The sequence below is a fragment of the Melopsittacus undulatus genome, chromosome 3 (assembly GCF_012275295.1).
Source record: "Melopsittacus undulatus isolate bMelUnd1 chromosome 3, bMelUnd1.mat.Z, whole genome shotgun sequence".
Lineage (NCBI taxonomy): Eukaryota > Metazoa > Chordata > Aves > Psittaciformes > Psittaculidae > Melopsittacus > Melopsittacus undulatus.
Window position 1 is genome coordinate 19,410,691 of NC_047529.1, and position 144,179 is coordinate 19,554,869.

General features: G+C 40.3%; 1 protein-coding gene across 3 annotated transcripts; it reads right to left on the reverse strand.

Moving 5' to 3' along the window:
• Positions 1-24,837: 24,837 nt before the first annotated feature.
• On the reverse strand, positions 24,838-111,577 carry PTCHD4 (patched domain containing 4). 3 transcript variants are annotated; one of them, XM_005146434.2, is made up of 3 exons: positions 110,987-111,577; positions 84,862-85,342; positions 24,838-26,471 (listed from the first exon to the last, which is right to left on the reverse strand). In XM_005146434.2, the coding sequence occupies exons 1-3, from the start codon at positions 111,410-111,412 to the stop codon at positions 24,838-24,840; spliced, it is 2,541 nt and encodes an 846-aa protein (XP_005146491.1). In that variant the 5' UTR covers positions 111,413-111,577. The 3 variants fall into 3 exon arrangements, with proteins under 3 accessions (XP_005146491.1, XP_005146490.2, XP_005146492.1); XM_005146433.2 differs by having other exon boundaries at positions 110,813-111,412; XM_005146435.3 differs by lacking the exon at positions 24,838-26,471 and adding an exon at positions 55,784-55,872.
• Positions 111,578-144,179: the final 32,602 nt, after the last annotated feature.

Sequence of the window (144,179 nt, forward strand, 5' to 3'; positions counted from 1 at the left end):
GATCCACCCTTTCACCATATCTGTTCTCTTTTCCTGAAGGTCTGACAACGAACTGCTCATTATTAGCAACAGCCTCAAGACTCCAAAGTCTCAAGGCTCCAATTTATTCAGCAAAAATTCATAACAATATCTAAAAGGATCTTGGAAGCTTGAATTCTAGAGGATCCAATTATACCAGATACCTGATTCCCACCTAGTGACTGGTGGTCCTTCACCCTGGCATGCTGGAGCTGAGAAGTCCTTCCCCAATGAGTTAAGCTTATGTAGCATGTATGTGTTTTAGGTAGGACTTCATAAGGAATTTCCCTTCAGCCCTGGAAATCTAGAGCTTAGATTCACCTCATGTCATACAGAGCAAAAAAACTGAGTACTTAAGTCAGAAACCTTGTCTCTCTAGTCTCTCTGGGTAGTGAGTGGAGACAGGTAAGTGTAGGATCATCTGTCATACGTCAATGTAACAATTGCATAATCCCCTGGCACAGCTCTGCTGCCTTCAGAACCTTGGGCACTTGCAACTAAAAATGGGTAGGATAAACTCGAAATTAATTCCAGCTTAAGCATTCAGAGAGATGACCTTGTTCTGTGTTTTATACATATGTATCAAAAACTGTTTTCAGTCCACAGAAGTTTGACTGGATCTATGCAGAGCAGTGAAATGCATTGTCACAGGACTTTGCAAAGGAAGGTCAACCATTTTATTTCACCTGACTATCCCCCAAAGAGAGAAAATAAATGCACACATATTTTCTTTATTTGACAAATCTTTAATTAGAAAATCAGTCTTTTCATTATTATAAAATTTCACAGGCTGATAAATCTCGGTGGGTTATAGAGAGAATATTTTTTTCCATGAACCTAATATAAAAGTTAAAATAAATATCAGCATTCATCTGATTATCTCTTCCCCCTACTAGTTACCTATTACAAAAAAACTATCGTAATTAATTTTTATTAAAAAATCATAGATGTATATTGCAGCCTTTTATGACTTGAAGGGTTGCTATTAATATGTGATTATGTGTTAATAATTTTTGTGACTCCAACTGGATGGAGTGGAAATGCAGCAGGTTTGTACCTAAATCCATACACGGAATTTCAATGTTCTGAATTCTGAAAAACAACTATCTGCAGGGGAGCACATAGTCAAATTTAATGAATATAGTATTGTCTTTTTAAAAAAGAAAAATCCAAGTATTAGCATTAAAACATTGAAATCAATTACACAGTAAAGCTTGCAATTCTACATATAGTTTTTGCACCTGGGTGCTGCTAATATTGTGCTGGTGTGTTGTGCTATCTATGAGGTACGGGCATGCCTATGAATCAGGACTCTCCAGAGGAACACCGCAGGGCTTCCATTCACATGAGACTGGCACAAAGCTTTGATTAAAGGTGCAAGACTGCAACCTGGACAGCTCTATAGAACTGCACTAAATGACATGATCACTAGTTAACACAACCATGCACCGACATGCAACGGTACTTGGAAAAAGCTCAGAGTTTGTTTACAGAATGTTTACACAGCAACTGCTTTCCGGGAAAGAAGTGTACAAGTGATGAAATGAAATCTCATGTGAAAAAATGAATGCACAGTATCTACATTAGCTTATGCTCCTCAGTAAAATTATGAACAATTTATCATTCATATCTAATTAATAGAATGGAGTCTAAAGTCTGGGATTTTGTATCTATTTGCATAGTCCATTTAATACCCGGTATTTTCTTGCTTGTATGGTTAGTGTCTAAGAGAAACAGCTAAATAAATACACATTCATTTACATAATGTGACAGTTTATTTAAAGCATTTTGACGCTGAAATGATGAAAAGAGGACTAGGTAAATTACTTGGCAAACTGTGCATAATTTATTACTAGACTGAGTTAAGTATATTGCACTGTCTAAAATTGTCACTGTTAAATTACCAACTTTTAGACACTCTCTAAATAACATTCTGTAATGTCATTTCTTCTCTCCCCCCTCACCCCCCGCAAAGCAACAAATAAATATGCAGTTTTAAATCTGGATTTTTATAGAAGCCCTACTGAAAATAAGTAATTGTTGTCACCCCAAGGCCAGGATCAGCAATGAATATAGCAATAGTGCATCTCTTCTTGTTAGATACTTCATTACTGATTCTACTGTATGTGTCCATGCCCCTTCTGAGGTGCATGTGTCATCACATTCTCATTTCTCTCTCAGCAGGCTTGCTCCAAAGCCCACTGATGCTCAGAAAATATTTTTGTTGCTAGGCTTCAGGCAGGTCTTATATGTGCCTCAACCTCATCTTTGTAGTTTTTCTGCTACTTCCTGGGAATAATTTTTGCTAGATATTTGGCTGTACCCATTGTTCTGGCTGTTGGCTGCCATCCTCAGAGGAAACATACTCCAAGAAAATCCCTTTGGAGTCACAGGGTATTCACCTGACCTCTCCTCTGCAATGTCAACATCTATGCCTCAACTAGGCTTTCTTGCTCATCAACAGAAAGAAGTAGGTACTTTTAGGGTTCAATTCCTTTATTTCACCTTTGTTATTATACAATAAATTGTGGCCAGAAAATGTCTATTTCTGCCTCCTGGCCAAACATGGACTCTGTGAATGCTCTTAGTTTGGTGACAAGAATCCCAGGTTTTCATGTTGAAGTCTTGGTTCCTACTTATATTCCTGATGTGAAGGTTTAAAAGCATTCATCATTAACTTGTCAACTCTGATCAAGGTCAGGTGAAGTTTAACTGCAGAACCCAGTGGGGTTGTTTAGGTCAAGCATTCTGAAAGGTTTGATTTTAACACTTTTCTGGAAACTGCCACCTGGAAATTGCATATAGGTTCCAAACCACATAATTTACTAGAGGATGAATTTGCCTTAGCTAAGAAAATACAGATGGATAAGATATTCCATCAAGAAAATGGAATGAAATTGGGATCTCTTTTTTTGTGAACTAATCATCATCAAAAGAATCAACATTGTGGTGTGCAGGTGATTTGCAGGCTAAACATATGGATGTATTCTAAGCTCTTCCACATGTTCTGGTGTACTCAGCATAAGAAGGACATGGAGCTGTTCAAGCAAGTCTAGAGGAAAGCCATGAGAATGACCAGGGGGCTGGAGCACCTCCTGTGTAAAGACAGGCTGAGAAAGTTGGGGCTGTTCATCCTGGAGAAGAGAAGGCTGCGTGGAGACCTCATAGCAGCCTTCCAATATCTGACAGGGGCCTATAAAGATGCTGGGGAGGGACTCTTCGCTAGGGACTGTTGTGACAGGACAAGGGGTAATGGGTTAAAACTTAAACAGGGGAAGTTTAGATTGGATATAAGGAAGAAATTCTTTACTGTTAGGGTGGTGAGGTACTGGAATGGGTTGCCCAGGGAGGCTGTGAATGCTCCATCCCTGGCAGTGTTCAAGGCCAGGTTGGACGAAGCCTTGGGTGACATGGTTTGGTAAGAGGCATCCCTGAAGTTTGGGTTTCATTGTGCTGGTGTTCAATTTCAGACATGAAATAATGAAGTTTTGACTTCAGAAGGTAATTTTGTGTAATAAATGCAACTTCATGTAAAAAATGCAACACTCTTCCTAATTTATGTACTGAAATTCAAAAAAGAACAAGGAAAAGTCAAAATAAAATAGATCAGAAAGCATGGCACTATCTCCTCTTTGTCCTGAAAATATCCTTAATAACTGAATGGATATTGGAAAAGATTTGGATACAAAATATGAGGCTGATGGAAATGATGCTCCTGTGGGGATTATGCTAGCATTTGTCCTTGTATTGCTGTTCAGTCTCTCTACCTGTGTAAAAAAAGGCTGTGGTCACTTATATTTCAGTCAAGTAATACCAACAACTTCGGAAATAGCCCACACATCTGCCTTGCAGCTGAGTCACAGTTTCAGCAAGTCACAGTTTCAGGAAGCCATGGAACTATCCTCAGTGCAAGCAAATGAAATACAAATCATGACAGAATGAGGAAAAGTGGAAGCCTGTATCCAAAAGGACTCAAGTCTTAGGAGGTCTCATGTAGCTTATCCTCTCCTAAGCTTTGCAGGACTCAAAATGTTTGATGTTCTTATACTTTAGAGATGGTCATGACAGGAAATTGTCTACAGAGCCTCACAAACAGCTGTTCAACAAGCACTAGGACACACTACCCTTCTCAGATTATCATCTACATGGTTTTATTAAAACACTGGATGTTTTAATGCTCAGTGGTAATTAATATTGAGAAATTCTGGATCACAGAAACAGAAAACGAGGAGTTCCTCTTTTATGGTGTGCACTGCATTCTGTTTGAATGATGCATGAGATGTCACACTTTGCAATGAATGTGCTGAGAAAGCAGAGAAAGCAGAACAGTTTGCTGATTCATACTGTAAATTTTCTTCCTCATGGAGCATGAACTAAACTCTGGATCGTGAGCTAGTAGAATATATAATTTGATTACAAACAGCTGTTTAAATATATATACACACACCTATAAAATAAATGAATAATTATTTTACATTTGGCAATAAAACATGAGGTTGCTCATCCATTATTTATCACTGCAGTGGAAAAAAAAAAAAGGATGTAAAATTTAACTGAAAATTTTCCTGCTTGTGCTGTGCAAGACTCTTTTCTGAAATAAAATCCCTGGTGTGCCTCTTGCCTTAAATTCTGACCCAGAGCAATCAGCAAAACAGATGGCAAAGCACATGGTACTCCTTGCTCAGGCTTTCAAGCAGAGAAGAAATGGCATCTTGATCCCCTACTTTTATTATATTTTTTCTTTCCATTTTTTTTTGTTGAGCTTACTTTAATTGTGCTTGTCACAAAAGAAAACCTAAGACAAACATATCTTTGCAAAAAAAAAGTTTTCAACAGCTACCAAAGCAAACCTGCTTTAACTAGGAGAACCTTGTTTCAGAGTATTCATACAGCCATGCAAAAGCATTTGTGCAAGCGTAACACCATTGGCAATGTGCAAAAGCAGCAAGATATGCACACTGAGGAGCACATGAATATCTTTCAAGGAAGCATAATCTCTCATAGGACAAAATAATTCTGTGTACTCAGCACATTTCCTTCAAGCAGCTGCTCATGCAGATTAACAGTCTAACAATGTCCTCTTATCCTGTTGCTATATCTACCCTCCTACTTTGTTGCTATCCATTGTATCTTCCTTCACTCCACAAGACACTCTTCACTGCATTATCTGGCATTGCAGACTTCATCTCTGCTCTAGCTATATCAAGGCATTATGTTTCTGGGATTGTCAATCCATCAGTTTTTACAGCTAGTAAGATCACATAAGAGAAAGACATCTCTGATATGCTGTTATCCAAAGACCCACATCTTCCTCTTAACACAGTTTAGAAATTTTGTGCTATTTTGTTCCTATTGTTCTTAGAAAAATTAATGGTATCTGGACATAATAAACCAAGAGCAATACACAATGTTTTCTCTCTGCCATTCCTCATGGCGCTGTATATGAATTTATCATGTCATCGAGTTTCTTATACCCCTGTGGTCTGCACAGAACCCTCATTTGTCAAAGGTTTTCATTTATGATGTTAGTTATGACAGAGATGCCTGTAAAAATATATTATTGATAATGGCTGTTGGTATAGAACTAAGTTTTCTCTTCTGTCTGTTTTATCTAACTAAAAAGCAATATCTTATTTTGCTTTGATATGCTTAAACTTTATTAAATTCAGTGAAAAATGTACTGTGTGTCTTGGCTTCCTCAGCTAAAAGTTACTCAGTGACTGGACATTTTTTGTTCTGCTCTTTTTTACGTGTTTTTTGCCTTTTGACATTAAGCATTCAGATCCTGTTGCTCTCAGACTTCAAAACAGAACTCAAGCAGAAATCATTTGAGGACACAATTTTACACCTAGTCCCAGACTCTGCAGAGAGTGAAGCCCAAGTCCAGATTGTATCCATTTGGGAATGACTCAAATGATGGTATGGATGGGATTTGTTGTTTAGTTAAGAAACTCTGCAATTTTAAGGCATAATCCAAGGATTATGGCTGCATGCTAAGTGCTCTTAAGCCATCAGTGAGATCTCTGAAGAAATCCCTGATGACCTGAGATGTGTCAGGAGAGTGCAGGCCACCTGCAAAATAGAGGGTAGGAGAACAATGTGCTACCTGAATATTAAAAAGCCCTAATTTTTATGGGTTCTCTGCTTTAGCTCATGCAGGAGAGGCTTTTGTAACGTGAATTGAATTCCTTCTCACTTACATATGACTCTTGCCTGATCTCCACCTATATACAGTTTCCACAGATGTGTCCTGTCTATTTCCCAAAGCATTTACATTTTGAGCACTTCAACTGTGATGTAGTAAGGATTAAATTTTTGCTTGGATTTATCTTCCAGAATACAGATTTACTGTTTTTGAGTAGCTGAGCATGCAAGTGTGTCAGCTTGGGTAGAGCTCTATATAATGTGGCTGATTTCAGCATGTATCTGTCTAGGCTGAGGGAATAGGACAGATTTTCCTTCCCTTTAAGTGAAGGCAGAGGGTTGAGACATCAAAGGAATTCTGGCAAGATTTTAAAGAAAGACTCTTCAAATTGACTTTACCTACATCAATAGTTGAACTGATACCTTATGTTATTAAAAATGAATGAATTTTTAAAAGATTAATATATTCTTGAGGCTTTGCTTCCCATTTCCTTCTTCAAAAGTAATGAAATTTATCTGCTCTCTTTCAGTTTTATTCCTAGGCAATTTAATATTTTTTGGGTTCTCCCCTTAGCACTAGGACGGCCAGGATTTTCAAACATATCAGAATTTTTAAGTCCTTGATTAGATATCCCTTCGTGGTACAAAAGTTGTGAAAGTGCAAGATCTGAAAAAACGGGCCTCTTGAAGCTCCCAGTCTGGGGAGCTCCACTAACAAGGCAAGCTCAAAGGTGCTGTATAGCCAGACTTTTCAAAGCCTTTAGAATTATAGAAGAATATTTCTACTAGGCTTTTAAAAGCTCCTAAGCAGTGAGTCTCAGTTGGATTTAAACACCGCCTTTAGATATCTCTTTAAAAAATCTACCTCATTTCCTGACTTTTGTAGACGTTGGCCACCTTGGGACATTAGTGCTTTATGGAGGCTGCTCATATTTTTGGAAGTCTTTCAAGGGGGTTTCTGTTATATTGGAACTTTTCTTTTGGTTCAGCCACATCTATTTTTAGCAGGTCAACACAGGAATCACATTTCCAGTAACAGGCTGTCAAGGGACTGCTTGTTAGATTTTATGAGCAGGAGATCCCTTACACTTCTGTAGTCTTAAGAAAGCTATTCCTCTGGGAATTCCTCAGAAGAATTAAAAATAGAAACTTGGCTAATTGAGAACATAAGTGCAAATTTATGCTAAGGAGATGAGCTAAGATCGCATGGAAAAAACGTGCTGGAAAAAAGGATCACATGGAAAAAAGGCAGACTAGGACTGACTTTGCAGAAAACATCCCAATGAAGTCCTAAAGAAGGAAGGGCCCCCTATATCTGAATGCCATGGAGTGAATTAAATGCTTGAAAAATAAGAGAATAATAAAACATAGAAGAGCACAAAAATAATATGCTACCAAGCTGTCAGTTGTTATGAGATATATCCCTTTTAAATTGAGGCTTTTCCATTATAAGGATGCCAGAAAAAATGCTGATGAAGTCATCCTTATTTGTATTCCATCCATGTACAAATTGATTCAGGGAAGAGTTTTAATATTTTAGTGAATTATAGATAAAAATTGATACCTTTTCATTTAGAAAGTTGTCTGCCATCTCTGTGGCTGAATATGAATGGAAAATATGTGCCAGTGTAATGGCATTTTTATGATCACAGCTATAATTCTGATTTAACAGCAATAGCTTAATAGCAATTGCTGATAGCAAGAAAAAAGGATTTCAATGAGACACTAATTATTTTTGCTGGTGGATGTAGTACATTATCTCCTGGATGCAACTCTGATCTGAACAGTCTGTAAATATCAAACCTTGTATTTAGTTCAGTTTAGAGCTCTTAGAGGTCAAGCCCTGCTCTTCATTGACCTAGAAGTCAAGGACAAGGCTGTGGGTGAGCCAAACCATTATTAATCATGTCATGTACTTTAAGAGATTCTGTTGGTGTTGCCTGCTTACCCCAACTATATTTCATAAGCAATCACATAGGATATGCCTTGGGGGAAAGGGAAAAAGAAGGCTGAGGCAATAAAAGGAAGTATGGAGTTCACCTAGTGAATGAGAGATTTAAAACAACCTGTGCAACTCCATCCGCCACAAGCCTGTGACTTTATCCAGAGGATTCAGGGTTTATGTGAGAAGGGGTGACTTGACTGGCTGGGGCATTTGAACTTCTCTGTAGATAGGTAGGCTGTAGAAGACACCAGGAAAGCAGATATATAAAAATAACCAAGACTACAGCCAATCTGGCAGCACAGTTCTAAAAAATGCTTATGGGTAATATCTTGGATTGAACTGGGGGAAAAGAAAGGATTTTCTGTGAGCCGGAAAAACTGCTTCCTCCTGCCTGGAGACAGTGTCTTTTGCATGTCTTGTAGGTGAAAGAGGAGGACACTGAAGTAATAACTGAATTCTTTATTGATTTCTTCTGCCAACAGAAATGACTGCAACCTCCAAAATTTGGAGAATTGCCAGGAAGGGAAAGAAAAAAAATAATTAAAGCTCTAAAAATAGATCTAATCCTCTCAATTTCTATTAATCTTTTTTTGTTGGCTGGTGCTATACATTACATATGTAGGAAGGGAGTGAGTTTTCCCTTCACAGTTGTAGTTTTATTAATATTCTGGGAGGTGCAGACTCCTTTGGAGAGGCTCTCTTTAAAGGTGCACTCTGAGAAAATGACAAGGACTGTGAACTTCCAGCCAGTTTTTGTGAGATACTTGCAAGAATATTTGAAATAAAATGCTGTGTAGCTCTGAAACTCCCTATTCTGAAAATGCTGGAGCCTGGAGAGGTTTTCTAGAAGAGCAGTACTGTGTTGCCACAGGTGCAACAGAGTAGTCCTAAGAAAGCAAATGCTTAGCAGTATTTTAAAGAGTTTTCTTCAAATCTGTTTCTGCTGACCTCTGCTGATACTATTACCTTCAGTTTGTTTTCTTCATTCCTTTAAGCTGACACAAGAAAGCATTGGCTTCCAAAAAATCTCATGGCTGTTTGGCACAGAAGGGACAAAACAAGTCAGGTAAAATTTGAGGTGGTACACACACACATACTCAAGGGATTATGTTTTGTCAAATAGCAGACAGTAATCTTTGCAGTAAAACAGAACAGAGGCAGAGAGATATGTGCCATATTTATTCTATCTGTAGATAGAAAAATGTGAGCTTGATGTATATGATCAGTCACATGTCATAAGCTTCAAATTTACAGTCGTAGCTACTCAATCAATCTTTGACATTATTTCCTTGGCAAAAAAAAACCTCTTAGGTACAAATTTTCAAGTCTGTCTGAAACTCTGATAAAACAGGCTCCAGCCTCACATGAACTGAAAAAAAAGGCACTTCAACAAATTCTAATTTGCTCTGAGTTATTTCCTTAACTTTATCATCTGTATCCAGAAACATTTAGTCTTCTAACAAGAAACCAAGAAGAAATGTCAGCATGGTTATGATATGAATGTTTCTTTGCATTGCTATATTTCATTTTCAGCTTTATAAATTTTTTCCTCAACCAGGAAAAAAAAGCAAATCCCATTTGCATCTGGTGTTTATTGCTGCCTTAGAAGGAATTAAATATCCAGCTACTTACAGTTCAATAAACTCCTCAAATCCTGCATGAACAAAGTGAACAAAGCTTATAAGCATGTACTTCTCTCCCACAGATGCCTGTGAAATGTGAGTCTGTGCTTGAAAGATATGAACAAAAGTGGGAATATTTACACTTGTAAAGTTACAGGTTAGAGATATCAGTGTTAGCTCTAGAGGATCTATATCAAAGTACTAGTTTGGTTTTGAAAATGGCATAGTTGTGCTATGTTACACGCATGCTAGCCTTATTTCCAAGTAGGAGTTATGAGCACCAGCACAGTGCCATGCTGATTCAGCTTTGCATCCATACTTGCACAGCTGCCTTGTCTTCTCATCATTGCAGCATCTGCTGCATGTACTCATTGTAGAAAGACTTTCTGCAAGACTATAAGTTTGCACAGATTTGAATTCAGTAAATATATTCACTTGCACACTGTAGGAAGTTCCTAAGTAAACTATGCTTATATTAATCAGTGATGTTTCTTCTGCTTCATGCCCTGATTTGGCTATTTCCAGTCTTGTCAAACTGGGATTGAAGGCCAAGTGGTTACAGTTAAAGTGATGAATAGCAAACTTATTGGCCATGCAGTAAAGAGGATGTTTCAGGACCTTGGTGTCAAGTTTTGAGAACTACTAAGAGTTACTCCAGAGAGTAACTTCCAGAGAAGCATCAGTGCTGGAATGCTCCTGAGAGTAACTGCAGAAGCTTTTTCAGATCATAAAGGACAAGCTGCTGTAAGCTGTAATACAGCACTGATTGCAGGGAGCAATGACTGTATTGCAGATTGAGCTCCTTTACTTGCCCCTTTGGTTCAAGGGGAGTGAAGACTTTCTACATTGCATCAGTGATTAAGCTCTTAGAATGCCATGGATTTGGAAATGAAGGAGCAATGATGAGAATATGTTGCCTTGGGTTCTTCCTTCTGTCCCTCAGTACTCTGGTATCCACTTCTCCCAGACCACACAAAGCAAGAGCATTTACAGGATAAAAGTAAAGGGCTCGTGTCCTTGATTTTGAACTCAGTATTTTTGTGTACTGTCAAGAATCAGTTGGATTTCCAGTCTCTTCAGTTGAAGAGATTGCAATGGTTCTGAATGAAGATGTAGTAGATGCCCAGTATCAGCACAAATTTGCGCAGTGGATATCATTCAGAATAGAGATGACCTTGTCTATCACAGCTCAAAAGGCAGTATGGGATTCTAATTTAATGTGATAAAATGTCATCACAAACATGAAATTCTAAACCCATCCCTCAGTGATTATAATTAGTTCATGGCAAACTGCTCAGAATACTAAAGCAAATAGAACAGGTGAAAATTCTCTTAATTAACAAAGGTGCAGAAAAAGTGTGAGACTGACTCGTGGCTGGGAAGGCTCCCATTAACCTGGCCCAGACTGAGATAATTATGAGGGCAGCTCCAATTGTGTAAAGGATGTAAAACTGCTAGTGTGGTATTAGGTTTTGTATTTTTCCATCCCTGGGCCTTTTTTCCAATGCTACCTTCAGGCACAGCATCTGTCAACATAAAGCAGTTTCCCCAAGTGACTGCTGAAAGCCAGACCTAAATCCAGCAATTCTTTTTAGATATTAACACTTTCAGTGAGCATGAACTGCACAGCAATTTTTCTGCCTGTATGTCACACAGTCCTGTTTGAGTTCTTCAAAACTATTGCAGAGAAATCTAGACCATACAGACTGGTAAAATTACCAGCCCAGAATAATAAAAAGAAAGCACCTATTTCCATATAGTGGCATCTTGTGAACATAACATCTCACACTGGGTCTCCCATCATTGAATTGCAGTTGAAAAACTGCTTAGCCTTGACTGACCTGATGCCTTTAGTGACATGGTTTTGTGATGGACTTTGGAGTCCCTGAGATAAAAGTTGGACATGATGATCTTAAAGGTCTTTTCCAGCCTAGTTGATACTATGATTCTATGATCTTTCATCTAACACATTTGGTACCTGATTCTCATTGATTTCAGCAAGAGAATATTACACTACCCCCTTCAGATTCAGACCACAGGAGTACTGTCAAGACCTGTCCTGTCTTAACAGTCTGTCCTGAATGTACAAAACCAGAGTGCTGCAATGGGTGGGAGTCACAGTTTAATTTAGTTTCAACAGCAACAGAAGAGTTACTACTCAGATCAACAGTGTTTTCTGCCCAAGCCAACCACTCAGGCACTAACTTATCTTGTCAGAAATGTTTTATTTGCATCCTGTATTCTAAAACTCAGGTATATTTGTATGAGCTGGAGTCATATCTCTGCAATGCATCTTGGGGAAAAAGTACTTAGTAGTTGTATTGCTTTAAATGAGAAATGAAGAAATAGCCATGAGTACAACTGCAGCACTCCCAAGTACAATGTACATTGTGTCTATTAATCCATGATTCCATGATTCTATAAGTGAACATGAACAAGATGGACAGAGTAAAATAAGCTATTTTTTTCCCCAATCTCTAATGCTTCTACATGCTCCCACAAGCAGGATCAGTTCACTACAGACAATGGGCTCTTATAGCAGCAACATCAATAATGTTTCTGAAACATTTCAGTCACTGTTAAGAAACTATACCAAACCTTTGAGTTGCAGGAGACGATATATATGTTTTTGTTGCCTGATGCTATGAGCTCATAGAACGTTCAGATGCTAACAATCACTGTTTTATTTCTTCGCATGCTGCAGTAAAGATGCCATCTTTCACACTATATCTTTCACACTGTACACTGATTTCTGAGGTGTGTGGGAAAGAACCAGAGACTCATAACAGATCTTAGGTCCATCAATCAACACACCACCTAAATTAATATAGATCCAATGTTGAGGATACAATTGCTGTTGTAAAGGAAGATCTAATTTTTTCATTTGCAACATGCACAGAAAGCTGTGTCAAACTTTTCTACATCCTTCACAATGAAGAGGGGAATTTCATGACCCAGTTCTGGACTATCTTTTCTTCATCACAGCAATCTATGAAGTTTCTGGACAAGTTATTCCTTAGAAAACAGTGAAGAAAGCACTTTAGCTCTCTAGGGTATCTCTGTTACTTTGGGTCAAATCTGCATCCTCCCTCATAAAAGTGAAACTATCACAGAATAAATACAAATAGAAATGGCAGCACCTAACTCCAGCCAGGAGAAACTATGTTAACTTCTGGTTGCAGGCAAAGCTAGAGCCTCTGAGGAAGCAGTAGCTCTCTGCTTCATTCATTTTGGCTGGTGTGAACATCTAGTCCCAAGAAAGACTGTCTAAGTAGCTATGATATAATCAAGGAAAATTCTTTTATGTTTCCCCTTGAAATAAATCTGTCAGAAGAAGAAGGATGGAGAAAATTGTGTACTTTACACTAAATTAGTTAAATTAAATAAGAAGAGGAAATGGCAGAAAAAGAAAGAAACTCTTATGGCAATGCTATAAATTGGTTGGTTAAACATTTATGATATGACCGCCTTAAATCAGACACAGACACTTGAGGACTAAGACCTCAGCAGGTAAAGAATAGTGCTTCATTTGCAGCTGTACAATTCAGGCTGACTTAGATCAGCTGAGATTTCTGGCTGTACATACAGGAACCATTCTAATAAGCTAATTAGTCTGATTTTCAGAAAAGTGTGTGCAATAGATTGACAAGAGGGCACTTGGCACAGGACCAGTGCAGATATGTTGCTATAGCTGTCTATTGTGTAGGTTGCACTATTCAGTAGTCCTGAATATCTAGGCATAAAACTGGTAAATTACTTTAGTATGACTATTGGTTTGCAACATGAGTGAATCAATTTCAATGACAAAAATATTTCAACTGAATAATTTCATGCAATTCAGCTGAACATCCTCAGTATTATTCTACTAGCATCTGAATTTTGCACTTGACATTACCAGTGTTTGGCAATGGAGACATTTTGCAGCTCAAATAATACACAATAGAGTTGTTACTTCACCACATGAAATGATAACTACCCACTTTCACCAAGAAGAGATCCCCAGCAGCAATAAGGAGAGGCAGGTTTTGAGTAGTGCCCTTTTTTTTCAGTTCCTTTTGGGGCCATTAGGTGGTAATGATGATTGATTTAGAAATCGAAAATAAGTGTATCTGTGAAAAACAGCCTGACAAAGATGGGCAGGCCTACATCCTGGGTCAGGTTCTCTCTTCAATATGACTGACAAGGCCATGTCCTCTGATCCTGCACCATACACTCTTTTTCATCTGAAAGAAAACCAGGTCCTGATTAGACCTGGTTTTCTGAGTGTTAGTCCAGTAGGTTCCTTCTAGACAGGGTATTGAGAATCAGGACTTCAGGATACAGGCAGAAACTTCAAGGCAAAACCAAAAGGCTATTTGCATTTTATGGGGACATGTGAATAAATGTGAAATGCACAATTTAATGTGTCTTTCTAAGCTCACTATTTACTTGAGGGCCAGAGAAGCTTATTCTCATAGCTCCATTATCGGGAGCAACATAAGTGACAGTACAGAGTAAGGGCAGACCTCATAGCCATGAGGCAGTGCTGAGCACTGTGTGGGCAGGCTTCCTTCTGCTTCCAAGAGATGATCAGAAAAACCATGAGAAAACCATGTCCCATGCCTTTCACTGTTAGGGCTTGAACTCAAATCTCTGCCACTGCTGGAAGAGGAGCTAAGAGCTACCGGGCTTAGGAGGAGAGGGAAGAAGCCTGAATGTGAAAGCAAGAAATATCTTGGCAAAAAAGAAGCTGTTGGTATGGACGGTTGGTGAAGAAAGGAACTGGATTATGCCCTGCAGAGACTATTATCTGGTCAGCTCCATCTGGAAAGTTTAAACATTTAGTTGCACTTAGCACAGCTTCAGGGCACTTGTAGCTGGTTTATCTTCTGATAGTCTGTGAGGGACCATATGCCAGCACAGGTTTGCCAATTCCCTGACTCTGACCCACTCTTCCTACACCCTGAAATGCCCTGTACCTTTTGTGAGGAAGGAAGTGCCAGTCCCTGGTGCTGCCCAAGGTCCCAGCTACATTTGCTCCTGAAAAACTCCCTGTTCATTTCATTTAAAACTAAATGTAAGGGGAAAGGCAGCTGACAAAATGGTCCTGTAATATACATTAATACTGAATATCTTTCTAGTAAAGAAAAGGAAAATTCTAGCATTTAAGAATAACATTTTATTGTAGGTATCAGTCTTTAAAAGACAACTATTTGGTATAGAATTTCAAGATCAGAAAAGATTGTTATACAAATATGGTCATGGTATAATCTTGAAAATTATTAACAGTTTTCAGCAACAAGGGAGTTTTACAAGGGGAGAAAATCAATATTGACCTACCATGTTTATCTGTAGCATATTAAAGTTGCCTACACCTGAGAAATCCCAGTAATTAAACACCTAATGCTAAATTAATACAGAAAAAGGTTAAGCAAATTCTGCAGTTTCAAGGGAGCTAAAAAAGCCGATTATGGGCTAAAAAAACCCCAAACCAACCAAACACCAAAACAAGCATTAGATGAAATTGGGTGCAAATGGACATAAGTAACAATCGGGGGAAAAAAAATTACCTTAATTTTCCCTACAGTACTTGATTAATTCTGTCTTTTTTGTATTGACTCTTAGCTATTCTCAATTGCATTGTCTGCAGTGCTCCAGCCACTCAGCTGCCATGCTGGATCCCTAATGACCCAACTTAACCCCCAACAAACAAATTGAACAGTCAAACGGATTGTTGCCCAACACCCAAAAATTATTTCTCGACATTTTCATTGCAGTTGCAATGACCAGAGATGCCTCAGAAGGATTAGTCTGACACCACTTTAGACATGTGCTCTCAAGCATATGAACTAGTTGCCTTAGACTATTCTCCAGCTCTGGCAGCTGCCATCAGATGCATTCAAGGGCCCTCATCCTACAGTAGCTGTCTGAGCTATATGAATTGCTGCACCCGTTTCTCTTGTTTGACAATAGCCTAGGGAGAGATCTTTGATATCTGATTTTTACATGTCCCTCTCTATCTGGTCATGTGCTCCAATAAAGTATTGGCTACAGACATCACAGGGGAAGACATTTCATGAAAAGACAGTTTTTCGTTAAACTCTCTTAACTGCTTATGGTGCCTTTGTTCCTATCCAGCTTACGTTTTAGAGCAATGTTTTTTTTAAAAACCACTTTTCTAGTAAGAAGCAGAGATTGGTTGCACTGAACCTTTTTAAGGGTGCTGAGGGAATATCTAAGACTCTGTCTCCTTTGCAGATTAGAATATCTGCTTATCCCAGTCCTCAGACTGGTAAAGATTTATAGACATATTTTTATATACATCTTGATGGCTCCAGTGAAGACAATGGGATTCTTCACAGTGTTTATGGCTTGTTAGTTGCTTCTGTTTTTGCAGGATCAGGGACTTGATTTTGTTTTCCTACATATTCTGTTCCTCGCCAGATGTAGGAGAAGGATATGTATTGCGGAATTCTTCACTTCTGTCCCATTCATGTCACCATTCACATTTAATTTAATAAAGAAGCAGTAGCTGATACAGTGGCAAGTTTTACACTAGGCACAAAGCCGTCTTTCAATTCTATTTATTGATTTATTTATTTTGTAATTGGCAAACCTGAATTTAACTTCAAGCAATCCCTCTCTTCTCCATTATAAAGGCATATTCAGCACTTCTCCAGAATATCACTTGAAAGAAACAATGAATTAAACTAAATGAAATGTTCTTTTTTTATTTTTTCCACTTTAAAAAATGAGCTTTAACATCATCAAATCCTGAATGCTAATTCTGAGTCAAATATCTTGATATTTTTTCCAGGAAAAGTGCTCAGCAAAACTTTGCTCTTGCCTGAGTGTTGTATGACTGTAACAAATCACTAAAATGTCCCTGAGATGTCTCACATCAGGGAAATGGAAATCCTGAAAAATGTATGTTCTTGGCACAGTCTTTATATATATAGTGAAATTCCTACTGTAATTGCAGGATTTGGAATGCTATGGGGAAAAGACCTTTTTCTTTTAAGGCCTTTTTTCCTGCAAAGCTCAAATTTAAGTTGAAGCACAGAGAGATAAGTGCATCCTTATTTAGCTTGCTGCTTATATGCATGCTTACATTTCAAGATGCCCCAGTCCGAGAGACTTAAGAATTTGATTAAAATAAATCACTTACTTGAGTGCTTTGCCAGATTAAGATCTTCAGAAGTGGAATGCTAGTATGAATATAGGTTGCATTGGTGTTTAAAGTTATAACTTTGCTGGTAAACAAAGTAATGTCAGGAGTTGTGCTGTGGCCCTGAATGATGCTGACATGGGCTGTCAATGTCCATGATATTAAATATTCCTGTAGTCTAAAAGATGGGGAACTGTAAAAAGCTGTTTGGTGAGAATGATCCCTGGATCATGCCAGCACTGGTTCCCTGGACCAAAGCTATGCCAAAGACATCCCTAGATATTTAATAGTTTAGAATATTAAATTCCAATACTTATGTTGTTACAAAACCTGGAATAACCTGTAAGAGCAACTGTCTTGGTTGCACCCTAAGTTCTGTGCTTCAACTGACTTCATCATGCCCAGCACTTAGATTGTGATTCATGGTGCTGTTTGGTACGGTTTATTTTTATACATGTGGCTCTCTGAGGTAGTGAGAAGAGAACAAATTCTTGTTCAGGGCTAGATACTGTCACTGTTGAAGCTTTCATAGATACCTAAGCCCTCTCTGAAGTTCTCATACAGGTACAATAATTGCAGCTAAGCTGGCACTTTGGTCACTCATTTCTTTTACACCTCATGGTGGAAAGTTGATCTGGTCACAGAACTGAATTTTGCATCTACCTCTTCTTTTTCTGTAGAGACAAAATCACGCATCCCACAAGTTCTACATATTTAGTATTTGGGTCTACACATTGGGTATGAGGGCCAGTGATCTGAATAGGTACATACTAGTGGTACTACTCTGCCAGATGCTGCAACATTTCCTTGGACATGCTGTTGAAACCAAAGAGGTTTCCTTAAAGCCAAAGTATGCTTTTTTGCAGAGAAAATGTTTTTGTAGCTGAGAGATCATTTTCAGTGTGACAAGTGTAAAAAATATTCAGTCCTCATTGATAGAAGGAAATAAGACTGAAGAAGTGTCATGACAGAATTGCAAGAGAAATAGAAGAAAAGTTCTTTGGATCAAGATCTATTTAGTTGACTGAACATAAGAAAGAATTTCTTTACTATAACGGCTGCTAAGCATTGAAATTGGTTGTCCAGGGAGGCTGTAGAGTCTCCTTCCCTGCAGATATTCAAGAGCAAAATCATAAGTTATGTGCTCTATGTGACTCTGCTTGAGCAGGGAGGTTGAAATAGGTGACCTCTGGTAGTCCTTTCCGAACTCAAGCATTCTGTCATTCTATGATTCTGTGACATGTCTATATAAATTCCCATGTAAAAAGTTTCCATCCATGACTAAATCTAAAATATATCTTGTCCAATTCTCCAGTATCTTATTGAAAGAAAAATGACTTTTGTCCTTTAGAGAGGAACTGAGTGCAGTTTGGAAACTGAGAAGCAGGCTTACAGCAGAGGGCTGCCACACTACCTTACTGTTGGGATATATTCCATCTCCAGCAAAAGCTGTGCTAATCTGTTAATGATTTTCATACATAATCAGGGTAGTCTCTGATGTGTGCTCTAGAGAACTCTACAGCTGATATTGCCAAAATAGTGGTGTTGCCAGTTACGGGGAGCCCATTATCAATCTGTTTTAGAAATACTGCCTGGAGTATCCATCAGGGTGCTGTAGAGGTGCTGAAGTTGAGCAGGACACTGTTGAGGTACCAATAATTTTTCTCTAGTTAAGCTTGTATCAGCATTTCTACTAAAATTCTTGTTTCCAGGGGCTTGTATAATCCAGCCTGTAAAATGTGTTCTGAACAGAAACTTGGCACAAAATGCTCCAAGCAGGGGCAGTATTTTCTTTTTGATGGTATGAAGAAATGCTCATTTATTTTTTTGTTTCTGAGACAGAAATGCAGCTAAAATCTAGGCATTTCTGTGATAAAAGCATGCAGAAGGAAGAAATGCCTACAGTAAAAAGAACCAGGAAGAGCAGAAGTTTATGAGATAAAAAATGTAGAAAAATGGAAATTTAAGGTTAAATATTTTTTTAAATTTTCTTACAGACAATTTTCTCTCTGAAGAAAGTTTTTAGCTATTTAGGTGCTGCTATAAATTAGTTAAGTCTGTACCAAAGTCTGTGCTTTGATGCATTCAAGCATCTTCCATTTATGTCAACAGGGTTATGCTTTCAGAGTCTTAAAAAATAAATAGGAAAATTTTGAAGAGGTTGAGAGCACACACAGAAGATTAAAATACAAAATAAGTTGAGCTGCAAAGGAAAGATAGCCTCAGGGAGCAAGAAAGAGAAACTTTATTTTCTTTAATGAGGAAGCAAGAAGTAAATGAGAATAGTGTTGCGGGTGCACCAGCATGTCAGAGAAGAAACAAATCAAGCAAGGAAAGATGAAATTCCAAACTGCTTCACATTTATTTGTTTCCAGCAGGATGTTGATTGTCTGTCTGGGAAAGAAGGCCATATCCCCATGTTTGGACATACAGTATACCTCAACCTTGTGGTGAAGCAATGATGTTTCATGCTATGAGTAGGAGGAGTATCCAAGTTTCACACTGGATCCTTTTTTTTAAACCATGAAGGAGGTAGAAAGAGTTGGGGTAAAGAAGGCTTTGAGGACTAAAAGGAAAAATTTCCAGAAAACTTTCTTCTTTCATCTACCTGACTGGTGTTTTGGGATGAAGCAGTTGTACCTCTCCAGTGTTGGTCAGGTGAGGTGATGTATGCCAAATGGGGATGTTTCAAAGAACAACTCTAAAAAAGCCCCTAAACTCTTCCTGTTCAGAAGTGTGTGCTTGTGAGCTGCTGTGATCATAAATTCCAGATTACTCCTGGGGAAATTATGAATTATGGCACTCAGTTCCTGGTAAGTACCTCTGCATATCTCCAGGAGACTGTGATGTTGATGCTTATAAGGCAGAGAATGAACAACAGGGACATGCAACACATATGCTTGCAGCATAGTGTGCACCTTTCAGTTCTCTTTCACAGCTTTTTCAGGTGAAGAAGCAGCTCTGATCTCCTCCCCTTCTCTCCAGGGGTGTGTGAAACCCAAGATGGGATCCTTACATTGCTATAAATGAAAAACAGATCACGGAGAGGCCCATGCTGGTGAGACAGTCTGCACACGCTTGGTCTGTGTATGTGTACAGACTGGTATGTACAAGACTACAGTGAGAAGAAGCATTTTAGGAAGTGGATGAGATTCTTCCCATATTCAGCATCCTTCCCTGTTCAGATGCCTGCTTGCTTGTGTAAGATGGTATGGAGGAATAATCAAAGATTTGTCTGTCTAGAATTTGATTACGCTACCTCCCAAAAAACATGTTTTGCTTTGTGTCCACCTTAATTTTCTGAGATAGCCTTAACATATTTTCTATTTAAAGCCTGTTGGAGGATATGCTCCCTCTTTGTGAAATATCCTTTCTCCTCAACACTACCACATGTCCCTTGCTCACAAACTGCCTAACTTTGCTTCCTTTCGATGTTTCCTAGGACATCAAATGAGAGCTTGAGGTACTCAAAACCTAGTGTTGCAATGAAAAAGAACTTATTAAAGTTTGTAATTACAGAGAAATTAATCAAAGAGACTTAGCATGGTACTTGCATAAAGACAATAAGCCAAGCTCTTGTCATAGTGAAATATGGAGTAACTCCATTGAAATAAATCTTAATTATGTGAGAGTCACTACTCAGTGTGACTTAATTAAGAAGAGAGCAGTGAAAGTCTTTTGGGAAAAAACAACACTGATTACACAACTGCTTTACTGCATATTTCTTCCTTCTCCCCTGGTTCTGTGTCTCCCCACTGGAGAAAATTTCAAAACTATAATTGTTGAAGTGAGCCCAAATCAATATTAGCATGTGGTGGGTTACATCCTAAAAAGGATTTTTTTTTTTAAGTAGACAATTGAGAACAATAACCCTGAAAATAATGTCCTTAAATTATACATGCAAGGTGCCATGCATCCATACTTCTCTTGGCCATAAAAAGTATGTTGCTTTCTTAAGCAATAAATTTACGAAACATCAAGTACTGGGCTGCAGAGGTGAAGACTCAACTCTAATGAAAAAGAAGAAGGAATAGATTAATGAAAGTTAAAATAGATCACATGGGAAAGTGTAAAGAAAAAAAATACAGAAATATACGTTCACTACAGCCTCCTGAATGCAGCATGCAACAATGGCTATAGGGTATAAACAGATATAATGTTCAACAGTCATATCAACAATGTAAGAAAGAGCTTCATTTGTCATGATTTCAGTACTTACTAGATAGAAAGCATGCAAAGCCAGATATATCATGGCAATAAATCTGTTGGCTTCAACAGAGTTATCTCGACAACAAATTCAAACTAATATACTTTGAGGCAATGAAACCAAAACAAGTAGGAAATGCACACAGGGTTCTTGGCTGATTATGTAGACCACACATAAAACCAAATTTTAAAAGAATATGTTCAATACCCCAGGGACTTATGGTAACTGGAAAAAAAGGGATATAATGAAGACCCAGTGTGCAGCATGTAACAGAGTGTCAAATTGATTTACATGGGCTATGTCCTTTCTTCACTGGTGCTTATGTAGCTCCAGCTGAACTGAAAAGGTGATGCAGAAAGGGGTAGAAGTCACTGAAAAAAACCTGAAAGCAAAATAAGAAAAAAAAAAGGAATGAAAAATATGAACTCCCATTCCCAAATGATTCCAGTATGAACTGAATTCTAGAAGAAAATGATCTTTTTTGTAGCTTCATATCAAACTTTTCCTTGTTCCAAAAAGACTGACAGATCTGCAGGAGTAACAGCTGCAATAACCTTTCTTGGTGAATCTGGAGAATGGTTCATAAAGTAATAAAGTGACATCCATAGAAGATCTGGTTTGTTTTCTGCACCACTCCAGCATTGACAGAGAGATAAAAAACTTCTAGTCCCAGGATGTAATTTATATACTGGTATACAAAAGTGTTATTGCTCATGCATTACATTCGTATTGAGAGAGAAACTGATTTGACAACTTATCAGACTCTAGCTCATTTATGTAAACCCACCTTCAGTATTGACATCTGACTTAGCTCATCATTTTCTGCCAGGCAATTTTTAAACAATCTGTTCTACATAAAAACTTCACAAGTCAAACATAAAATCTGAGCTGAGTTACTCCTGGGATTTATCCCTAAAATAGATGCCAGTTTCTATATTTATTTTTAATTTTTTTCTCTTTCACTTGATATTTGGTTGTTTTAAGTGGGCTTAATTTCAGCAAATCTAGTTGAGCCTGAATTGTTGATGTCTGTGTCTGAACTTATCATTCTGAGCTTCCTTTATCACCGATGGACAGAAAAATATTATTTTTTTTTAAGTCCAATTCATTTACACCTAATGAACAACTGTAAGATGGGTCAGAAGTGTCTGTCCTTCTTTGGTCGTAAAGGAAGGTCAGGTATAAATGTCTACATTTGCAGTGTGCAAAGTTAGATGAGATAAATCCTGGCTTTGATGGCTTTAGAAGATGCTACTTTTTTCAATACTATGCAAGACAGAGATCCCTGGGATACACCTGCATAGTACAAGAGAAGACCAGCAACTTCATCTGTGGCACATTCAGAAGTGATACCCAGGGGTCACAGTGGTCCAGCAATCTATGTTTTGTAGGGGCAGTAGAGGAAGTGTAAGAAGATATGCGGAAAGCTTGACATTCACAACCAACTGTTCTAAAAATGATGAATATTGCACAATGTCTTCAAGGTGCAGATCAAGGCTGGCAAATACCTCCCAACTAGAGATGCATCTCAGCTGTAACCCAACATGAAAACATCCCCTGCTCCTAAACCTTACTAAACTTTTAAGATCTGTTTTTCACCTGGCCCTTGACTAACCAATAGCCTTGATCCAGCTGCACCGGAAGTTTTGATTTGGATTCAAACTTTGTAAGCCTTGATTACCTAGAAAGTTTATCTTTCTCTAAGACTTGTTGCACACAAAAGGTTCCTTGATGAATCAAGACTTTTGACCACTCTTAAAACCAGAGGTCATTTTTGGCAAATGGTAATGGGCAAGTACAGAAAGTACAGAGAAGAGGGAAACTGCATTTCTTGGAAAGAGAAGCAGCTAATGAATATTAGAACTGGCATTCAAATGGCTTTTTTGTGCTGCATCTGATTTTTTTTTCTGGCTCTCCCTAACCATGAAACAGCAGGAAGAGATGAGATGTCACACAGCAAAGATACAACTTCTTGTAGAGGGATTTTTAGTAAAGCGCATGTACGCACCCTCATCAATAAGCTCTGCAGGTTTGAGACTGAGTTAACCAGCCACAAATAGACAAGTATACACATTTTGGAAGGCAGAAAGCTTCCAGACATCTTTTAAAAGTACCAACAAATAATACACAGTAGACATGAACACTCCATATAGTGATATCTTTACATAGTGTCCTCATGGATACTATATGTTCAGGAAGACATTGCTCATGTAGGTGATGATATACCATATTCCAGAGAGTAGAATGCAAGCCCTTTTAAAATACTGAAAGGGGAGATGGACATGGCAAGCTCCAGTGCAGAACTGAGCAAAGAGCAGACAGAAATCACTAGATCTGTTTTCATCCCTTCTCTCGGGCTTTTAAGCTGTATAGTTTACAAAGCAAAGAAAGTCATTCATAGTTCTTTACAATATAATTTCTAGTGTCACATAGTGACTGCGGATTTACCACACTCTCTTGTGAAATTTCAACTGCCATAACAAAGCTTTATGTTGCAGATAATCAACACTCAAATATTTAGGAAGAATAATAACAAAGACATTTCACCCTCCTGTTCCCACAGGGGATCGATCTGTCCTTTTACAACCAGGAGGTGATTCATCCCCATGCAAACCTGAACAAGGTCTTTTAGTGTGTGGCAGGTGTTTGACTGATGTTTTGCTTAAAGAAGGGGAAAATCCCACTTTCTGCAGCATATTGCAAGTACCAGCAAACATATACCTTCGTCCACTGGACTGAACATATAATGATAATACTGTGCAGGTGCTCCAGAGCTGACTCAGCTGTTACATGATCACATTATTCCTGTGATATGCAATCTATCATTACATTTAAAGTGCCTGCTTGATTAATATTCAGTATTTAATGTTAACACTGAGAAATTAGAATTCAGAAGGGTTACACTGCAGACTCTGCAAATGCTGCTGCAGTAGTGATGGCCTTCGTTAGTTTTGTGAGATCTGTTATTTCAAGGGGAATTTCACAATTCAAAATTACCAAAAATGTTTAAGCATGGTGTTAACTTCCAGCTGTAACATTGTGGGATAAAAGTAATGTGTTACATTTAAAGAAATTAAGAGTTAAATTTCAAAATGGCTATGATTATTTCTTCTCTGATATAAGCAGTACTTCTACTTCTAAACTGTGTAACCTTGCCATCCATACTCACAATAACACTCTAATTGTGGTGTTACAGAAACACATGTTGTCCATAATCAGGAAGTACTTTGGCTTAGATTGTTTTACACATCTACTTCCCAAGTGCATAGGTTTCATCTTAACCAGCTTTTCAAGAAAATAAGAAAAAAATAGCATGGCATTCTTTTTATCTTTCTTGGACTTGTTCCCTTTTCTCATTTGAAATGGTTTTGGACAATTTTTATCAAAAAAATCTGCCTTTTTCTCTACTCTTTACTTAATTGTAACTCTTTTTTTTTTTCACCTTTACTTCAGTATGACAGATCAAGCAATATCCATTAGGACTACAGTTTGAGATTCAGGAACACTTAATGGCTAACAGACTCTTCCCTGGTGAAGAATGAGGGTCCAAAGGAAACATTTGAGATTAATTTTACTTTCATTATTTTTGTTAAAAAAAGTTTGCACCTTGATGTGTCATGAATACCCCTTCTTGATCTTCCTTTGCCTTGTCAGACCTGGCCAGCACAAGCAGCTGAGATCTTTGCTCTATTTTCCCTGCATCTCTGTGCAATGCTTTTTAAAAAGAGAAAATACTATTTTTTTACTAAGCCTTTCAGACTGCTGTAACATGATCAGGATTCTCCTGAATCTCTATGCATTCGATTTCTTCTCGTTCCTTCCTTTTGGCCCGTTTCTTTTTCTTGTGGTGCTTTTTGGAAGGTGGGAAAAAGGTTAGAAAGACGGGCAAAATAACAAAACAGTGCAGAAGTGTGCAACTGCCGGCAAGCAGCAAGCATTTGAACAGTGTGAAGGTCAAGTTTGAAGGCACAAAGAGAAGGGGGACTAACCCAATAAGGAAAGAAGAAACGTTCTGCAAAATGGCTGTCCCATGCTCTTGAAGGGAGTTCTTTATACACTGAGTTCGGGTGTGCTCAGTAGCTAGTACAAATGTATAAAGCAGGGGTGCACAGTGATCTATGGCAAAATTCAAAGTGTAGATAAGGCACAATATAGAAATGCAATCCATGTCTACATTCCATAAGGTCATCAAGCCAAGGACACCCAGCTCTATTGAGGTGACACTGAGAATTAACCAGAAATTTCCCAGAGGATGGATAACCAGGAAAAAGGTAAGTATTAACATCAGCAGGATGCCAAAACCAGAAATCAGGACAGGCATAGTTACTGATAAACCATAATGGTCCATGAAAACGAAAGTAGGGTTGAACACAATGAACTTGATGCTCTGTATAAGAGAGAGGGGTCTCAGCTTCTCTAACAATTCTACTGCCTCCCTCTGTGTGTTTTCACTAGTCCTGGCTACAAGGTACAAACGAGAAGCAATTATATTGTTCTCATCTCCAGCTTTGGAGAAAATAATGTCATTTTTGAAGTGCTGAAATTCTGGCTTTTTTAAAAAGGAGCTCTGGAGAATGCTGATAAAGTCACTTTTATTGGTTGCACTGATGTTACCCACACGAAGGTACTGGTAATACTGTTCAATCCAGGACACTGTATTGAACCCCTGGCTTAGTGTTTTTAGGTCTTCTTGCACTGTGCCGTTCCAGTACTCAAGAGGTTCATAAATGTAAAAACCTATCACTGGGCTGTAGTTGCTGAAATACTTTTGCTGTATGAGGGCATAGGAGACGCTTGGAGACTCACTGGCAAGAAGGTTGATAATGTTGGCTCCATCATTAATCTGTAAGCACCCCATAAAAGAGAAAGAGGCATAGATGAGATAAAGTATCACCACAAATGGCTTGACATATATGTTGGTAATCCACTCATTGTAATGCTCTCGGAGGAAATGCTGGATAAAGTGATGCTGGTAAGGGTCAGTCTCATGGTGAGAAGTATGCTGATGGCCATCGTTCATCATGGTCTGGAACCACACAGGTTTTCGGTCCAGGTATTCTGCTGAAGGGATTTTGCAGCAGAAGATGCTGTGATAACGGTTCTGCTCCAATTGGCCAGCAAAGACCAGGCAGGAGCCAAAGAAGGAGAAGATATAGAAGTAGTTCAACAGGATGGAGACACACATGTTCTGGCAAAAGACTTTTACAGCTTCGATGTTGGTGAAAGGACTTGCACCCATGCCGAAGGCTATGAAATACAAGGAGCTTGTCATTGTGTAGGAGACCATGACATCTGAGTAGGCATCTGCTACTCTGTCCTTGAATGGCAGATTCTCTCTGGTTCGACGCCATCCTGAAAGAAGTTCAAACACTCCTTTGGTTCCATGACCTGGAATGAGAAAACAAAGTACATACATGTACCATATATAAAGGGGGTCCTACCATCCACCAGATTTGGGAAGGTTTTTCATCCTCTAGGAGTCAAAAAATTTTGTCAGCTAAATTTTATTATGATTTTGAAACTAGTTTAACAAATGGAAAATGATGAGGTGTCTGTCTAAAGCTAGATACCAGAATTCATACGCAGCTGCTTAAATTAATAGCTGATATTCTGAGACTCTTCATGCTCAGAAATAAAATTATGAAATAACCTTTAAAAGACACTCATTGATTTTAATAGACATTGAATTATTTCTCATATGCAGTGCATATATAGGACATAAAAGAACACGCAGTTTAGTGCAAGTCTGAGGCTCATTCATGAAATTTCTTGTGGTATCCTACTACATCTTTCAAAAGATTCAGTTTCATACACTTGCAAATGCAAGTAACAAAAATTTCTTCCAGGGAGTATGAATTGAAGGCATTATCTGAGAAATGAGCAGGTGTGACCAAGAAAGTGACATCTTGGTTCTTCATGCTAGACAAAGGAAAAGATACACTGCCATTAAGTACAAATAACCAGAATAATTTGTATAATGGTTCTCTACCTATTGAGTGAAATTGGAACTCCTCAGTGATAGTACACAAGTTTCCATACTCTGTAAAGTTTGACATGCTGGTAGTAAGGATGGAGAGTACAATACTGGACAAATCATGGTCTACATTAGTTGTCTAGAAAACACATAGTTTGGTTTGGTTTTTTTTCATTATTTTGTCTCCATCTGTCTCTCTTTCTCTTAGGTATTCAGAGCTCATTTGGATGAGAAGGAATCCCCTTAGCTCACACAAGAGGACATTCTGAAAAGAGTCAGATGTGGTCAGTGCTCCATGACAAGTTCTTTGTGTTCCAAGCTGAGAAGTATTTTAGTGGTATGATTTTTTAATAAATTAAAGCTTACTACAGGCTTACTTTCATTTTATTAATCATAATCACAGTCCTACAGGTATTAAACTTTGGGACAGAATGATAAAGATGAAACTAATCTTACTAGAAAATGTTTAATCAGTAAAGACTATGTAAACATTTTAATATAATTTATATGTTGAATATATATATATATATATATATATATATATATATATGTATATATACAACCATATTCTTTTATTTCCTATCAGAGAATTTCAATTTGGGGGAAAATACAAAAACTGACATTAAAAAACACAGCTGAGAAAGTGGGAAGATCTCTATGATTCTATCATTCTCTGCACTTTGGATCAAGCCCTGACAAAATTCTGGACAATGTAAGGAAACACAGTACTGAGCAAATAAAGAAGTAGAAGCAGATTGCAGATGCCTCTGCCTCTGTGTGCCTTCATTCTCTGCAGTACAAGAATTGTATGCAACACAGCATGCACAAACGTAATTTTCTTGTAACATAACAGAAATATGACAACAGGAGATTTGCAAATAATAAATTGTATAAGAGTGAACAAAAAGATTGTTGAGCTTGTCTTGATTTTAATTCTTTGGATTCCTTCAGCTGCTTATTTTGCCCAAAGGAGACACTTAACAGCTATTCTGGACAGCATAAACTGTCAAGTTCTGTGAACGTTACCTGTTTTACTGCAAATCAGCATCCCCGGTGAAAGATAAGCGTACAATATTACAGAAGTCTTGCAGTTAGCAAAAAGCCTGCTGTCTTATGAATTAGCATCCTGGTTCAGGAGGGACCTTGAACTCCCTGGTAAATTTAGGGTCAATCTGTTCAAATTCTTAAGGCATGACTGTCTTGCACAGTCACTTTCACACCATCAAGTAGGAAGAATTGGCTCCTTGGGCTGAATAAAGCTGCAGAATCCAGTGATTTGAATGCAGTTTTATATTATGCTTAAAGCAAGTATGCAAGTATCCTGCAGGGTACAGACAAGGCTGAGTGGTCACCACGTCCAGTGCCCATGTCCTGGTGTGGCTTAATATAATGGGATAAGAATTACAGAATCAATTAGATTGGCAAGGACCTTTAAGATCATCGAGTCCAACTCCCAACCCCACCACAAAATCATATCCTAACACTACATATACACATCTTTTCTCTACCTCCAGGGATGGTGACTCAACCACTTTGCTGGGCAAAGTGTTCTAGCCAGCGCTTGACAACACTTTTGGTGAAGAATTTTTTCCTAATATCCAATCTAAATGTCCTCAGCCAAATGTCCACCAGCTAGGTGTGTGTTCCTTGGCTAAGGTTCATGTGGATGTTACCAATAAAATACAAAATAGTTGAGTTCTGCCTTCTATCTCTTAGGTATTAGGGAGTAGATCCTAGATTAACACTAGGAGGTACTAACCTGGGATTTTTTCTACTTTGTAGACATGAATATCCACAAAGCTCCCAAGATCGTAGTAGTGTCTGAGATATTTATCCCCATGTCACTGAAATGGGTCCATTATTTGCAGGCTGCTGTTATACATGTAAATGTATAGAGAGGATAACTGCGGGAGTTTCTTGTTAGAGATCAAAGCTAAAAATGATCGTCAAACTCAAATAAAAAATAAGAGATTTTGAAAATGTTAAAATAATGTGGATTATTGTAATGTTTATAGATTGGAAATTTAGGAAAATAAGTACTTTTGCAGAAATGGTTTAAGTTACATTGGACTGGCACTTTCCAATATAGGTGAAGCAATGTTCTACCAACTCTATTAATTTACAGTAATATTGACTTTTCTTATTCCATGATCTCACTTACCTGCCCACCTGTAAGATTATATGCATAGTTTCATCTTTGGCATGTTTTTATTGCTATTAATTTATAAATTTTAGTATTACATTCTCAGTGAGGAATACTGGGTGCAACTAATTCTATAGCAGGTATATAATGATTAATAGAAAGGTTTCATTGTGAAGATTATTTGTATGCAAAGACTACCCAAGAGTATACACTAACATGCATACATGAGCTTCTGTTGATACTGAAAACTAAAATACTGTAATTAAACTCTAGATTTTTTTCTAATAGAACCTGTTCTTAAAGAAACAAAATTTTGATATTTTTTGCTTCTTTGAGGATGAAAATCATCACTGATTTTTTTATGATTGTTATTATTACACAGATTTAAAATTTCCACTTATCTCCCTTTTACAGATAACCAGCTCTATTACACAAATACAGGAATTCGGAAACACAGAGCAGGAATTCTCTTGCTTTCACAAGAAGAAGTGTTTGCCTGACTGGTTTTCCCACATCAGTGCTCCAATACCAAGTGTTCCAGACAGCCTTAGCTGTTCTCCCCAGATAAGCAGGTCTATTCCCCGTTCCCAACAAGGATACAAATCCATTTTTTTTCTGAACATTTTCTGACATTTCTGATGATTCAGACACCACAGACACTCTGTAAAATTCTATTCCTTCAGCTTCATCACTAATGTCAATGACAACACTGAAAGTGGAGTTAAGTTCACTGACCAGTTCTAGGAAGGTTCATGGGGTCTTTGGCTCTGTGTCAAAACTGCCAAATTTCCCTGGAACTAACATGACATGAATGAAGTACAGCAATTTTTTATTTGCCAGACAGGCAATGGCCTATGACTACTTAAGAAGAAAGGAGACAACAGAATTTTTTTTTCTAGTACTTGTGAGGTTACGAGAGCAAGTAAAGGAGGCTGCAGAGAAGGTAGAAATATATAAAGCTTTTTCTGCCTCACATTTCAAAACAAAAAAGGTAATTATGAACAGACATTTAAAATAAGTTTCAATAGGATAAGGACAGAAACGAGAAGAATGAAAAAACAGATTAAAGATTACTTAATACAGTTAAATTTATTCAAGCTGGAAGAACCTCAGGAGATTAATTGATTAAAAGCTAAGTCAAAGCAATCTCTGAACAATTAGCAAGAGAAGGAATGCAGATGGGATGGTCCAAGAACAGGGAGAACAAGTATAGTACCTATCTTCAAAAAGGAGAAAGAAGATGACCTGCAGAACTTAATATCCACCAGCTTAGTTCTTATCTGTCTCAAAAGATAATAGAATACCATCACTGAGAGGATAGGAAGGTAGTCAGAAAAAGCTGATATAGTTTTATCAAACTAAATAACCTTAACTCAATCTAATTTCTTGTTTTGAAAAGCTAGTAGTCTAATGAGAATAAGGACAGAAAGTTTTTAATACTATTGTACTTCATATTCGGACAAGCAAATGAGGGGAATACTGTTTAGAGGAAAATATAGCAAATATATATTCAACCGATTGAAAGTGTGCAAATATAAAGTTCTTTCCAATGATATATCAGTTTTCACAGGGACATTTTCAGAGAGATTACATCAAAGGTCCATCTAAGGCCTGTTTCTTTTTGATATTTTCCACTAATGATATAGACATGGAATTTGTGTGAGAGGCTATACTAAAGAGGAGTTCAAGCCCTCTGTAGAGCAGAACTTTAAATTTGGACAAGTGGTCAGAAAGCGATAAGATGAAATTTAATGAAGATAAATGCGAGGAACTTTGTGTTAGGAGATCAAATGAAAGAAATTCATAGTGAGAAATAACAAAGGAAGAAGAAGTGAGACAGAAGATTGTTTAGAGGATATGGGGACCTTCAAAGAGAATAAGTAAAATGCATTCTGTTACAACATGTAAGAAGCTGAATTAACAGTAATAACATAAGAATTTGGAAACAATAATTTTGCTTACTCTAGTATGACAGAGGAATAATCTGGAGCACTGTTTTAAAATGGGGCATGATATTTTCATAGAACCGTGGTATGATTTGGGTTAAAAGGGACCTTTAAAGATCATCTATTTCCAGCTCCATGCTGTGGACAAGGAAATTAAAAAATAAAAATTGGACTAATTAGGATGAATGCCTTGGGGAATAAAGGCAGCAGAGAACAGCCTGTTTGCATACAAGTATCTTAAGGGTGGGTGTCAAGAGGACGGGGTCAGATATTTTTCAGTGGTGGCCAACAACAGGATAAGGGGCAATGGGCACAAACTGAAAGTTCCATCTGAATATGAGGAAGATCCTTACTTTGAGGGTTGCAGAGCACTGGAACAGGCTGCCCAAAGAGGCTGTGGAGTCTCCATTCCTGGAGATTTTCAAAATCCACCTGGACTTGTTCCTGTGTAACCAGTTCTGTGTGAACCTGCTTCAGCAGGGAGGTTGAACTAGATGGTCTCTTCCAACCTTAACCATTTTGTGAACCATAATGTGATTTCTGCCAACTTATGGCCACTCTGCAGGCCTGAACACATCAGTGGCATTCAGCTCCCAAGTTTTGGTTCATCCCCATTACAACATGAACCTCATTAAAAAAGTAACTGCATCATGGGGCTCTTCTGTTAAACACACAGACTACTACCAATGCCTTCATGTGTGCTCCAAGGGAGTGCATAAGCACTTCAAAAGGCTTTTTAAATAATTCTGGGAATTGCTGCTAAGACCAAAATGTGAAAGAGTTAGTCTTGCTATGGGCATTTCAGTGCAGCCTGGAAAATAGCAACACTGTGAGTGTTTGAGGCTGAAAAGCAGTGAGAGAGTGGCAAACATTTGATTCTGTCTGGTGTTTGCTGTGTAATGGTATTTCAGGAGAGCTCAGTATCAACCAGACACTACCCCCATGAAATACTGCCAACTTCTCAAGCACAGCTATAGCTGTGAAAATGCCTTTCTTTTTACCTGTTGGAAAGTGAGCTGAAACTTTTAGCCTGGGAGCCTGACTTTTAGACTGCTAAAATTACATAAGAATAATCATATCATCCATCTGCACACTATTTTCCTAAATCTTCCCACTGCAGAAAGAAGTCTATACATAAGCCTGTAGAAGAAGAAAATGATGTAGCTATATAGCAGTCATAGAAGAGTCCCAGTGTTGATTCGACTTCTAAGATCCTAAGGAGCTGCAATTTGTAATTTACATTAATGCCAGTCTGTGGGAAACACAGATGAAAAGCAATGGTTCACTTGCTCTTTTGGTCTCTTTTGGTTTCTTTTGCATGCTTTCTTCACATAATCAGGTTCACAGTCCTTGACAGCCCTCTCTCTCACTCTTTCCCATCCACCTCAAAATAATTTTTTTCCCCAAAAAAATAAAAAGCCTATACATGAGCAAGCAACTAGGGAATTGGGCTAAACTGCCAGGTGATGATTTACTTACATGTCACATCCCTTTGGCAGATCCTGAATCTTCCATCAGTTTGTTTCTCATTTTTCAGACTCCAAGGCAAACACTGTTATCCTTGTTTGCACAGAGACCAGTGTAATAGGAACTTGATTTGAATTAAGAATAATTAATGCTAATATGAATTTGGCATCTCTGATTTTACATCTTAACCAATTTTGGATTTTCATATTGACAAGGCCTTTCCAGAGCTTTGCCAAAAGCATCCCTGGGTAGAAGACTGGGGTTAAGCGCTGGAGACAAGCCAAAGACCTGGTGATCTAGGTGCAAACATGTTTCTAACTGAACCCTGCTGACACCACTTGAATACACCTTGTATTGGAGGCTTGTTTGCTACAGTTTATTTCAAGGTCAAATTTTACAGTTTTTAATGCCTAGAAGCTCCTTTTCTTGTTAGAAGGAACTGAAATATTAAATAGCAACACCCCTCACCCTATGTATTGAAACAGAGCTGAACAGAGAACGTTTCAAAGGATGTCATTAGTCATCAGGCTGCAAACCTCATTATGAGAGATTTATGTTTGAGCTCACATATACTGCTTGCAAATTGTATATAAAGTTGGAATCCTGCTTAGTTTTCTGCTGTGCTTAGCAATGAATTAAAACGCTTTTCGCTGTTTCTCATCTAAGCCTTTTAATGAACATTGTAAACAAGGACTGCTCATATGGAAATGACTATTCACTGATGGGAGTTTAAGTGACATATAGAAGACAAGGAATTAATTTAGATCAAGCTATTAATGAACTGATTATATATTAATAGATGCTAAAAGCATAGGATAGACTTGTGACACTGATCAGAATGCTTTGTTTTTAACCTGGATTTGATAATCTAGTAACATCCGAAGGAAAATCAGATGAATAAGTGAATAAGTGAGTCCCCAAAAAGCAAAAATGATTTTATCAAGCGTGGATTCTGTCATTTTGAAAAAAAAAAAAATCTATACTTGAATTATTACACAAACAGTGAATTTAGTCATTTGCTGCTTTCTAGCGGAGAGAAACCAACTGTGGATTCTTCACAGAAAACCAATAAAACAGTTCATATTTGGAGAAGAAAATAGAAGTGGAGAAACAAATAAAAGGTGTGAAAGTATGTGTGTCTGAAAAATGACTGGTGCATTCGCAAGCTTGAGCAAATGAAGAGAGCACAAGTGCATTTGAAGAGAATGGGACCAGTTTTGGAATTATCCATGAGCAAATTGCATAACATTTACAGTGGTGGGACCTAGTTATGAAAGCGAAAAACTTTTATCTTTTGGTGACAAGACACAATTGTCCGCATAATCTGGATGCCAGAGTGTAACAAGTAATAAGCAGGAAAAAGTCCACCCTTCACTTTGCCAGTGAATCTAGTCATCTGTCTGACCAAACTTTGAGGGCATCTATCTCCCTTTGAAAGGGATATAGTCTGTCTGATATTCCCCACACATCTCAACAGCCTAATGAGGCACCATTCTTTCCCAGTGACTGAAGATCTGGTCCTGTGATTAGCTTGGTTCATGGGGTTTGCACAACTGCTGCATCCTGTCTGAGGCAGCCCATTTTCAATTGGTTCCCTAGTTGAGAAAAGCAGGGCTAACTTCTATCTTGATAGTTAATGCAGGTTAAATCCATTCTTTCTCTAATACCTTCTATCTGGAAATTACTCCAGCTGGTGAACACTAAGGTGCAGAGCATAACATACCTGCTCTTCATGCAGCCACTGAGGTTTCCGTCTAAACTACATATCTTCTTGTAAAACCACAGTTCTTCAGCAATGAAGAGATAGCTCTAGACCAAAAAGAATGGACTCATCTGCTGACACTGTGATATTTTTAACAGTGCTGTTAATGCAGGACTTGCTGACATCTGTTTACTTCAGAACAGGGGTGTCAAGGCAGAGCAGGAGGCAACATTAGTTTTTTGCTTCCATTAGCTGGGAGTAAAGGAAATAAGGGGGACTCACTCAGCAGTTTGTTAAATAGGTATTAAATCTTCCTTTCATTCCCCAAAAGCCCAGGTTCTGCATTGCACAAGGATGTGGAGGAAGGCTGCTCTGCTGCCCTTGTCAAGACCAGGAAGGAGGTGTTCTGTGCACTTCAGCTCTGGGCTGCCTGTGCCCGGCTGCAGTGCTGCAGCACTATAGCTCTGGTTCAGGTCATCCCACAAGTGGGACTGCTCGAGCTGGGAAGTGTCTTCCCTTTTGGCTGCTGCCAAGCAGCTGATGCAGCAATGTGACTGCTGCCCTACGTTGAGATACACAAGCTGTGCTGCTCACTCAGTAATGTTATGGGGGAGCAGCATCCCTCTCCCATATTCCCAGTTTGTCCCTAAAGTCTAGCCTGGAGATTGCATGTTGCAGATCCAAGATATTAGGTTACATTTATTCCATTTATCAAACAGCAGTGCCAGGGAATGCTGTAGATGCAGATATTAATTCAGCCAAGCTGCCAAGTAGTTATAATGGTCCTCAGCATGCCTCTGCATGGGCAAAAGGCTATCCTTGGATCTAAGAGCTTCCTTTCATTAGACAAAGAGTGAAAAGCAATATGAACCAAAGAAAGAAGAAATGGCTTATTGAAATGACTGAAATAAAACCCTATTTCTTATGTTTCTTTATGCAGCTCTATAAAAAAGTTACAACTGAAACATATTGATGCTGTGCCAGCTGCTATGACTGCTAGACTTGCATGACAATTGTTCAAAGACCTGTAACACTAATATGGACCATTCAGGAGGTTAAGAGGACTTTCATGCATTCATGGAGGAAGACTGCATGGAAAGGGTCATTAAAGTCAGAAGCAACACATTTAGATGTGAGAGCCAGAAAGCCAAGTAGCAGATGGAGCCAAGGGGAATGTTTTGAAAAAGGATGACTTTACAGTGTAATTAACCTGTTGAAAGCCTCATTTTTAAAGCATGTGCCATTGGCTACTGCCAGAGATAAGATACTGAGATAGATAAACTCTTTAGCCTGAATCAGTCTGAATGATTTTACATCCTTCTGTGTAATTGGGGCTGACTGCATTAAAATCCATATGCATGTGAAGAATGAATTAAAACTGTGCAAGTCTTCCTGCCCTTAACTCTGGTACTTGTGATTTTGACTTTATTCTTATTGTTATAACATTTGGAAACCTGTCTTTAAACTGATACATTCCTCATTCACTTCATGGTCTCAGGTCCTATTTACCCTTATCATTTGTACACAGCACTGATTACAGATTAACTATCTGTTTAACTATATTGCCATGGGTCGATATGGCAGTGCCTGTGTTCATTCCTACATCCTCTATGTACATTTATGAATATCATGACCTCTGTGACACTGTTAAGGGTATTACATCGTTTTTTTTTTTGCCAGGGAAATTGAGCCAAAAAGAAATCTAGTTTTAAAATATTACTGGGATCCATCAGTGTGCACTTGTCATTGACCAGGCCTTGCTGTTCTCATGTAACCCAGGACTTTTATGGCAATATATACTTAAAGCCTGATATCATTCAATATATGCATATGCCATACCCTGGGGATTCATAACTTGGGTGTTAGACCAAGACACAGAAGTAAACTGTGCAAGCTAATAGGCATCCATTAAAATATGTTGCTTCCCAATTCTGAAGATAGCATAACTGCTGCATTTTCCACAAGCCCTAGACTCCTTCCCTTGTTGCTTTTCAGCCTTTTCAAGAGGCAGGACTGTCACCAGAAAAGGCCTCCTTCCGGCATATCTCCAGTTCTCCCTCTAAATCACTGGCCAGGGGACTCCCTGTAGACCTGCAATTAGGCCATCAAACCCTTTCCCAGTTTTGTGGTGCATGGCCTTGTCTTCAAGCTGCTTCTCATAAAACCTGGTGAAATGGTTGCACATAAAGGACAAGATGAGCTTTCTTTTCATGGCAAAACTCCCACAGACATATGATATGCCCAGTGCTGACATTAGAAATATGACGGCGGTCGGAGCCGGGTGGGGTATGCGTCGCCTCAGCGGTGGGCGGTGGGCAGGGGCAGGCCAGGGCCAGGCCACACTGAGCAGGGACCAGGCTGTACTCCAACCATCCCGCACAGCACAGCGTGGCCTGCCATGAGCTGCCGGCAGCTGAGCAAGCAGGAAGCGAGACAGAAGAAGAGGTGGTGGATTGTCAGTGAAGATGGTGATGATGACATTCCCCAGAGAAAGCATAGTACCCGGAGTGCTGTCCCTCAAGAAACTTGGGACACTGAGCTCTGCAGAGCTTTCCAGGGGTTGGCAGTATCAGAAGAGATGAATGCCAAGAAAGCATTTGATGGATTTATGCCACTCCATTGGACTGAATGTGAGCCTGAAATAGGAAAGTCTTCCAGCAGTGACAGCGTCAGCAGCAGCAGCTGTAGTAGCAGTGGCATCAACAGCCCTGACAGAGCGTGCGGTGCAGAAACCAGCCTAAACCCCATCACTGAGGGATCCAGCCCTTTCTCCTCTGAGTCCTTCCAGGAGCAGTGTGCAATAAGCCAAGGTCCTTACGTCCAGATCAACCGGATCCTGAAGGAGGCACACTGTTACAGCATAAAGAGCTGGCGACACCTCCTACATGATGAACCGATAGCTCCCCGCCTTCTCCGAAGGGACAGCACTGTCTAGATTTGATTCTGCTCTGTAAAAATAGAATTGCACAACATGCCTGTTGTCTTTTCAGTCTATATTTGAAATAACAGGTTAACAGGGAATTGTTTACTTGTGATTTGCTGCAATATTGCAATGCAAAAGGGGCTTTTAAGCAATTCTGATAGCATTCATTTTTGGGGTGGTTTTAAAGTACTTGTCAAGAGGAGACTTGAGGAATCCACATTTGTGTTATAGGATTGCAAAATGTCTAATTCCAATCGACTGCCTAATCTGTTTGTTAGCAGTTTATTGATGACTGGAAAAAGGGAAATATCACCCCCATTTTCAAGAAAGGGAAAATGGATGACCAGGGGAATTACAGACCACTCAGTCTCACCTCTGTTCCTGGCAAAATCTTTGAGCAGATTCTCCTGGAAGGCATGCTGAGGCACATGAAAAACAACAAGGTTCTTGGTGACAGCCAGCATGGCTTCACTAAGGGGAAATCCTGCCTGACTAATTTGGTGGCCTTCTATGACAGGGCTACAGAACTGATGGACAGGGGTGTACCAGCTGATGTCATCTACCTGGACTTGTGCAAAGCGTCTGACACTGTCCCACATGACATCCTTGTCTCTAAAGTTGCTGAGGGGAGTAGCTTGAGAGAGGACACCTGTAACACCGGAGCGAAGCGGGGGAAGATCAGCGTCCAGGAGCCTCACCACAGAGCGACAAGAGCCACTGAGGAGGGAGCCTCAAGTCCTCGACAGGACTTGCCCAGAAGCCGGCAGCTCAGCCTACACGAGGGGCTGACTCACCAGGGGCGAAGCCAGGAGGAGTGACACCAACTGTGAGTGGTTAAAAACCTGCCCAGGGAGCACGGTGACCAGAGCAGGCAAACAGAGTGGGCAAACAGAGCGGGTTGAGGCAGTTTGCGCGGCAGTTCATGCGGGCAGGAGAGTGGGATAACTGCCTCATCAAGAGGACTCGCCTGGAGTGCAGGAGGAGGAAGGAGTGCTTGTTTGTGTGTAGAGACGTAGAAGGATCGATCGACCAGATAGATCACGGTTACAACACAGTCAAAAGCTGTAGTGAGTAATAATGTGGGTATCCAGACTGAGCCTTCCTGCAGACATGTGGCCATGCAGGTCTCTGGCTGCAGCGAATGCCTGAGCCTGGCACTTGTGTTGGAGGGAGCCAGTGACACTGCTTGTTTTCGCTGTGAGCAAATAAATGATCTGCTCAGGCAGGTGGTTGAACTGAGGGAGGAGGTAGGAAGGTTGAGAGCCATCAGGGAATGCGAAAGTGAAATAGATTGGTGGAGCCACACCCTAAGGCAGGGGCAGAGGGAAGTGGTTGAACAAGTGATGGATCCCCTTCCCTCCTACCATCAGACAGAAGGAGTGAACTTAAGGGACAAAGATGTATGGAGTGTGGTCCCTCCTCGGAGAGGTAAGCGAAAACCCTCACAATCCCTTCCTCCCTCCCAGTTGCCCTTGAATAACAGGTATGAGGTCTTGGAACTACAGGGCCAGATAAATGGAGATGGAGAGGTACATCTATCTAGTGAGCCACCTAGGGCTTGTCACTCACCCCCATGCCTTAGAACTTCCCCAGCCAAGAAGAAAAGAAGAGTAATTGTGGTGGGAACAGACGGGCCCATTTGTTGACCAGATCCATCCCACAGGGAAGTCTGCTGCCTACCTGGAGCTCAGATTAGAGATGTTAAAAGGAATCTCTCTGATCTGGTGCAGCCCTCTGACTACTATCCACTGCTGGTTTTTCAGGTTGGCAGTGATGAAATTATTACAAGGAGGGCAAGGGCAATGAAGAGAGACTTCAGGGCCCTGGGACAGCTGGTTAAAGGATCTGGAGCACAAGTGGTGTTTGCCTCCATACCTGTTTCCAGCAAGGGTGAAGAGATAAATAGGAAGAGTCTGCAGATTAATGTATGGCTACGTGACTGGTGCCAAAGTCAGGGGTTTGGGTTTTTCAATCATGGGCTGCTATATGAGACACCTGGTTTGCTGGTGGCAGGTAGGATACACCAGTCCCAGAGGGGGAAAACGTTTTTGGGGCAGGAGTTAGCAGGGCTTATTGACAGGGATTTAAACTAGATATGAAGGGGGGAGGGGATTTAACTGGGCCTGTTAGGGACAAGCCCAAGAGAAACATGTTAGGGCTTGAAGGATGGCAGATTAAGGAGGACTATCAATCTATTGTTTCATTTGTGGGAAAGGATAGTTTAGACCCTGTCCCACAAGGGGAAAAGGGTGCTAGGGCAAGAGCAGAGCTAACTCACAGAGCTTCAGGTTAGATTCAAAGTGAGAGGGGGTTGTAGCTGGGCTTGAACTAGTGGGGCATTGTTCTAGTATTAATGAAGACCAGAAGGCCTCCTGGCTCCCAGGGGTGCTATCAGCGTGCTCTGCTCGCTCCCTGAAATGCCTGTACACCAATGCACGCAGCATGGGGAATAAACAGGAGGAGTTAGAAGTCTGTGCGTGGTCTAAAGGTTATGATCTAGTGGCAATTATAGACATGGTGGGACAGCTCACATGACTGGAATGTGCTCATGGATGGCTATGTCCTTTTTAGGAAAGATAGGTCAGCAAAGCGAGGTGGTGGAGTTGCTCTTTATGTGAGAGAGCAACTAGAATGTATTGAGTTCTGTCCGGGGGCAGATGAGGAGCAAGTGGAATGTCTGTGGGTACAAATTAAGGGACAGACTGGTACGGGTGATAGAGTTGTGGGGGTCTATTACAGACTTCCTGATCAGGAAAAAGGAGTTGATGAGGCTTTCTACAGGCAACTGAAAGCAGCCTCACGACTACATGCCTTGGTCCTCATGGGGGATTTTAACTACCCCAATATTTGCTGGAAGACTCACACAGCAAATCATTCACAGTCTAGGAGGTTCCTCCAGTGCATTGATGATAACTTCTTAATGCAAATGGTGGACAAACCAACTAGGAGAGGAGCGCTGCTAGATTTAGTACTCACCAACAAGGAGGATCTGGTTGAAGTGGTGATGGTCAGTGGCAGCCTTGGCTGCAGTGACCATGAGATGGTGGAGTTTAGGATCCTGTGTGGGAGGAATAGAATACATATCAAGGTCTTAGTTCTGGATTTCCGAAGGGCCAACTTTGGCCTCTTCAATCAACTGCTAACGGAAGTCTAATGGGAAAGGGTACTAGGTGGTAAAGGGGCTCAAGATAGTTGGTCAGCATTCAAGGACCACTTCTTCCAAGCTCAGGATCAGAGTGTCCCAATGGGTAGGAAATCAAGGGAGCTAGGAGACCAGTGTGGTTAAACAAGGAGCTGCTGGGCAAACTCGTGGAGAAAGAGAATCTATGGGTTATGGAAGGAGGGGCTGGCCACCTGGGAGGAATATAGGACAGTTGTTAGAGGATGTAGGGAGGCAATTAGGACAGCTAAGGTCTCCTTGGGACTTAATCTTGCTAGTCGGGTAAGGACAATAGAAAGGGCTTCTTCAAATGCATAGCGAATAAAACTAACACAAGAGGCAATATAGGCCCACTGTTGAATGAGGTGGGTGCCCTGGAGACAGAGAACATAAAGAAGGCAGAGGTGCTGAATGCCTTCTTTGCCTCTGTCTTTACTCCTGCAGACTCTCCCCAGGGGCCCCAGATTCCTATAGCCCCAGAAGGAGTCAGGACAAAAGAGGAGTTTGCTTTGGTAGATGAGGATTGGGTTAGGGATCAACTATGCAATCTGGATATCTATAAATCGATGGGTCCGGATGGAATACACCCACAGGTGCTGAGGGAGCTGGTGGAGGTCATTGCTAGGCCACTCTCCATCATCTTTGGTAAATTGTGGGAAACGGGAGAGGTGCCTGAGGATTGGAGGATGGCAAATGTCACACCAGTCTATAAGAAGGGCAAGAAGGAGGACCCGGGTAATTATAGACCAGTCACCCTTACCTCCATCCCTGGAAAGGTGATGGAACAACTTGTTCTTGACACCATCTCTAGACATATCAAGGATGAGGGGGTCATTAAGACCAGCCAATATGTTTTTATGAGGGGGAAGTCATGTTTGACCAACCTTATAGCATTCTATGAGGAAGTAACTAAGTGGAGGGATGATGGTAGAGTGGTAGACATGTTTTTTCTTGATTTCAGTAAGGCATTTGATGCTGTCTCCCACAGCATCCTCATAGATAAACTAAGGAAGTGTGGGCTTGATGATCAGGTAGTGAGGTGGATCAAGAACTAGTTGAAAGGAAGAAGGCAGAGAGTTCTGGTAAATGGGGCAGAATCTAACTGGAGGTCTGTGACTAGTGGAGTCCCTCAGGGGTTGGTGCTGGGACCGGTGCTGTTTAATATTTTCATCAACGACCTGGATGAGGAACTGAGTGTACCCTCAGCAAGTTCGCTGATGACACTAAACTGGGAGGAGTGGCTGACACACCAGAAGGCTGTGTTGCCATTCAGAGAGATCTGGACAGGCTGGAGAGTTGGGCAGGGAGAAACTTGATGAAATTCAACAAGGGCAAGTGTAGAGTCTTCCATCTGGGGAAGAACAACCCCATGTACCAGTACAGGTTGGGGGTTGACCTGCTGGAAAGTAGTGAAGGGGAAAGGGACCTGGGGGTCCTGGTGGATAGGAGGATGACCATGAGCCAGCAATGTGCCCTTGTGGCCAAGAAGGCAAATGGCATCCTAGGGCGCATTAGAAAGGGTGTGGTTAGTAGGGCAAGAGAGGTTCTCCTCACCCTCTACTCTGCCTTGGTGAGGCCGCATCTGGAATATTGCGTCCAGTTCTGGGCCCCACAGTTCAAGAAGGACAGGGAATTGCTTGAAAGAGTCCAGTGCAGAGCCACAAAGATGATGAAGGGAGTGGAACATCTCCCTTATGAGGAGAGGCTGAGGGAGCTGGGTCTCTTTAGCTTGGAGAAGAGGAGACTGAGGGGTGACCTCATCAATGTTTACAAATATGTAAAAGGTGGGTGTCAGGTTTTTTTTATCCTATCCAGTGATAGGACAAGTGGCAATGGGTGTAAACTGGAGCATAGGAGGTTCCACGTTAATATCAGGAAGAACTTCTTTACTATAAGAGTGACAGAGCACTGGAACAGGTTGCCCAGGGGGGTTGTGGAGTCTCCTGCGTTGGAGATGTTCAAGGCCTGCCTGGACAAGTTCCTGTGTGATGTACTCTAGGTTACCCTGCTCTTGCAGGGGAATTGGACTAGATGATCTTTTGAGGTCCCTTCCAACCCGCGGGATTCTGTGATTCTGTAAATTGGAGAGACGTCAATTTGATAGGTGGACCACTCGGTGCATAAAAAACTGGCTGGATGGCCGCATGCAAAGAGTTGTTTGGTCAACAGTTCAGTGTCCGGCTGGAGACCAGTAACAAGTGGTGTCCCTCAAGTATCGGTGTTGGGACTGGTCTTGTTCAACATCTTTGTCACTGACATGGACAGTGGGGTTGAGTGCACCCTCAGAAAGTTTGCTGATGAGACCAAGCTGTGTGGTTCTGTTGATATGCTGGAGGGAAGGAATGCCATCCAGAGGGACCCTGACACACTTGTGAGGTGGGCTGATGCCAGTCTTAGGAAGTTTAACTATGACAAGTGCAAGGTCCTACACCTGGGTAGAAGCAAGCCCAAGCACAGCTACAGGTTGGGCAGAGAAGAGATTCAGAGCAGCCCTGCAGAGAAGAATGTGGGGGTGTTGGTAGATGAGAAAATGAACATGAGCCGGCTTCAGTGTGTGCTTGCAGCCCAGAAAGCAACCGTATCCTGGGCTGCATCAAAAGGAGTGTGACCAGCAGGCTGAAGGAGGTGATCCTGCCCCTCTACTCTGCTCTTGTGAGACCTCACTTGGAGTATTGTGTGCAGTTCTGGTGTCCTCAACATAAAAAGGACATGGAACTGTTGGAACAAGTCCAGAGGAGGGCCACGAGGATGATCAGGGGACTGGAGCACCTCCTATATGAAGACAGACTGAGAAAGTTGGGGCTGTTCAGCATGGAGAAGAGAAGGCTGCATGGAGACCTCATAGCAGCCTTCCAGTATCTGAAGGGGTGTTATAGGGATGCTGGGGAGGGACTCTTCGTTAGGGACTGTAGTGATAGAAGAAGGGGTAATGGGGTCAAACTTAAACAGAGGAAGTTTAGATTGGATATAAGGAAGAATTTCTTTACTGTAAGGGTGGTGAGGCACTGGAATGGGTTGCCCAGGGAGGTTGTGAATGCTCCATCCCTGGTGGTGTTGAAGGCCAGGTTGGACGAAGCCTTGGGTGATATGGTTTAGTGTGAGGTGTCCCTGCCCATGGCAGGGGGGCTGGAACTTGATGATTTTAAGGTCCTTTCCAACCCTAACTATTCTATGATTCTATGACTGGGTTTGTGCAGGCCTTAGAAAAATTCTTTCCTAGTCAGCAGCATTTAGCAGCTCATTAATGTATCTGAAACCTGACCTTCAGTAGTCTGTCCCAAGAGGGTATAATTAAGCTTTTCACTTAATTATTACACTGGCTGAACTCATCATAGACTTAAAACAATACATAAGGAACATTTTGTGTTTTTTCTTGGGGATGTGTTTTTGGCTCAGGAGCAGTGAGCCAGCTGGCTGACCACCCTCTTCCCATTATTATTCTGAATAGCCACAATTTCAGATGTAAACAGTTTTGAACATTAAATTGGTTTGCATGTGTATTTTCCTAGTACCTCAAGGAGAGCTGGAGAGGGAGCCCTTTCTCTGATGAACTTTTTGTAGTGTAAAGGTCCATACAGAATTCATTGGCAACTCCTAATCTGCATCCATTCTAATGAATTAAATATTTCCAGTGTTAATTTTCTGTCACAGAGACCAGTTGGGGTAATCTAAGAATAACCATGGCATTTTACATTTTTAGCCTCTAAAATAAAATATCCATATCCAAAGCCTAATTTGCACCTGGGAATTATTTGGGAAGGTGCTATGAAAGCAGAAAAATCATGATAGTATATCTCTAGTGCCAGCTTTAGGATCAAACCCTGTCTGTTCTAAGCCCATCACTCCCACCTCACTTTCTTGTGTGTATTCACTAATTTCTCTGATCATTAGAAACAAGAGAGTTTTTAATTGTGATAGGAATTGAGGAGATGATCTCTGACTCTCTTTTCCTCTAACATGATGATTCAGGTACCCTTCATCTCTAAAAAGTCTAACAAGCAGGAGATTACCTCTTCTAAGAAGCCCAGTGCTGTGAAAGAAAAAGGAGGAATAAGGAAGCTGCTGAATCAAACTCATTCAAGCTCTCAGTTTCTAGTGATTTTCATACACTTTCAAATGTGGTATTGTAAGTCACTGCAATAGGTGTAAGGCAGAGATAACCTGAACCCAGACTACAGACCACATTTAATTGCTTGGTAGACATAACTGAGAGAAATCCAGAAAGTGGCATCCTGTTAGTCTGTAACTGAAAGAGGGTTTTGCTTGCTCAGCTCACAGCAAAGTTCTAATCTACACCAGAAGCAAGGTGCTGACTGTTCTCAATGAATCACTGCTCTCACAGCATGCTTCTTTTTATTACTTTTATGTCAGCAAAGCTTTGTAAGTAGCACTTTACAATGTGCTATCAGTACATTGAATTTACTCAGAAAGGCAAATAACAGTAAATGTAAAATGAACAAACTCTATACAAATCACTGCAACTTAAATCTGGGACAAAATGCAAAGATATATTTTGTTTTAGAAAGCAATTTTAAGATTGTTTGCCTCATCCAGCAGCCTATGTATCAGTTTATTTAGATGATTTCTTCTGAGAGTGTTGTTCATTCATCCAAACTATGACATTGTAAATTACTATTTCCCTTCAGTTTTAAAGAACTAAAAGTGATTTTAGCTATTGTCATAAGTTATCATTATAAGACAGAGACAAAACCTTGTACAGTTTCAGCCTGTATCTCTCAAGCTTATAAATGATTGTTATAATTTTGTTTTCATTCATAAGGCTCCAACTACACTGTATAAACTTAAAAGATTGCTAAATGCAAACCAGATCATTAGGACAAAGTTAAAAATGTAACAGCAAGGAGCAGTAGAATGAATTTTCTTACAACATTATCTGTGGCCTGCAAGATGTACCCTGTGTCTTCCAAAGTGTGTTTTTCAAGAGAAGCAGTATGTTACTGAAACAGACGTTTACCCATTAAAAAATTACTACATAACCTGCATTTTGGAACCTCTTTTTAGATATAAGCTTATTCTTACCTAGGCAATGTTTAAAAATTTTTAATATCTTTTCATTTTAAATGGGAAGACGAAAGCTTCATGCAGCTGCACTGTCATTATACACAGAGATCTGCTGCTCTAGCACCAGATTTCTGCAACCCTCTTCTGTTTTCTCAGGGTTTACAGTGGCACCCAGGATTCCTCTAACAGCTCCAGGAGTATGCAAGAATCCTGACCCTCAGATGAGCAAACTGAAGTTTTCTGCAGTTGTAGTATGCAAAGAAGGCACCCAAATTCTGACACGTGGCTACCAAGAGAGCAGAAAACAGCCACAATATTACTTTCTTTTCCTCTCTTCACCTTTTCCACTCTTAGAAATTTAAAGCCAATTTTATGATGAGTTCTGCTGCAAAACTTTCAACCTATTTTCATCTTAGCTTCTGCAGGCTGAACAAACACAACTCTCTCACCATGTCCTTACAGGAGAGATGCTCCTGTGAGGACATGCTGATTATTTTTGTGGCCCTCCTCTAGACCCCTTCCAACTGGACTATGCCATTCCTGAGCTAAAGATTCCGGAGCTGAATGCAGCATTGCAGGTAAATTCTCACCAGAATGGAGTAGATGGGCAGAATCACCTCTCTCAACCTGCTGGTCACACTTCTTTGGATGTATTCCAGGATGATTGGCTTTCTGGCCTGTGAGCGCACACTGCCAGCTCATGTCCAGCTTTTCATCCACCAGTATACCCAAATCCTTCTCTACAAAGTTGCTCCCAATACCTTAAGCCACCCAACCTGTATTGATACCAGAGATTTCTCAAACCCGGGTGCAGGACTTTGCACTCGGCCTTATTGAACCTAATGAGGTTCATATGGGCCCACTTCTTAAACTTCTCCAGGTCCTTCTGGATGGTATCCCATCCCTCAGGCATGGTCTCTTGCCATCTTTTCCTGATTTCTTACACTTGGGGATCAAGAATTTTTGTGCTCTATGGAAAACGTCCTTAAAGACCTGCTAGCTCTGTTCTGTTCTCTTGTCCCTGAGGGCAGTTTCCCAGGGGGCGTTACTGACTAGCTCCTTAAGTAGCTGGAATTTTGCTTTCTGAAAATTCAGGATCCTGACTTCACTCTTCACCTGATCCATATCCTTCAGGACTGTGAACTCTGTCATCTCATGATCACTGCAGACCAGGCTGCCTCCAGTCTTGATTTCACCAATTGCATTTGTGAGCATCAGGTCCAGTATAGCATTCCCTGTGGTAGGGCTATTACCTGTCTCAAGAAGTTATCCTCAGTGCACTCCAAGAATCTCCTTGGATTGCCTACAACTAGCCATGTCACTTTTCAAGTAGGTGTCAGTCTGGTTGAAGTCCCACAGCAGGTCAAGAGCTGCAAACACAATGCCTCTTATAGGTGTGGTAAGGAGGTTTCATCAATAAACTCCACTTAATCAGGCAGCCTATAGTAGATATTAACCACACGGTTCTAATTAGTACCCATAAGCTTTCAAGCAAGCTCATGACTATTCTTCAGACAGGTCTTCACAATCTATCTATTTCTTGAAGTAGGGCAACCCCTTCAACTCTCCTTCCTCATCTGTCCTTTCTGAACAACCTATAGTCATTGATAGCTGCATCCCAGTAATGGGATTTGTTATATTGAGTTTCAGTAATGGCAACTAGGTTGTAGCTTTTTAGCAGCATGGTGGCTTCCAACTCCTCCTGTTTGTTGCCTGCTTTGCGTGCATTGGTGTAGAGGCACTTCAGCTGGGTTGTCAATCATATCACCTTCCTAGAGGAACACTTTTTAATTCTTTGAGGTATTTCACCAGTTTTTTTCTCTTTGCTTCTGTTACCTCAGGATCCCTGTCTCATCTTTGTAACACTTCAAATGTGCTCCAGCATACCCAGCACACCTCAGAGTAACAAGCTGGGGGCCCTCACTAGCACCCCATCCCACAGCTTGTCATGTTCAGGTCTGATATTATTCCTCCTCCCCTTCAAGTATAGGATGACTTCACATGTCTGTCTGGAAATCTACAGGTGTCTGTCTCCTTCCATTTACTTAGAGGAAGACTGAGAAGACAGAGCTTCTCTTGCAGCAAACTCAATTATGTCAGGTGGGATGAGTCCAGGTTTGTGTAAATGAAATCCAAAATATCTCTTAGGTGCTGGCTCATTTGGTGAGGTACTGGAGCTAAGGAGATGGCTGGAAAAGCTGTATATCCACAACATAAAGTGATCATGTAGATTGTCACATTTTGGCTGTTATGTGTTGGGGTTGTTTCCACTGAGTATTCTGAGACCTTATAAAAATATGTGCTGATATGAACGGAGTTATTACTGTTTGGAGATCTACCTTCTCCATTTCACAATAGTCGGAAGAGATGCCTCTTCATAGTAAAGAGAGCAATATCTAATTAGTAGGGAATAAAACCATGGTGTCAGTAGATCATACAAATGTTATGATTGCAAACTGCCAAGAAGCCTGTCATCAATTAATTTTCCTACAAACCATTCTGCAGAAAACTCTTCTTTGCCTTTGGCACTATCAGGATGATGGCAGATTTTATTACTTCTGGAACAGCAGAATGGGAGGCGGTGTGTCCAAGCAGACTTGCCAGCAGCCCAGAAGAAGGCAGGGTGTACTCATATATCTCCTCTCTGTCTGCTTCCTGGGCTTTCAGGTATGAACTAAGTAGAACAGAAAACAAAATACTCATTCTCATATTGGCCATTTTATCTGTTTCTTCTCTTTCATTTAACATAGGTGGTTGAGAGACCTTTTGCAATTGCTTTTTACAGATTTATTTGTTCAGGCGTAACTTTCTTCTTTTCAAGTGTCTATCCACTGGTAGAAGGGTGCTCAGTGTTCCCTGGCACTTGGTGACTTCCACTGCAGTGATTCTTGCAGCATGGCAGGAAACCCAGTTCCAGCCTTGCTGTAAATGATTGCATCTCTTCCATGACCCCCACTTTTGTCTGTAAATGCAAAAACTCAGCCTGAGCTTGCATTAAACAGAAGGCAAACCTCTGAGGGAAGTCACAAGCTTTTTCCAAAGAAAGTAATGATCTTAAGTTCCTGGACTATAAGGGTGAAGAACATAAACTGAAAAACACACATCTAAAAGTTACTTAAGACAAGGGTCCTGTTTTGGCTACTGTTCCAAGTTTGTTAGCTAGGAAAATTGTTCACACAGTAGTTTATCCCACAGACACTGTCCCTTGAAGAAGAACCTTGGAGAAATATTTTAACCTACACAGATACAGATTTACCTGAATATCTAGTCGAAGATGCAGTTAATCAAACTAAGTTAGCTGTAAACCTTTTTATTGAGGCTATACTTGGCAATTTTTATCACTGCTCTTGAAATACCCTATCATGTCTCAATAATCATTTCCATCCACCTCTGACTGTCTTCTAAAGAAAAGGAATTACTTTAGTCTTGTTGGTAAACATTCAGCATCCATAGGAGTGTTTTTAGGCTTATTTGAGAGTAGATTTGGAAAACTGAGGAATCCTGGTGGGAATTTTTTTCTATCGTTATTCTTTCAGGACTGAATTGTTGTGTTTATATCTCACTCTGTTGTCTTGTAACACAAAGTTTGGTTTTGGCTTCTTATAAGTTTACAGAGTACAAATGTAACCAACAAATGTTTTTGGTGATTTTTTTTTTAAAAAACATATAGTTCTTTCCTCCCTGTTCTTACAAGTTGGCTATAAAAGTGTCCTTTAAATGCATAAACCATGTGAGGGGAGACAAAATGAGAGAACAGAAAATTCCTTGTTTGGGAATTATGCTACTCATCTGGGACTGAATCCAGTGATTCCTGAATTCAATCACTGATTTAACAAATATTGCCAGGGCAGACTAATGGTGCCTAGACAGGCACTGTCTTACCCCCAGTGCTCCTGTTTCGTGGTGATGTGGAGACTGTGCTGGACTGTTAACAGAGTGGGCACTGATGCTCTCAGGCATCAAGGGAATTAACCCTGAGTCCAGTGCTCAAAAAGCGTAGCTGCTTTTTCCATTGGTCTACTGACAGGAAAGGAATACTCTTTATCATTTGTTAAAACAGTCTTTTTTCCCTCCTTTTGCTTTTTTCCCAAGGGTCTAAGAAAGTGCTTTGATTTGGGCTGAACTGAGCATTTTATGTCAGATTTATTTTTTCCAGCATTTTGGCAAGAAAATGATGGGCAGCTAAGTGCAAATTTTTAAGACTGAGACTCCCAACCTTGAACCTGAGTTTTACAAATCCATGAAGAATTATCCTATAGCAAATCTTCAGGTGTTTTGATAGACTTCAAAGAAACTTTGAAAATAACTTTGAAGAACTTTTAAGAAGACTATAAGAAGAACCTAGAAATTTCTCTGTCAGAGAAGAAACTTTCATATTAATTTTAGATGCTTTAGTATATACAGTCCTACTCTAACATGTTACACGCTCAGCTTGTTCACATTCATTTTTCAGTCCATAATTAAGTAAAACTGGAAACAATCAGCCCATTGTTCTCCTACTTCCTATCCCTAGCTGTTTTCTCTACAAAGCTGTACATGGTATGTCCTGATATTACTTGTTTATTTTTCAAAGACATCAAGACAAAAATAGGCATCTGAGCTTCCCCTTTAGGAAAAAAAAAAAAAAGAAGATTAATTGGATCTTAGAAAAGGTGGGATGGGATGGGATGGATTGTCCTCTGGGGACACCTGCCTCACATCACTGACTATTGAAAGAGTCTAGACATCTAATTTTCAGACTGCTAACTGTAAGTGAGCCACCATCAACATTTTAGGCACTTATAACATTAAAAAGGCAATAAAAAAATGTATGTAGACCTCTAAACTGCTGATAGACATCTAAGTAACTTTTTCAGTTATCTCAAAGGCTTCTTTTAAAATCCTGCTATGTAAGAATGTGTAGACACATTAACATTTGTCATTTTTCCCTTAGACACTTCTGAAATATGAGTTATGCTCAACTTCATGAGTGTCACCCTAGCAATTTTCCTGAGAACTATTTTAAACTAAAAAGTAGCTGAGAAAATATGAACAATCTATATGCAGAGAAAGATGAGTGCACCAAGCTTATTAAGTATTCATACATCTTTCTAGCTGCTGAAATCTTTACTGGAAGCAAACTGAGCTGTCACTGTGTGCTTGCAGCCCAGAAAGCCAACCGTATCCTGGGCTGCATCAAAAGGAGTGTGACCAGCAGGTTGAAGGAGGTGATCCTGCCCCTCTACTCTGCTCTCGGGAGACCTCACTTGGAGTATTGTGTTCAGTTCTGATGTCCTCAACATAAAAAGGACATGAAGCTCTTGGAACAAGTCCAGAGGAGGGCCACGAGAATGATCAGGGGACTGGAGCACCTCCTATATGAAGACAGGCTGAGAAAGTTGGGGCTCTTCAGCCTGGAGTAGAGAAGGCTGCGTGGAGACCTCATAGAAGCCTTCTGGCTTATAGGGATGCTGGGGAGGAACTGTTCTTTAGGGACTGTAGTGATGGGACAAGGGGTAACGGGTTCAGACTTAAACAGGGGAAGTTTAGATTGGATGTAAGGAAGAAATTCTTTACTGTGACAGAGGTGAGGCACTGGAATGGGTTGCTCAGGGAACCTAGTGAATGCTCTATCCCTGGCAGTGTTCAAGGCCAGGTTGGACAGAGCCTTGGGTCGTATGGTTTAGTGTGAGGTGTCCCTGCCCATGGCAGGGGGGTTAGAACTAGATGATCTTGACGTCCTTTACAACCCTAACTATTCTGTGATTCTATAATTCACTGCAGGTTTTGTGTGATGAAATATGAATAGGAGTCCATTTTAAAATGTTCACTGTGTGGGAGGGGGGAAATTCGTACACTATAGACATTTACCTTGTAACACCTGTAGCAGAAAAGCATTTAGTAAAGCCCTGGGCTTTCAAAAATTCTAATCAATAATTTTTATATTAAATCCTAAGGACTTTGAATCTTCATAAGTCATTTTACTAAAACCTTTTTGCTCTAAAATGGCTTTTGAATTTAGTTGTGTCTGTAAATCAAGAGCATGATCCATATTTCTTTTATATCACTGTAGTTTAATGATCGTGGCATTCTAAGTACCAGTGTAAGTACTGGGGAAATCCGGCTGATAGCGTCAATGCAGCATTTGATTAACTGAGATGTATTGACTATGGTAGACACAGATGTAGAACTGTGATTCAAAATGAGGAAATCCCTCAAGGATGTGAGTAGTTTCTCATGATGGCAATACTTCCACCACAAATTCTGGTACATATGCCTTATAGAATGCTTGCCAAGGTATGGCAATTACTGCAGAGTGTCAGTTAACAATATGACATTTTCCTAGCAAATGTATCACACATTAAACAGAGGCATTTGACACATGCAAGATATAAAAAACACATGAAGAGAAACTAGTGATCTGACATCCATTATTTAAGGGAAAATGAAAATAAATAGAAGTATCACTAAAATACGTTGCTTTATATGTCCTTACATTAAACTTTTTGCTTCAGCTCCATCAGGGAAAGAGCAGATTGATTAGATGTGACCTGTTCTTGACAAATATATGTTAGCTGTTTCTTATCACTATCTCATCCTGTATTGATTGCTCAACAATCTTCTCTATCTTTTTTACTTTCCCAGTTAGGTTTCCTAGTCTGTAAGTTTCTGGATCCTTCTCTTTTTAATGTTATTTAAAGATAAGTATTAAGTTTCCCTACTCCCACCTTCTGGGGCTTGCCTTGGCTTCTACAATTTCTAACAGAATGATTACTAAAGTTTACAAGATTATTTCAGATAGTTTCTTGAACCTTCAGAAAATAAATTTCATCAGGCTTTCCTGGCTTGGAAACATTTATCTTACCTGACAATATACAGTTACCCCAAATCACTAAGGACTCCATTCAGATGCCTAAACATAGGTGTCAGGACTTGAGTATTCAAGATACCCAAACGTGATTGACTAGATTCATAGTCTTAGAAAATTGAACTGAGTCCTGAAAGTAGAATTTATTCGTTGATTCAGACACCCATTGCAATGGAAAGGATTCAGGTACAGATTCAGGAACATAAATATCAGTGTCTTCAGTGTAGGCATTCACCTGGGAGGTAAATATTAATGATCTCATAGTCAATGGGAGCACTTTCAAAAGTCAGTGAAACCTATAAAAATATTCAGCACATCCTGAAGTGGACCAATATAATTGATCAACTGGAAAGCTATATTTACTGTGTTTGTTTACTAGTGATGAAATCCAGTAGTGGAAAAGTAGATATCCACTGACATTTTAGATACATTTGAGCACCTACCACATATGCAAAGGGAGGGAGAATGACACAGGATCTCTTCACATCTTAGTGGGTTTCTATCTGTGATTTAAGGAAAGCATTCATTTCCCATAGGCCTCTAAAGCAATGTCCCTTAACATAATTCTAGTGCTGCCAGCTGTAGACAGAGTTGTTTAAAAAATGGAATCAGCTTCTGTTGCACAAGATATGTAAACAACTATTATTCCTGAGTAAAATAATTTATTTTTATTTTAATTTTTCAAATATTGTTTTTACTATAATATTATTCCTCCATGAAAGTTAATATTTTGTACTAATCCTATTGTACTGCTTACTTAAAATTAGAGTAATGTTAGGGAAAGCCTGGTAGTAACTATCCAGGTGTTGTCTGTTGCTCCCCAAGAGCCCAAGCTAGCTTTTAATCACATTTGCACTCTCCTTGTAAGTCTGTGTTTTCAGATTCATCTAGATATTCTGTTAGTGTTATGGCTGATGAAGTTCATATTCAACCTATTCCTACTGAGATCAAGTGTGAGTTGTTAGGACATACCCACTGTTAGACTAAGCCACTCACTTTTCATTTACAGATGTATAATATTGTGGAACTGCATATTTATCCTTTTCTTGACTTAAAAGATAAGCTGTAAGCTTGATTTTAGTCTTAATAGGTAAAATATAATTACCTTATTTCTTTCCTCTGTCTAGTTTTGTACTTTGCTTAGGAATAATGATCAATGCACAATTTATCTGCTCTCCTTCAGGATTTTCCGTCTAACTTTTTAGTGGTGCAATGATTTTATGATTCAGAGACTGCCTAACAATTCTGAGGCCCTTCCAAATTATCCTTTTCTGTAAATGAAGACCAAAAAGCTATAATATCCTAATAAACTTCTCCTCGGAGTAGGAAATTCGATCATGTATTAATAAACACTCACTCTCAAGTCACTACTTTCCTTTTAAGCTCTTGAATATTTCTCCCCTATTAGTCAACTGAGACTGCCAAACTGTCTCAATTCAATTGCTTGCTCAGACTGTCAGAATAAATAGTTAACACAGCTCAGTAATTCTATGGTTTTTCTCCCTTTAACTGATTGGTAGAGGGTTTTTTTATGAATAAAAAAGCCGCCAATCTTTTGTAAATGCACAGGAACTTAACGCTCGCCTTATCAATGGTTGATATCTAAATATTTTTGAGGCTCTGTGTTTTTGTCGTACTCAATTATCTTTCCTAACTTGAGTGCCATTTTCTCTATGACTTGAAGGCCTAGAGTAGATGTTTCTTTTATCTGTGTGTTTTGATTGCATGTTCCTGAATGGACAAATAGGAAATAGCTTTGCAAGCTTAGACATAACTCCTTGGCAAAATTTAAAAAACAAGTGAACTCTTCTGCAAAGAACATTCTGCAATGGACAAACTTGTTCGTTATTCTTTAAAACAGAGACAGGTAGATGCAAACCTCATCTAATACCTGAATTTGCTTTCTCTGGTTCATTTCTCCCATTTTCTCACCTTCTTGTTCTCCATTCTTGGCCATGATTCTTTTTTAATGTCAAGAAATGGTCTTTGTGATTGCTCTCATACAGCTATCATGGTCTGGCAATTAAATTTTATGTAACCCCTGTTTTGCTATCAAGAATCATTCAAAGAAAGAAAAGCCTTCCTCCTGGAAGATCCCATTTGGAGTATGAGCTTCCTTCAGGTTTGTCATGACAGACTTGACTGATATAATCTCCATGCGTAAATTTAATATTTACAAAGAGGAAAATATATAAGATTAGTATAGGACAATGACTAGAGAAAGCTCCAAGAATAGCTGTAGTTAAAGTACATAAGAAGTTAATAACAGTAGTTGTCAGGTAGAAAATAAAAGTAAGTTTGGTTGGTTTTTTTATCTTGTTATGCATTGGTTTATGCCATATTAAACAAATGTGGAGGCAAGAACTAGATCTTTTGCTTCCAGAAAACTGGAATGATCCAAAGGTTCACTGGTTTATAAGTACTCTCTGAATATGTTTGGAAATAATTCTCAACAGCACTAGCAGGTAACAAGTCTCATCAGTGATGTTTCTTTAGCTTATCCACCTATAGGTAGTGTTCCCTACCATTACATGTTTTTCTCTACCATTACAGCTCAGGGAAAATTAATATATTTGTCTTATCTTTTTCCTCAAAAGCTAAGAAAGAATGTCTTCCTCCACTTTTTTCCCTTGGGTCTTGCCCTCTAGTTTTTATAATTATTTTTTTTACTACAATACTTTCTTAGAAAAAAATAGACTAAGGATAAGCTGTCAGTGCAAGAAGAGGTTCTTAGTGCAATATGACAATCTCTCAGGGTGACTTTTAAAAAAAGGTATTGTATACCTTGTTATAAAACTATCATCTGTATTAACTAAGATGTCTGGAAGTTAAGTTTTTCAATAAATATTCAGCAAGCTTTTTTTCTGTGAGTTCAGCAAACATTGGCAGAGTCTTGCACACATCAAGACCAAAAAGAGTAAATATAAATGAAAAAGTTTAATACAGAAAACTCAGGCTTTGCTCGCTTTCTAATTGGGGGAATGAAGAGATCAAATATAATTTTTCTCCTTCCTATCTTTCCAATGGTCAGGTGAAGATATGAAGAAACGCATTTTTTTACGTCTGCAAGCATTTATCTTGGTCTAAATTTGTAGTTTAATTTGGAGACAAATTTACAACATCTTACAGTTGTTATGTCCTTTAACATGAGTTCAAATCACAAAAAAGTCACAAATTTACTAGAGGGATTGTAGTTTGAGAGAAGGAAAGGTGACTAAGGGTGTCCTACCAATACTGTCATACAACCATATGTACTGTAAGCATTGTGTCACGAGGCAGACAAAGCTTTGCAGCAGCCTCTCTTGTGTTTTTCCCTTTTCCCACTCTACTGGATCAGACTGCCAACATTTTAAAAAGACCAGATGAGGAAGCCCTAAAGCATTTCTCTTTCAGATATAATACCAGCAAAACATATTGCAAGCTTTAATAAAAATGGGTTTGGAAATCACACTGTTTAGATTTTAAAAGCTTTTTATAACTCTGTTTCTCTTGCAGAAAATACCTATTTGTATTGAGCAAGAAAGTGTAAACTCAAAACTAAAACAGGATACTACTAAATTCGTTTTTCTTTCTGATGAGGTTATATTCTTGTCCAGTGAAGTGTCCTAAATTCAGAAAGAACTCAAATTACCATGAGATACCATTTTTAACAATGGACCATTAAGTTTGAAAAGCCATTTGGCAGTAAATGTACTTTACTAAAATATTGTCCTGAGACATCTGTTAGGATTAGAAGTGAATTAGCATAGGTTCTTTATAACTCAGAAAGTATAATATACATTATTTGAAAGGATTCAAAAGTGGGGGAAGGAAGAAGTCATCTTCTATTACATTAATCTAAACAAAAACCTAATTGCAAAAGTAGCCAAGAACATTCAGCTGTAGTATTGTGGTAGTGGCACCAGTAATGCTATCAGTTCAGCAATGTGAGAGTGTAGAGAACATGAAGAGTCTGAAGTGTGAGGAAATATCAGCCCACTTTCTTTTCTTATGCAACGTATCTGAACAGATGTAGGTGAACACAGTATATGTTTCCACAAAATTAACCACACACCCACAGCAAATCCCATTCACACAGCATTTCAAGAAGGTGTGCTTATAAAGAACAGTCCAGAATATCAGAGTCAGTGAGAAAAAACAAGCTATTTTCCACAGAAAGCTCATCATTTGGTTAAGCTTTTTCAAGGGATGTCTTAAATTTTTTACTCTTTCAGGTAGCTGGATCTTTTAACAAGTTTCAGAAACCACCAGATATTTACCAGTCAAAATATTACTTTTTGCCTGAAACAAGTGTTTTCTGAAATGCAGTCAATAATTTTCTTTTTCTTTTATTAACCAAGCGTTACCTTGGGAGGAAAGTATGTACTTCCATGGTGAAATTCTTTAGCTGAGAATGGTTTCAACATTTTTTTTTCCTGATCAGCTATGTTTCAGAAAGAAAAAGTGAGAAAACGTAAATGCAAATCCCTAAAACTGGCTTGCATGAATGCCATAACTGATGCCACATTGTGACTTACTCAGCTACTGCCTTGTGGCCTCAGAGAATCTAGAAGTGTCTGGAAATGGATATGCCTTGCTGTGGTAATGGATCAGTCCATAGTGAAGATAACATTATGGACACCAAGGGTAGTTGGGAGTCATCTGCCCAATCTTCAGTCAAGTTAAAAGGAATCTGGTCCAAAATGATCACCGCTGCTCTCTATTTGGACACTGAAGAGAGAAAGGACACCCTCCAGATACTTAAGAGAGGTACTTCTTTCTACTGAGAAATACTAGGAAGTGATTTGATGATCATAATTATGGCTTATTTATTTTAGAATGATTTCTAAGGACTTAATCATGCTAAACAATGAACAGGACATAATGAGATTTTCTTCTCTCAAGTTCCTCATCTTCTTTCCTGTAATGACTGATCTTTTTAAGGAGGTTAGTATTTCAAGAATCTTTGCGAAGATTGATGGGTGAGCAAAATCTGAAATTTTTAATTATCACAAATCTTGCACTTCAGAGACTATTGAAAAAATAAGCATATGGTGTTTTCAAGACAAAGCTTTGTCGATGCTTTGATGTGAAACAATAATGGCTATCTCAACAGTTAACTTTTTTGACTTGTCAAGCTTTGCCAACAGACCTTTGAAATTCCATGTACATTGTTCACATATAGTATGTTTCACCTGCTTTTCCCCACCATTTTCATGGTGCTGTCCAGGCCTACTAAGAGGTCAACAGATAATGGTGAAGTAGCTGAAGCTCTCTAGAACAAAAATAAGGAACTTCTTCTTACTTTTTTTTCAGTAGAAAAATAAGTCAAAACAGCCTTAAACACAGAGCCACAAGCCAAGTTTTCATAATAAAGAGTAAGGTTGTTCTAAAACATCACTACCACTTTAAGTTTCCCATTCTGGATACTTGTGATGTGTGACATTACCTAAATATACTGCACATCATAAAATGTGAACATCACTAGATTCTAGGCTGTAATTCAGAAAAGTATTCCATTCAGGAAAATACTTAAACATGTACTTAAATGATAGGATTTAAATGCATGTTTAAAGTTAAGCATGAACAGAGAGGGAGTTATGTCTGTGCTTAAATACTTTTCTGAATTACCATCTCTATTACACTGTCTTAAACCCAAGCACATCTGCTAAAATTTCTTAAATTACTTTGGATTCACTTCTGTAAAATAGAGCTCCATTGGTTCAGCTTCATTTTATTCAAAGTAAATCTCTAGTCATCTAAGAAGTTACACCAAGGATGAGGCTGTCCTGATGGAAATTAGGGAAAGGGTGTTTTCTTATTTTCTATCACAAACTTTGGGAAATTTAAATTCACTGTATTCGAATTCTGTAAAGAATGCTTCAAGGATGCCTATGGTGGAAACCAGAGGTAAAACATTTATAAAAAACATCCTAAAGGAGACCAAAATGATTCTCAAGCACACTTAAAATGGGTGGGGTTTGTTTTGTTTTAAAGACCCTTGAGAATAAAAGCATTCAACACATAGGCTGGCTACTGTGAAAAAGCCTTCTTTTGTTTTTTAAATATATTGGATTTAGCTTCCTTATGAAATGTTTTTGATGTTCCGTTCTTTTAAGCCCATAGGGATTTTTCAACCTCGTTAAAATGTGCCATCTGTTAGAGACATCCGTTATAAAACTACAACAACATAAACTTATGTGCCTGTTTTATTCTTAGGAGAAACACCAACACCTTGAAGTTTAAAGAAAGTTGCCTGCTTTTACAGACTGCCTTTCTTAAATTTTTTTTCACCTATTAAAGCAATATACAAATAAGGAAAGTTCTTACTGGTACCGAAAAGATAAAAAATAATTTCCTTTGTGAGGCCAGTTAGCAGTTTTGCACTAAGGAAGATATTTAGCAGAAATACGGCCCTTACAAGACCACAAATGTGTCAAGGTGTATTTTATTCTATTGCATTTATACATTCTTATATGAGGTACAAATAGCACCACATCCACTGCAGGGTGTTAGACAACATAAGCCTACAGTATTACAGTTAACTGGAATATTCTTATTCTCATCAGTCAAATAGCTAATCCATAGATTTTTCTTTGTTTTTTCCTTTTTGGCAAAAACTGGCAGCAAAGAAATAGATCAAAATGATAAATCATGGAATGTTCCCAGGTCGTGGTGAATGATGATAGTTGCAATTATCACAGAAGATTTCTGCAAAGCTTAGATGAGATTTTTCTCTCGTATTTTAGCCTCCCAGGCTCCAGTTTCATTGCTTGCAATTGTACACGTGATTCAGTAATTAATAAGTAAAGTAAGTAAAGTTTTGGAGAGACTGAAGAATAAGACATTATCTTCAGTTTACCAGGAATGGTGGGTGCTCTGCCTCTTCGTAAAGGAGATTGTCTCTTTTCAACCTGTTTTCTCTGAGCCTTAGTTGACTGTCTCAAAAATGCCATTGACAAAACTCAACAGAATTATTTTCCTGGATGGAAAAAGTCACAATGAAAACTGTTAGGAAAATTATGATCTAATAAAAAAGAGGAAGACAAGATCCAGATACTTATGTGAGTAATGGTGGAATAAATAGTGATGGTTAATGCTGAAAAAGACCAGATAAAGAAGATGATTTTTGTATTGCCTGGTTTAAAGAAGGGTTCATCTAATTTAGGTCAGCAATAGCCTAAGGTATGGGGAGGGTACAATGTTTGTATAGGTTTTATATGGAATATGGCATTCATTTTTTAGATGCTGCTTTCTGGCTTCATGCCACCTAATTTTTCACAAATAAGAGATACCTACACTAGCAATCAGTTGCACTTGCCTTCCTTATAATCACTGGGAAGAGAGGTTGCTGAGATCAGAAACCCCTGCTGGAGATCACTCTTTGCCTTTGGCTATTGAGAGTGCCTTGGGAAAGCAGGTACCTTGGATAAGTGCCTGAAGGTAGGAGAAAGCAGAGGGGGCCTCAGGGTGCATCAAAATAAGGTGTCAAATAGATGTGATGCATTTCTAGAAAACCAATCTTCAGCTGTAGAAAGGGGTCTAATTCAGAAGCAGTTCCTGACAACTTTCTATCTTCAAACCCAGTCAAGGAGGAATTTTCTATATTATTCTCTGTGGAAAATAAAAAATGAGGCAAAGGCAATATAATAATAACCATAAGAATATGTACATCAGGGAAGCAACAATATCTAGCAATGCCAACTTCACCCTACTGAATTAATGTCACCATTTTCTAACCTGTGCTATGATGGAGTATTTGCTTTAAGAGGGTTTTTTCTGTTTCAGTAAAGACAAGGGTAAAGCAATTGATATCATCTACCTGGATTTGTGCAAGTCGTTTGACACTGTCCCACATGACATCCTTGTCTCTAAATTGGAGAGACGCCAATTTGATAGGTGGACCATGTGCTGGATAAAGAAATGGCAGGCTGGATGCATGCAATGAGTTGTAGTCAACGGCTCAATGTCCATCTGGAGACTAGTAACGATCCACCTCAGGGATCGGTGTTGGGACTGGTCTTGTTTAACATCTTTGTCGCTGACGTGGACAGTGGGAATGAGTGCGCCCTCAGCAAGTTTGCCGATGACACCAAGTTGTGTGGTTCGGTTGATACGCTTGAGGGAAGAAATGCCATTCAGAGGGACCTTGACACACTTGTGAGGTGGGCTGATGCCAGTCTTAGGAAGTTTAGCCATGACAAGTACGAAGTCCTACACCTGGGTCAGAGTAATCCCAGGCAGAGCTACAGGTTGGGCAGAGAAAAGATTCAGAGCAGACCCAAAGAGAAGGACTTGGGGGTGTTGGTCAATGAGAAAATGAACATGAGCCAGCAGTGTGTGCCTGTAGCCCAGAAAGCCAACCGTATTCTGGGCTGCATCAAAAGGAGCATGACCAGAAGGTGATCCTGCCCCTGTGCTCTGCTCTCGGGAGACCTCACTTGGAGTATTGTGTGCAGTTCTGGTGTCCTCAACATAAAAAGGACATGGAACTGTTGGAACAAGTCCAGAGGAGGGCCACGAGGATGATCAGGGGACTGGAGCACCTCCCATATGAAGATAGGCTGAGAAAGTTGGGGTCATTCAGCCTGGAGAAGGGAAGGCTGCTTGGAGACCTCATAGCAGCCTTCCAGTATCTGAAGGGGTGTTATAGGGATGCTGGGGAGGGACTCTTCATTAGGGACTGTAGTGATGGGACAAGGGGTAACGGGTTCAGACTTAAACAGGGGAAGTTTAGATTGGATGTAAGGAAGAAGTTCTTTACTGTGAGGGTGGTGAGGTACTGGAATGGATTGCCCAAAGACAGTAAATACTGCATCCCTGGTGGTGTTCAAGGCCAGGTTGGACAGAGCCTTGGATGGCCTGGTTTATTATGAGGTGTCCCCGCCCATGGCAGGGTGGTTGGAACTACATGATCTTAAGGTCCTTTCCAACCCTAACTATTCTATGACTCCTTCTGTCTGACCAAAAGCAGTACTCTTGGGGAATAACTATATTTCAGGCTACATTTTCAGATATTTCCACTTATTCTAGGGTACTGTATTGAGAAAATCTTCTAAGTTTTTCTCAAGGGTCATGAATTTAGGGCTCACACCCAGTTCAATGGAGTTAAGGTAAGTAACAGCAGAAGCAGGATGAGAGAATGTTGTCCTTCATTGTTTTCTCTCTTCATTCAGTTGGTTCCAAAAATATAAGAATTTCTTTTGTCAGTCCTGAAACGGAGCTCACAACAGAAAATCACCATGGTCTCTTTTTTATTCTGTCCTACAAAGAATTTTACTTGAAAAATGCTAATATCAGCTGCTTTTCCGTATGGAGGAAGCATTGACAGACTGAGAGAGCTAGGTTTGTTCAATCTGGAGAAGAATAAGATCAGGGAGGCCTCCTAAGAGTCTTCCAATACCTAAATGAGCCTACAAGAAATCTGGAGAGGTATTTTCTATAAGGGCATACAGTAACAGGACAAGGAGGAATGGCTTTAAGCAAGGCAGAGGGGAGATTTAGATTAGACACGAGGAAAAAGTCTTCCCTGTGAGGCTGGTGAGGCACTGGCACAGATTGCCCAGAGAAACTGTGGCTGCCCCATCCCTGGCAGTGTTCAAGGCCAGGTTGGATGGAGCTTTGAGCAACCTGGTCTAGTGGAAGGTGTCCCTGCCCATGGCAGGGGTTTCGAACTGGATGAGCTTTAAGCTCCCCTCCAACCCAAACCATTCTGTGATTCTATGATTCTATCTCAGCCCAGAGTAATATAGCAATAAACCCTTCTTAAAAACCCAAGCCCTCAGCAAACCTGAAATAATCCTCTCCCACCTCTTGGGAATGAAGCATGCACCATTATTGTCAGGAGAACTTCAATCCTCATTTGCCAAGGCTGTTAAATTCACTTTGTTTAAACAGCCCAGAAAGCATATTCCTACTTTGTCAGACCTCAGATTCAGCTGCATAAAAATCTGCAAGGCTTTCACAAATGAAACAAGACACTTTAATTCTATCCTTAGAAATACAAACACATATACTTACTTCTATTTTAAGACCGTTTTCCAGTCTCATTGAATAGAGTAAGTAAATGCCAGCCCGATTAGGGAATTTAAAATTTTGACACCCAGTTGCGCTAAGTGTGCTAAGTTTATGGCAATTAGAGAGGAATCACATTATTTTGCTCTCAAGCAGAACTTAAGCTTACGGACGCCTGAACTATTATTCCTAAAGGTGACTTTTACAGTGATTTTAAGATGCCAGTGAAATATGTTCTTGCAAAAAAAAAAGTATAAAGGATAGGAAAGGATTTAGGGATGATTTTCTGTTCCTTTTTGCTCTCATAAATTTGTTTAATGAAAGTGAGTTTCTCAAGTCACCAACTGATTCCTTATAAATTCTGGAACAAACAGGGTTTTACTACCTGTTTTGTCTGTGTAATTTTCCAGCATATTAGCTAGAAAATGTAGCCTATCAATATTTGGTTGTCATGCCATCATTCAAATACAGACACAGTACTGTTATATGTGCTTGTGTCTGTGAGCCTCTGCAGTGTGAAGCAATGGGTACCACTGGTGCATCACTAAGGAATGAAAATAATGCTCAGAGAAAAATGCTTGGGTAAAACAGCAGAGCTGAATTCATCGTAAGCTTCATTGGACTGAGACTGACTTATGCTAATTGTATCACACATTTTTGTGCTATTTTGAACTGGAACTTTTAGCCTAATCAAACTGGAATTTTTATATTTTTCCTCAAGAGGGCCAGAATTTAAAATAGGAAGGAAGGTATGGAAACATTGCTGCAGAAATCAGGGTCCCAATGTTGTATTATATTTTCTATGCTATGATAACAGAAGTAAGGTTAATACTGAAACCTGTTGGTTTGCATTTTCCTTTTTGTTATGATCTAACCCTACTTAATTGTCTTTCTGCCAATTAGGAAATCTGGATCAAAATCTCAAAAGCACCCACAGACAATTATTGGACTAAGGGAGATATTTAGAAAACAGAGGAAGTTGTTGATTAACCTTAGAATGGAGTTGAGGCTTTTCTTTTTGCATTACCAGATGGCATTTGTTCTCCCTTGCACAATGCAAGGGAAACTGAAGCTGTCAGGACATTTTCAGTGAAACCCAGTACTTTTTAAGGCCTGTATTTGGAAGACTTTCTCTTTTATGAATTATGTGCCATCAGGTTTACATAGAATGACATGAGAGGATTATCTCATGAGCATGAGAGCTGCCCAGATCTCACATTATTCTCAGAGAAGCTGCAGGTGAACAATGGCCTTGTCCACAGCAGGTCATTTAGTCCACAATCTGCCAGAGCCAAAAATCAGAAAAGACCAGTTAAAAGTATTGAGGAAGGATCTATCCACCCAAACAGGAAAGCATAATATGGATGTTATCACAAACACTTTGTAGTTGCCTCTTTCTCCCCACTGGCAATAAAAGTAAGTCTTCATGAACAGTAGTAGTTCAGACACATACTTCGTGCCCTACAACAGCTTTTCACGGGAATGATCTTTTCATCATTCTCCTGTCCTCTGTTGACATCCAAAATACCTCAGTTCAGCACAGCTTTTAAGTACGTGCTGGACACATTTTTCTTCAGGATCATGTTACTTTTGTCATATTTAACATCAGTATTAAGTACTTTCATAATCAGACATTTCCTTTGATTGTGGCTATCTTGGTGCAAATACTAATTGAAGTTAATAGTATTCCTATTGACTTCCATTGGTATTAAACTGTAGTTTTTTTATTTTTTAAAGCCTTTTAGGCAGTTATTATCTTTCAATGGTGTATATGTTTGGTGTCCAAAAAGCTAGAAATTTCATTGTCTTAGCAACTTTTGATTCCATAACTCCACATGAGCAATGGATCAAATAAATTGCAGCCCTCCCCTTGTCCCCCAACTTTGAATGGACTGCTGTACAATATCAGGGAAAAATTGTGACCTTTGCCTGCTCGAAATGCAACACAGTTTTAAATTTAGGAGCACATTGAAAGCTATCTATCTACTGCACGTGTGGGATTCATCTCTCTAATTTTAAAGATCTGGAAGTTATGCATCTAAAACTAGTAGTCAGAGTCCATATGCAATCAGTGGAGAGAGACAGGCACAGACGGTGGAACTGATACCTTTCTAGGATACCTACTTGTCACCAGCAATTCTAAAAAGCCAAGTAACTAATTAGGCCAGAATCCTAAGTTTTGAATAGCTAAGATGCAAAGATGAATTTTCATGTAGGCATCTACCTCTCTCGGCTGGGTCCAGAGACAGATAGCCACAGCCTTTCTTCCCTGGATAATAAGGACTTCAGATTGTTCTTTGAGCTTCAATATCACATTAGTTGTTAAACTTCATCTTAGACACAATTGTAAATCATCTGAATAAAACCCCAAATGTATTAAAAATAATGGTGGATGAAAATACAACATAATTACATTGATTAAATCAAAATCCCATGTAGTTTTATTTACCTTATTACCAATGATGGCTTTAAAAACAGAAAACACAGACTTCACCAATTTTGTTTTATAGCACAAACTTTTTCCTCATCACTCTGGGTGACTCAGGACCCAAATTACCATATTTCAATATATGACCCAGTGTAATTAGGACTATATTTTTTAGCTGGTTGTTACTTACATGCTATCAATGGGGATCCAGAACTAGTAATTTGTCTCCAGTGATGACAGTCTGCCCTCTTTTCAGTATTAAATGGCTCATATGTAGCTGTAACTTGAAGCAGCAGAGATTAGAAAACTATGGACTGTTCTTCGGAAAGCTCTTTCTTGCCAAATACCCTCATTCCTGCAACGGCAGATGTTTGCATTTTAAGACTTAGTTTGTTTGCTGAGGTTTTTGTATTTAATGGCATTTCTGTACTTACATAGAGTATACTTTCAGAAGACCCCAAGGATTAAATGAATCTGTCCTAACTTTAGTCATGTATAGTTTTGTGTATGATCTAAATTTGTTGTTCTTGGCTCCCCCTCTTGTCAGCAGAGAGAGGAAAAAAATTAATGGGGATTCAAAGGTATTTCCCACTCCAACCATAGGATGGGAAGAAGCTCTCCTTGGAGGGACTTTTTGTGTGGCCACCAGAGGCTCAGCCTGGAAAACTATCCAGCTTAGAAAAGGTGCTTTGGTTTCAAATAGCTAATGTTTGTGAAGATGCATTATCCTAAAGATCATCTTTACATTGCAAATCAAACCCACTGCTGCACAGGGTGTAGGAAGGCCTCAGGGAAAATTGAGTGAGTTGTTTTTGATTTTTTTACTTGAGGCAGAATCTCCTCAAAGATATGTGGGGTGTCAAAGCATCAAGCACACACTGGAGGGAGTATGGGTAGGTTGAAAAAAAAGGCATTCTGATGTAGGGGGACAAAGGAGTGACAGACAAAGAGTGGGAAGAAATACCATAGAGCATAGAAGGTGGGATGGAAAAAGGAAGCAAAAGCATCAGTAGACCTACCACTTTCTGCCTTGATATTGCTGACCCAGCTGTGGCTGGAAGTTTTCAAGTTTATGTCTTGCCTCAAAGCAATAATGCAGTGGAATAGGCAGGGAAGAAGGTAAGATATAGGAAGATACAAGCCACTATGTCCTCTTCAGTACCTCCACTCTAGGCCATGGAACAATGTGGAACCTCAAGCAGCTTGCTGATTTGCAAATCTTCTACAGTTACACAACCTTGGCAGTGGAGGAGGAATATTCTTTCCTTCCCCATGTCATAAGCTTGTTTGATCTGTACCTTAATTGACAAGTTCTCAGTCCAACACCAGAAAAACACTCAATGATTTGATCTGCAGAGTCAGCACAGCCAACTTCACTACCTTATTAAAAATGGATTGATGCAAAACCTCTCTCCAGTGCTCATCCTAGCATGTATGTGGATGCAAAATATCATGCAAATTAGGTAATTAACTAGGTTTTGCTTCATTAACAGATAAATAAGAGCAATAAGAGTCTTCCTAAATACTAGCTATGCATTTTTCCAAAAATAGAATATTTAATGCAATTATTTTTATTAGATCTTTTGTATGTGATCACAGCATAAAAAGTGAATTACAGTTGCATGTTTATTGTAATTAAAGAATCCCCCTAGCCTCTTTATATCATTTGGCTCAAAATAGACAGCATTGTTTCTACTATAGTTCATTAATTATCAGACTCACATTTTAATTCAAAAGTCAGATTCCTACGTTCAGGGTGTTCCTAGTTATACTGGAGTATGTTGGGAAGACCAAAAGCTAAAGGTAAAATTATATTAAAATAAGTATATGAGCAAATAATCCATATACTGTATACTAATCTGTATTTTTAAATATTCTATTTAAAACCAATAAGGGAGAGTGAATTGCAGCTTTTAAGCATAGACCCTTCCATGGAGCTGATATGCGAGCTAAAGGAATACCCATTGATATTTTTTAAGATATCTGACCTAGGTTTCCTACCAGAACTGCCAGTATAAAATAATAAAATGTGTTTAAAGGAGGAAATCTGGCTTTGATCCATATTTAAATGGTAACTTTAGTAACTTTAATACTTTTTCTTACTTAAATACATCACAATGCTGGAGGATGAAATAAGATAAAGCCTTATTGACAGCCTTGCAACGATGGCCAGAGTTTGGCCATCCCAGATGGGCTGGAAGCCACTAAGTCAAAAAATGAGACTCTCTTCATAAATCACTGCACAATACAGGAACAGCTGTGCAAGACTGCCTGCTGATGTTCTCTGTGGAGGTAGTGTCTTTGGTATGAAAGCACATGACAACTGAACTGAGTCTTAAGGTAGAAGACACCAAATCAATAGTACTTTGATAACCATAGTTAGTTACATAGTTAGTACTTTAATAACCATGAAAGAAGGTACCTGAGCCTCATCCCATTTGTGACTCTGGATGCACTTATTTCTGAGATGCATAAAAAGTTCTCTTACGAAGGCTCAGGCCGCATATCTCACCTTTAGCATAATCATTCCTATAAATGCTCATTTTTAGCTGTGAAGTGGCATATGAAAAATTTCTGGTAAGATTTTTATATGATTTTCCTACTCACACATATTACTATATATTTTTTCAGTGCAAGTCTTTTCAGGATGTGCCTGATCTTACAAACCAGCCAAGGTTAATTATGCTGTGACTTCAGCTACATACCTGAATAGAAGGATGCTATATGACCTATTAAAATTATTTGCCACTGCTGTTGCTGCTTCTCCAGTGAAGCTGACACCTGCAGCAATTCTGCTGGCACTGATACACTTGTTCTTTGCCTTTTCATTGAGCAAAAGAGTTTTCCTCTTTTCTGCTTTATCAGTCAGTGTCTAGTATGCCTGAGGTATTTCCAACAAGACTCTGACTTTCCTTATGTCATTATGGCTTTCCTAAGACAATATGGTTACTCTTCCTTACATGTAGTGATTTGCGTGGAGCTGGCTGGGTGCAGACCAGAGATGAACAAGCTGCTTCCATTCTTTAACCTCTTTTTCCTTAAATGCTAATCTGCACTAAAATGGAGGTCCCAGAGGGTATAGCATGGACATATATATATATGATTTTAGAAGCTGTCTCAATCCTATTGATAAAGGTGTGGTGGAAGCTCATGGCCAAACATGAAGCAAACACCTATAACCCGGTGGTGCAATGCACCTCCACTTTTTCTGCAATATCGTCCTTAACCAACTAACTCATGGCCCAATTCCAACTGAGTTCAGTTGCATCTATCACAAATCACAGAATCATAGAATAGTTAGGGTTGGAAAGGACGTCAAGATCATGTAGTTCCAAACCCCTTGCCATGGGCAGGGATACCCCACACTAAACCATATCACCCAAGGCTTCATCCAGCCTGGCCTTGAACACCACGAGGGATGGAGCATTCACAACTTCCCTGGGCAACCCATTCCAGTGCCTCACCACCCTTACAGTAAAGAAATTCTTCCTTATATCCAATCTAAACTTCCCCTGTTTAAGTTTGAACCCATTACCCCTTGTCCTATCACTACAGTCCCTAATGAATAGTCCCTCCCCAACATGCCTATAACACCCCTTCAGATACTGGAAGGCTGCTATGAGGTCTCCACGCAACCTTCTCTTCTCCAGGCTGAACAGCCCCAACTTTCTTAGCCTGTCTTCATATGGGAGGTGCTCCAGTCCTTTGATCATCCTCGTGGCCCTCCTCTGGACTTGTTCCAACAGTTCCATGTCCTTTTTATGTTGAGGACACCAGAACTTCACACAATACTCCAAGTGAGGTCTCAGGAGAGCAGAGTAGAGGGGCAGGATCACCTCCTTCAACCTGCTGGTCATGCTCCTTTTGATGCAGCCCAGAATACGGTTGGCTTTCTGGGCTGCAAGCGCACACTGAAGCTGGCTCATGCTCACTTTTTCATCCACAAACACCCCCAAGTCCTTCTCTGTAGGGCTTCTTTGAATCTCTTCTCTGCCCAATCTGTAGCTGTGCCTGGGATTCCTTTGTAGTGAGATAAACTATTTTAATCCCAAGTATCAAATTAGAAAGTAGCGGCTTGTTCTTTCTCTTCATGTAATGATGGCAAACCCTGGACATCTTTCCAAGCAGACATTTAGGTTTCTCCATGGAAACTCCCACTTGTGGTTTACATAAGCTTGGGTGGCAAGTCCAATGTCAGACCATGAAAGGAAGACACGAGGGCCACATTAAATTTGGAAAGTCAGATCTTTTCTGTAACACTGCTCAAATCTTTCTGTTTTCCTTTCTCTCAGTCTCTGAAATGAGTTTATGTTGCAGGGTCCTCAGGGCCTGGAATGGATCTCACACAACAGGGCCATGATACGAGCACAGAAATAATAAAAGCAGAAGCCAAAAGCACGTCTGTTGCAAGCTATCCTAGACAAATTAAATTCTGAGGCAATTCCATTGACTTTGATAGACTCATCCTGTGAATTCAGCCATGAATATGAGAAGCCAGGGAGAAAAGGGCATGATTTCTGCCATTTCGATACTGATTTACTGAGAAGAGTTTTGGGAAGAGGGAAAACTGACAAAGGGTAAAGAAGAAAAGCTCCTTCTCTGATATACCACATACATATTTTTGTCTCACTACAAAGCCAACCATATTTGTTGTTTGTGTTTTGGTTTTCTTTTGGATTTTTGTATTTTTTTTTGGTTGGTTGTTTTTTTTTTTTGGGAGGAGTTTAGGGATTTTAGCAGAAAAATACAATCACGTCTTAGTCAAGCATTCAAAAGAATGTACAAGAAGTTCTCCTGTTTTGATGCTCCTGTTTGTTTGCTCATATCAGGACCAAAACAACTAGTCCTTCTTGACATAGGCATTGCAGGGCTCTTCAGAGTTCCCTTCAGTCAATGGAGGTCTTTACTGTAAGCACTTGACTGCCTCTGATCAAATAAGATGAGGGTCTGAGAGACAAGTAATACCTAAGAGCTGGACATAGCCAGAAGGAACTTGAACAGACCCCACTTATGCAATTAGCAACACAGCTACTGTGGCCCATGGCAGATTTTCACACACCAAAAAACCAAAAGTTAAGTTCAGACAAGTAGTGTAGAGTAGATTATTTTACTAATCGATTTTCTGAAGAGCAATATGATAATTTCAAAACATGTAGGAAAAGGTGCCAGGATGCTGAAAGCCAATAATCTTTTAGTCAGTCAGGTCCTTCATTGCTCCTTACTATGGTCCCACTCCCAGCCTCCACAGGAATCTGCGTTTTCCCAGATCCTAGAAGCTGATGTGGGGAGACACTACAAACCAACACCTGGCTGAATAGGCAGCACATATTGCATGGCTGCTGGGATGGTGCTGGAAGCAAATTCTTCTTCTAGCCTCACTTGCTGCTTTGATTCTTTGCCACTGCCTGCAGATAAGCTGAGGCTTTAGCTGTCACTTGGAAGGTTATTGTGTCTAACTATTAAAAGAAAGGAGTTAGCAAATACGAAAAGGCAACAAGGAGACTGTGGATTATGGTTCAACAGTGTCACCTCATCTGAGCATTATTTGTGCCTGCAGCATGCAGCTGGCACAGAGGGATTTACAAGGATGCTGCCTCTAAGAAGAAGAGGTAGTGGGAAAACGCTGTTATCCTGAATTATTTAGGAATCAAAGAGGAGATTTGCAAAGTGGTTAGAAGAGGTTCGTGGTCACATGTCATACTCTTGATGCAAATAGGAATCAAACTGGAAACAGAAAAAAGAAACACCACAGTTTGATGCTGAAGAGTCAAAGGCGTATAAAGTTGTGGGAAGAAAGGATGAAGAAAGAACACTTAATGAACTACATGAACCACAGGAAGCCTGGAGTATAGGAGGCAAATACAGACTGGAAGAAATATGTATCATTAGATGAATCTCTGGAAACAGGGAAATGATAATGGCAGTGTCTCCAGGAGATGGCCAGCAGCAAGTAAAACTGCCAAAACAGGGATAAAAAAGAAAAAAAAAACAAACCCCAAAACCTGCTTTATTTCCATTTCCCTTACAAATTTCTCCCTTTTGCTGTAATTCTAAGCATATATTGCAATAAAGCAGCAGTTTCTGATTTCCAGAAAGTGCTAGGTTCCCAAAAGGTTTGGATGTTTCCTTCACGTATTGTACTGGAAATTCAGTATCCAGTACTGATCTGAGGAATGCAAACTACCAAAGCAAAGTCATAAATAGATAGCTGTTCTGAGAGAAAACTTTAAGTAGTCTATTTTTGCCCTGTGTTGCTCTGTGAGACACTATGTATGGTCTTTACACTGTTGTGAAATCCAGATTGTGATTATCACAGAACCAGATAGTGTGTTAAGAAGCAAGTGCTACAACTTGGACCAGAAAGAGCTTGAATTTCAGCTCATACTGAGACTGCTTTTCTCAATGCATTTCATAAAGCCAAAATACTCTGCCTTCCCATCTACCATACCAGTGTGAAGGGAATGATGGTTGTGACCAGCTTTACTGAATTGCTGCCAATTTGTATTGGAAAGACTAAAAAAGGGATGCCAAAGGACTGAAGATGTGAAGAACTAATCATGATGTAGTACCTCATGTAGAGTACAGCAATTGATAACCACTGAAACTAGCTTTCTTGTACAGGCAAACGAAAGATAAGTATTAAAGAGGAATGCCATTTACAAAGTACCAGATAAGGGAAATAAGTGAAATTAATCTTTGTGCTGAGAGGCAACACACAGTTTAATAGATACATGAGTATTCCACTGGCTCTCTGTTGGGACTCCATACTAGCCACAAGGTAGAAACAGTGGGTGGGTTTATGGAAGAGCAATGTTATTAAGACTAATGCATAGCTGGAAGTAATAAGAAAACAAAAACTAATAGAAGAGGTGCAGTTATGTCTTGCTTAGAGAAAATCCTTATGATGCAACATTTCACACGGTACTACATGTGTACTATATGAGTACAAGCAAAATGTGATCCAAAGCCAGTGAGCTGTAGGAACAATAATAGCTTTCTAGTATATTTTACACATGTTGGAATAACAAGGAAAAAGACATGTAGATCTAGAAGAGTCTGCAGGTGAGTCACGGATGCCCTGAAGAGCCTAAAAACTAGAAATGTTTTAGAACAATTGTAGCAAAAGAGCAAAACATTTGTGTATATCAGGTAGGTCAGTGGAGCTTGGGCATTTATTAAAATGTACAAAGAAGAAAGTTTTTGCAAGTGATTTTGGATTTTTGATTTGTTGGTTGTAATATGACAGTTTTATAAAATACTATTAAATAACACAATCTTTTTTCTTATAGATGTCTTGCATAATTAAAGGTATGTAACATAAAGATATAAGCATAAGATTATTTTGAGTAATATTTGCAGGAATCTAGTGAATAAAGACAGTTATCTGAAGTTCCCTAAAGGTGGGCATAAAATAGGAATAGTGTGATAAAGTTGAGAAGGTGGAAGTTTAAGGTGAGCAAAAGCAGACTGATTTGTCACCCAGACAGAAGACAAAATTTGTGTTCTTCTGTAACAGAAACTTCATAGGTTTTAAGATTAGGAAAAACTATTGTGATCATTTGTCAAAATATTGTAACCTGTCATTTCTGAATCAGAATCACAGTTTTTTGAGGTATAGCCTGTATGCAAAGAAATGAAGTCCTAGTCTGAAAGATCTGAGTCATACAGAGTCCATCAAGACCTGAAAAATTGTCCCTGTGGTTAATTGTTTTCAGTGTAAAAAATGGCATTTTTATTCTGGTGAATAAAATTAATTTAACTACATTTCTAAAGTCTTGTTAGTTCATCTCCACCTGCCCTGTACAACTGCCTGCTGTTAAAACCAACATGAACACCATATTCCTCCCAGAGAAGGACTCCAGTTTTGTGGTGTATCTTAAAATACACCCTGGGAAGGGCTCAACAGTGCCAAAGAGATACTGCACACGATAGACATCTGCATGTTATCAAGTGAATCCCACTCAAAATGCCAATTGACATCTTTCTGAAGTGCTTCATCTGACTTATGTCACCTTCCTATTTTTTCTCTAGCACACATTTGCCAGAGAAAAAGAATTTAATCTTCCTGTATTAACAACAACAGCACACTAGGAATTCGCATTCAATGCATTATCTACTGTGATCTCATTGGTTTTGCTTTTGGGGGATGCAATTGCTCATCTTGGAAACATGAATACATTCTTTGTTTCTAGATGCATAATCTAGCACTTAACTGTGATAAAGCACATGTTGACAAAATGAGCCTTCCTGACGATGTGCTTGGGCTGCATTTTCATTATTTTTATCTGCCAAGCCTTGCATTATCTGAGAATTTTACTGCTATTGATTTGTTTTTCACTCCAGAACATGGGGAAAGGTGTTGAATGGCTTAGAATAAATTTTTTTTGCATGATTATTGATGTCTTCCCATAAGGAAGAGTGCACATTTACAAATTAATATTCTGTTACTGCATTTAATATAAGGTACAGTGATTTAATGTAGAACAAATACAAGCATCTGTCAAAGTGTTGTTCAGGTGTAAATCAAATTACCATTGTCTGAATGTACTACACCAGCATGATTTATTTTCTTGTATAAATTTGAAGAATAATTTTTTAAAAATCAGGTTTATTTAATAAGGCCTTTTTTCCATGATATCATGGAAATAATTATAGCACCATGTAAAGAAATAATTTTATGGAATTATATTTACTATTTTTCCCAGATAAATATTTGTTGTAGGCTGTTAAACATCTGTTGCTATCATACTTAACATTCAAATTTTCAAAGATAAAGTAATTTGAACTTTTTACTTAAATCTTTGATCTACTAAAATGTGTTCTTTCTTTCTTGCATGTTTAGAATTTAAAATGTAAAAGGAATTCCTGGATATTTTCCTTCATTTCCTCATGCCCTGACTTTTTACTTCCTTTTTTCTGTTTCTCTTTTTACCCCAGGAAAAATAAAACAAGTTTTAAGAGTGGAAAATAAAGAACTTGAATATTATGAAAACTAGAAACAGTTATCACTTTTTTTCCTCAGGAAATAAAAAGCTTCCTACATGTGGGCCAAAACCCACAATTTTGACAATTTGTTTTCAAAGGCATTTATGAGAAATAACTAATTTTGCTGACTTTTGGTGAAACTTGAACTGAAACTTGAATTGGAAACTTGAAGGTCATTGAATGCATCCAGAGGAGGGCAACAAAGGTGGTGAAAGGGTTGGAAGGAATGCCTTATGATGAGTGGTTAAGGACTTTAGTCTTTTCTAGTTTGAGGGAAAGGAGGAGGAGGGTCAACCTCATTGCTCTCTACAGTTTCCTGAGAAGGGGAAATGGGATGGAAGCTGCTGAGCTCTTTTGCTTGGGATCTTGTGAAAGGACACATGAATGCTTCAAAGCTGCACTAAGGAAGTTTAGACTGGACATTAGGAAGCATTTTTTTGCTGAGAGGTTGGTCTGCCACTGGAACAGGGTTCCTAGATGCCCCAAGCCTGAAAGTTCTGTTTCCAAGGTATCTGTCTGCTACCAGGCATTGCCAGAGATAGGCTATTCAGTTATATGAACCTTGGCCTGATCTGGCACAGTCATTCTTAGAGTCTTTGTCTTAATGATGTAAGAAACCACTCTAAGGTTTAGAACAGGTACCCAAATTTTAGGAGGTTAAAGTTAGCTGAAATGATACTCATCTACTGAGCTTCAGATTTCCGGTATCCTAAGATGAAGGTTTTGCAGTCACAAGAATTTGTATTCAATGACCTAAACTTTGCTTCAATTTCATATATTACTCAATATACCAAACTGAGTAGAGGGCTAATAGGCTGAAATGTATCATCCTGCAACATGTCATCTTTGTTTCACCATGTAAAGTTAAACCAATACTCTCTATGAGAAAAAAAAATGTCATTCTTAACTTTGTCTCAGACTTGTTGATAAGGGACTTCCAATGTGATCTGTGTACTCCATTTGCCTGTTTAATGTATCAGTGGATCGGTGATCTGGTTACACACACTGTTAAGTGAAAAGTCATGAAACAACCTGATCTGAAGGTAAAAAAAAAAAAAACAATTCTTAATTTTTCAACAATTTCTGTGATATTTTTACTTTCCCTTACTAATGTCAGGTCAAACAATCCCTTATAAAAAATAAAAACCTTGCAGTGGTTTGAGTAAGAGACATTAAATGGAACATTTTTGTCACTGACTACTGAAAATAAAGATACCCTCATCTTTTCAAATACACATTTTAGATAAAACAATAAGTTTCATAATGTTTCATATAAGTTTCATATAATTTGATATTTTGCAATACAGTGTCAGCTCCTAGGGAAGTGGTATGAAAACAAGCAAAGGTCTCCTGGAGCACTGATAGTATTCTTGCAGTTTAAAAGCAGACAAAGAACCTTTTCCAGCTTGTGAACAAAAATGACTATTGGATCAGGTTTAATGAGTTTGTTGCTGGGAAAACTGAACCATGAGTTCAGTTTACCACATATGCAATTCTTCACTTTTATTTTGTATGTAAGAAAAATGAATCATCAGTTTTGCATCCTTTTGTCCAATGTTCTGTGTTTGTATATGCATTTGTGTTTGTCTGCTTGTCCACCAATTAGTTTCATACCTCCTGACCAAGAACAGAGGCTGAGTAGAAAAGATTTCAATAATAATAAATTTCTACACTTTTTAAAAAAAAAGATTACGCAAAGAGATTCCATTACTTTATACTCAGGGAAAGAGTAAGTATATTAGAAGTCAAAATCCACATAATAGACATCTTTTGAGACTTGCTTCGTTAACTGCATTTTTCAGAGCCTGACTTCAAATAACGTAAGAAAGAGGTAGAACATCTGTATCTGTGATTAGCAAATCCTTCTCTCCCTCAATATCCTACCAAGGTTATTCATTTAAAAGCAGGCTAACTGCGTAATAAAGTTCTTACTGTTTCTTAACACTGACAGAAGAGATGCTGAAAGCCTACATAAGGGATTACAACAGGCTCTGAGCAGTGCTTCTGTAGAAAGCCAATGACTAGGTGAGTCCAGCAGTTCCCCTTCCTTAAAGCAATGCCTTGAAGTTGACTGAAATATGATGGGAGGGATATTTGTACTGGATTTTTTTGCTTAATATATTTCTCTCTTGTATAGCCTCAACATTGCACTTTCTGGTAATTCTTTCAGTGGTGTAGTTAGCATCTCTCCTATGGAGTCAACTTCTCTTTCAGCTACTCCCATGAGAAGATTGTCCATTAGAAAGGTTTGGGCTTTGGTCTTGATGCATTTCCTTTTGCTGTGGTATCTACTCAAAGCACAAATAGGATTTTTTGTTCCCAGGGCTCTCAGTCTAGTTTCAGAAAGTTTAAATTGCCTTAACCTAAAACATTGTGCTGTTTTAAGTTCTTCTATAAGAAGGAAGAAAGGTTTAATTGCTCTTCACTCAGTATGCAGACCATCTCTTTGCCTTCAGCTTCCTCAACTCCGGGTGGACAATAATTTCTCAACAGTAATAGTAAAAATATCAGATAGAAACTGAAAGAAACACAGAAAATTACATCTGATAGGGTCTCACCAGATGTGCAGTAATCTGCCATTTGGCCCTTTAACAGAGGGAGCAAGACAAGTGCTCCCTCTAGAGGATTATACCTGCAGTGCCTGATTTTATGTAAAGTTTGCAAAATTATATAGTACTGATTGGTTTCATGGCCATGCTAGCAAAATAGTTTTCTTTATATGCAGGATATCAACAGCAATGGAGTTCATAATACCAGAAAAAGCTACAGCACTTAAAATTTCTCTGGCAAATTTGCATTTGAATATGCATTGAGAGGAGTGAGTTGGGCAGGTATAGCTGTCATATGAGGCTGTAAAGAAATGTTTCCTCCTTGGGCTTCAAGAATATGGAGTATGAGCAAAAAATTCCCTACAGCTGAAATGCCACAGATTACTGCAGGAAAAGGCAATGGCAATGTTCCAAGACAGCTACATATTCTCAGGGAATGCAGAATAATTTTAGAGAACGCAGAGCCACATAATGTGGTCATTGCCACATTGCCACATTGTGTATTTCACCAGTGAAATACAGCCATGTCTGGTTAAAAAACAGCTTTTTCTTAAAAGAGCACCACCTGCACACTGCTTTGAGCCAGGCAGTGCTCACCAATGCTGTATTTAACCTGCATAGCAAGGGAAATGTGAGGAAGGTAGAAATGCAATTACCCACAGTGAAATTTAGCCAATATAATGAGGACAGTATTCCCACTCTTGTAGAACAAAAATTAAGAGCATCTTTACTGATCCAAAGCTGCAAAGGCCTGAGCTTTTCATCTCATTCAGTTGGTGATACCACTTGCAGCCTTGTGTCCATATCTATTGCTTCTGCAGCTCTCACTACTACTTCAGGCATCCAAAATAGCATGTCCTTCATCTTGCAGTCAGACAAGTGTGAACAAGACATGACCTGCTTTGCCACATCCAGCAGGACTAACACATGGAAACTCACAGCTGGAATACCTGAGTATGCCTTTGAATGCCAGTAACACAGGTCTATGCCAAGGATATGGAAGATGCTTCTTGAATAATGTAGGCTGCTGCTATTGTTTGTGACCACTCATGGAGCAGCGAGCCCTGAGCCAGTGTGTCTTCAGCATGCTGCATGTTACTGCAAGCAGTTACCTCTCCGAAGAGGAGAAGCTACTTCATAGGAAAGAAATGGAGTGAAAAAAAGGATTGAGTATGGAAGGATAAAACTGAATTATTAAAACCTCAACTGGCTAGTGGTTGCACAAAGGAGGACATACAAATGACAGAACATCAAGTAAGGTTTTTTAGTTGATTTTGTATTTGCAATAGACTCTGTAAGCCTTTGATTCTATGCAAAGTTTTTAATGCTGCAGACAAATACAGAAGATAAATATTGATGTAGAACATTTGACAAATGGTCTATTGTGTTCACTATCCTTTACCTAACTCTTCAGGGGAAAATTATCAGACTCAAAGAGGGCACCTATGGGAAAATTTCTTGACAAGTGAAATTTCTTTGTACCCATTTTTGAACTGGGCTTTTGAACACAGTCATTAATTTTTATATTTCTGTCTTACCATAATGTTTTAGCATTGCAGTGTTATTTAAAATAAAGGAGATGTTTAGCTAGCTGTATAAAAATGCAACCCTTTCTAAATCAGGCTCAATTTTGAGCCACAATCTTATCTCACAACAGTGAGCTCCAGGGGCTATTTGCACCCAAGTTTTATTCTAGGACAAAGTACATGAATTTCCTGCTTTTAATTTTTGCTTAAAAAACAGAGACCCAACTTTGGATTTCCTTACGGAGCAGCACTGTACCTAAGGCAAACAAGCAGCATGCTTGACAGAGCATAAGATCATTCACTCTACTCTTCCTCAGGTAGCACAGCCCAACTTTCTTGCTCAGAAGAAAAGAAAGGACAATTGAAGATTGTATTTTCCCACCACAGACCAAAAAGCACAGGACACGTGCTCGGACTACTCCACATCTATTCTTTCCTGCAGATCCACAGTGCTCCATCAAAGACCAGGAACCACCATAGATCTTCCTGTATGGATGGAGCACAGAAGAAACTGCAAAGTGCAGTGAAATATCTAGGGAAGGAAAAAATCTGATAGGAAATTATATCCAAGCTGAAGTAAGCACAGCCTTACATAAAAAATATCCTAAAAGTATTTGTAATACATATATACTGTGAAAAATTACACTCCACAGTCAGGCCAGACAGACTCAGAAGTCATAGGCATAAGCTGCAGCAGTGAAAATATTAAGAAATATCTTCATAAATGTATGGCTGTTTAAGCACTGGAACAAGCTGTTGAGGCAGGTTATGGAATTGCTAGCAATGCTGCTATTCAAGGCTGGATTTGTCATTGCCCTATTAGGGATGATATACATGGAGCTACATCGTTTCTACCATGGTGTAGCTCCTTTCCAGCTGAAATAAGCCAAATGTAAATGTAATGTGCATTGATACATAGTAAGTACAAGGTACAAAACTGCTAAAAGAGACCAACACACTGAAAAAGTGCATCCAATAAAGATCCTGAAATAACAAGTGCATCCAATAAAGATCCTGAAATAAAGATCCTGAAATAATAGGAATGAACATTGCCATGAAAGGGTAGAAAAATGAAAGCAAGAAGTGTTCAGACAAATGTGTGAAGCATCAGAAGAGTAAACATCCTTTGCTATCTGAACAGAGTTTGTATGCTGATTGAGTACTAAACACACATTTTTAACTGCAAAAGAAAACCATTCCTTTTATCTTTTGACGTTTTAGCTCAAAACACGCTCTCATCTCTTATCAAGGCACTTTTTTCAAAGGATTGTAGAAATGGTTGCAGCAAATTTGAAGCAGCTCAAATGACAGTTACCAGTCTGTTAGTTGCAGTCAAGAGAGCTAAGGAAGCTGTTTTAATAAGAATATAAACAGTAAAAAACTTTTAAATAAAAGGCTTCACGTTTGACAAATGGGTTGAGTTCCCACTAGAGTCAGAAGGAGGAGTTTAGCTGACCATCTTCAAACAACAAACCCAGTCAATGTCTTTAGTATTTGCCCTGTCTTTGCAGAGGTACTGATGGTCTGTGCTTGGACAACGGTCCAAGGATAAATGCTTCAAACTGATCTGAGCCTCAGAATCACCGCCCAGCAGACTTGCAGACCCACCTCTTGGGGTTGAACAATTGCCATAAGGCATAATGATATTTAAGTTGATAAGAGACCTTCTGGTAATTCTCTCCAAGGAAAGGAAGGGCTAGAAATAAATTTGTATGGGATTCAAGTCAGTTTATACATATATGTATATACATATGTATATATGTATATACATACATGTATATATATTTGTGAAAGCTTACATATATATAACCTTAGGTGTTAAGGTCTTAAGAACTCACCCCAGTTTTCTCAAAGACCTTACAGAGATTAACACAGTTCATCCCAGATATGCACAAAGTGATGATCAAAATGACTTTGGATCTCTCTATTGACTTCAAAGGAAATTGAGATTCTGTCACTTCAGTTAAGGGAGAACCCTTTGGGATACCTGAAATTGGGTGCTACAAACTCTGTTATTAGGACTGGCTGTGTTCTTGCATCCCTGGTCATGCAAAGGCCCAAAGGACATGGGCAGAAATATCTTCATTTCCTCTGTTTTTGAGGAGGGCAGCCCCATTAGGGTCCTGCTGCTTCTTGCCTCTTCCTAATCATGACAGATACAAGGACATAGCTGCAGGGCCAGACTGCATGGTGTAAGGGTATTAGATTATCCCAGAGGACTTTAGTCTTTTACACAAAATCCAGGAAAGACTGTTCTAGGAAGGTTAGCCTTTCCTATAGAAATTAAAAAAGAAACAGCCCTCTGCAACTGGGTTACAGTAGACTTGCTGGGGTTACCAGGTTATAGGAAAATCAACTTTACAATCATGAAGAATATCAAAACCAACTCATATTCATATCTGCCCACCCAAACTGGTAATTTTAAACATTTTGTATATCTCCTGCTGCCCCATGGGTTTTTTATTGTTATTCCTATTTCCCATTGTAAGAGTTAAAGACAGATGTTCTCTAATTAACGACAAGGCATTTCCAAGACCTTAATGATCTGCTGTATGGTAGCAACAAGAACTGTTGTAACCTCTAAAATGACAGATACACTGTATTTGTAAGGCATGGAGAGGTGGGAATTTATGTCAGCAGGTCTTTATGCTCCAAAGGGTCAGCCGCTTCTCATACATATAGAAGATGAACATATAATATAAGATTCATATGGGATTTCCTTTACTGCTGCATCAAAAGGACAAAATCAAAGTCAGAGTCACTCCTGAAATATTTCTAAGTTGCTGTTGTAATCAGACAGTCCATTGTTTGAAGCAAAGGTTAGAAATACTGTGATACTTCATGTACAGGTAAACTAGCCATAGCATGCACCTTAGCACTCACCTTTGTCTTCTGAGGTTTGAAAAAAAATTTCCTTATCTGCACAAGGACTTTTTTCTGGAATTTCCCACAACTCTCCCACTAATGTTAACACTGCCGCATCTTAAATTTACTTGAAGGTGATCACCAGCCACTATTTTAACAACTGCTATTGGAAAGAGGTTAGATGGCTTCTGTTCGAAATGCTGATAGCTTCCTGGGGGTCTTGCATGCTTTTGCTTTGCTTCCTCCTGCCATTGAATACCTCAGAGGAAGGAATAACTGGGAATTTTAACACAAAAGTCTGCACTTTAAATGAAAACTCTGCCATCCCTCTTGCACTCTTACTTCAGGCATGAAGTTACTCCTGGAAACAGGTAGCCTGTTTCTTCCTAAAGTTTTGTATCACTTTACTACACAGCTAGTAACGGTATTGCTATCGGTAGTAGTAATAACAACAGTATCATGTGCTATTGGTCATCCATTGACCTTAATGTTCTCTAAAGACTGAAAGACAAACGGCTGTTGTCATGAAGGTCTTCGTGGTCTGGATTTACAAAGGGAAGGAAATATATCTGACATCCACTGTGAATCCAGACTTCTAAGAAACACATACGCATTATAATACAAAAAGCGTAATTACACTCTAATTACACTGTGTTTACATTTTTAACACAAGATTTCCACTAATCTATATAACGAGGTACTTCATGGACTGGCCAAAAATAATTACAGTGTAAAATGACATAATTAATGTACCTGTATTTAAAAATACACAGTCAGATCCTCAGCTGAGTTAAATCATTATCTCTCTGATGATATCAGTCTGGCTCCTGTGCATTAAAAAGCAAATCATGGGAGCAATAATACCTCAGTTATGTAGTTAACCTTCTGGTTATATTAATTAATGATGATTAGACATGGCAAACCATAATTATCTCACGTACATAACATCCCTTTGAAACTGCATTGTGAATCCAAACACAAAAGGCAGATGTGAACATCTAGCCATTTCTGACATCTAAGACAAATCTGAAACTCAGTTATTTGACCCTCTGTCTCTTGTCTGAAACACATCAGTTGTGATAGGTCTGCTGGTGTCAAACGTGCAGAAAAGACTGCAAATTATATTTGCCCCAGAAAAGAAATGCAAGGTAGAACTGTCTCATATTCTGATTTCATATGGTGGCTACTAAAACCCAACTTAAAAAAACCCCAAAGTAAATGTCTAAGTTCAGTTCAGCTCTTAAAGGAGGAAGCCCTGAAACTAAAGAAGAACCTTTTCCCTAACTGACCACATTTATCCATTTGTATGAACTGCTAAAAATTAACTCTTGCTCCTGTTTGCAGGAGATCCTGGTGGCTAGAGATTTATCTGCACAGGACCTTTCTGAAGAGTTGCTCCTCACTGACTCCAAAAATGCAGTGGTAGATACTGCACTGGGGAAACTGGATTTCCTGAGGCAGGTGTCTGAGAAGACTGTGGTAGTGGGAAGAGGAAGTCAGAACAAGCAGAATTTTCTACCACTGTCCTCATGCGTAACTTAAGACTGAAGTTTTACCCCTTCAGGATAAAAGAAGAGAAAAACCTACCTGAGCTAACACCTAGTACATCAGAATATACTTTATCCCAGCAAACCATTCCCTCGCAGCAAGACTACAGTAAATACTTCATGTGTAGGTCATTCAGTCCAAATTCATAGAAAAAATAAGTATTTAACTTTTATATAGGTTTTTATCACCTACTGAAACCCACAGAATCTCTGCACTTCAAGAGGAATTATGGACCTAAACATTTGTACAATTTAGGGTTATTCCTGTCATTCAGATGGTAGCATCCTGCCATCATTGCAAAAAAAAAAGGACAAGTGCAGGAGAACATCACAGAATTACCTTGCAAATTAATCCTTTGAAAAATGAATGTCAGAGAAAACTGTATATTTTTGGTCAAACAAATATACTTAAATTGACGGTTTGCAAATATCAGGTTGAAGTGTTCCAAAGCTAGGATCTTCCAGAATTAAGGTTGCATGTGTATTCTGTGAACATTGCACTTGTAAGCACTTTGTAGCTGTTATTGCCTGGTTTTCCTTTTATTTATTTTTTTTTGTCTAAGTAACTCGACTTTGAAAGGCTGACTTGCAAATCTGGTATTTGCAATTCTGGGAAACCCCACTTTGCACACTTTTTAATCTATATGCATTCAATCATTATTTGATGCGTTGTTTCCTTTCTGTTGTGCTAGAAACAAGGTACACTGGTACAACATGGGCCAGAGTTATTTACTCACCCACAGAATTACCAGTTATGGGATCTTCACTGGATCTGTGCTAAGGTGTCAGATCAGCTCACAGTAAACCAAGTTAAATAGAAATTCCTGGCCTGCAGGAAGCCCAGGTCTGTGACACCCTGGGTACATCATAGGCAGAGCAAGATCTCATTAAGTGGCACAGTCATTTAAGGGACTAAAGATACATGGAACTTTGCAGGATGTAACCCAGTATGACTTTGGCAAGACATGCTTCCTGGTTTTTAGTTCACCAAACTCTAAAACTGTTGCCTAATATTTACCAGCAGCATCTCCCAGGCATTGCAATCTCTTCTCTAATGATAGCTGGTGGCCAATTCGATTTGGGATTCCTGACTGAAATTTCTGTAGAAGGGTTACCAAAATGTTTTCTTTTTCAATATATCATTCAATAGAATGTTACAGAAGCAATCCTTCCAAATAACTCTCTTCAAGAAAGGTTGGGGGTTTTTTCCCTCTTCTTTTCTTTTGCTCTTGGCAGTGGCTGTGACAAGAATGACAGCGCAAAACACAACAGAAAGTTATAAATATTACTTTTTCTCAGACAGCAAACAAACTCCTGAATTAGCACCATCCTAGATGGGAAACTGAGTTACCCTACTTTCAGAAACTCCCAACCTTGTGTCATCTTGGGCTGCAGGGTACGAATAATTTGAGTGCAATAACTGCCATTTCAATTGATGCTCCTGGCCTGTATGGATTGCATAGGATTTCCTCGGTTAGTGACATGGATGCATTATCAGGGGACAGACAAAATAGGAGGCAGGAGGTATATGTGACAGGAATTTTCTTGAGAGTAAGAGAAAGAATATATAGGGTTTTGGGAGGATAAGATTTTTAAGAAAAATATAAGACCCTTCTTCAACCCTTGATTTTAACTTGTGGTTTTGCATTTTCAGTTCTCTCACTGTACGCACAGGACTTGGACTTGAGTAATAGAAGCCCGAATGGAATTAAAAAAATTAACTGTAAAGATGCAGAGTTCTGTCCACAGGTAAGATTTTCTGCCATCAAAAAGCCAGCATGAAGAGGGTTGGGTCTTTGGGCTGCCACTGCTAAGATTTTGCATAGTCATTGCTTGGGTTCAGACTCGTGATACAGTGAAACTCTAATAAGCCTGAATGTGATTGCACTGGAAGTGCTGCCTCAGCAAGTTGGTTTGGGCATGTTTTTTAATTCTTCCTTTCCAATGGATATTCCCAGCAAACTCATTAACCACACAGATGCACTAAAAGTGCTTGGAACAGAAATAGGAACAGAAAGAACAAACTCAATTCTTCTGCTAAAAAAGCTGAATTTAATGTTTGTTCTGCATCTGCACCTTCCCCTGCCCTGCTACACATAGAAAATCTCAGCAGTTGATCTGGGACTTCACAGACCAAGGAATTATATGCTACATATACTGACAGCCCGCTTTGCCTACAGCCTGACAAACACTACAACAGTAATCTCCTCACTGAGATAAAGTCCATCAATCTTATTCTTATACCAATCCATTCCCCTCTGCCCCTCAGGCAGAGCTGGAAGAGAAGCCCTCCTCAGAATGGTGCTAAAACCTTTCCTTCTTTGGCACCCTCCTCTTTTAACTTACTCTTTCAGCTGGTCTCCCATCAAAGTCAGGTCAACATCTACCGTTTTCTAGGCTGAGCTGACTAGTTTTCAGTAAGAAATTTGTAAAAGACATCAATAAAACTGCCCCTCTCTCATATTGGCTGAGATTCCAGCAACACCATTTGCTCTTTACTGTCGCTACTGCTTTTCTTTTTTCCTTTTCCCGTTTTTCCTTTCTTTTTTTTTTTTTTTGGCAGAGCACAGAACAATTTAACAAGATGAAAATGACTTAGAATTTTACTCAAGGTAGAATCTGCACTTTATAACCCAGGATGTAATTTATAATCCTGACATTAAACTCTGTTAATCCTATTATTATGAAGATAAATAATTACCCATAGCGAAGAAAGGGATTCCCAACAGAGTAGAATTATATTTTCCATCAGTAATGAAAAATATCCCTGCCGCAGTGACACTGGAAATACAGATAGTGAGTACTCCCAAGAGTCCCAGGAAAGGTTTGCTACGCAGGCAGTCCTTCATGGAGCTCGATAGGGTAGCAGTCAGGAGAATCAGCATCAGGCTCACCAAAATCTTGCCCCTGGCCAGGAGACTTGTCTGGTGGAAGTCCTTCCAGAGACTGAAGGATGCTAGTGAGTAGAGCTGCAGATCTTGGTGATCTAGCTGCATCTTGTGCATCAGTTTACAGAATTCACTCTCCCACTTCTCCCCAATGAGGTCCTGGGTGACAGAGCCATACGTTTGGAGGTAGTAAGTGATTTGAATGGCTCTGGCTGATTTGACTCTCTGGTCCTTACTGTTTGGCACTTCCATGACCCCTCCGAGCTGGTGGCCAATAAAACTGCTCCTTCCATCCTGAGAGAGAAAGTGAAAAAGATGAGCATGTGGTTATCCTGCTTGAGATATGATGCAGCAATATCATTTGACTGTACCTTCCTTTAACAGACATGTCAAGAGCTCCACTCAAAGGCCACTGCAGTCAACAGGAGTTGTGCCATTCACTTCAGTGGGCTGTGGGACACATCCCTGTTCCCTGCCACAGCTCTGTTCCCTACTCGTTATAGATTCATTTGCAATTCTGTGCTGCAGTTCAGGGACTGCTCAGACACGCACTGCAGTCCCAGATGTTCAGAGACTGAAATGCAGCATGCAAGCTCCTCAGCTGCAGGAGAGGATCACTTTTCCACCTTTTAACTCTGACAGAAAACAACAAACCTCCAGTTACTGAAGTATGAAAAGTTTGAAATAAAGACCAATTTATGGAAGATTTGTGATTTCCTGACACTTTGGAAATGCTTTTAAGATGTTGGAAATGTACAGAAAATGAGGCCCAGTTCCTCAGTACATAGATGTAAATTTAGACAGATCCAAAAAATTTAATTTCTATTCTGGCTCTATAAAAATGCAATGAAAATCAGACTTTTTGAAGTGTTTATTTGAGATTTCATGGATTTATGTCAGTGGCATAGAGAAAAGAATCCACCTTACATATCAATTAAGCCAGGATTTGTTTTTTATGTTTCAAGAATATAAATCTTGCTCTGGTCTCACTTTTTTTCAGTGTGTTCTAGGACATGAATGACTCTGCTACAACCAGGACATATCAGGTGCAGGCAGGATCAGCTCCATCTATTTACAAGACCAGATTATTATTATTTTTTTTTTTTTAGAGTTCTGATATGATTTAGATGATGCTTTTTCTTTTTGTAAGAAAGGCTTAGTAAGAAAAGTCCTGTAAGGAGGATCCTTGCTTTTAATCCACTGGTTATTCTAGTTCTCTAGGAGAACTGAAATGTGCCCTTCAAAGACAGGGAATGTTTGGTGGATTAGAAGATCAAACCCAGCTGCAAATGAAGGAAGAAAACTTGGTAGATGTTATAACAATGTCCTAGCACAAGTAATCTCTTTGATCAAAAAAGTTTAAACCCATTGATTAAATATTTGTTGCACACCAAATAACAACATTTTGCCTTTTCTTCCCTGTAAATTGTTTTATAAGTTTGCAGATTTCTTTCCTCTTCTATTTAAAAAAAAAACATAAAATTCTCAAGCCAGTTAATGTACAAAACACACTGCAGCCTCAAGTTCACATGAGATCATACTCTTTGCCTAGATGTGCTATGGGAATGAACTGACTGACAGCTTGAATTTGGGAGATGCTCTGCCCTGTACACACACACAGAAGAAGTTATCTGTAAAAGTCCAGAAGCATTTGTGGGAGACACTTTTAACATCTATTACATTCAAGATTAACCATTTCTAGAAATACCTATGCTGCATGCAGGCCATTATCTGAAAACGCCAGACCTATTCATTGTAACGATTCCCATCCTAAGGAAAAATCTATGAAGCAAGGTAGCAGGATTTATGAAACATAGATGTCTTCAGGCATGTCTGCTCATAGAGCAAATAAACATCAGAAATTGAGAGAGAGTGCTGAAAATGTTTTGTATACTCACTTTTTCTTGCCTCTGTATGTAAAGGAGGTAATCCTCTCACTGAAAAGTTTCTGTCTATGCCTACTTTCATGGCAGGTGCTCACTGTTTTCAGCCCAGGGAATGTGACAAAGTGCTTTTCAGAAGTTCATTTTTTCCCTATTCCCAGTTGTTATTTCCCACTGAAATAATGGTTTCTGGCAAGGTATCCTGGCACGAGCTGACATGAAAGGTGATTTGCAGTTTAATGCCAACTTCTCAAATCACCTGAAGCCTCATTGCAAATGTCATATAAGCAGAGTCAGGTAGCACAGAGGGGCAGCTGGTGCTGTTTGGACTCAAAAAATTCCTTGTGTCTGGTATTTCAGCTTAGAATCCTGTTTGATTCATTATTCCTATTTTTTTTTTCTTTTTCCTAAGGAGAGGTCACACCTCACACTCACATACTCACAAAAGGTACATTTCCAAGCTGGTAATTAAGGTTTGAGCAATGCAGTCTCTGCTCACACATTACAGTTAAAAATCCCTTTTGGCACTCCTTTGAAATTTTAGGGAGAAATGTCATATTTCCTCAGTATAGATGCAGTGTTGACATTCAAATGTTTTCAGTCACTGCAGGATACTTTAGCAGCACAGCTCCAAACTCTGACAATGGACTGTAATTCAGGTTTCATTGATTCACTACGCAGCACACACAGCAAGGTTATGGGAAAGTTTGCGATGACCATCTGCCTTCCTCTGCAAAAGGTGCACTGAATGCCGGCAACATTTCAAAAGAGGCACCAGAGCAGACACAAATAAATCATGTTCTGCTGTAGCTCCCATGAAACAGAAGATAACAGCTATTTGTTACACTGATGTACAATAGGACACCCAGCTTATATGTCAGCAAAATAGAGAGCAAGCTTTCAGATGGAATTTGAGGAAATCACAGATGCTGAATTGCTTTGAGGTTATTTTGTCCATCCTTTTCTTCCCAAAGCTAGATTGCTTCCTATCTATGCAAAGGTTTGGCCTTTGCTACTTCTGTAGCATGCAAACACAAACCTGGCACCATGGCATTTGGGAAAATGGGGCTCTTTCCTAATACATCTTTTATGTTGTCTTTGCCATATACTTCAAGAAAGATAAAAATGCTAGGCAGGGCTGTCACTGCAATAGTTGCAATCTTAGCAAGGAAGACAGAAAAAAGATGGGGAAAAATATTGCCTTTCATCCCATTTTACAGCTGGCGACCAAAATGTGGGGAAATGAAGACCCAGAGCTGCAAACATGATTTCCAGCATCTCCTAAGGGCACCTAACCCAGGGACATAACTACCTCTTGCTGTCTTATGGCTACTTTAGGGTAGTTATCCACCATCCCAAGTTCTCTGTTGTTCTCCAGGACCACACTGGTGAAAGAAGGAGATGTGAATGGCTAAAGCTTCTGGGCTAACCCTGAGGTTTGGGAATGAGGTCACAGTGACTTGTATAAATGAGACCTGAAGACCATGAAGGTTTTGAACAAGTTCCCTCATTCTGCTTAGCTCCTCAACTAAAAAAAACATGTGCTGATAACTAGCACATCTTTCCTGGTATATGTCTACATGAAGATACTTTCAATTTCATAACAATTTCATGTTTCAGACTACTGATCCCTTACATATTTTACTTATATATGTTACTACTCTCTGATCCAATACATAAAAAAACAAAGTAAAAAAATAGAATAACAATAATACTTATTAGTTATGCACCATTTTAAACCCATGTACCTCTGGAGGATCAACAACACAAGACAATAACAGTCTTTAGCAAGGTCACTAGTAAGGCTGGAGCCTGAGTTTCAATTCCCAGGCTGTATCTATGTCTTTTTCTTTTTCTTTTATTTTTAATATCTAATGAAAACTTCACAGTGTCTGTTCTCCCAGGGGACAAAAAGGGTCATTGTCCATTCTGATGGCAGCTAATTCTATCCAGATCTGAGCATCTTTAAAAATGGCATGAAATACAGATCATTTGCTCGGCCGTCTGATATTCAATCTGAACAGGGACCAAGCAAAAATCTTTGCTTTGGTAGAAAACATTAAATTGGTTTTTGTGTACTCCCTTCTCTTTTCCTATGTGCCCTAAGGCCATTTGGTAAATTTAGACTTGGAAAGGAGGAGGATGAGAGCTAAGACTCTCAGAGGAATGAGATGTGGGGACACCTTTTCCTTTCCTGTGTTTATGCAGACCTGGCTTTGCATGTGGTTGAAAATCCAAACTCCTTGTCCATTTAACGGTGAATATTGCTAATGGTGAACGGATGGATGCAGAATAAACTTGTATCATATTTCAGGCTATAAACTCTTCAGGATGTTTGGATTCTCCATATCCTAGAAAGATGTGTAAATAACGTGGGGATGTTTGGTTTGCTCCACAGCAGGAACTCTCAGTTTAAACAAAACCAGCTGCTCCTAATGAGCTAAGTATCTTTTGCTGGTGCTAATGTAGGCATAGATCCTCTCTGCACGCATCCCAGAGGGATACTAGCAATACTCCTTTACTACTAAATTACCTGGGACCTTTTTATTTCCTTAATTTCAGTGGGGCTGTTTCACTCCTAGCTCCCATCCCAGGGCTTCTCTGTGGTCACTGCTCAACTGTCACGCCAGCCCTGGGCAAGGTGCCTTCTCCTCCCTGCTTTGAATGGCATCATCCTCCACTGACTTCCCACTCATGGCAAAAACAGAGAGTTTGAGGTACTTTTGAACCTGCATGGCTCCTGCCTTTGCATCACCCTGCTCAGGGGAGGTTATAGCTGGTGAGGAGTTTAAAAGTAATTTCAAATTCTTGGCAAGGAGGAGTCCTTGTATCCTATGGCCAGATCACTCTCATTCAAGTACATTTGCAGATCCTTTTTGAGCAAATTTATCTCTATTTTTATTTTTCTCAACTGCTGCCTCTTATCAACTGGAGTGATAGATCACTATCAAGCTACATTATAGAAATGTGAGGATAAAGCATTCAATCCTGGTTAAACTCTGTTTTATCTCAAAAACGTTAAAGTGTTCAACAGAGGGCAACCAGGATTATCTGTCAAAATATGTTGTGTGGTAAAGATCCTAACGAGATCAATGCAGTTGTTTCTCCCTGTGATAAGGACATTCATACTCTATCAAATGTGGGTCCTAGAAAGCATTACACTAAAACCTACAGAGGTTAGGGTGTAGTCAGTTGTTTTAGTTCACCTCAAGTGTTCAAGGTAAAACAAAATTAAAAAACAAACAAAAAGATAGAAATCCCCTTTCCTTTAAGGTTCAATACATTGGGTTGTGCCTGCCTCCCTTCAGCCTCATGGTAAAACTTCGAAGAGAGATTATTTTCTCCCCAACTGAACCAATTTCTCTGTGCCTGTCCCTCATATAGTTATGCATGGAGAACTTATACCAGTCAATCCCTATTACACAGCCACCAATTGCCAAAAATTTCTGAAGCATCTCTTTCAAACAGTCACACATGAGAACACAGCAGTTTTCCTGCCCTCTGAGATGCATAGGTGCTCTTGCATGCACATTGGACTGTTTGTTGTACTTGTCCCTATGTAGCTATTCTGTATAGGTCAGCAATGGAGAGAGAATCTGGCACAAATGAGCCCCAGGGCAGCACATTTGAGGTGAAAGTGCACCTCAGCTCTCCGGGATCAGTGATACAGTAATGGTCATGTGGGCTGTTCCCTCAGCAAAAATAAAATGTATGAAAGTGGTGATGAGAAGCTACCAAGGAAACAATCCTCTATGTCTGTGCTGCAATAAAGAGCAAATCAGTTATTTCCAGCTATCCGGAAATGATGAGGTTCAGCTCACCAGCTAATCAAGAAAATTTATTTTATAGTCAGTAGAAAGAGTCAAGCACATCTAAAAGATGATCCGCCATATACTAAGGTACAGGTCAAAACCAGACTTGACCTCTCCATTTACAGCAGAGGTATAAGACCACTTAAGACTCGATCCTAGCTTTTATCAGGCTAAGAAGTTAAGAGCTATTAACCCACTTTCAATGCCAAATACAAACAAAACTAGCTGATGTGTCACTGTCATTCCTGGCTCACTTTTGCCTCTTCACCGCCATGTCCTGCAGGTTAGACATATTCAGACCTTGAGCTCCTTTCTGAGGGAAATAAAGGATCTCTAGTGTGATGTGCACCTAGAGCATCCAAAAGGCAACCAGAACCATCTGGGAGCTCTTTCTGATGAGTCTGGGTCCGTGCTCCTTTCCCTTATTGCCTTGGTTTTCTGCTTTTTTGATCTGGTAATTTGAAAAGAGACAAGAACAAAAGAAAAGTATTTCAAGGGACTTATATAATCTATGATTAATAACAGGGAATAAGAGAAATGTTCTTAGCACAGATCTTTTCCTTCCAAGTAAATCAAATTATAGAGGAATTCATAAGAGTGCAATAGCAAAGTGTGATTTCTATTAGAGAGCTCTTCTTTGTGAAGGAGCTGAGCATGCTGTCTTTCTGAGTGTTCTTTCCCACTTTGTTCTTTCATTATTAACCCCTCAGGTTTTCATAAAATCACAGAATGGTTTGGGTTGGAAGGGACCTTTAAAGCGACATCTTCAACTAGAACAGGTTACTCAAACCCCTGTCCAACCTGACCTTGAACACTTCAAGGGATGGGGATTCTACCACCTTTCTGGGCTACCTTTCTGGGATATTTACTGTCCAGTTCACTTCCAGCCCAGCTTTGTTCCCAGCTGTCCTAAATGACACCCATGCACCCAAGGACACAGAGGTATCCTTGAAGCTGCAGAGTAACAGCTGTGTTAGCTGTGGTTAAACACCTCTCCTGGGTGGGGAAGGGTATTGCTGGAAGATAGGGGGGTTACAGACAGCACAAAGAGAACCACTGAGAGGTACGGTTGGGGCACAGCTGGCTATTGTCTCCTTCCATCAGGAGCAAGGTCACAAGCACAGCAGTAAAATAGCTTTGGCACTGACAGTTCAGGCAGGTGAATTGGTGGCTGCATCCTGCCCTGTGGGATGGGTCCCAGAAAGCAGTTTGCTTTGATGGTTTACTCAGGAGGAGGGGAAGTTGGGTGGCTCAACACAACTTGCTGTCGGTGACACAAGCTCCACAGGAGATTTGTGTCAGCAGGACCTTTCAAGTTATAGGTAAGCCTGGGTGTATAAATCTGTCAGGTTAGGTTTTAAAATACTGCTGTCCTCTTGTTTCTTGCAGCCACAGAGCTGCAGCTCCCTCCCCACTCTATATTGTCCTTAGAGTTTGTGCTCTGTCCTGTCCAGGATCAAAAGCACTCGAGGTGGCTGCCTTGGACTCAGCCTTCTGCTTTTCACAGCCTGTCCCTGCCAGTAGACGTTCACTGATATTACAGAGCAAAATTTCAGTCTGCATTTAGCCCCTAAATCCTCCGGGATGGAGGACAACAGTGGAAAAAGTCACTGAAGACTAGAATGGTTTCCTCTGTCCAAGGGATGGCTGTGGCCAAACTAAACAAAAGGGAAGTGTGCTTTGTGGGGGGAGTTGTGCAGCAAGAAAGTAGTCAGGGATGCAAAAGAAGTGAAGTCTGTTGTAACTGTAAAATAAAAATGGGTGTATCGGATGCAGTGCCCTGAAGAGACTGGCAGTGTGGAAAGGAGTGTGAGAGGGGGAGAAAGTACAGGATGAGAGGTCATAAAGTAGCAGTTCTCATTGCAACCTGACCACCCAGAAAGAGGGCAGGAAAAAGCAGATGGAAGTAAAGCTGCTTAGACATCCTGCTGCAGAGAGCAGATCTGTGTCTCCTATGCACTGTGCTGCCTTGTCGGTGGCAGCAGACAAGCACAGCCCTGTTCAGGAGTCACTGCACTGCAGTCCCTGCTTCAGTGGTCATTGCCTTCCCATCCCCCTTCAACATTCCTCCTTCCCACCTCCCTGCAGGACCCCAGGCCATACAGTAGCACTGAGCAGAGCTGCAGTAACTCAACCCTAAAATGACCTTCCCCTCAACACGCCAACAGAAGAACAGGAAATTTCAAGCATTTTCACCCAAAAAGTGACACTTCAGGCTGGGTAACAAGTTATTTTATCCTGCTTGTGTCTGCCCACTCCTGGACATCTGGTTTTTAATCCCTGCATGCTGTAGTGTGCTGCTATAACCCTGTGTGTAGGGAACCATAGAGCACAGGAGGGTTCAAACCCCATCCCCAGCTCTGGGTTGTCCCCAGTGCCCTGTAACAGGTCAACATGATGCAGCAGTGAGGGAAAACAGAGAGGGTTGCATGAATAACTCCAGCTCTGTCTCATATCTAGAAAGGAGCAGGAAACTGACTTATGGGTAAGTGGTTTCTTGTGCTTGTCTTTGTGGTCTTGTGTACAGCTACTGATCATCCCAAATGATTTTGTTTGTGCCAAGATGAAATGTAGAAAGGTATCACTAAGGAGATAGGAATGCCTCAAGGAGATGCACCAATATTTGTATATATAACACCAATACTTGGATATATAAAGTTAAACACACATATGCAGGCATGTGCATGAAGAACACATTTACCATCTCTCATTTTTTGTAAACTCTAGGAATCTATAGCATAAACACTTTCTATTAATGAATACTCCATATTAATTCTGATTTCATCCACAGCTAAAACTCAGTGTTAGAAATGTTCAAAGGAAAGGAATAAAATTACAAAGAGTGTGAAAAGACAAGAAATGTGTTTTCAGTGCAGGCTAGTGGCCCATTAAACCCAATTTTCAGTCTCTGTGCATTTCTAAACCACAACACACCAACAAAGTGTCTTCTGTGACATGGCTGGAAGATGCCTTTGAGAGACTCATAGTTATTGTGGATTTTTCAGCTCTTCAATAAACAAAAACATGAAATGAGCTTCAGGGAAGGGGGAGAAAGAATGCAACTGTTCGTTTTTTAACAAAGAAATCCTTCTCAGAAATGCAGGGATTAGAATGAAATTAACCACAAAAAACAAGAAAGATTGATGAGTTAAAGCTATCTTGCACCCCTGTGAAAACCAAGGGAGTTTTCTTATCTCAAGAGGGTCACAGCTTTTTCCAAATGTGAATAAACAGAACAACATTCAACCCAAATGCTTCCTGTCTCTTGTGAGGCATCCAATCCTAAAGCCTTTTTGTGAAGACCATGAAGTTATAGGATAAACAAGAATCTAATTCTTAAAGTGAAGTAAGAAAGACAACAGAAAAGAATCAAACTTCCTTTCTCTTCTTCTTTCCATATCAACAAAATGCATAAATAAATAAACAAACATAAATAAATAAAGGCAGAAAAGCAGAAAGTCATTTGCAAAATTTCACCACACACTTCTTATGCCCAAGCTGAAGGGTTTTTGGAATGAGAATGAGATCCAGTAATTGTCCCTAAAAGGAAATTCTAAAAATGGGCCACAGGTTTTCACTGGAAGATCTCTAGGCCTTCTTGCTTTGTCTGCATCCCACTGTGTACCTCTTCTAATTGTTTTCTCTACACCACCTGAAGTTCAATACACACAAGAATTAGAAAGAAAACCTGGCAGGAAGAAAAAGGAGTTGAATTTGTCTGGTTTTATTACTCCATCTAAAGGAAATGTTAAAAAATAATAAGCAGAGAATAAAAAGCGAGGAGTAAAGTAGATCCACAAGAATCATTTAAGCTCTTACAATCTGAAGTTTCAATAATGACACAGGAAAGAGTGCTTTTTTCTTTTTAAATTATATTTTATGTTGGCAAACATCTCTTTAATTTTCTACCTCTGCTCTTCCTGGTTTCTCTGGGGACCAGCAGCCAAAGTACTAAAATGCTGCAATAATGTTTTATCAAAGGCAAGAAGAAAAGAAATAATGGAGAATCAGACAAGGAGCCAGGCACAATATGGCAAGATTTAGGGGCTAGTGTGGTTTGGAGGTTAACTTCCAGCTAAGCAGTTTGCAGGTTAACTATGCTCAGCCTTCAGATGCAAGGCACTGTTGTGCCCTTACCAAAGTCCTATCAGGAGCTTCCACTCTCGCAGTGCTCAATGAGATAAAGCAAGTCAGTGCATACCGATACAGAAACCGATACAGTTAAGGACACTTAACACTCCCAGCTGAATATTCCTCCTTTTAAAGAGATAATTAGTCAGTTTTTTCTCTCTCTTTTTTTTTTTTTTAATCTCAAATTTGGCACTGTGAAGCAATTTCTCTACCCTAAAGCATCACCCTCTTCCCTCCAGCACACACTGGTTTTTAATGAATTTGGCCATTTGTTAGCTGGAGAGAGCCAAAAAAATGTCTAGCTTCAGATATTTTTTCCTCTTTTTTTTTTCTTTAATAATGTTGAATGAGAATTTGGAAAGTGGGAGTGGGAAAGAGGCATTTAAGTAGGCCTGTACTTACGCATTAAAACATAACAGAAGCTGGGGTTCTGGATCTGCATAAGAGATAGCTGACTCCTACCCAAGGTACTTTTGAATTCAGTATGTTCAAAGAGATTTTTCACCCCCATATATGAACACCAGTGGGCAGTTTTTATGTTTATAAAATCTGTCTCAAGATCACCTTGTAACATGTGCTCTTCATGATACACTTTTAGGTTCTTAGTCACCCACAGAGATGAAGGTGCTGTCATGTGTGATTCTCTTAACGTGTTTTCTTCAATTCTTATTCCAGGCAAAAAAATAAAGCTCATGGTAACATTTCCACTTTGGGCTTCTCAATGCCTCCTGTCACTAGAGAGCTCTCCCACTGGAAGTCTGATAACACTACAAAGCCCAGCTTTGCTTCTTTAACCATATTCTGTGGGAGAGTGCCTCTTGCTGTCTCTGTCTGCACAGACCATGTTTGCAATGATAAACAAATGCTAAGCAGTGCACAATAACCTTAAAAATTTGCATCAGCCCAAAACCTTCATCTACAGATTATGGGAATTGCTACCAACAGCTACTGATCAAGCTCCACATGCTGGAGACAATCCATCTTGACGCAGCCTTTGTGCTGAGAAGCCTGGAAGGATCCACACAAGGTAGAGCAGATATTGAGGTCTCAGTCCACACCATAATGACTAGTGAAGTTCTGGCATGGCCCAGGACACTGCTGTGCAAAGTGCTGTGCAAACACACAGCTGGAGAAAGCTACCTGTGCTCCAAAGATCTTCCCATCAGGCATTAGAGTTCCTTTAGTCACTGTATTTCACAGTGTGAACTGGTGATGCTGCCAAAGGAGAGGTCTCTTCCCTCCCCTTGAGCCTACACCTCCTCCCTGCCAAGCTTGGGAGCAGCAGTTCCTGTGGCATGTGGTGAAATGAATCGGAAAATAATCCAGGTTTATGCAAACTCAATGGAAAGGAAAGAAGAAAAAAGATAGAGAAAGATTTAATCCCCTCCTTGCTGCCAGCTGGCAGAGGGTTTCTTTGATTCCTGTGCTCCAACCCCAAAGTTCTGCAGTGGTGTCAGCTACGTAACACCTGAATAGCTTCATCCTCAAGGTAGCTGTATTTCACAGCTGAGTATTTGTCCTGTTCTGGGAGTACATGTTAGCTAGTAACTTCAAGCAGAATTTCTGACTTGGATGTGCCTTTTCAGCCAGAAGACACAAACCATGAAAAGTCAGAAGTTAGGCTCTAAGGTCCTGGGTCAGGATGCTTAACCAAACATGCAAGGATAGATATGCAAGGACTATCAGGCTGCTTGCTCGAGGAGAATTAAAAAATGGGCACTTCCTGAGGGTGATTTTGATTTTCAGTACAGTGAATTTCATTCGTACTCTTTTCGAATCCTACGATGTCCCAACCCCTAATTTAAGTACCTTCATTAAATGCTTAAGGTAAATTATATGTGTTTCTAGATTTATATATTAATGTAGTGCTATTGTTACAAATGAGTTCAAGATATCAACATGAATATTTAGTTACTGTGTATAAATACTTCTGGAGAAATGTAGCATATTAATTGTAAATAATAGTAATAATAATAACAACCACTTTTTCAGCTTATCTGAGACTTTTCCCTGTGAGACATCAAAACTTTATTTTCCCAAATAGGTGTTTTACAGTTACTTTAATGTAGTACATGTTTTTTAAAAAAGCCTTTCAAAGTCCCCTGGAGTGTGAAGTGATTTTTCAGTTTCTACCAGTATAAACTATTTGGAAAGGGTTTGTTTCTATCAGAAAAGGAAGGATTGGACTTCTAATTTTGAAACAAAAGTGCTGCAGATGGTGGGACCTCAGGGTATCTAGCTACCTTTGGCTTTCAAGCAAATAAATACTTAGGGAAAAACTCTGACAAAGTAAGCCAAACAGTAATCAGATAGTAAAGCATTTCCAGATGATAAAACCACTGCATTTGTTTCTGAGCACTCTACAAAATCTCAGTCTCATTGCTGCAATAAACTGCCAATATCTGGCAATCTATTTTGTAGGAGGATGGCATTTAATTCCGGTTCCTTCAGTGGAAGCAAATTCCTTATTCAGATGAATGTATTTTAGTTCTTTGGCAACTATCTAATAATAATTCATAAAAATTCAGAGGTTTGGTGTGAGACAAAGCTGCAAAGGACTTGGGAAGAAGCCTGGATTTTTCCCATGAAATTATTCTGAAAAGTTTTTTCTCCTGTCAGTTCAAATGTAGATTATTCCCTAGGTCATTTAGAAATGCTTCACATGACATAAGTCTTTTCTATAAATATTTCCATACTTAGCATATTGCCATGCTTATGGAAATTCCATGGAACTAGGGTTTTTTGTTTTTTTTTTTTTTTTTTAGCATGTGATTTGAATAAGTGTATGGTGGGATTCATTTTATTTATCTAATAAAATCACTTATCTAATTTTAACCTTTAACATTCTTTCTCTGGTCCGTGATGTCTCTGAAGGGTGAGTTCACCCTCTTCTAATGTAGTTGTTTAGAAAAAGTGAAATGCATTGCTTCTGGAGGTTCACCCTTCCCTCCTCTCATTGCACATCTGGCCCAGTTTTGATGAGGTGCTGAATATATGAGAGCCCAAATTAGAAGAAATCTACCCCATCTTTTGGATGAGTATTCCAATTATAAATTTCTGCATGAGCATCCACAGCTGCTACATCATAGACCCTCAACGGCAGGGCAGGGCCACAGATTGACTCTGAAGACCAGACTAGGAAACATCTACTGCAGCAAATACCCCACTGCTGTAGATGTTTGTCAAGAAGAGGAGGAAAAATGGCCTGACTCCACAATCCATTTTGCAAACATCACCAACCTGTTCCTAGAGACTTGGTCTGCAATCACACTCAAGTTTGAATGAAAATAGTAGAAATGATTCAGTTGAATATTTTGTAACTGTCCTGCTCAACTGAGTTTAAGACTGCTTGTTATGGGAATTTTCCCCTGGAACAACCAGAATATAGTTAGTGAATGACAATACTCAACAGGGATAAAATGGAGCCAATCTGTGAAATTAGGGGTCTGAAGATATTAGAATTTGAAGTGCTGGGGAACAATCAGATGAGGCACAACATGGCAAAACAAGTTCAAGGTTGACCCATTCGAAATCCACACAGCACAATGCTCCAGAAGCTGACTGATTTAATTCTAGAAAGATAACAGAAGGATCAAGCCAAAACTATAGCCTATCAAGGCTTCACGGATTATTTATCATATCATTTACAACCTCCAAAGCACTGTTCAAACTCAACATATGGAGCTGTCTTTGACCTGCAGAACTCTATCTGCAAGAAGGTGAAGGATGAAGAACACCAAGTACTGAAATGTCCATACTTGCAAAGCAGTGTCAGAGCCAGAAGTATAACTAAGTGCCCTTTCTGTGGGAGTTGCAAAATCTCAGCTTTAACATCAACTTTTCTTTGACTTTGGTCATATCATTTAAGAACTGCATCTTTAATTTGACATTCACAAAACTCAGCTAACAGGAACTGTCTCAAGGGATGACACTAGACTGCCCTTTGAGGACCAGAATGTAAACAAAACTTCAGAAAATGGTTTTATTTTCTGTTGAGGTTTCTAACTGCTCAGGTTCTGTCTGTGTAAATTTTCTGACTCAGCTGCTGCTGACATGTCCTCCTTGTTTAATATTATCTGTGAATTTCATTCCTGTGCAATTCAATTCCACTTCCCGATAATTAATAGAGATGTTAGATGAGACCAGACCTAACACAAATTCTCCAGATACCCTGCAAGATACCTTCCATAAACTTGTTACATTACCGTTTATCATGGTTCTTCGTTTACAACCTCTCAGCCAGTTTCCAGTCTACATGACTGATTGCTAATCCAAGCCAATCTGAATTAATTTTTCTATTAAGATTTCCTCATAATCCTGCATAGGCCAAGGAATGGGTTTAAACTGACCTTATAAACCTTTTATGTTTTTGACCTCTTGATGTTACACAGAAGAGGCATGAGATTGCCCATAAAACTCCAACAGCTCTCTGACTGAGTTTCTCCAGCAGCACCACAGCACTCCTTCATGATGGGAAAATCAATGTAGTGAAAAGGATCTGAGGCAGGGCAGAACATGAATTCTTGAATATTCTTGAATATATGTGGTCCTGCACCAAAATCACCATCCCACACCCCAATCTGCTCCTTCACAGAACAGCATCTGAGATGTTGTCTTTTCTGTCCATTGTATCTTCATTGAAGAAGCTATAGGAAAACCCAGTTCAAATGGTTTAAAAATGCAGTAGACTTTCTCTGAGTTTCATTCTGGGCTATTCTCTGTCTTGGTTACTTTTTATTTAACTGTTCTAAAGGAAGTGATAAATGACCTATTCTGTTTTATTTTCCTTGTCATTTTTACTGTTTCAAAGAGTAATTGGGTTTTCCATAAGAGATGTATCAGAATCATTCCTAAAGGAGCTTTCGTCTGATCTGTTAAGCAGTGACATTACCTGTCATGTCATAACCTGCATTAAACTTTCCTTTCAAGGTGAATATTCTGATGAAAAGACCACTGAACATAAACAATTACAGTATTTAGCATTTATATAAAATAAATTTCCCTTCAATGATGTCCTCCTCTTTCTCCCATCACCAGAATCTTCTACTAGAGGCAAGAAGATTGTAAAAGGTTTCAAGATACAAGCTTTATTTCTCTAGGGAAAAAAAAAGCCTTTTTTTTTTCTTAATTCTTCTCAAAAAACCACATCAAATGCTTTATGAGAACAGGGGAACTCTTAAGCTTGTCAAGCTTATGAAATTTATGTTAGGGTGTATACCTAAAACCTAATACTTGTGCTAATTTGAAGCCTGGGGAAAAAAAGGACTGGAGAGACATTTGTAAATATTCAGAAATGTTCATGTTTCTTTGCTGCTGTGCCAACTTTCTATGCAATTTACAATGATAACAACTATGTCATGCATCCACTGGGTGACCAATGTTTTTTATGTGTGGATGGAAAATCTATTACAGACAGGAAAATTAATATTACTTAAAAACCAACCCAAAACCCAACAAAAAACACAAATACTAGCACAGCATTTATTACCATACTCTCTCTGCTGAAGAAGTTTGTAATCTGATTCTAAAAGTCTATGTGGTGCAATCTCTTTTGGAGGATGCTTTGTATTTATTTGTGAATAAAAACTCATTCAGTAGGACAGGAGGCAAGAACCTCCTTTCTCCTTACCTCAAACTACTCTATGATTCTATGATTCCAACATGATCAAACTGTAGCGTCGATTTTCAGGAGAAAAATACATACGAATATTTCTACGTTGCATCTGCTCAGTAATGAATTTGTTAATGTATTTTTCTTAACGAATCAAAATCTACTCTAAGAAACCATCCTGGAAAATAGGAAAAGAGTGATTTATATTTGAGTCACAGGTCCTGTCACACTAGAGATTGCATTGCATAATGAAGTACTGCTAACAGCATCTTTTTTTCTTCTTAATGAATTGCAAATTGGTCTGCAAACTAAACCTGCATGGAAAACTGGAAGAGATGATCAACTGGAAGGGAGGATCCTGAAGAAATCCATCCATGGGTCCTGAAGGAGCTGGCAAATGAAGTTGCAAAGCCACTGGCCATCATATTTGAAAAATCATGGCAGTCAGGTGAAGTTCCCAAAAACTGGAAAAAGGGAAATATAACCCCCATTTTCAAGAAGGGGAAAATGGATGACCCAGGGAACTACAGACCAGTCAGTCTCACCTCTGTGCCTGGTAAAATCTTGGAACAGACTCTCCGGGAAGGCATGCTAAGGCACATGAAAAACAACAAGGTGCTTGGTGACAGCCAGCATGGCTTCACTAGGGGGAAATCTTTCCTGACCAATTTGGTGGCCTTCTATGATGGGGCTACAGAACTGATGGACGGGGTAGAGCAACTGACATCATCTACCTGGACTTGTGCAAAGCATTCGACAATGTCCCTCACAACATCCTTGTCTCTAAATTGGAGAGACACCAATTTGATAGGTGGACCACTCGGTGGATAAAGAACTGGCTGGATGGCCACATGCAAAGAGTTGTTTGGTCAACAGTTCAGTGTCCGGCTGGAGATCAGTAACAAATGGTGTCCTTTAGGTGTGGGTGTTAGGACCAGCCATGTTCAACATCTTTGTTGGTGACATGGACAGTGGGATTGAGTGCACCCTCAACAAGTTTGCCGATGACACCAAGGTGTGTGATTCAGTTGATATGCTGGAGGGAAGGAATGCCATCCAGAGGGACCTTGACACACTTGTGAGGTGGGCTGATGCCAACCTCATGAAGTTTAACCATGACAAGTACAACGTCCTACACCTGGGTTGGAGCAATCCCAGGCACAGCTACAGGTTGGGCAAAAAGGAAATTCAGAGCAGCCATGCAGAGAAGGACTTGGGGGTGTTGGTCAATGAGAAAATGAACATGAGCTGGCTGCAGTGTGCGCTTACAGCCCAGAAAGCTAACCGTATCCTGGGCTGCATCAAAAGGAGCATGACCAGCAGGTCGAAGGAGGTGATCCTGCCCCTCTAATCTGCTCTTGTGAGACCTCACTTGGAGTATTGTGTGCAGTTCTGGTGCCCTCAACATAAAAAGGACATGGAACTGTTGGAACGAGTCCAGAGGAGGGCCATGAGGATGATCAGGGGACTGGAGCACCTCCCATATGAAGACAGGTTGAGAAAGTTGGGGCTGTTCAGCCTGGAGAAGAGAAGAGAAGGCTTCATGGAGACCTTATAGCAGCCTTCCAGTGTCTGAAGGGAGCCTACAGGGATGCTGGGGAGGGACTCTTCGTCAGGGACTGTAGTGATAGGACAAGGGGTAATGGGTTGAAACTTAAACAGGGGAAGTTTAGATTGGATATAAGGAAGAAATTCTTTACTGTAACGGTGGTGAGGCACTGGAACAGGTTGCCCAGGAAAGTTGTGAATGCTCCATCCCTGGCAGTGTTCAAGACCAGGTTGGATGAAGCCTTGGGTGATATGGTTTAGTGTGAGGTGTCCCTGCCCATGGCAGGGAGCTGGAACTAGATGATTTTAAGTTCCTTTCCAACCCTAACTATTCTATGATTCTATAATTTGGTCCATTAACATGTGGCCCATTGTCTGCAATGAAAAATTACATTAACAAGAGAGAGAGCACCCTGTGGGACACATTTGTGTCCACAGCATGTGGGCTGTGTCCTCAGCCATGCAGGATCCTGCCAGGCAGAGCTGGTGAGGTGACTTCATTTCTATGTAATTTTCAGTGTGATGTCTCCTTCTCCAAAGCTCGAACATGGGAAAACATTTCCTTTTCAAGTAACTTTTGGTTTTCTCCTTTATTTTCTAATCTAATGTATAATGTAAGAGCAAAATATTTTGCAAACAATTTAGAAATAATACTTTGAAGGAAATATTATTTCAAATAAATTAAAAATTAAAAACATTCAAATAAAAAAATAAGAATAGAATAATTTTGTTAGGGTCGTCTCATAATGAAACTGCCCTTTTCTTTTTTTCCCCCAAGGCAGAATTAAGGGCAAAGTAGACATTGCTTCACAGATTCTTTTGATTTTAAGAGTATTGTAACTTTTGATAGAAAAAATTCAGCTGAAATTTTGTGGGCTGGCGCTACATGCACCATAGGTAAGTGCATGACTTAGCACAGGCAATATGTGATTTAGCACAGAAGCAGCAAAATGTTCCATGGCCACTTTGGACTCATAGCACCCATAAAGGGTGAAACTGTCTACACATGAAAAAATACTCCATGTGTGTGGTAAGAATAACACCTTCCTATCAGACTGACAACACTTGTATAATGCTGGTGGAAACAACTATGCAAGGTGTAAGAAAAGCAAAACCCTGTCTTACACAAGGGCAACTTTTTTGTCTTGCTTAGGTACTTAACTTGGGCACACTTAGGTGTCCAATGAACCAGTCCTATAAGTGCTGTTTATGTTCCCTATATGTTGTGGGAGGATATACATTAGGTGTTCAGGATCCCCTGTGGAGATATTCAGTGCCACCTCCCAGGTCTCCCACCAACAGCACAAAGAAATTAGTTGTAGACTGGCCCATTATGAGCTTGATCTTTAATCCCAACTGTGTGCCCTACATAGGTGGGCTGCAATGAAACTAAATTCTCTTCAGTGTGCTTTGCTTTCAAAGGCGTGGGACACATAGGCAGGACTGTTCTTTGCCTTCTCAGACAAGCAGGTTTTAGGCCTTGTGCAACTGTTATTTTTTAAAGAATAGTTATTCTGGCAGACTCCAAAACATTTGCCATCATACATATTCAGGAAACCCTGTACCACTCTGGTGCTGACTGGCTTTTTCCATCTTAGTTATAGGTCATTATCAGACCAAAACCTAACTGCATTAGGCAGTTAGTGACATGCCAGTCCCACAACTCACGATCCCCCCTGCAGCTTCCTGTCTGTGGTCGCAGCAAGAGTAGGCTGGAGGAGGGCACGTTTGGTGTCAAATCATAAAACCAGGAAGGAAAGCTGATCTGGTAGACTCACAGCTGTGGGAGGGCTGTCCAGTGTCTCACCAAGCTGCTGCTGGGCATGCAGAACTAGCATTGTGAAAGGATTACCCACCACCATGTGAGCAGGGCTAATGACTGAAACATTCTTCAACAGAATTTCTGTGCCTTAGGAGAGCTGGCAACTAACAAACTATTCACAGTTTGTCTTTGATCCTTTATTCTTTTTAGCTGGAAATCCCCCCTCTCTGTCACCAGATCACACTTGATAGTGTCTTCAAAGATCTCCATGCACTTTACCCAAAGTTCCTATTCCCAAATGGCCCAACCAGTGTAAAAGTGAGGCAATTTACACCCAGTGAATCTCTGGCAATATGTGCCACTTCAGGTGATCATTTCTGCAATGCTCAGATGCCCTGTCATTTCTCAATCCGTTTGTAGGATGCTTCACAGCCCCACTATCAAGAACTTTACTATCTATTCTTTGCATGGGAATCTTGCACAGTGATACACAGTGGTAGATAGGAAAACAGAGAACAGGGCTAACACAGTGAGCAACAGAGGTATAAGAGATTTTACAGCTTTCCTTTCCTTTTCTGCCTCACATTGTCTTTCCCTCTCTTTTCCATCATACCCAGCACCTGCTTTCCTACATTATTGAAGACTTTGTTTCATCTGTATTTAAAGCTGCTTTTCGGCTCAAGTCTCAGCCATGCACAGCATGTCTCACTGTTTGAACTAGGAGTGTGCAAAGTCTGGGGGCTGCATAAATTAAAAGCTTTCTCTGGAAATGCAAGATCATGATTTTGCCAACTCAATTCACCCTTCTTGGAAAACCAATCAGCAGGTTTTTTCACCATGAATTCTGTAATAGCAACTGTGCAGAGCTCTTCATAGGGATATTAGAAGATGCTCACACGGAAGCGCTGCCACACATTAACTGAATTTTTTAGTACAGGAAATAAGGTTTGGGTTTTGTTGTTTTTTTCTTTCCTGGCTACAGAATTAGCTATTGTAGGAAAATTGCAAAGTGCTACCAGACTTCCTGCCTTTGGCAATTGCTTGACATCTATCCCAGATCCACAGTGATGAGGAATCATTATTAACTGAAGGAGCTAGCAACTGCATCTTGCTTTTCTCTCTATCCAACCAAACTTGCATTTGTTTCTTTATTGTTACATCATGGCAAGGTCTCCAGAAGGCCTGGCACAGCAAAAAAGGCCATGTCCCCCAGCAAGTGCTGACAAAACTAAAAAGTGGAACAGCTGTGAGGGAAAGGCATGGAGTGGCTGACCAAGGACACCTGGGAGATCAGTGGAGAATATTTTCCTTGAAGTCTTTGACATGGCCACTGCTCTCAACTGTTAGATGGGAAGGAATGAGCCCCTCATACAAGGAACCCAGTGTCTACAGCCTGGTGGTGTGAAGGTGGAATTTACCGCAGAGACTAGAAAGGAAATATAAGCTCATAACTGAAGAACAGCAATGCAACAAGAGCACCTTAAACCCCACCCTTGTTTTGAGGAGTTTCTGCTGCCTTTCTGCTGTTTGTTTATGTTGGGATAGCTAGTCCTGGTACAGGTTAATCTGTTTTTGTGTCCCTGGTGTGGTCAGGGCTCATAGTCTAGCCTTCCTTTCAGGCAAGAGGGTCATGTTAACACTTAGTCTATCAGAGATAAGAAAAAGATCTTTCCTAATGTATACTAAGCAGAGGAAAGAGTAGAGAATTTTTCTTAAAAATGCAGGAGACATTTCACTTCTTGCCCACGTGGAGCAGGCAGGCTGTCTGATCATGTCCTCAAGAGCTGATAGCTGCAGGGACATCTAGCAAGGTCACAGCTAACTTGCCACAGACACCAGCTCCACCAGCCCCTCCAGGCCCTTTCTGGTCCTGCAGGACAGCACAAAAACACAGCTGGAAGAACAAGAAGCTCTTTTTTCTTTTTATTCATTTTTTTCCAAATAATTTTTCCAACCTATGAGCCAGAAGAAGCTATTGCCTTCAGATATTTTCCACTTGCTTTCATGCTGCTGAGCAGCTACTCCAAGCTCAGCCTGCCCAAGTCTGTCTTGATCTGAAAAGCTGAGATGAAAACTATCTGCAGCTTCCAGCCTTCCTCTTCTGATCTTCTCTTGGCTCATGTTTTATTATTTTGTTTTATTTAGCAGCTTTTGCTTGCCACAGAGTACTTCACAGGATCCTGAGCCACAGGTCTGAACTGGGAGATGGGGTACCCCAAAAGGGTACAGAGCCATATTGCCTTCAAGGAAGCATCTGGTCCTTGAAGCCAGAGTAATCTCATATTTGAACAGAATTTACTGAAGGAATGATCAGTTTGCAGATAATTCTGTTACTCAGATGCCTACCGTGATATAGGTGGACTCTCATTTTATACCCTCTGCATTCCACAGGAGTGGCCCTATCCTCACAGTCATCCAAGGAGGGATTAATCTTAGAGCAGTGGGAAAGAATCTCCATGAAAGAAAATAGAGCAAGACTCATTTAAAAGTATAGCTGTTAGTGTGAGGAAAACTGAGTATCTGGCCAGTAGCATATCTGTAACTACCGGTTTCAAAATGCTGTGTGAATGCAAGCAACTTTTCTGCTTAAGAAGGAATTTAATATCCAGCTGATGTGTTTATCACAAATGTGGTAATAGAGATGTCTGTTTTATTGGCTGCTGTTTAGACAAGCGTTCATAAATGACTGATACTTAATTAATTGAAGGCAGTATTACAGAAACTAATCTGCTTACAAAGTCTTCCTTTAACCAGCAGTTGTCATATTTGTTCTGATCTCAGAAAGATAAGTTGTAGGTTATTATCCTTTCTTGGACAAACTAAGCAAATAAACATGAAACAGTAAAAAGGTGAAATACCTGAAAAAAAGTTTTCATGCTTTTTTTTTCCCTCTGGGTTCAGAATGCATTTTCAGTCTTTGTCGTGATCTTTTTTTAGTTTTTTCCTGATAAGGACAGGAAATTTGCTGGGGTTATTGGCAAATCAGGGTCAAAACCCCATTTCCTTCCTCAGATGGTACACAAGAAGTAATCCCCATGTAATCAATAATTCTGTCTATATGAATAAATAACATGTGCTTCAGACCATATTCCAGCCCTGGGGGCAGGGTACAACATCTTCAAGTAGATGCACACTGTTTTTCCCAGAACGGAGTAGATACACTCTGCAATAGACCCTTTCCTGGGCTATCTCCCAGGTCATGCCTAGGCACAGTCCTGGAAGGCTTAACTGACAAAAATTATGCTGGAATTTGTCAAAACTTGCAGTTTCACAGTTTGGTGACTGGTAATTGGTGCTTAGTGTAGACTTGCCCAGACTACACGATTAAGGCACAGTCCAGACCCCAAGCACATGAATACTTTTTCTGTGGCCTGGGCTGAGGAAAGCATGAGCAATCTTGCTCCGGAACCTACTTCAAAAGTCTTCATCAAGACTTCATACATCCAGCTTTGTTTTCCTTCTCCACCATGGTCTATCTGCATGACCTTGGGCAAGTCACTATTCTGGCTGGGCTGCAGACTGCAGCGTAGCATAGCAGTAACTGTGAAAAGGCTAGACAGAGTCCCCAGAGCAGTGGGAGCAGGTATTTTCCTACAGCCTGGTTCACCTGGCCTTTCAGAGGAGTAAACTAACCTACAGTGACCCCTTTGTTGCCAGAGTGGATTTTAAACTCATCTCAGGCATCTGAAACCACACTGCAGTCTGCACTCTGGATGTAACTGCCATCTCTCTGCTCCTCTGGTGAGTGGAGAGATCAAGACTTCCTGACTTACAGAGTGGCAGTGAAGACAGATGTATTCAGGTCTATAAGCTCCTGCAACACTACAGTAAAAAACGATTAAACAATCATTACCCTTCACAGCCAGATTTTCTTAGGAAAAGCCAAGCAATTTCATTAGATTTTGAAGCCCAATATCAGCTGTTTCAAAACCAGAGCAGTTTGCTGAAACCTGCTCATACAGCTCCCATGAAGTTCCCATGAAAGATCTAGCAAGAGCTCATCCATAGCCAGCCACACCTGAGAGAATCCATTTAATTTGGCTTCCAGCAGGAGATGAGAAGAGGGACAAAGTGAAAGTTCCTCACAAAGCCTGAGGGAAAGAAAAAACCTACAAGATGTTTTTGCAGCTTCCAGATGGAGCAGGAGAGGGGTTGGAACAGCTCAGCGTTGTCGTTGTGATTCCCAAACCAGTACAGGTTTACACTTGACCCATGTCAGATGCAAACTAAGCACCTTTGGGACACTTTCACAGTTTGTAAACCCACCATAGTGTTCTTAGAAGAATTTTATTCAATCTGAGGCCATTATTAAAAGAATATGGCAGAGCAAAATCTACCACTGTTAACCAACCAACTTGTCCTTTGAGAAAGTGAGGCAACATAGAAGACCTTGGTAAGTCCTTGTAGTGTGGGAATATTCAGCTGAGAAAGCTCCCAAGGATGTGGACTGATGAACAGTCCACGCTGAATAAGGGAAGGCAGATTTGGCCCTCTTGTTTTCATACCCATAAAGTTTAACCACAAACACTTCTTCATGTCACAACTCAAGTGAAAAGAAGCCCTCATAGCTACAGCCACAGAGGTTGTTGCACTTTGCTGAACATCCAGAGACTGCTATAGCCCAGTGCCTGCAGCACCCAAGATATATTTTGTTAAAGACATCTAGATACCACAAAGGAAGCAACACAGGCCTGGGTTTCTACAGCCTTTGGTCAGATGTGCAGAGAGAGGTGGGTCAGTAAATATCCTGGGAGCCTGGATTAAACCAAGATTTTGGCCGTGGCTTGAAGGACAGCAAGAAACGCTTGTGCACAGCTTCCTAACTCTTGGTAGTTGACCTAGTGAATCTATACAAAGCAGTAATTTATCCCCAGCAGCTGGAGCCAAGAAGACCAGAGCAGGTGAGTATCTGAGGACACACCACAACTTAAGGCCAGCCCAGGTTCAGGGCTGACCCTGGTCCCATAAGAGAGTCCTTACCATGCCAGAAAAGAAAAACTGTGTTCAAGTATGTTTCTCAGTAACACCAAGGACTCTTCCCAGCTGCAGGAATGGGTCATAATTGTTAACTTTTTTCTAAAGTGCCCTCGCAGATTTTGGTGGCTTTACCTCCCTTCACTGAGAAGTGGGTAGAAAGCTGCCTGCTCTGTCCAGCTTCAAACCTAGATACTTAAGGGCATTTATTCCTTCATCCAGAAGATGACACATAACTACCTGGGGAACTGCAGGTGCCAGGCTGGTATTCAGCAGCGCTCAGTCAGATATCAATGCTTTGCTAAAACCTTTCTTTGTGTGAATTATCTACTGATCACTTTTATTCCAATAAATCACAAATCTAGAGCATGTTATTTTTTCATTTGCTTTTATATTTAAAAAAGGAGGAGTTGTATGCATGCTCCTAGTAAGAACTCCCACATTACAAGTGATCCCATCCTAGTTTTGTGAAGCTTGGTCAGGGTGTCTCTACACAAGAAAATTAAACTGTATTGAGAGAGTAGAATGACTATTTTTGCAAAAAGATGGTTTATAATGATGTTAGTCTAGATTATCAGTGTTGTCCACCGAACTAGCTTAATCTTGACTTTAAAAATAAGCAAAACGTAAAGAAAACACTTTAATTCTTCAATAGCAGGGTTGTCTTCAGAGCAAGTTAAAAGACAAAATTTGTGCAAGTATATTTAACCCAGAATAACTTGTGTTTCTGAGCACTCCTTGCACTGGGGACTTTCCTGCAGCAGCAAGGACACCTTTTCATTTCCACACACTCAACTCAAACAGTCACAACTCTGCACAAAGCAATTACTGTAACATCTGGAGCAAGGGTACAAAATCCCAGCTGTCCCACCTGGCCCTTTTACTGAATTAAAAAGACCAGTAAAATCAATCTATGTCTCTGTTTTGGCTTTTGGGGCAGGGACTGGCTTTACTTTTTTCTTGGTATATGAACAATAAGGAAAAAAAACCATTAGGAACTGTCCGGTTCTTGTAAGAGCACTACCTCCCTCATTCCTGAGGAACTCCTGGGGAAAAAAAGAGGATAGGAGACCCCAAAGAGCCTCTCTGCTCCAAGAAGGACCATATCCTCTTCCCTGTGACCTGAGCTATGAGCTACTAGTGTGCTAAGGAGTCTGTTACACTCCGTTAAATAAATCCTGCCTCTTGCGCATGGTATTCTATAATTCATTGAAACTTTTTCTTAGCAGCCACCTGCAAACTTTGCACCTTATTTGCTCATAGTAGGTTAGTCCTGGCGATCTGGATTGCTCCAGATGAAAGGGGAAGCAGGTGGGCGCTTGTGTCCAAGAGAAAAAATCATGAGATCATTTGTGCCAAATTATTTATCCTTTTAATTGTAAGCACTGAAACTTTTTTCACCTTTTACCTTGTTTCGCCTTCACTGGAAGCCTCCAGCTGGTGGGCTCCGTTCCAAAACTCCAACCCATCCATCAGCGGCAGAGTTAATTCTTATCACACTGAGAGAAAAAAATTCCTCCTCCCTTCCCCTTCTTTGCATGCAGGTAAAGAAAAAGAAGGCAGGACACCTGAAACTGCTTCTGGCCCAAGCCTCCTGCCGCTCCTATGGCACTCGCAGAGGGAGGGAGATATAGGATCTAACTGTGCATTTGAGGAAAGACTTTTCTAGCCACATTAAAGAGAAACCATCCCAACCCGACAGTGGGGCTGGAAAAGGGGATCTCAAACCCCCAGTTCTCACACACACACAGACCTCCTGTCCCCTTTCCCCGCTGTATTAACCCTTCAAGGCATTGCAAGCTCTCCCGGTTCCGAGGCTGTTCACTCCCTGCTTCTCCTGGATGGTTAGCGTACATTTCCCCCTCCCTCCCTCCTCGGAGAGAACAATAGCAAGGCACCGATTTCAGCTGCTTCCCGAGGAAAGCCCAGATCACACACATTTAGAGATAGAGAGATAGATATGATTATATTTCTCTTTGCTGTTTAGGACAAGAAATGAAGTGCTGCCTCTTTAATTGGCAAAAGCATGCAGTAAGAGCATACCTTTAATTTAGTGTTGGGATAGCTCACTTGCACCCTGGCTGTTGTCTTATTGGAGAGGGCAGCCTGCCTCAGATCCTCTAGCACTGAAATAATATCATCCAGCACGCATTTCTTATCCTGATTTCTCAACACACACAGATGGGAAAAAGTATAATTATAGCCTTTGTAGTTCACCTTCATTTCCAGCACGGCTCGGTGGATCTGCAGGATCACATCAGCCTGGTGCAAAATATTGCCTCCGGGTTTGGAGAGGAGAATCACCCTGCCATACCTCCCCGGGGTGTGCAAGTCCGAATAGAGCTGGCTTTTGGATTGATCGAGGGAGAAAAGGCTGCTGGCTAAGCTCCTCTCGATCTTGGCCAGGCTGTGGCTGGGGGCTACCAGGCTCTCCAGGTCAGTGTCAGGCTGGAAGCGGTTGAGCAGGCTGAAGCCGAAGATGATGGTCAGGACTGCGGGCACAGTGAGGAAAAACACCGGATGCCTGCTCACGAATAAGCCCAGCTTGTAGAAAAACGACTGGAGCCCTCTGTGTATCACCTGCCGCAGCATCCTCCACCAGATCCAGCCTGCAGATGCTCCTGGCCGTCTTAGAAAGCACATGTGACATGTGTAGCTCCTTACCCCTTCCTGTCAGTTCCCCTTTCTCTCTCCCTCTCTCTCTACTACTCCTTTAAAAGACTGCAGCAAGTTGCAGCAAGACAGCCAAATATTGATCAATGGGGTGTGTGTGTGCGGATGTGTGTGTGTGTGCCGGGGCTGGAAGGGACCGGGAAGGGGAGGGAAGAGGGTGTGTGGGGGGGGGTCCTTGCCTTTTTTTTCTCTTTCTCTTTTTTTCCCACTCTCTCCTCCCTCCCCCCCAGCCAACTAGCATCGTCGTCCCCCCCCCCCCCCCGCCCGGCTGCCCCCCTTTCTCCGGCTAGGCTCGGGCGCTGCACCCGGAGCTCTGCCGGCTCTGCAGTGCCCGCTCCGCGCCCGCCGCCGCTCCGCACAGCCCCGCGGCCAGCTCCGCTTCTCGGGGCGGTGCTGCGATCGCCGGCAGCGCACCCCCCGCCTCCCCATCCCCCGCCGCAAAGCACCGCTGCTCTCTTTCCTCCCTACACACACACGCACGGCGTTTGCCGGGGCGGGAGGATGATGCTGCATTTTAACGTCCTCCAAGCCCCCCTCTCGCGCCCCTCCCTCCCCCGGCCGCAGCAGCGAGGCCGCTCCGGGTGCTCCTGCTCCCCGCCTGCTGCCTGGGGGGGACGAAGCGATAAAGGGAGAGCTTCGCCCGGAGACTTCGCCAAGCGCTTTCCCAAAGCGGCAGCATCCGCGGCCGCCGCGCCCAGGTCCCAGGGCTGCTGCATCCCCCCAGTGCACCCGACCCCTGCCCCTGTGGCTCCTGGGTTCACGCAGGCAACACCCCAGACAAAGCTCCCAGCCCGAACTGCCACCTCTCCCTTTCCCCCATTTGCAGCCCGAGGTCGCGAAGGGGGAGCTGCCTCCCTGCTCCTGGAGTGACTCCGGGAGAGGCTTCGGTCAAGGGGAGGAAAGGGGAGTGAGCTGCTCCCTTCCGCCCGGCACCACTCTCCCTCCGCCAGCCGCTCTCTGAGCAGTGACCCAAGAGAGGCAGGACGGGGTTCCTGACATACTTCAGCTGAAAAAGAGGTTTCCCAAGCAAAGACACCAGCAGACCATTACATAAGGGGAGAAAAATTCTGCAGCTCCCCGGACCAAAGGCGAGCAGCAGACAAATGCATGCATTTACAGTAGGAGAGCTGCCCACCAACTCTCCAGGCAGCAAGCTATGCTCCTCCAAGGGCTTCAGCCAGCACTGCTTGGGACGGCAAATCCAGCCCTAGCAGACCTGACAGCCCTTTGCAGGCAGGGCAGGGAAAAAGGCAGCCTTGCTTTGCAGGAGCTTTATACTTAACCCATAAGCTTAAATTTAAAACTTGTAATTATAAAACAAAACCCCAAGGATGCAGATCTCTGCTCAGTGTCTCCCCTTCCACCAAATTCTTGCTGTATGTTGGTTAATTTTGTCAAGCAGAAATTGAATTATTGTTGGGATGGGACCAAGGACACTGTTCAAAGCCTGAGAGAGTGAGGTTCTTCCATAATAAACCCGTACTGAAACAGAAGGAGGGAGAGTGGGAACGGGAGCTCGAGACTGTCAGCAGACTGCCTGATCTGACTAACAGCAGGCTATGCTCAGCTTGAAGTAATTATTAGTGTTTCAAAGAAAAACAGCATATTCAGACACTGCTACCACACACACTTCTCTGTGGATGAACAGGACATGCAAAGCAGGAGCTCATCTTTGAGGGCTTTGGAGGGTTCATGTTAGGCCTGAGACAGTGAGCTGGAGCCTGAGGTCCTGCAGAAGCTTGAAAATATTAAATTCTTCTATGGGATGTAAGAGAAAGACTGGGAATATTGGACTGGAAACTTACCTAACTGAAATAAGTGGCTAAGATTCACAACTACCTTGGTAAAACTAGCTTAATTTTTAGATATTTCACTGGGTGCAGCAAGCACATCAAATGTGCCTTTCAAATTCAGGCTGCTTTTATTTAGTGGCCTAGATACTGCTGAACTGGAGGGCTTGCAAATGTGGCCTGGAGTTCTTACAGGCAATAAGAAGGAGCAGCTGAAGATGTGAAATTCTGTAGAAAAGACTTTATTAGCCTCCTATTTGCTTATCTTAAAGCATTGCCCATGATGGAAATCTGCCTCAACAACCCCAGGAAATGCTAAGCTCCACTGGTACAAATTACGGCTCTTTGTCTATTTTATGATGCACTTACACTCAAGGTTGAGTGCTCCCAGTGAATAAAGTCTAAATGCAAAGGCTTTATTGAGCCTTTGTGCTTACACACATAAGTGAGACCTTGAGTAGAAAGTCAGAACTTCTACACATGCAGGCTTGTAATAGCATTTGACAGAATATGTCACCATACCTAAGCCACAGGTGCTATTGGCAGAGATACCTTAGCAGTCTGGGCTTCAACACAGGTGGCAGAATTTCTTCCTGGAGCCTTTTGATTCTTGATACTTACTGCTTTTGTGGTTTATATGGAGTTGGTACCTAGTCTGGCAAAGGGAAAGTCTTAATCATTTCTCTTTATGACAGTGGCCTTGCCTAGTAAGCCCTCTGCAGACCTGGTCATCGCTCAGGAGATTGGCCAGACCTTCCTGTTGACCACCAGAAGAGTTCAGGAACACCGTACAAGCAGTCTGGACCACCTTAGGAGGAGCAGGTCCCTCTGGTGTCTAAATAACATATGGCAAAGGACGTTTTTCTGCAGCTTCTCGCAGTCTTGGATAACTTTATTCTGACAGGACACTGCAGTGGAGCATTCAGACACAGCACTGCTGAAGCACAGACCATGCAAAAAAGGGGCAGAGAAATATGTGCAGTGAAAGGTGTAACTGAGCACACGCTGCTTCCTTCCTGAGCAGGAAAATAAAGCAATATTGTCAAAGGGCACTGGTGGTTGGCCTTGCCTGTCCCTGGCAATACACAGCAACAAAGTGTAATCCAGTGTTAGTGCTGGTGAAACTGGCTTAATTTTTAGATATTAGAATGGGTGCTGCAAGCACATCATGCCTTTCAAATTCAGGCTGTTTTTATATAGTGGCCTAGATACTGCTGATCTGGAGGTGCTTGCAAATGTTACCCTGCAGGTAACATGGATGATAAAGTGACCAATGCATTGTGTTGGTCATCTCAAATGGCAAAATCCATGGAGGATCTAAAAAGTCAATTTGAAGTACATCTCAGAAACAAGCAGGGCATCAGCACCTTTTCTGAGAACAGTGTCGGGATATGCTGATATTTATATCCTCCCCGGTGTCATCCAATGAATCCTTTTTAAAGGGGAATAACCGACATGTCAGGGATGCTACTGGGGGAACTGAATGATGATTCACAGAGTCTGGAGCCCAGAGAAGAAACAAACCACAGACATTCAAAAGACTTGGAAACATTTGAAACAAGATTCAGCTTGGAAAGCATGTAACTGTATCGGGGGTAAATAATTGGAGTTGCGTACTCCCAGAGAGGAAACAACTTTGGGAACAAATGATTCAGCACAAAAAAAATAAAAAAGGGTTTACAGCACAAAGCAAGGTAAAGATGGTGTTGGAATAAAAACAACCCAACATTGCATAGCAGAAAGTCAAAGCAATACAAATTTACTTGCAGAGATATCCTAAAGCAGGAAGGGAACAGTCCCTCTGTATAACTATGATGTGACTGCCCTGAGGGGATTCTGTTCAGCTGGGTGGGTTAGTGAGATGTAGTAAACTTGTTAATAGTTGAAACAAGAATTATTAACAGTCTCAAGGGGTTGGCATAGGTGCACTGATTAGGTACTGAAGAAGGTAAAGTTTTGTGTCTGAGAGCCAGATTGACAAATGCTGATTCCCAAGCAAGTGATCTACAAACAGTCCTGTTGACATAGTGATTTTAAGTTGTTATGAATTAATAGCAGGGTGGATATAGTGAAAATTAACTGTACAAAAAGACAGTGAATGGTGAAAAACAAAGGAATAATTAGAATAGCCCCAGAAGCTGTGTAAAGATGCACTAAGAGTAAATAGAACAGAATTCAGACCAACTAGCACTTCATGTTCCTACACTTATGTGATTTCCTACCTCAAACTGGGAAAGAAAAGCTCTGGTGTATTGAGTTCAGTTTTAGAAACAAGGTTTTAAGAGAAAATCCCTGAAAAATTGTCATTTAATACTGAACTTCCTTGAACTGCAGGGCCAGCAGTACCCAGGAGCCAGGCAGGGAGGGCAGGAGTGGGAAGGGGGATACATTGGGGGTCTTTGCATAATAAATAAAGAATTTGAAAAACATTGGGCACAAACCAACTGTTTTATTCTACATTTAACAGATTGCTTTGTGTGTCCTATAATGAACAAGTTCCTTTAGTTTCCAAAAGCAAAACCAGTCGATTCAGAAATCAAGCTTTCGTGAATAAAATTTAAATACTTTTTTTTCTGATTAATTTTGCAAATATTTTTGAATTTCATTTTTTCACCAAAAATCTGAAGCTTTCTTGGAAATTTATTATAAAGAAAGAAACAAGTTTTGTTCCTCCTTCTGTTTGTTTGGTTTTTTGTTTGTAAAAATGTGCTTGTCATTTTCTAAACAACTATGGCTAATTCACATTGTAACCTGATAAAAGCCTCTGGTGTTAGCAAGGAGCTGCGACATCTGTGACAAGGAAGAGCATCATAAAATGCATAATACTAATGTATTATATTTCTTGAGAGAACTGAAAAATCAAAATGCTGAAAGAAGACAGCTTGCAAGGATAGCTGGGAACAGCAGGCAGTTAAGTAATACGTTTCCTGTGGGTGGGAAGGTTAAGTTCTGGTTTTATTTTCTTTTGTGGGAGAGAAAATATTGATTCAGCTGGAAAAAAATGGAAATTGACTGAGAAAGCTACCTCAGATGAGTGAAAAAAATCAAACAAATGCACACCTACATGTGTTTCTCCTTATCACTTCTGCAAAAATTAAGCCACATCTCTTCAGATCTTGTTATTGTGCTTCCTACTATCATAAAAGGCTAACAATGAATATTCATTTCTTCCATCACCATATGTCTTTATTTTCATGTCCCTGCCTGTTTGGAAAAGTACTTTGAAAACAAAGATGTCTGCTATAACCCATCTCTGGATGGAGATCTGTGGAACTGTAGATTATACCTGCTACCCACATCCTCCTGTAGGGCTCTATACAGAGACCCTATCTATCCTGTGGGCTTTCAAGCTGACTCGGGAAGATACTGCAATGTATTTTTAATGCTACAGATCTAAGGGAAGCTGGAAAAGACATTCCTAAGCACAGGAACCCCAGTAAGAAAATAGATGGTATTAATTCTTGTCTGACAACATGTTGGATTCTTGCCTTGCATTATTTAACCTCTTCATTGAGAATGGAGGGTACTGTTGTATATTATCGCACCCAAATCAGAGAGTGGTTTGATACAGCAGTGTTAGCAAAGGTGGGCTCAGAGTGGAAAAGCAATACTATGGGTCTTGTAGAAGAGGCCACCTTCCTAAAACATCCTCCTAAGAGGCTTCCTGCTTCTTTATTGCAAGCTACCTCTGCTGATTTTGTCAGCCTTAGCCTGCCTTTTTTGGAGATGGCCTGAGATGGCCTTTGCTGTGAGTCCTGTGAGGACAGGGCAGAATGCAGTAAGAGAAGCTGCTACAGAAACTTATGAAAAGGAGCAAAGTCAGTCAGCTTGAGGACATTATTTCTTTAGACTGACATGAAGTCAAAAGGATATACAATAAAACTCATGTGGTGGTTGTGTTGACTATTTAATGACACGAAGGTGGTTTCAACAAGAGGTAAAAAGGAGCATGAAAGCTAATGAACTTATTACCTAGGAAAATAGTCTCAAGATAAAGTATTTTATTATTACACTATAGCAGGGAAGCAGAGAACATGTTTTACGAAGAACAAATCTACATGGTCCATGCAAAATGACTCAGTCTGGCTTCTTTCTTACTGCCCTTAAAGACTAATGCAGATAGTAAAAACAAAAAAACCCAAAAAAACCTAAACCAAAAACCAAACAAAACCCTAAAAAAAAGACAAAAAAACCCAAACCCCACAAAAAAACCCCACCTCCAAACACAACCCATCTAACAAACAAAAACCAAAAGACAAATACCCGAACAAAAAAATAACACAAAGAAACAAAACAAAACTAGTGGGGCAGTGACTGCAGGAGTGTGAAGCATTTGAATGCTGCCTGCAGGAAATCTGGTCCTTTACCTGCCTCTGCCACATTGTTCCTATGAGATGATACTCAAACGGCTTAGACCCAGCAGGGCTGCAAGTCTCCTGTCAACTTGGGATCACCAGGTCTTATTTGGCCCACTGCTGAACGTTTTCAGCCACAGTTGTGATGGGTGTTGAGCTGTGGATATGACTGTCCTAGTAAACTAAACAGTGCCAGGGACCATTTTCTAGCCCTGGGGCCAGCTGGCACAGCCTGACTATGTCTATAGCATTAAAGTATCTCAGTCTCCAGAACACGGTAAATGCATCCAAACAGACAGCTCACAACGGTCCCTAGCTCATGCTGGATCCTGGCCCACACTCAGGAATGTGCTGGGAAAGTGCTGGTTGTTTTGGGTCAAAATCATTCCAGGCACCATTCTAAAAATTGAAGAATATGGATGATTGCATTCCAGTGCTCGGGAATTTTCCCTGGCATCGTTCAGTCTACTGACAGAAGTAATTATAGGGTGGGATTTGCCTAATCAAACGTAGATGCCTACATCTGAGACAGTCGTCTAGGTCTACCCCAGACAATGGGTAGTCAATGTAGAAAAACACTTGGACATAATTTCTGTCATCATATGAGATCTACTTATGATTAAGTGGGTGTCTAATAATGGTCACATGGATTACACCATAAAAGCTGTATAACACTGATTATAAGAGAAAACCAGAAAGACTAGGTCACTACATTATGAAAACTTATATCAATACAGACAACACAAGGTAATTATACTCCATATGTAGATATTTGTAGACAGCGCTAGAAGCAAAACTGGGCAAAAATCTGTGGCAGAATGAAGATTCAGTCTTAAACTTGCAAACCTGAATTATCTTTTACTATATTTTATCAAACTTCTGTCTTCCTACGTTCCCTCAGGTTTTATCTTGTGGTTGTTTTCACAAAATGTGACTAACTCTGTGTATATCTGAATATATGGGGCCTGATTCTGTTTGCAGGTCCCTTGACAGTAATGTAAGAGCAACAGTAACAATTCGCATTTATACACTTCCTTCCACCTGATAGCCTCAGAATGCTTTACAAATACTGATTGATTATGTTTCACATTACTCCTGTGGGATGGCTATAAAATAGAAAAATAGAAGAGTGGATTATGAATGACTGGAACTGAGAGACAGTCAAAGAGAAAAGTATAGCATTAGAAAAAGGAAGGACCATTACTTCCCCATAAACCCGGGAACTCAGTGATCTTGTTCCCATTTACATCAGGTGAAAATTCAATTTTCATGCCTTAAATTCCTGACCAAGCATGAATTTAATTTAGGATGTATCATGTCCTTAATGAAGACTCTGAATGCTCTTCACTTTTGACACATTCTTTTCACTGTATTGTGAAATCACATAGATTCTCATATGTGGTATCAGGTTTTTGTTGTACTGGACTAGTTTAATAAACTTAATAGCAAAAGAGGCTGTTTAGCCAATACCTGTGAGTGAACAATACAAATTCCCCTGTCAGCAGAGACTATAGATTTATATAGGCCAAGTGGCTTAACAGAGAATGTGATCCAGTTTATCTATCTGACTCAGTGTCAAGTTCCTCCCAAAAGAAGAGCTCAAATTCCTGACGGTAGAGGTAGGCAGGATGCTCTGGAGGCCTCCAAGGAGAGATCTTGCCTGCCTGAATTTAATCACCCAAATTAGATAAAATGGATCTTCCTTTCAAGACTCCAGGGCATCTGTCATCACTGCTTGCCTAAGAACTTAGGTACTTACTGTAGGACTGCTCTGATATGAGCCAAAAATGCAGGTGCTGCTTAGAAAGTCAACCCAGGCAAAGGTTTCCTAAGGAAAAAATGTGTTAGAAAAAACCCATGCAAGTGCTGAGGTGACAGCAAAAGTTAAAAAGCATGTCCTTTACCAAGAACCCACCTCCCCACCCTGTTTGCTAGCTTGTTCTCTGCACAGATTACAGTCCCTTTCTGACACACCATGGCTCATGGTGAGTGATTCACATGGTAAGCCCTGAGAATCCTCCTCCCCAGTCCTTATCATTGGCTACATAACCTTGCCTGGGATCAAGTTGCTGAGTGATGTGTATTTTTGTGCACTGTTGCTCCATCCTCTGCATTATTTAACACGCTGACAGCCTTTGTGTTATCTGCAAATATTACCAACAGTGATTGTAAACTGCCATCCAGAAATATGGGATAGCAACAGACCTAGCAACAGTTTATACGGAACCCTAGTAAAAGCATGCTCTCTCCATCACGGGTTCCCATTAACAAACCCTTTTGCAGGTTCTTTGAACTCCCCTGTTCTTAATCTCCTTGACATGTGCCTTATTAATATTACTTGGAGCTAATTTTTTAATCAAAATATTACACAGCAAAAAGTCAAACACCATACAGAAGTCTAAATAGATTGCATCTTTGTTGTTACCTTAATTAGCCAGTGTTGGAAAATCATCAAATATTTAATGTGCAGTTATTTTGAGAGACATAGTTTCTATAAAAATTTAATGACTAGTATTAATTCATTTTATTCCCTATTACTTGTTTATTCTTTATTAATTCTTTATTAGCTAATTTATTTTTTCTTCTGTAATTCTCTTTTGATGTTACACTGTCTTTCCCAGGAGATCTCATCCATCATTTGTTATTACTGACACACACCAGCACCTTTGGAATATCCCCTGGTTCTGTTCTTTAGGAAAATGCTCTTCTAGAAGCTTTCAGGCATGAAAGTTGTCTCAGCCTGCAAATTTTCCTGTGGTTTCAGTACTTTGCCTCTCTAGTTCTTTTGTGATTGTGTTGAATAACTGTGTCAAAACCATGTCGGTCATTTCAGACAACTTCCATGGAAGATGAGGAAGGAATACAGAGGAAAGGAGAGGGGCAGAAAATGTGGAAAAAAACCCAAAAAAAACCTCTCCACTCTGATAAGCCTGTTAGTTTTGAAATGTGAGAATTAATACAGAGAGCTGGAACAGTGAGAAGATTTATGGGCAACTATTACCTGACACAAACTGCACCTATCCATGGAAAATTTAACACTGTCACTTCAGTCTCAGACCAACCTGCTACACATCCAGTGATACAAGAATCTGGTACTGTTCTTGACCAGGAGATAGGAAATCTCTGATGGTTTAGATAATCCCATGAGGGAATAAACACTGCTGTACATCAAGCACATTAATGTTTTCTCAGACTGGATAATCTTGATCCTTCAGCAAGACAGTTACTTTAATAAACTGCTTTTCTCTTGTAGAGTAGTTAGGGCTGGAAAGGACCTTAAGATCATCAAATTCCAACCCCCCCACCATGGTCAGGGACACCTCACACTAAACCATATCACCCAAGGCTTCATCCAACCTGGCCTTGAACACCGCCAGTGATGGAGCATTCATAGCTTCCTTGGGCAACCCATTCCAGTACCTCACCACTCTCACAGTAAAGAATTTCTTCCTTATATCCAATCTAAACTTCCCCTGTTGAAGATTTAACCCATTACCCCTTGTCCTATCACTAGAGTCCCTAATGAATAGTCCCTCCCCAGCATCACTATAGCCTCCCTTCAGATACTGGAAGGCTGCTATGAGGTCTCCATGCAGCCTTCTCTTCTCCAGGCTGAAGTCCCAACTTTCTCAGCCTGTCTTCATACAAGAGGTGCTCCAGCCCCTGATCATCCTTGTGGCCCTCCTCTGGACTTGTTCCAACTCTTCCATGTCCTTTTTATGTTGAGGACACCAGAACTGCACACAATACTCCAAGTGAGGTCTCCCGAGAGCAGAGCACAGGGGCAGGATCACCTCCTTTGACCTGCTGGTCATGCTCCTTTTGATGCAGCCCAGGATACGGTTGGCTTTCTGGCCTGCGAGCGCACAATGAAGCCGGCTCATGTTCATTTTCTCATTGACCAACGCCCCCAAGTCCTTCTCTGCAGGGCTGCTCTGAATCTCTTTCTTCTCTGCCCAACCTGTAGCTGTGCCTGATATTGCTCCGACCCAGGTGTAGGACGTTGTACTTGTCATGGTTAAACTTCATGAGGTTGGCATCAGCGCACCTCACAAGCGTGTCAAGGTCCCTCTGGATGACATTCCTTCCCTCCAGTGTATCAACCGAACCACACAGCTTGGTGTCATCACAAGTACTTCCTGTATGAAGATAGGTTGAGAAAGTTGGGGCTGTTCAGCCTGGAGAAGAGAAGGCTGTGTGGAGACCTCATATCAGCTTTCCAGTATCTGAAGGGGGGACTATAGAGATGCTGGGGAGGGACTATTCATTAGGGACTCTAGTGATAGGACAAGGGGTAATGGGTTAAATCTTCAACAGGGGAAGTTTAGATTGGATATAAGGAAGAAATTCTTTACTGTGACAGTGGTGAGGTACTGGAATGGGTTGCCCAAGGAAGCTATGAATGCTCCATTCCTGGCGGTGTTCAAGGCCAGGTTGGACGAAGCCTTGGGTGATATGGTTTAGTGTGAGGTGTCCCTGACCATGGTGGGGGGGTTGGAATTTGATGATCTTAAGGTTCTTTCCAACTCTATTTTATGATTCTATGATTCTATGAATGCCATGCGAAAATCTAGAACTTTGAATATTAGGATCAACTTACTGAATCTGATATGATACTCTGAAAATATCACACTCCTTCCCCTTCTCAAGTATTTATGAGATTTTTCCCTAATCCTAAACCTTCCCTCTGCAAACTTCTCAATTCTTCATGCTTTACCTATTTTCTTTCCTCTTGAGACAGCGCTGCTGCTCCCTTTTAAGAAGAACATTTCTTGCAGTATGCACGTGAAAAGGCAAGGAACAAAGGGGACATGGTGGTCTTTTTCAAAAGTACAGAAAGCAGATATAAAAGGAAGAATTACTGTGTTTTGTATGCCCTTGGTAACTACGATAATGAGTAATAAACTTCAGCAATCAAGTGGTTGGATATTGCACCAAAACCTTGTAACACAACAGAACAGGCAAGTACTAGGGCTGACTGCCTAGAGAAGTGGTCCAGTCTCTAGCAATGGAACATATTTTATGAGTTTGTTAAGAGTTGCCTAGTAATCCTTGTCTTGAAATCCCTCCTAATGGAGTAATATGTGTACAAATTCATCATCAGATCATATTTCTCCAATCTCACCCTCCTCAGGGATAAAAGAAATGGAAACCTGAATGGCATGTTTTGTTTTTTTTTTTCCTAAAGCAAGAAGAGAAAGAATAAAGCAACATTTGTAGTATATACATATGTTCTTATGTTCATCTTTTACAAGGGCGTGTAGTGATAGGACAAGGGGGAAACTGAAAGGGTAGATTTAGATTAGATATTAGGAATAAGTTCTTCCCTAATAGGGAAGTGAGGCACTGGCACAGGTTGCCCAGAGAAGCTGTGGCTGCCCCATCCCTGGCAGTGTTCAAGGCCAGGTTGGCAATGAGGCTTGGAGCAACCTGGTTTAGTGGAAGGTGTCCCTGCCTGTGGCAGAGGGACTGCAACTAGATGATATTTAAATTCTTTTCCAGCCCTAAACTTTTTATGATTCCATGATTGTACAATCTTCAGTGATTGGCAGAATAACCCAGAATAGCCTTATTTAGGGTCTTAACTTTTTAATTTCTGTTTTGATGAAAAGTGTGATGACAAAATTCTTATTTTCTGAAGATGTATTCAATTTCCCTTCCTCCCTACATGCTAAGTGTGTAATAGCTTGCACAAGGATCCAAGAACTGAAGTACAGAAAACAATGTTTTAAAAATCATTTTTATTAATTAAATAAAATAATCTTAAATGTTCTAGATGCATAAGCAGCATTAGAGAACTTTTAACATATGGGTTGCTTTTGCAGCTAGGGTGAATTTAAACTATAATTTGTACCAATGAATTAAATATATTGCTTCTACCATAGTATTACACTAGTGGATCTCATCCTTCCATACAGGAATAAAAATTTTTCCCACTTCTTTGATTCTCAGTTGATTTCTTTGTTTTGGGCATGCTAGTACATAAACAAGTTGACTGTATCAATGGTATAAACAGAAAATACTCTGCATGAGACAGAGCTTAGTGACACTGGCATTAATTTAGCTCTTTAACAGATTCCTCTTCCTGCTACTTTCTCAGTGCATTTTACAGGTTAAATAGTTTCACATTTTTATAACTTTGTTAAGAACCCTGAAGTGGTTGAAATTCTTTCAATTTAAATGATTTATATAAATTGCAGAAACCATATATCTGAGTTCTAGCTTTAATTAAGTAGGTTAGAGGAAGTGTCAGAATTTAAAATTAAATATTAAGGACAATTATTATTGAAGTAAAAACATAATTGAAAATCCAAGAATTTCATCTGTTATAATTGATTTTTAGCATTTTATTATCTATCCATTTATCCTGTGATTTCAGTTTAGACAGTGTATTTTCTATTACAATATTGAAATAATATGCAATAAGAAGTCACATGGGGTGGGTTACAACTCATTAAACACTAGATGTTTAAAAATTAAGTGCCTAGTCTCATCTAGTTAAGTAGGTTGGTCCCTTAATTATCATCAAAAAGTCATCTTTACCAGGACATTCATCTTAGACCCATCTTAGAACTTTTTGTTAGATGGGGATGAAATAGCTTTTGGACATGACTGTCTGTCTCCAGGGACTATTGATGGCTCTTTGATATTTAGTTCAGAACAGATACCTAACCTTCATATAACTGAAGTCAGGTAAGATGAACATACTCTTAGCGACTACGAGGGTCACTTGCATAGAGCTACCATCATTCATCCAGATGATCTACCAACGACATTACTCTTTGCAATGATGTTGAAAAACCTGGTCAGAAAGGGCACTGGAATTTTCCTCAGGGCAGAAATCATGGAATGTTTTAGTAAGTCTGTTCCCCTTCTGTATCCCTGTTAATTAATGTGGCTCTGTGGACAGATGCAATTGCAATTCACAGCAAACACTAAGGATTGCATCTACCATGAGATAATCCTCAAATAGACTTATCACAACAGTTTGGCACTTACTCACGGTGCCCAGATCAATCTTCCTGTAGGAGGTGCAATTTTTACATGCTGACCATTGGGTGTTTAGGCATTCCTAAGCAGTATGTGAGTTAATGTCCAGGATACTGTCCAGGGAATATTAGGGCTCATCTCCAGATGAACACTCCTCTGTGGAGGGTTTCTGTCTTGGGTGCTTTTCTTCCAGTCATAAAAAATGTTAATGCCATGCCATTCCCGCAAGAGAAGTTGGATCAGCTAAGGAGGAGAAAGGGACCAGAAGGAAGTCTGAATGTTAATACTGTGCCCTTGGCATTCTCTGCATAGGAAAGCTGCCAAGAGTTTACTTTGTCCCGCTGCTTTTTCTGAAAGCCTTATGACTTCACTTAGGTGGTGAATGGAAAGCTGCACACAAAATAAATGTTTGTGATACCAAATGTTGCCACAGCATTCTTCTCGCAAATGATAGTCTTTATTTCACAGTGATTTTTTTCTCCAGAAGCACTCTTTTCACTCATTTCTGACACTCCTGCTTGCTTCCATTTAGGTCTATTGTCCAGACCCATGTCAGCATGACCTGTTCATGATACCTTGCCCACTACAGCAGCTCTGAATTTTTCATATACAGCAACAAACAAAACCACTAACAGTTCTTTTTCCACTTCCCTATTTTATTCAGCAACATGCAAGAATTATTTCACTTCCAGACTGTGTCATTTTTGGGGCAAAGATGATTTTTGCCAGTACATTCCATAGAACACATACTTATTGTCAAATAATAATTACAATGTGAATAATAACAACAGCAGCAACAACAAAAGAGGAGTTAATGGTGCAAAATGCTTGTTTGAAGAAACATATATCATGATAAAGATTGACATTTATATTTATTTAATGTCCATATTAACAAAGTGGACATAAAAGAAGATACCCGTTATCTCCTAGAAGCTTGTAATCATTGTACCTGCACAAATATATACCTGTTTGACTGCCCACAACCCACATCTAAAGACCCATTTAATGCTCATCTGTGCCAAGATGGTACAGATGCCAGTAATGTAATGAAGGGACAAATGTTTTCTCTTTATTTCTACCATGTGTTCCCCTCTCCAATGAAGTGATTTAACAATGAGAACTTTATGGTCAGCTGGTAAATACCTATTGGAAGAGATAGAGGGATTTCTGCTCATCTGAAGCTCATGTGTCAGTGATTCAGAGCAATACAGCTCCTCAATAAAGACATAGGTTGATATGAGCTAATGTGCTACTGGAACTGTCAGGATGAACGAGCTTGTGATTGGCCTGTGGGATATCTCATTCCTTACTATTTTTTATTAATTCAGTATAATGGAAATAAAGAAATTGAAAGAGGAAGATCTGACAGGATAATAAACTTGAGATGCTTTGAAAATAAACATCTACCTCTTTCTTGACATTATCTATGAACTATACAGCTTTTCTTTTTTTTCAGTTTTATTATGTCAGGAGACCATTATCCTGTCACAGAACCATTTCGCACTGCATTATCTGTTAAGCAAATTTTGGTATTGAATTTACTTCTGGAGAAACAGGGTCCAGCCTTACATTGCTGAAGGCTCAAAGCAAAGTAGGCAGGTCCTTAAACACACAGGTGATGGGACTGCACTAAGCTTCATGGGATGGACCAGCTCAGGTACCTGGCAAAGAAGTCTTGTCAGTCAGATAAACAGGAGGCCTATTTCCTTCCTTGCACTGGAGCAGGCTTGCTACATACACAAAGTGCATGGGACAAACTCTCATCACAGAATCACAGCCTCTCAGTTGATGCTAATAATTATTTTAGTGTACTTGGAAGCAAAGTAAGAGAATAACCTGGTAATATCATGCATCTTATGGGGCATTATCATCCTCAGCATGTGCCTAGTAATGAAATTTTAATTCCATTTTTAAAATGGAATGTAAGCAAAACCCAGTGCTAATTTGCTTCCATTTACTTCTGCATGAAGATAAAAGGTTCTAAGACTGGCCAGATACCATTACTGACAAAAACCCAAAGCAACATGAAAATTATGTTTGTTCTGCCATAATGTTTTGTTGTGTTTGCAGTGCCAAACAACAGAAAAAGAATCTTTTGAATGCGCTTATTAAATTGTGGGTCCAGTGAAGAGCCACTCTATAATCTGCTAACACCTCAAGAAGTATGTGCTTCCTGGAAGAAACTACAGAGACAGCTTCTCTATATCTTAAAGCTCTTTTAGGAGTTCTTTTAGGAACTCCTCTATCCAGAGACCTATAAGAATCATCCTTCTTGTTAGCGTAACTAATGATTTCTCATATTGTAATAAAAAGAAACCTATGAAAAGCAGCAAGCATAGCTTTTTGTGGCAAATTAATATAATTTACAGACTTAGTTCCCAGGATAAAGAGCTATCAAAATCTTCCAATGCTGAAAATCTGTAGCAGCATTTTGAACACCTAGTTCAATTTTACTTATAAAATGCGTTATATCCCTTATACAGTAACGCCTAACCCCTTCATAACCCGACATCTAGCTTTGCAGGGCTGTTCCTTCTCTCATTTAACCACTTTTATTTATGCTTTACCTGTAGCATAAGTTTCCTTCTTCTATTACTCTTCACAATCAAAGCATAGAGGCTTCCTATAAGCCTTCACCTGGAGAACAGAAGTCCTCCCTTTGGCATTTTGATGTTCATTAGATGCAAAAACAGTATTTTAATTTTATTAAGAAGGTTTAAATTCCTGCTGAGACTGATTTTCTAGCATATGATATGCAACTATGGTAAGGAGGCTATAGATATTAATTTGGCAGCTTTACAGTCTCTTTCCTCTAGAGTTCCATGCTATTTCCAATTTGCAAAGATGACAATCTTGCCATGCTGGCCTCTATAATTTCTAATTTGAAATACTTCAGGTTTTGTTTAACCACCTCCAAATTGTTTCTCTGTTGATCCAGAGAGGAAAGCTTGACACTAAGGGCTTTGTGGTAGTGTCTAGCTCTGACAAATATGGACAGTTCTTGGTGGATATCAGATAACACTTACATATAGACACCAAATAACAGACATAAAAATCTGTCCTGTTTTTCAGTGACAAAGTAAACATCTAATTTCCATTTTCCCCTTATCTCCAGTTGTAAGTGCATAAGCTTTCTACACCACAGACCTGTCATTTCCTACGTTTGGGATTGGAAGAGCTTGTGAATATTAGACTCATGGAATTGTCTTTTAAAAAATAGACATTACTTATAAATTTTTTTTTTCCTCCAAGCTGTAGTGTCCTATCTTTAGTAACATTCCTTTTTTTAATTCAGTATTCCTTTTATTTTCAGCCATCTTCTCTTCTGAAGCACACGAAGGAGTCATTCTTAGATAGGAGTCAGATATCAAACAAAGTCCCATGCCAAGGGTAGAGAATGATCAAAAACTTATTTCCGTGGAGAAGATACAATGATACATGACCATGGTGCTCAAGGCTTGTATACACATTTGTGTGTATTTCATCCACAGACATCTCAGGCATTTTATTAATTTTCAGTACCAGTGGTTTTCTGTTGTTATTAGTTAATTAATTAATTAATTAATGTGTTTATCTTTTTCTTTTATTTTTTTCCAGGTAGAAATTTTACCCCAGGCAATTAACCCATCACCATCCTCTGTCTGCCAAGAAGCTACTGGATCAAGTAGCACATCTGTAATGATTAGGAATCAATTTGATTGACATGTTAAGCTGCCACAAACATTTGCAAGAGCCCTCTTATTACAAGATGTTTTTATTTTGTACAGCAATTCAGAGGTCCAATCTCAATTGGTTTTTCTGGACTCCATCTCTTGTCAGTAGAGAGTCAAATGGCCCATAGGGGAGGATGACTTATTTTGTCTCAAAATCAAAAAGCTAAGTTTCCCTCCAGAGGTACCATTTTTCTCTCCATGACTGGAAAGAATGTCATGACACTGAGTGTAGCAAAAGTCAAATTGCTTTGCAGGTTGCTTGACAGTATTGACTAGGTTTCCCATGAGCATAATGGCAATTTAAACACTTTCATGGATCCACCTAGATGTGAGTGCCCACATGTAGATGTTGAAGCTGAATTACAGCCTCTATGACAAGCTCATTCTGATAATTAAGCAGCAAATGTTAAGCAAGGCTAATCCTGTTCTGTACAGCAAACCTGACTTGATATTTGGTCTTTTTGAGGCTAAGACTTTTGTCTTCAGTGGGCTGCTGAACATTATGCAGTTCCTCATAATTTAATTTATTGTTCTTAGTCCAAAATAACAGATTGCCTGCAATTGTTTCCATCAGCCAAAATCCTCCAAGATCAGGAATTTTATAACAAATATGTTCGCCTCATTGAAATAGCTTGGAGTTTTGCCAAGGATTTCAATGGAATCAGATTTTCACTTCTAAAATTGCTGGTAGTTTTGAATATGTTGAGGAAATTGCTGCATGTTTGTTTTGGGATTTTGTGATTTCTTTTCCTTTTTCCCTTAGTAAATAGCTAACTACAAAAGAGGATTCTGAAAACTTCACTCTTGCTTTCTTAAGCCAGACCTGTCAAAAAAGCTTTGGCTGTTATCCAACGCTGAAACATATTCCCTCTTTTTCCTCCTTAAATTTCCAGTGACATTAAAGATTATGCACATTAAAAAAGTGCCTAATACATAATGTAAAACACAGCTGGTGGAGCAGGGTATGGAAGAAAGCAATTTAGCTTTAAGCTACTAATCTCTGCTTTCTTCTAAAGTTTTTGGCATGACAGATGCATTGACACCATGTCTCACAGATCGATATATGTCAAAAAACATCAGATGCAAAAATTATGTATTTTAGCTAAAAATATAAACCATGATATGTTCTCATACCTTGGTGGTGAGCATAAATGTAGCAAATCTGTCACACCAATTTGTCTTGTAATGGCAGTAAAGAGCAGGAGGATGTAAGACAGAAAGAAAGCTGAGGGAAGAGAGCATCACTGCTTTGAATAATTATTGGAGAAAGTCTCAAAAGGTATGAAATGTATTTTTTCTTTGCATCTAAAAAATAGCTTAATAAGCTACTATTAAAATGAACAGTTTAACTTTAAAGACATCCAGAAAGTAAAACAAAAGCAGATTTCTGCAGCTGTTACCAAAGCTGGTAAGTATTTTTGACTGGGAACAATTTTTTCTTTGGAATATGTGGCTTTGTTAAAATTGACATATAATCAAATTGAATTAGTGTTGATACAGACTGTCATAGGAATCCATTTCAGTGAAGAAACTAATTCTTTGCTAAAAACTGCATTCACTTGAAGAACTTAGATGGCTTCTAAATTGCTGAGGAAAAGATGAATTTCCTTTACAGGAGGATGAACTGAAAGATAGTCAAGCCTATAGTTTCCTTCCTAAGAAGGAGCCTTCCTAAGAAGGAAGGAATTTATAGAGCCTATGAACACTGCAACAGCGACTGCAAAATAGTTCTGATGACAAAGGTGGCTGAGTATACACACTCTGCACACCTCTCAGATTAAAATTAATATGCGTTTCTCAAGTACATTAGTTTATAGCTTCAATCTCATTGAAAGGCCTCTCTGAAACACTAAGGAAAACATAGTTTGCACATATTTAATCTTCGTGATTGGTATCCTACCTCCTGCATGCCAAGGTTTGATTTTAATGGCCAGAATTAATACAATTACCGCTTCACATAATAAAGTACGCTCACAGGAGATGCCTTCATCAGGGATATAGGCTGAGTCTGTGGATGACAGACATGGGTTATTTCAAGAGCAAGAAATGCAGGGGAGGTGAAGATTTGTTGCAGGTATTCACTGAGCTTGGAGCAAGACCTTTAGATGAGTAAGAACAATTTCCCTTTTCTTTTTTGGAACTCAGTCTTTGCAAGTATTTGTACATAGCATTTATGGAGTTTGCGACCAAATAGCAAATGTGAGGTTCCATCCTGAGGGAAATACTGAGATTTACAGATTTGGAAACTGTTTTCCCAAATGTTTTGATCCTAAAATAACATGAAAAATGTAACCAGATTTTCTTGTAAAGCTGATAACTTTTTCAACTTTGAATTGTTATTTCATTGAGAAACTAAGTGACAATCTTTGCTTTTTTCATTTCTGTTTGCGTAACAAGGGCCCACATTCCACTGCACCTCTGTCTTCCCAGTTGTTTATACATTTTCTTTTAATGCTATTAACAGTTCTTTATACTGGCAGAGATGAAGGAAAGCTTGTGTCCTGTGTGAGTGTATTTTAAAGGTTTATTTCTTCCAGCAGAGACTTAGTCCCTATATAGAGCCACCTTTATGTGTTCGCATGATAAAATATTAAGGAATAATGGTAATATATGACACTGTCCCACATGACATCCTTGTCTCTAAATTTGAGTGTCATCAATTTGATAGGTGGACCACTCGGTGGATAAAGAACTGGCTGGATGGTCGCACACAAAGAGTTGTAGTCAACGGTTCAATGTCTGGCTGGAGACCAGTAACAAGTGGTGTCCCTCAGGGATCGGTGTTGGGACCGGTCTTGTTTAATATCTTTGTCGGTGACATGGACAGTGGGATTGAGTGCGCCCTCAGCAAGTTTGCTAATGACACCAAGCTGTGTGGTTCTGTTGATACGCTAGAAGGAAGCAGTGCCATTCAGAGGGACCTTGACACACTTGTGAGGTGGGCTGATGCCAACCTCATGAAGTTTAACCATGACAAGTACAACGTCCTACACCTGGGTTGGAGCAATCCCAGGCACAGCTACAGGTTGGGCAAAAAGGAAATTCAGAGCAGCCATGCAGAGAAGGACTTGGGGGTGTTGGTCAATGAGAAAATGAACATGAGCCAGCAGTGTGTGCTCGCAGCCCAGAAAGCCAACTGTATCCTGGGCTGCATCAAAAGGAGCATGACCAGCAGGTCGAAGGAGGTGATCCTGCCCCTCTACTCTGCTCTCGTGAGACCTCACTTGGAGTATTGTGTGCAGTTCTGGTGTCCTCAACATAAAAAGGACATGGAAGAGTTGGAACAAGTCCAGAGGAGGGCCACAAGGATGATCAGGGGCTGGAGCACCTCCCATATGAAGACAGGTTGAGAAAGTTGGGGCTGTTCAGCCTGGAGAAGGCTGCGTGGAGACCTCATAGCAGCCTTCCAGTATCTGAAGGGGGCCTACAGGGATGCTGGGGAGGGACTATTCATTAGGGACTATAGTGTTAGAAGAAGGGGTAATGGGTTCAAACTTAAATAGAGGAAGTTTAGATTGGATATAAGGAAGACATTCTTTACTGTGACAGTGGTGAGGTACAGGAATGGGTTGCCCAGGGAGGTTGTGAATGCTCCATCCCTGGTGGTGTTGAAGGCCAGGTTGGATGAAGCCTTGGGTGATATGGTTTAGTGTGAGGTGTCCCTGCCCATGGCAGGGGTGTTGGAACTAGATGATCTTGAGGTCCTTTCCAATCCTAACTATTCTATGATTCTATGATTCCTGCACATGTGAGCCGTGACCCTGCCATCTCCATGCAGAGCCTGGCCTCGCCTCCAGAGATGATGCAATTCCATTTCCTTCTGGGGCACTGCAAGCACTTCCCTGTTGGGCCAAGCTGCTCTTGTGCTCCACTCACTCGCCCTCCAGGACAGGGGAGTTGCTGCTCCTCAAGGTGCTTCCTAAAGACTGACTGGTGCTGCCCAACCCTTGAACCCCAACAGCAGATACCAGGGGGGCTCTGCCGTCTCCTCCCTGAGCAGCGGAACCTTTTCCCTCCTGAAGTCCAGGGCAGTGACTCTGTTGCCCCTTCTCTGTGCTCATCTGACAACCGTTTCATGCTCATGATGGCCAGGACCATGCCAGGCCCCCTGTGTGCTTGTCCAGTGACAGCTGCCAGCCCAGGAGGGCACCTTTGTGAGCTGGCACAGGGAGAACTCGGGACAAGAAGTTCTCTTGTCACCAACTTCAGACCTGGCCCCAAGGAGAGCCCGGCCCTTGGAACGGAGCAAGATTGCAGCCAAAGGCACCTGCAGCCCCAGCCCCTGAGAGGAGCTGGTGGGGGCTGGGGGAGCCTCAGCCCCCCTTAACCCTTTTCCTGCCCAGGAGCAGCTGGGGACAGTGCAGGGGCGTGCGGAACACGGGGAACCCCAAAATTCCATGGCTGATGTCACAGAGTCCCTAGCAGCAGCCAGCAGCCAGCAAGGACCATGGCGCTACCACCACAGCAGCTCCCAGTGCGCGGCCCCCGGGCCCCCCTGGTGCTGCAGATGCTGCGGGATTTTGTGCTCCTCGAGAGCTTCTACCCGCGAGGTGGGGACCGAGCCCGCAGGCAGGGACACTGCTGGGGGCAAGAGTGGAGCTGACAGCAGCCATGGCTCCTGGCTCTCTCTCAGCCTTTGCCAGTCTGTCCTGGCTGCTCAGCCAGGTGCTGCCCTTCCCTGTGTCCTGGATCGCCTGGACACCATGGGCAGTGCTGCACCCGCAGGAAGCACCAGCAGGTCTGGCACCCCTGTCTGCTCTGGCACCCCGGCCCCTTCGCACCTGCAGCATCCCCAAGGCCGGGTGCTGCGGGATCCCACCCCCTGTCTCCCGGCAGATTCAGCACAGGGGCTCTGCAAGCCTGGCCGAGCATCCCTGCCCTCACCTGGCTGGGCTGTGCCTGGTCAACCCCATCTGCAGGGACGTTCCCAACGGCTCAGCACGGCTCCCACTCCCCCTCACCGGGTTGCAGAGGGCTCCATGTGAGGGTTTCGTGGAGCCCCAGGTCTCCTCCCTGTCCTGGACCAGCCCCAACGTGCCTCCAGCAGACACCTCCACACTGGGCTTTGGCGCTGCTGCTCTGTCGGGTGCTGCCCTGCTGGGCCCTGGAGGCTGCGGGTCCCTCCAAGCATGGGCAGCCCCTGGGATGCCCCAGAGTCATTGGGGGAGAGGAGCAGAGGCCCCAGTGGCCCCAGTGATGCCGACACCCAGCCCCAGGAACGAACAGCTTGAGGAGGTTCCTGCAGGCATTGACATCTGCAGCACGACCACCCCCGTGGGGACAACCCCTGGCAGCAACAGCGCCCCAGGCTTCAGAATTCCAGCAAGCCTCTCTGGGGACCTCAGGAGCCAAGGTCTTGGAGACCCAGAAAGCGACATGGAACCCACAGAGGAGATGCTCTTCCACAAGGCTCTGCACCTCTTTGATGTTCCTCAGGACATGGTGGGTGCTATCCATGATGGTCTGGGCAAAGTCACCGTGCCAGAGGACCACGATGGCACCATCAGAGAGGGGATAACGGTGGCCCCAGCTGCCGCAGAATGGCCAAATTCCACCTGGGGCAATGAGAACATCGAGGGGGTGCCTTCAGCACTCAACATCTGCAGCACGCCCTCCCCTGTTGGGATAATGTCTGGCAGCAGCAGCATCTCTGCATGCAGCAGCAGTCTCTGCAGCCCATCTCATGACCAGGACAGCCAGGGTCTTGGGGACACAGATGGGGACCACATCCCCCCAAGCCCAGCTGCTCAGCTCCACTGCCAGGGCCTTGGGGAGCTGAATATGAGGGAATATGCCAGGGAGGTGGAGGAGGCCGTGTACTCCCTTCTCATGTACGAGAAGATGGAGACGGTCAGGGACGAGGGTCCCATTAGCAGCCTCTCTGGCTGCCATGTCCTCTCCAGCCCAGTTGCTCACTCCAGCTACCAGGGCCTTGGGGAGCAGGAATTTTACACCTTGCAATATGCCATGGAGGTGGAGGAAGTCGTGCGCTCCGTCAACCCCTACAGAGAGTTGGAGGGGGTCAGCCAGGAGGGTCCTGGCAGCAGCCCCATGGCTGGGGAGCCTGGTGGCCTGGGCTCATCCTCACCTGCCAGGGCAGGGATAAAGCGGAGGAGGAGCCACTTCCTGACTCCCCCCAGCAAGCGCAGGGCTCCCCCACAGGGGGATTAGATGAGAAAAAGCTTAGGATGGGGATGAGGGGAGCAGGAGCAGGGTGGGGGGAAAAGTTACGGGGATGGAAGCAGTGGGGATGGGGGGAGGAGGGTTCTGCAGTGAGCAGTGATATTGTTAATAAAGTGTTCTATGTTTTATTTAAACCAGTTTGCTCAGCACTGTGCCATGTCTGTGGGGCGAGAGGGAGCAATGGGGGCACCGGGAAACAGCTCCCAAGAGGTGATAAGACCCCACTGGACCCCACATCAGAGGTGGCCGGTCAGAGTCACCGGCAGTGGGGCAGCAATGGCCGGGGAACCTCCTGTCCCCTTCCCCAGGGAGCCAGGACAGACGGGTCCCTGCAGGACCCACAGACACGACCCCGCGCAGGGGCAGCACCGAGACCCTGGCACCAGAACAGAACTTGGGGCCAGGCAGGGACAGACACACAAGTGGTGGCTGGACTAGATGATCTTTTGAGGTCCCTTCCAACCCTTGGGATTCTGTGATTCTGTGATTCTGTAATGCATTCAAACGAAGTTCATATTAAATCTTGTTTTAATGAGGGATAAGCATGAGGAACTTCAACAACAGAGGTTTTGTGCTTCCAGCAGAGCCAAGTATCCTATCTGTTTTTGAACTCTGCTAATGGCATGGGGTTTTCCTTCCAGAGCCTTTCAAAGGATGAGACCTAAATGACTAAAGTTGAAATATTTGCTCTTATTTTTTTGTTAAGGGTCAATACTGATGGAAGACAATGTGCTCTAGCAACTTCTGTGGGCAGACCTGAGCTCATTCAGTGTCCACACTTTAAGCTGACAGAAGCCACAGCCTCAATCAGCAAGAAACCAGCTCTGATGCTATATGGAGAAAAAAGATATCACAATTCAAAGTCAGTGTCATGCTGACATCATTATAGCTCCTAGCCATTGCAGACTGTGGGTTGAATGAACCCATACCAACCTGCAAAAGGCCATGAAATCAGCTACAAAACAAGCGGATTGCAAGTAGATTAATCGTGTGTATCTCCAATCCAATGTATTTAAAGTAAAGCTCCTAGGAACTCCAGTGATATTTGGATTAATCCCTAAAGAGTATATTACTCTTATAACGATGGCTACTGATAATATTTCAGACAAGCAACTGACAACCTAATATTTGGAATACCATGGACTATTTAAGTTAGATGAGCCCTGACATTAAGATGTGAGTTCAACTCTGATACAAAAAGTGTCCATAAGCTCAACAAATCCAGAAATCATCTTTTAATTGTGTTCTGACTGCTTTCCCCTGAAGCATAGATCTCTTTTGGACTAGTGATTTGAACACTGTCTTGTGCTTCAGAAATATGCCTGAAACCCAAACTTTACTGTCAGAACTTAATCCAAAGAAAAATAAAGTCATTAAGAAAGTTTGGGTTGTACCCTTTGGACTGAGCAAAGGAGTCAGCTAATAATGTTGCTCTAACTTTCTGAATATTTTTTTATTCATCTCCTTTGGAGAAATGTTGGAATAATCAAATTTTGTGACATAAATTTTACTTAGAAAAAAAAGAGCTTGGGGGAAATAGAAAATATTTTCCAAAACAAATTCATAAGTGTGTAAACATGCAAATTCACTTAAATTCTTCTGAGATACCATGCAGAAGATGGATCCACCTAAAGAGTGTCCACTCTGTATAACACTGGCATAATTCCTGTCCAAGACAAAAAAGCATAGGTTCACATTTGGTTTTGCAAAGCCAAAGTTGTACCAAAAAGCCATTCAGTTATTAACAGTGATCAGTATAATGTATCACACAGAAAAAGCTAATAATACAAAATGTTGCCCTACCATTGATTTGTTTGATCGAGCACTGCAAATGGGGGAGAAACCAATGAAAAATGTAACAATCCATATAATCACTTTCTGTGAAATTAAGAAGCAGGCACTGAGATTAAGCCTGTCTGAGGAGCAACCAACCTGTGAAGAAAATGAGAGCGTTGTGAATACAAAAATTCAGAGCATAGCCTTGAGTTATGATCCAGAAAAACAAAGGATATTTGCTGAAGCTCTGAGAAGTGAGCTCACCAAACTTGCTCTATTTATTATGGGGCTTTTGTTGTGGTTTTGACTGTGAGCAAGTGGCTGTGTGGCACTTAGTTGCCAGAGGGCGTTAAACCAAAACAGCCCTTCACATTGAGGAGGCACAAAGGACCTTCTACCAACAGCCCTTTGAAACCCCACTAAATGGTCTCATCCTATATTTCTCCCCACTAAGCATCTTAAAATCTCCTCCCATGTATCTTCATTCACTCCATGTCTTTGGAACCTCATAAAATGCCTTAAAGTCTTCCCAGTCTTTAACCTCAGACCTCACAAACCCTTACTGGCCACTTCCAGCCTACTCTGCCATCACTGGGACCACCTAATAACCATCAAGATGCTCAGAGCCAACCAGGTATTAGCTTGCACTGATCAAGAAACCATTGCAACTGCTTCATCCACCCACTTTTATGTGTGTCCTGAAACTGGTTTCATTTCACCCTGAGGCAAGGAATGAAAGTTGATTTTGTTCTATCAAAACTGAGGACTGGAGGGTGCTTCAGGACTGAGGACTGGATGACAAAGCTAAAGAGACAATAAAAGGACAGAGAGAAGGAAAAATATTGTTGCAGTCACCTTAACAAACTGAAGACAATTCTGGAATAATACAGGAAATACACAAAAAGCATGAACATGCTCACAGAGAATTAATTACTGAAATATGCGAAGCAATAACTGTGTGAATGAATTCACCAATAAAATTAATTACACAATGAAGAAACTATTATAGCAAGAAAATCCAACAATCAACAAATAGGAAGAGTCTAGGCAAAGAATGGGGGCTTACAATAAAGCACTTTTAGTTCAGTTACTGCCTTATGACTATCTAAGCTATATGTTCAGTGTAGATGGACTTGACATGAAACTTCAGCGGTTTTTGCCTTTTCAATTCCTTCAGATCATTTCATAAGACCAGAAAATATGGGATCTTAATATATGGGGGGCGAAGCTACTTCAGTTTGAAAACAAACACTTAGTTTCAAATAAACATCAACATTTGTAGCTAAATATTGTTCTCCAAATAGTGTGTAGACTTTCAAACAGCTCTGGAGCTTTTGTTCAAAGCATTTAAAATTCGCAGAAAACTGTCACCCAGTTCTTCTAAAGCTACAAATGTGTGGTGTTGAGGGAAGGCAATGAATTATTGGTAATGGACCAAAGAATAGGAAAACAGTCATAGAATCATAGAATAAGTTTGGCTTAGAAGGGCTCTTAAAGTTCCAAGGGATCTTAAATATCCCAATCCCACCCTGTCACAGTGCTCAGATTCGGCTGCTTCAGTGCACCAAGGGTGCCTCTAGATCTTGCTTATCCTTCCCATTCAGAAACCTCTCCCATTGAACAACCTACCCACCACATGGAATACCTACTGCCTTGAAGAGATTTGAACTTAATTCTGTTCTACATCATCTATGCAATCCCTAATGATATCAGTGGAGTAGAAACAGGGGTAATTGGAAACAGAATGTGGACAATTATATGCAATTTCAGTTCGAAATGTGAATAATGGAAAAACCCCACCTCTGAGTTTGTCTTCACTGCACGGTACTTTTTCAAATTCTATTTGAGATTTATTTTACTGACTTAAGGGAAGAAAAAATGCGTATTGGAAGAATGCATCTGGTGCATGGACACCAGCCGAGAAACTGTAACTGCTTCCCTGAAAAAAGATTACTAGCCAGTGAAGAAAATCATCAATATTTAATCTCTTGTATTCTACCTGATACATAGGTCTAATTGGGAAGGAACATTCAAGCTTTTGAATGTGACCTTGTATGTTAATTAGGTTACTCCCCTAGGAGCAGAAACTCATCATTTATCCCAGCTATTTAAAGAGAACACTCTGCATAATGTGGAACATCCAGGTGTGTAATGGAATGCAGCTGCCTGAGGGGTCACTGGGAAACATATAGACATAGCAATACTTCTCCATGTACAAGCAGTAGTCAGAGAATCTCAAAAAGGATCTTTTCTCTGTTATCTGGGTGTAAATGCAACCCCAAAATGCAGAGAACTGCTGCATGCAGCAGTACATGCCATACAGGCTATGCAAATTATACCTGAACACAGTAGCTGCCCCTTCAGGAGCAGAGCATATGGGAAGTATGCAGGTAAGGCAATAGAAAAGCTGGTGAAGACACTCTGCTTTTAACTAGGTACATAGCAAGACCTTATTTACTACTATCTATGACTAATATATATGCTAATACCATATAGTCTTTCTTGTATAGATAGGTCTATGATCATATACATACCTATGTTATAGATATAATTATATATTAAATTAAATTAAATTAAACTAAATTAAATTAAATAATTAACTACACATTTAATATATGGTTTGCATATATATAATATAGCTATATTAGCTACACTAATATATAGATAATTCAGGTTATAATTTAAGCTATGGCATAGCTGGGCCTACCATTTTAGTTGCTGATGTTTACATGTATTTCCTTCACTTCACAAAGGAGGAGCTTTGGTAGGTTTTATATGCAGCATGTTGGCCATGAAAAGCACCAGGGAGTGTTACTACTGATTTAAACTCAAGGGTGTGATAAACTGTGTAATCAAACATTGTCTCTGCATGTTAAATCTGATCTCTCAGGTAAGATGACTCAGAACAGATCACTTTGCATACAAGGAAAATTACTGTTGATGGGTCAGTCCTTTTTAGCATCTTCTCTCTGAGAACTGTGACAAACCCAGATCCTCCTCTAGGAACATTTCTTGTGTGAACCAAAGCTGGGAACCTAACTGCTCAAAACCTAACAGTTGTGACAATTTTGTTCATAGGTAAGAAGCAACACTGTGAAATCCATTGGTACAAGGGAAGCATCTGCTAAAATCTTACCAAGTCCAAGTCACAGCATTTTTTTTCTGGAAAAGACTGGTTGTGTTTGATGGAACAAGCTCTGAATGGATGCGAACATCCTCCCAGAAGCCAGTTGAGAACAGCCCAGCATCCAACGTGTCATTGACTTACACCTGGGATGGTTCCAATTTAGTCAGGCATAAGAAATTGCTCTCATGCATCACCACAGGACACTCAGATAAGACTGCTTTAAAACCCTTCTCCTGTTTTATTAACTACATGAGTTAATATTAAAAGTAGCTTGTGGGAGAGTAGAACTCAGGCCAAGCTTCAGCACAATATCCACTTAATTTTGCTTGAGAATCCATGATTCTCCTCCCAGTGTTTGGCAACCCAGAATTTAATTAACAAAAAGTCTTGAAAAATTATTATGTACATTCACCCCGTTCCCATGATTCTCACTTCAAATAAATGCCACTAAGTAAGCCAGTGTAAGCCTGAGCAATAAGGCTGAATGTAAATGCAGTGGTGTTGTACAGGGTATTGGGAATGGGAAAAGTAACTCAACAGAGGAGTTTCTTCCTATCATAAGACTGGTATCCTACACCATGCCAGGCTCTGCACTTTGGAAATACACCAAAGAAAACATTATTATTATAAATTTATCCATATCTGTCACTTCCTAACTCAAGTTATGTACTTCAAAGTGCAGCTGCATGAGTATGGTTCATCCAGTCTGACTACAGCTATCACATGATGGTTGTATAGTCTATAATGCTCATGGTGACCAGGGAAAGATGGCCACCTCCTCAAATGGGTTCATTCTATCCAAAGGCAGGTGCCAAAACAAGTTGGATAAATCCATTCCCAAAGGTAAGCTGACAGCAGTAGAATTTGAGATAATCACCTTAGACTATCTGACTAACTGTTGGACAGCAGAAGTTTAGTAAAATGAATCATATCCTGAAAGCATATACTCTGGGCTCTAGGTGACACGTCATCCCTCTTATTCTAGTTACAAAGCACTAAACAAGGAAACTGAAACTAAACAAACTGAAAACCATTGGTAGTTGGCTACACTTAGTAAGAACTTCTTCCTCTGAAGTGAGTTTTATTGTCTTCCTGAAGGTTTGGTTTGGTTCAGGTGTCAGCTCTTGTCATCTTCTGCTGGTGGGTTGTTATCGCATTCATCCTCAAGTTCTGCACAAGTAGACTCAGAAATAAGCTCCTTAAGGTTGATTTTCTACCTTTTCAGTCTGACAGGAAGGACCTCTGAAGTGATGTAAGGATTTATTTTCAAGCTCAGTCCCAGTTCATGAACATCTGCAAGTACATGGGAAATACAAAATGAAGGCAAGTTTCTAAAAACCAGCCTCCAGGTTATTCAGACTGGCCTGTATCTACCCTTAGGAGCTATTTCTCTAGCTCATCTGATAGGGTCATGTGCTTTCAGTGTCGGTGACCCCCACTTATATGACTTTTCTGTGTCAGCAGTAAGATTTTATTAGATAAAAATCATGTGCTCAGTTTCCTTGTTATTTCCTGGGTTTGGTGTTGTTTTTTTTTTATTTTTTTCTTTTTTTTTTTTTGGGGGGGGGGGAGGAGGGGTTGGGGAGCAGGAATCATTTCCCCAAATTTTATATGCCTAACATGTCATTATTTTAGTCTGATCAACTAGATGCAAACATCTTCAAGACATATTCAGAGATCATTTAATTCTCTGTGTCTCAAGAGTCACTGTGAGTCAGTGCATTTTAACATAGTCTAGACATCTCAAACAGTGCTCCAGTCTAGATTCACATCTAACTACAGGTGTCTGCAAGAATGTGTACATATGATCCAGGGACTCAACACAGCTGCTTATAAAAAAGGCTTTAATATCTTTAGAGATGCATTAGAGCCTCTGAAACACCCACCTGGCTCTGGCAGACATGACAGGGATCCCATGGGACACTGGTGTCTTCCTTCGCCTCCCTCCTGGAGGGGTCCAAAGGTCCTCATTCAGTTGTCCCTGACTGATTAGTTCTGGCACAGGATCACAATAACACAACCTGGAAGAGCAGTGAGACTGCAGATGTTTTCTATCAGAACAACTCTGTTTTACTGACTACTGAATTGTAGCTAATACAGCTGGTCACTAGGTTGCAACTGAAACTAAAATCACAAAAAATTACATTTACTAGAGCAACCTGTGCAGGTTCTCATTAGTAGTAAGTTATGTTCTTCAAGCTATGCACTCGCAATTCAGCAAATAACGATGAATATTGCACTGACAGCCACCATTACTTTACTTATTCATTTATGTAAAATTCATGTAAACATGTTCAAGTAGCTCAGTATTCTGTGAAAACCACTATTAGAAGTTATTAGTTTCATTTTGTAGAGTACCAAGCCGGAATAAAATAAACAATCAGTTTGGTAAATATGAGGAGTAAACACTGATCCATTTAAAATGTGTGCTTGGAGACTCATAGAGGAGGATGACTCCAGATGTTTTCAGACTTACCTTTATTTGAAGGTCATTATCTTCAATAAAGTTGGGTTGGTTCTCAAAAGATTACTCTGATATTTGGCTAGAACTGAGCTGGTTGTTTCAAAGCTCTTCACTTTTAGAAATGTTTTGAGTAATTTGGTATAAATGTACAAGCTGTCTTTAAAATATATACCTATTACTACAGTTCCTACAGCTACTGTACAAGTAGAAAAGGAAAAGTGATTCTTTCTCCAAAACCCCTTAAGCACGTACTTTCTTGCAGGTGAGCAAATAAGGCAGTCATAAAGAAACCAGTGATCTTACAAGCAGTAATTTGCAGCACCCACCTAGTCTGAGTGTTCTCAAGTTTTTATAGACATCACAGAAATGAAGAGAGTCAAAAAAATTTAAGAAGGAAGGCAAAACCTTGCAAACCATTGTAAATGATTCTATTTGGTTATTTTAAGTGATAGAACAAGAGAAAATGGCCTCAAATTTGCCACAGGAGGTTTAGATTGGATATTAGGGAAAATGTCTTCGCAGTTGGTGGTGGTTTTCCTATGGCAGCTTTCCTGTGAAAGATCTCCAAAGCCTTCTGGGAAACAGGAAGCTACTACAGGCATTTTAGGCTAAAGGTCTGGGAAGAAAAAACTTCACTATGAGTTTTCGGCTTTAGATTTATCCATTACAGAACTTCTCCGTTTCCACACACACAAATAGAGCAGCAGAGGAAACAGTCCTCAGACGGTGATGATTTTATAGGGTTTTAAGGGTCAGCTAGTCATCAGTTGTAGCTCTTTTATTTAAATGACCTATTTCAGAGAGCACAAGAAAAATCCTACCTTAGCCTGCTCAGAAAGCAGCCATCTACTGCAAGACTTGGATTTACTGCTGTTAAGTTCCAGCATTTACTAAATATGATGAAGATCAGGAAAAAAAGAAAAATGTGCTTTTGGCTATGTCTGTTATATAAAAGGAAAGAATATGAAGCAATTTCGATAGCCAGCAAAGGGGAAAAAAAGGAAAACACTAACTTAGAATATTTTATTCACTTACTCCTATCAGCTGCTGTAAATTCTGACAAAACACAGAGCTCATCTTTCCTCTCTATCTAATCACAGAAGAGACAGTCTCTATTTTTCATGTAATGTAATAGAACACACTGCAACTGTGAGACAATAAAAGAAGATACCATAATGGCTCCTCTTTTAAGAGCACAGATTTTTGTTGTTGTCAGACACTAGTCATATAGGAGTAAATTGAATACAGCTCAAGGTAATACATAATTCTGAAAAATCACCTAGCAGGCAACACAAAGGAACACTGGCTTTAGGAAATATTGAAGAATCATCACTGTATTAGTCCAACAGCTCCAAACCCCTCTAATTCAACATAAAGCTTTAGTCAAGATCCTTCTTTAGATTAGTCCCAGAACTTTTCTGGGCTTTCCTTTAGGTGATATTTAACAATGCAGTATTGCTTGCCATTTCCAAATAATCTGATATCAGCATTACAGTTTATATAAGGAATTGGACAGCTAATTTCAGTCGGCTAATTGAACACCCATTACAGTCAGCAACTGTAGACCAGGCACAGTATCTTAGGGCATCCCAGATAGCACTGAACACTTATTTTTAGGCAACTGATTTGTGTTCGACTGATGCTATGTGTCACCTAACCCATGTCTCATGTAAAATGGCAACCCAGAACACCTTTGCTCTTGGCTTACTGTCCCTTACAGAGCTTTCAACCTTGACTGCTTTTAGGATACTTTTTCTACTCAGATTTGCTTAGCAACATCAGGTGGCTCTTTCAACTATTATGTGAAATAGCAACTTGCAGAGCACTCAGAACAGCAGGTAAGGGAGAATGGATTCTGCACTTAATGGTTCATCCTTCCAGATAGCTGGGTCAGCACTTTGTGGAAGTGAGTTTTCAATTTTTGCTTAAAATATGGATCCAGTAACTCTGCCAACTTACATTTATCTTTGCCATGGAGCTTGTCAGCCACAGCAGTCAAGGACACAATTCAACAGCTACTTCACTGGTGTTTCAGCTGTGGATCCCTTTATTTTAACATAAAATTGCTGTTTATTTCAGCAAATGGCAACAAAGCTATAGTAGCAACGTTTCACTTAGGGGAGCAGTCTTCCATATTTCCCCCTCAGAGATCTCTGTTTTCCTAAGTTAAGCATTGAAAGGGATTTCTTATTAATGGCCCCGTAGAAAGTCCCTGTAAGGCTTTATCTAGAATACTGTCCTAGCAATGCATCACCAAAGAAGAGAAATTACAAACATCCACAAGGAAGATTAGAGGAAGAGGGTGTCCCTGTTAAGAAAGTAGAGGATCTTGGTCTATT

Bases quoted from the DNA above. Each gene is read 5' to 3' on its own strand.
- PTCHD4 (XM_005146433.2), bottom strand. From the start codon at position 111,412: ATGTGCTTTCTAAGACGGCCAGGAGCATCTGCAGGCTGGATCTGGTGG. The intron at 85,343-110,812 runs GTATGCTCTTAC...TTTCTCTCTCAG, and splicing joins ATCCCAACACTAAATTAAAG to GATGGAAGGAGCAGTTTTAT. The intron at 26,472-84,861 runs GTAATTATTTAT...TTCTCATTCCAG, and splicing joins AATCCCTTTCTTCGCTATGG to GTCATGGAACCAAAGGAGTG.